The sequence below is a fragment of the Amblyraja radiata genome, chromosome 13, assembly GCF_010909765.2.
Source record: "Amblyraja radiata isolate CabotCenter1 chromosome 13, sAmbRad1.1.pri, whole genome shotgun sequence".
NCBI classification, from domain to species: Eukaryota; Metazoa; Chordata; class Chondrichthyes; order Rajiformes; family Rajidae; genus Amblyraja; species Amblyraja radiata.
Genome location: NC_045968.1, coordinates 40793312 through 40937490, shown reverse-complemented (window position 1 = coordinate 40937490; position 144179 = coordinate 40793312).

The window sequence follows — 144179 nt, the reverse complement described above, 5'->3', positions numbered from 1 at the left end:
GCCGTCGGAGTTGTAGGACGGCGCGTTCACGGACCGATGTCGAGGAGGCATCAGGGTGGTCGAGTCGGTGGAGTGGGCCGCTGGAAGCCCTGAAACAGCCTGGGGCTCCATTAGATTGGGCGCCAAGTGGCCTAGCACTCAGAGCGAATGTGGCCTGTAGTGGCAGGTAGTGATGGAGCAGTGGTGGAGGACATTGACACGTCGCCTGGCTGCCACCAGGACACCGGGCCTTTATGGCCAAGTTAAGACCCTAACATTTTTTTTAAATTCAGCTTGAAGCGTACAGGATGGTCCCAAAACATGGTGACTCTTGTGTACTGACTCAGCGTCGTCTACTATGTTACACTCTTATACGAATGGGTCTGATGTAGAGCAGGATTGCCACTGATCTCTATACAAAAAAATAATTTCACTGTACTGTACATGTGACACTAAAGCACCATTGAACCAATGAACCATTAGTCCAGATTGGTTTTAACTGATTTCTCTCATTTTGAAGAAGTGCCCTGATCGGAAACATTGTCTATCCATGTCCTCCGGAGTTGTTGCCTGACTTGTAGATTTACTTCAGTACTTCTTGTTTTCCCTCATTTTAATTCCAGCTCACAGAAACTGTTCCCAAATCGTCATTCTTACACATTTTGTTCTTTGGTGGATTTCTCTAGGGATAGCCTGTAAATGGCTTTCAGGAAAGGGAAATTGCAACAACTAAAAGAGAAAATGGCTGGGACCATAAGATTATTGATATACAGGGAGACATTGGGATGCAAGTCCATAGCAGTGGAATTTGTGATGCAGGTGGCTAGGGGGGCAAAAAAAGCACTTGGTATGCTTGCCTTCACTGTCCAAGATGTAGAAGATAAGATTTGGGAAGTCATGTGGCAGTTGTACAAACATTGTTTAGATCACAGTTAAGAGTGTTGTGCACTGTTCTGGTCACCACTCTGCAGGAAGAGTGTGGACGCAATTGAGAAAATGCAGCAGATATCTACCTGGAAGTTGCCTGTTTAGATTAGTTTACAATGGCACAGTGAAAAGCTTTCGTTGTGTGCTAACCAGTCAGCAGAAACACCATACATAATTACAATCAAGTTATCCGCAGTGTACAGATACTCAATAGGGGGAATAACGTTTAGTGCAAGATAATGTCCTGTAATGTCCATTAAAGATAATCCGAGGGTCTCCAATGAGATAGATAGTAGCTCAGGACCGCTCTCTAATTGTTGATGGAATAGAATGGATGGGCTGTAGTTATGTGAGGATAGGATGGATTTATTCTCGCTGCAATGTAAAAGATTGCGAGGTGACCTTACAGAGGTTTACAAAATTATGAGAGGCATAGATAAGATAGACGGTCGGAATATTTTTCTATCAGAAGTAGAGACGAGAACTAGAGTGCACAGGTTTAACGTGACAGGGGAGAAATTTAAAGCAGAACTGAAGTTGGTGAATATTTGGTGGTGAATAAGTTGCATTGCAATGTTTAAAAGGCATTTGAACAGGTACTTGGATGGGAAATGGGTAGACGGATATGGGATATGGGCCTAATGCAGGCAAATAGGATTAGCATAGGTCAGCATCACAGTCGACATGGACAATGTGAGCTGTAAGGGCCCATTTCTGTGCTCCATGTTTCTCTCACTATGATTCTATGATTTATCAATCTTAGCAAGAATATATTAGCAAGAAAATTTCCAACAATATTTCATCAAAACACTCAGTTATAACTGGGTTAATACAAATCATGAAGTAGGGAATATCCCTTCCATTGAGTAAAGAGATTCCAAAACAAAGGTGCATAAATTACTTTAGCTAATTGTGAAGGTGCAAAAATAATTTCACATAAATAAACTGCTCTAGGGGTTATTAGCACATAATTGATTAATTAAAATTAATATAGATACTTATTTGTGAAGTGAGGGACAAATTTTAATTTTTCAGATGCTATTGATCTGAATAGGCAGATTTGTAATGCAAGTACCATCTGACAAAGTTTGTTACCAGGGTTCTAGATCCTGTCATTCAGTGGAGGAATTTGAATTTGAATTAAAGGATAGAGGTATCGGGAGAGATTGGTCAGGCTAGGACTTTATTCGTTGAAGCGCAGAAGGATGAGGGATGATCCTATAGAGATGTATGATCACGAGGGGAATAGATAGGGTAGATGCACATTATTTTACCCAGAGTAGAGAAACAAGAACTAGAGGAGATTAAGGTGGGGGAAATATTTAATAGGATCCTGAGGGGCAACCTTTTCACACAGAGGGTGGTGGGTGTATGGAACAAGCTGCCAGAGGAGATTTTTGAGGCGGATGCTATAACAACATTTTGAAGACATTTTATATGTGGACATGGACTGGAAAGGTTTAGAGTGATATGAGCCAAATGCAAGAAGGTAGGACTAACGTAGATGGGGCAGCTTGGTCGTCATGGGCAAGTTTGGCCAAAGGGCTTAATTCCATGCTGTATGACTCTATGATCCCTGCCGTATCTTATCTGCTGGCCTCAATGGTCCAAATAGCAACATTTCAGTTCATACTTATATAGAAACATAGAAACATAGAAAATAGGTGCAGGAGGAGGCCAGTCGGCCCTTCGAGCCAGCACCGCCATTCATGTGATCATAGCTGATCATCCACAATCAGTAACCCATGCCTGCCTTCTCTCCGTACCCCTTGATTCCGCTAGGCCCAAGAGCTCTATCTATCTAAGTTATAGATATGCCAATTTTCTTTGATCAGTGATACTTTCAGAGCAGGAGAGGCTTCAGTTCAGATGATTTTTTTCTAAGTTCATGAACTTTTTTCTAAAAAACATGCAGGCACATTGTAAAAGTTAACATTGCAGCTGTTACAACATGAACTTATTACAAGGCCAAATGTGACAGAGCTTACATTGCAGAATATTCCAGAACATTTGCTCTGACCTGGAAAGATGAGAACGGGATTGCATTTGCTGTTTAAAGTTTTAAAAACACTAAAAGAAAAAAAAAATCCAGGCAATGATTCCAATAAGGCTTATTTCAAAACAAAGAAAAAGCAAAGTCATATGTGATAAGGGAGGCACGGTGGTGCAGCGGTAGAGTTGCTGCTTTACAGCGCCAGGGACCCGGGTTTGATCCTGACTGCGGGTGCTGTCAGTATGGAGTTTGTACATTCTCCCCGTGACTTGCATTCGATTTTCTCCATCAGCCCAGGTTTCCTATCACACTCCAGACATACAGGTTTGTAGGTTAATTCGATTGTAAACTGTCTCTCGTGTGTGTAGCACAGCGTTAATGTGCAGGGATCGCTCGGCTGTGTGGACTTGGTGGGCGGAAGGGCCTGTTTCCGCGCTGTGTCTCTAAACTAAACTAAAACTAAGCATAATGAAATTAAGGAGATGAATGAGGTCATTGGCATCACATCTATGCTCACAAACTGGCAGTGTATGGGAACGCTAGAATTGTCATCAATGCTGGAGTCTTATAGTCAGAGAGCACTGAAATAGGCCTTACGGCCCTCCATGTCCATGATGATCACTGAGTACTCATCAATACCAACCTCATTTCTGAGCACTTAGCCCATTGCCTTTCATGTCTTGTCAGTTCAAGGTACTAGTCAAGAGACCTCAAATACTGTGAGGTCCCACCACCCTTCTGTCTAAATATTAACTGAAAGTGCCACATTTCAGATGGAACGACACAGAAGGTGGAATGTCTAAAATATGTTATTTTCAGAGCTGCTGCCTCACAGTGCCAGAGATCCAGGTTCAATTCTGACTATGGGTGTCGCCTGTAAGGCGTTTGTATGTTCTCCCTGTTACCGTGTGGGTTTTCTCCAGGTATTCTGGTTTCCTCCCACTTTCCAAAGACATGCAGGTTTATAGATTACATGTCTTTGGTAAAAATTGTAAATTGTCCCCAGTGTGTAGGATAGTGTTAAGGGCCTGTCCCACTGTACGAGGTAATTCAAGAGTTCTCTCGAGTTTCCCCTGATTCGAACTCAGAGAATTACGGTAATAGCCGCTCGTAGGTACTCGGGGCTCTCGTGGACATTTTTCCACATGTTGAAAAAACTTCACGAGGTTACCGCATTTCCCGAGTACCTGCCATTAGCGTTACGAGCTGCTAAGAGACGTCTCGAGCTCCGACGTACCCGCTACGTACATTCTACGTACTTACCACGAGTTTGATTTTTTTTTTAACTTGGGTAAACTCGTATAGTGGGACAGGCCCTTAAGTGTACGGGGTGATCGCTGGTCGGCACGGACACGGTGTGTCGAAGGGCCTGTTTCCATGAAGTACCTCTAAAGTCTAAAGACATGGAACTAGTGTATGGGTGATCGCTGTTCAGCATGGACTCAGTGGGCCTACATTCACGCTGTATCTCTACACCAGAATGCTGACTGGATTAGAGGATGTCAGTAAAGAAAGCTAGTTCAGAGCTTTACCACGTCCCAGGAAGCTTTGAGTTTTTCAAAAACAAGCAATTTGTCTTAGATATGTAGTTAGCGTGATTCACTGGACAATTCTCAGCCAATTTGCGGAAATACAGACATCCCGGGCCAAATGGGATTTGAGGTTTTAAGTTCTGCCCAGACCCACAAACAACAATGGAGTTAGCTGACTAACTTTGGTCGGAGAGTGGCAAAGGAGGAATGTCGGCCAGGATTTATTACTCTTCTTCACATGGTGCCGTGGAATCTTTTATGTTCACACGAACTGAATAACTTCATTCCTATACAGTCACCAGGGAAGAGCTAAAAGCCACAACCACTATTCAGCCTAGTATGTCAGGATGTCCGCAAAGCTATGAGCAGACCAAAGGTTACAGTATTTTTAAATTGTGGGTTATGTTTGTATCGAAGAGTTTACTAAAAAAGTAGAAGAAAAACCTTTTATGATCTTCCAACATTTTGCGGTCACAGACGTTCCGTTGTCATAATTTCAGAGGAAAGGAAATGGTTGATTTGACACAGGGAGCTGGAGTGACAGGGGCATGTCTAGCAGGTTTTTAAATGAGTGTCTGTCAATATGCAATATTATATCAACTCTAAACAACTTTGTCAAACAGTTAGATTCAATCAATCCGAGGACTTTATGTTACCAGCAAAACAAAATATTTGGATTATTTCTATTATAACATGGCGCAGATGTAGATTTGCTGCCTCACAGTGCCAGAGACCAGGTTCGATCCTGACTACGGGTGCTGTCTTTTGGAGTTTGCACGTTCTCCCCGTGACTGCGTGGGTTTTTTCTGGTTACTCTGGTTTCCACACATATTCCAAAAACGTGGAATCTATCTATCTATCTATCTATCTATCTATCTATCTATCTATCTATCTATCTATCTATCTATCTATCTATCTATCTATCTATCTATCTATCTATCTATCTATCTATCTATTTGTATTATATGGATGTATTATTTATGTATTATATATTTTTTTATGTTTTATATGATTATATATATTTTAAAACATTCATACCTTTCATTCCTATAAACTCGGGGAATACAGACTTAATGTGCTGTGACTCTCTTTGTAGGACAAATCCACTGACGCAGACATTAATCCTTCACCACCTCATCCATTGCAGGAAATTGGAAGACCAGGGATGCACAAAGCATTCTAGATGTTGCCTCACCAAGGCTTTGATCGGTTGGAGCCGATGTCATTACTGTACCTAAACTTTTAAGCAGTGAAGAACAACATATGAATTAGCTTCTCGATTAGTTTAGTTCAGTATAGTCTATCATCACGTATACCGAGGTACAGTGAAAAGCTTTTTGGTGCATGCTATCCAATCAGCGGAAAGATTATACATGATTACAATTGGGCCACCCACAGTGTACAGATAAAGGATGAAGGGAATAATGTTTAGTGCAAGATGAAGCCCAGGAAAGTCCAATTAAAGATATTCCTAAGGTCTTCATTGAGGTAGGTAGTAGCTCAGGATCTCTAGTTTTGATGGTTCAGTTGCTTCATGACAGCTGCGAAGAAACTCCCCCTGAATCAGGAGGTGTGTGTTTTCACACTTCTGTACCTCTTGCCTGACGGGAGAGGGGAGAAGAAAGAGTAACCGGGGTGAAACTTGTCCTTGATTATGCTGGTGGCAGCGTGAAGTGTAAATGGAGTCAAACTTGGCAATTAGCTGCCAAATCAGTATTGAAATTACATAGAACATTGAATATAGAATAGTACAGCACAGGAACAGGCATAAAAAAACACCTATACTTACCTCACTGAGTATGAATAAGCCCAAACCTCGTCTGTCCTTTTCCCTCCACAGATGCTGCCTGGTCTGCTGAGTTTGTGTAAGAAAGAACTGGTTTAAATCGAAGGTAGACACAAAATGCTGGAGTAATTCAATGGGTGAGGCAGCATCTCTGGAGAGAAGGAATGGATGACATTTCAGGTCGAGACCCTTCTTCAGACTGATGTTTGGGGAGGGGGGAGGTGGAGCAAAGTTAGAAAGTAGGCAGAGACAGTAGGACTAGTGGAAGAACTGAGAAGGGGAAGGGGATGGAGAGAGAAAGCAAGGGCTATCTGAAATTAGTGAAGTTAACGTTCATACCGCTTGGGTGTAAACTACCCAAACAAAATATCAGGAGCTGTTCCTCTAATTTGCGCTAGGCCTCACTCTGACAATGGAGGAGGCCCAGGACAGAAAGGTCAGATTAGTAATGGGAGGAAGGAGTTGAAGTGCTGAGCTACCGGGTCGGTAAGACGGACTTTACGGACGTGTTCAGTGAAATGATTGCCGAGCCTGGCCTTGGTCTCGCCAATGTAGAGAAGTTGGAACCTGAAACAGTGGATACGGTAGATGAGGTTGGAGGAGGTGCAAGTTAACCTCTGCCTCACGTGGAAAGACTGGTTGGGTCGTGGATGGAGTCGAGGGGGGAGGTAAAGGGACAGGTGTTGCAACTCCTGCGGTTGCAGGGGAAAGTACCTGGGGAGTGGGTGGTTTGGGTGCGTAGGGTCGAGTTGACCAGGGAGTTCGGAGGGAATGGTCTCTGTGGAAAGCAGAAAGGGGTGGAGATGGGAGTGTAGTCAAGATAGCTATGGGTGTCAGTAGCTTTGTTAGTAGATGTCGGTCAATAGACTTTTTTCTATGATGGAGACAGTGAGATCTAGAAACAGTACGGCGATGTCGGAGATGGTCCAAATTAATTTGGAGTGAGTCCTGCATGGTGCAAGAGATAGCACCAATGCAGTCATTAATGTAGCAGAGGTAGAGTTCGGGGATAGGGCCAGTGTACGCCTGGAATAGGGATTGTTCGAAGTACCCTACAAAGAAGCAGGCATAGTTAGGGTCCATGCGAGTGCCCGTAGCTACGCCTTGGATTTGGAGGAAGTGGGAGGAGTTGAAGGAGAAGTTGTTGAGGGTAAGGACCAGCTCTGCTAAGTGGAGGAGAGTGTTGGTAGATGGAAATTGGTTGGTTCTGTGGTCAAGGAAGAAACTGAGAGCTTTACTGGATATCCATAGTAAAGATGAGGGAATAGGGTCCTGGAAAACTGAAGTCATTGAGGAGACGAAGAGCGTGTGAGGTGTCTTGGACATAGGTAGGGAGGGATTGGACCAAGGGGATAGAATGGAGTCGAGGTATGTGGAAATTAATTCGGTGGGACATGAACAAGCAGAAACAATGGGTCTGCCAGGCCAGTTCTGTTCTGTCTGCTGAGTTCCTTGACACCTTTTTTTTGCTCAAGATTCCAGCACCTGCAGTCCATTGTGTAAATACAGTAACAAAATGAAATAATGCTGAGAAGGTGTAGCAGTATTAGAGGTGGTACCTTTAAATGACATATAAGCCGTAACCCCCTCTTGTTCACCCAGGGGGATACAAAAGATACTACGGAACCTCCGTAAAGAAGTGGAGGCAACTTTTTTTATCCCAGTGTCCTGGTGTCAAAGTGAATTTCTCAATCACTGAGACAGATTTTTTTGAGTTTGAAATTGAGTTTAGTTTATTGCCACGTGTACCGAGGCACAGTGAAAAGCTTTTGTTGCGTGTTAACCAGTCAGCGGAAAGACAACACAAAGGACAAAGATAGGTATGTTACAAAACTTACCTTCAGCGGAACTGCAGTTCTGCCACTGGCCGTGTGTGCGACTTTGGCGCCTTTGAGAGGATGGCGGGATTAAAATGCTGTTTTCTCCTGCCTGTTGAAGTCGATTTTCTCAGGCTGTTTAGCTGCTGCAGAGAAATCGCTCCGACATCCGTTCTATCAAGTTTTTTTAAAACATCGCTGGATAATTTAAGTAAAATTATCCAACAAGTAAAATTATCCTGGAGTAAAATAAAAATCGACTTCCAACGCCGTCAACGTCGACAATGGGACGCATCTCCCGTACGGGACAGATAAAGGCAAGCCATTTATTTTACATATAAACGTGCTTCTTGGGATTAATTTAATCCAAATTTTACGTTGTGAAAAAGGTGATTTAGGCCCCATACGAACCGGCAGTGTTTTTCCTGCCGATATGGGGTTTAAATTCACCGCAAACTGCAACGTTCCAATAGATCCCGTTCCACAAAATCCCACTCGCAAGATGATTAAAATGGCCATTAATTTAGGGGAATTAAACAATAAATTCCTTCCATTTGGCCTATAAATTCATGACAATGAGACTTAAAAATCATGTTATATTGTGAATTCCTGTGTGAATGTTATTTGGACACTTAAGCTATTTAAAAATCTTAACCTTTTATTTAAAATGTTTTAACCTTTTCTTAAGAAATGTATAGATGTTTAGATCTAGTAATTGAATTTTGCAATTAGCTACAATTAGGTAACTAACTAATTATATGCTTTAATTTCAGGTCATCCAAGTAAGATTGTTTCATATTTGTTTCAGAATGCTTCAATCTATAATAACTGAAAATTTCATTCAGTTCTCTTAATTTTTAAGAAAGTTATGGGCTTTTGACTGTCCTTGATCACAGCTTTTGAGTTAAGTAGAACACTCTTCAGCGGTCAGGAGTGTCTGGAACGGCCGCTTGCTGCCAGAGACCGTGGCTCCCGAAGTCCACAAGCCGCGCTAGTCGGAGCTCCAACACTGGCGATCTCGGCGAAAGATCCCAGGCTCCGCGGTGTTCAAAGTCAGCGCCACCACAGCTGGACACTCCGCAGACTCCACAGCTCCGCGATGTTGGAGTCGGCGGTCTCAGAACTCCGGATCTTACCACACGGCGGCCCTCGGCAAGGCATCGCCCGCTCCGCGATGACGCTTGAGCCCTGCGCCGCCGCCGAAGCTGAAGATTCTGGCTGGTCGCGGCAGGAAACGCCGCTCCAGTCCAGCTGGTAGGCCGCGAGGAGAGGGCGAAGATGCGGCTTGGAGGAAAGATGCATCTCCGACTGAGAAAAAACAGTTTCCCCCATCTCCCCCCCCCCCCCCCACATAAAAAGACTAGACCTCCAAAACAAAACTTTTTAACATACTAAAACATTTTAAAAGGGTGAAAGGACGAACAACTGCAGGCTGGGCAGCAATACCCGACGGTGCCCCCACTCGATACATGGTTACAATCAAGCCATCCACAGTGCACAGATTAATGATAAAGGGAATAACGTGAATAATGTTTAGTCCAAAATGAAACCAGCAAAGGCCGATCAAAGATAGTATTTGTGGGAACCCGCTGTCAGCAAAATCGCTGCAATGCTTCCTACATTACTAGAGAACTGTTTTAAATATATATAATTGGTTGTTTAGTGCTTTGGAATATCCTAAAGTTGTGAATGGGGATATATCAATGTAAGCCTTTTGTTTTTATTTTTGTAAGATCAAATGTTATTGGTGTACCTACCCATCTGTGGAATTACTTGACGACCTTCTGTGTTGAAATCAACTCAATATGTTTTTCTTGTAAATTATGCATCAAATTAAAAATAACCTGGAGTGAGTTACTGCAAATATCAACAGATGACACTTCTCCAACATTGAAATGTGGTGTGAAGTATAAAATGTAGATGATCATCATTTTAAGTCTGATTGGAATAGAGGATCAGACGTCAATTAGCCTCTAGTTATATTACAACAGGTAACTGAAATGTTTGTTATCACCTCCTCCCCAGCTAACAATGGGCCATTTTGGGCTTCACCATTCCTTGGTCATCTACTGCCGACCCTGCTTTGTTCTGGCCTTTTCCTACCTCCAGTTCCCACACCTATATTTTCAGTCTGAAAAATGGTCCTGACCCAAAACGTCACGCATCCTTTTTCTCCAGAAATGCTGCCTGACCCGTTGAGTTACTCCAGCACTTTGTGTCTATCTTCAGTATATACCAGCATCTGCAGTTCCTTTCTACACAGGTAATCAAAATGATTACCCGTATTTCCCGGCAATGAAGACGCACCTGAGTCGAAGACGCACCTCCATTTTGAGTTGCTAAATTTTGAAAAAAAGGATGATGGGACATAGAATTACTCACACTCAAATAAAAATAAAAATAAAAATAAAAATAAAGAAAGTAACAATTCAATTTGCCCAAAGCTTCCAGATCTCCTCCATTCTGAATGACTGAATGGGTGAGGGGTGGAGGGTGGAGAGATGGTGGGAAAAACGGGAGCAGACCGGGACAAGTTAAATCAGTTGTGATCTTATTGAATGACAATACTGGTTCAAGGGACCAATTGGGGGGAGAGTTCCTTTCACAGTCCCTTGATCGCGCTAACACAGGAGTAAGCGCCACCACCAGCTGTCCTGTTATCCATTGCCTGCTGACCCGCTCTTGAGCTGGTCCCCTCACTATCCGGTCTACATTGAAAGACATGGACCGGGCAGTGAATGCCATGCAGTGTCACCCAGCGCAGCAAGTGAGGCCATGTCCTGCTCCCGGCAGCAGTCGGAATTTAAGGAACAGCGGCCGCTCGCAACCACCCGAGCTACTTCTCTCCCCGGCCACAATGCGATGGCTCCACGCCCGGAGAGCCGTGGCAGCGGTGAGTGAGTTGTTGGCATGATCCCCAACCCCCTCCTTCTCAACGCTCCTGCCCGTGCTGACCTGGGCCAGACTCCCCACATGCTGTGAAAGGGACTTTCACCCCCAAGGAGCTGTTCTTTTACAGCCGCTTCCCATCAGCTGTCAGCAATGAGGGATAGACTAGGCTATCCCTCAGTACAGCAACATCATTCTCGATGTTGCTGTACTGAGGGATAGCCATGTCGTCTATCTTTCTTGGCTAACAACCTAACCTACAGCCTCCAAGAAGCAGGTAAATTTTAGTGCCTTATTTTTGGATAAAAAATAGTGTCTTCGTTGCTGGGAAATACGGTAAGTATATCAAGAGGTGAACTAAACTGTGAAGACTTTTCTTTCCTTTCTTGGTGTGACTTATAGAAACAGAGAACGTGGAAGAGCACAGAGCATGAACAGATTCTTCGGCCCATGATATCTGCACCGATCATGAAGCCAATCTAAGATAATCCTATCTACCTGCACATGAACTATATTTCTAAAATCTGCTCTTCATGCATCTTTCTAAATACCTCCAAGAGCATCATTTGTACCTGCTATCATCACTTCACCTAGCAGCAGGTTCCAAGCACCTATCACTCTCTGTGTAAAAAACTTGCCTTGCATATCTTCTTTAAAACTTTCCCCCTCTCACGTTAAACCAATGCCCTCAAGTATTTGAAATCAGGGGCAGCACAGTGGTGCAGCGGTAGAGCTGCTATCCCAAAGCTCCAGAGAACTAGGTGCAATCCTGACTGTGCTGTCTGTGTGGAGTTTGTACGTTCTCCAAGTGACCACATGGGTTTTTCTCTGGACGCTCTAGTTTCCTCCCACATTCCAAGGTGTGCAGTTTTGTAGATTAATTGGCTTCTGTAAAATTGCCCCTAGTGTGTAGGAGTGAGAGAGTGCATGGTTGGCAGAGATGTGATGGGCCGAAGGGCCTGTTTGCATGCTGCTTATCTAATATTAACTAAACTAAAAAGACTTTGATATTGTTTGAGGGTGGCACAGTGGCGCAGCGGTAGAGTTGCTGACTTTTAGCGCCAGAGACCCAGGTTCTATCCTGACTACAGTTGTTGTCTTTATGGTGTTTGTACGTTCTCATTGTGATTGCATGGGTTTCCTCCAGGTGCTCCGGTTTCCTCCCACTCTTCAAAGACATACAGTTTTGAGAACTAATTGGCTTTGGCAAAATTGTAAATTGTCTCTAGCGTGCAGGATTATGCTAGCGTACTGGGTGATCGCTGGTTGGCACGGGCTTGGTGCGGCAAAGGGCCTGTTTCTGTGCTCTGTCTCTAAAATATAATGTCTAAAGGGTGAAGTGGAAGCCAAGATTAGATTAGCCATGAATTTTTGGAATGGCAGGGCAGGCTAAAGGGACTATGTGGTACAACCATGCTCCTATTTATTGTGCTGTTATTTACAACTTCTCACAGGAATTGTTTTTTCATTAATCTCAAAGCTGGCTTCCTCATATTTTTAACACAGAATGTAAAGCATCAACTATTTGGCTGCTCAGATCCTTGTTAGTGTTTTGGCTCCATCCGAGCTTTATGGAGTTGCATGCTTCTTCATCTCAATTTATCACAAAATTGTTTTCAAGAGAGAGTTAGATTTAACTCTTAAGGCAAACGGAATCAAGGGATTTGGGACAAAAGCAGGAACTGGGTACTAATTTTGGATGTAGCCATGATCATATTTAATGGCAGTGCTGGCTTAAAGGGCCGAATGGCCAACTCCTGCACCTATTTTCTATGTTTTTATCCCTCTATTTCATTCTCTCTCCGGCACTTATCCAGCTTTCTCTTCAGTGCAAAAATCACTGCTGTAGGAACTCAGTGGGTCAGGCAGCATCTGTGGAGAGATGAGAATAGATGGCATTTCAGGTCGGGCCAGTTGGAGTAGACGAGAGAATCTGGTCGAGAGAGGTGAGGGGAAGGGGTGCAGCAACAACTGGTGACAGATGGATCCAGGCAAACAGGAGTTGATTTGCAGAAGTCAGTTTGGGTTGTAATGTTTCAAATCGGGATCTTTATTCTGAAATGTTTCAGGTCAGGACCCTTCTTTTACAAATCAATCTGCAGGTTTGAGTTGTTTCTCTATTTGCGCAAAAACGATACATGATAGAGCTACGATTTTTGGCCCACCTTACTCACCATTATCCTGTGTTGTAAATGAAACAAGTTTAGTTCAGATCAATGGTGTATTTTAAAAGTTATTAAGGTTAAAAATTAAAACTTAAAACAGTGCCCGTGCATGCGCAATTGGGGGAGATTTCCCGTGCGCATCTTTACTGGCATAGCAAAGGGCACCCGACAGGTTCTCAGCCTATGCAGTTGGGGCCTATCCAGAATTCAGATCGCGATCTTTTTGCACAACAGCGACACGGGTGAGATTACTTCCATTTTAATTTCTGCCGCCACGGGCCCACGGGGATCCGATGCCTTGGCACTGAGGCTGAGGCTGGGGTTGCGTCTGCGGGCGGCAGCCGGCTCCAGGGATGCGGAGAGGCTGGGTGGGCAGAGGCCCTGCCGACAATCCGGGGCCTGGGCGCTGAGGGTGGCTCTGAGGCCGACGACTGCTGCTGCTGCCGCGCAGCAGGCTCCGGGGGCGGGGAGAATTCGCGCCGATCCGAGGCCTGGGTGCTGAGCCTGGCTCTGAGACCGATGGCTGTTGTTCCTCCAGGCACGCAAGGAGAGGAGCGGCACCCTCGAGATCCTGAGAAGGTGCCGAGGGAGAGTGGGGGGATTGAGGGAGAGGAGGGGGTAGGGAGGGAGAGGGAGGGAGGAGGGGGAATAGAGGGAGAGGAGGGGGGGTGGGGGAGGTAGGGAGTGAGGAATAGAGGGAAAGGATGGCAGTGGGGGAAGATGAGGAGGGATAGTGGGGGGAGAGGTGTTATGGCGGGAGGGAGTGACTGTGGATAGGGGAAAGGTGAGGGAGGGTTTGGGGGTGGACGACATTTTGAGTTACTCCAGCATTTTGTGTCTGTCTTCAGTTCAAACCAGCATCTGCAGCTCCTTCCTACACAACCAAATTCTAACTTGCAATACATACAGATAACATATATGTTTTTAATTAAATAAATTAATAACCATAATACCAATGCAAAAAAATCACAAAGTCCTTTGTTTAATGTGGAGTTTAATGCTGATAAGTGTGAGGTGCTACATCTTGGCAGGACAAATCAAAATAGGACGTATATGGTAAATGGTAGGGAATTGAAGAATGCAGGTGAACAGAGGGATCTGGGAATAACTGTGCACAGTTCCCTGAAAGTGGAATCTCATGTAGATAGGGTGGTAAAGAAAGCTTTTGGTGTGCTGGCCTTTATAAATCAGAGCATTGAGTATAGAAGTTGGGATGTAATGTTAAAATTGTACAAGGCATTGGTGAGGCCAATTCTGGAGTATGGTGTACAATTTTGGTCGCCTAATTGTAGGAAGGATGCCAACAAAATAGAGAGAGTACAGAGGAGGTTTACTAGAATGTTGCCTGGGTTTCAGCAACTAAGTTACAGAGAAAGGTTGAACAAGTTAGGGCTTTATTCTTTGGAGCGCAGAGGGTTAAGGGGGGACTTGATAGAGGTCTTTAAAATGATGAGAGGGATAGACAGAGTTGACGTGGATAAGCTTTTCCCACTGAGAGTCGGGAAGATTCAAACAAGGGGACATGACTTGAGAATTAAGGGACAAAGGTTTAGGGGTGACATGAGGGGGAACTTCTTTACTCAGAGAGTGGTGGCTGTGTGGAATGAGCTTCCAGTGAAGGTGGTGGAGGCAGGTTCGTTTTTATCATTTAAAAATAAATTGGATAGTTATATGGTCAGGAAAGGAATGGAGGGTTATGGTCTGAGCGCAGGTATATGGGACTAGGGGAGAATACGTGTTCGGCACGGACTAGAAGAGTCGAGATGGCCTGTTTCCGTGCTGTAATTGTTATATGGTTATATGGTTTATGCAGTCAAAAACAGTCTAATCCTATGATAGATTTTTGCATGCATGTAGCCTGCAGAGTAACAATGTCAGTCCAGTTCAGGAGTTAGAGGCATCTATTATTCCACTTCAGCAACAGAATCATTTCGCCTCATGAAACAAAGATGGAATTATATTGTAAGAAATGGAGTTATACAGCTGGCGGTTTCTTCACTACAATTTTTTTATCCTACTTGCTCCATCAGTTTTCTTTTCGACTGGGTACCATGGTGCTGCGGTTCAATAACTAAAGTTTCAGTTACAAGCTTTTGATACTGCCTGAAATTCTCCACTTTTCAATTGTGATCCCAGCCTCAATTTGTGACTGGAGCGACATTGTTTTATTTTGTTTATTTCGTTACTTCCGGGAACTCCTGCACGCTGAAGAAAATCATTTGTAGAGCCATAGAGCCACAGTGAGATTATATATATATATATATATATATAATATCAGAATAAAGAAATGCAGAAATGTACAACTTCATATAGTGATAAAGCAAGTTTCTCCAAACTTAAATCATTATTAGAGGATAAAGTGAATGCTCGCAGTCCTTTCCCGGGGTAGAGGATTCTAAATCTAGAGGGCATAGAATTAAAGGGGAAGGGAAGAGATTTAAGGGGAACCTCAGGGGCAACCTATTCAATCAGAAGGGAATGAATCTGGAATGAAGAAGCTATAGCAGAGGATACAATTACAACCTTTAAAATACATTTGAACAGCTATATAGATAGGTTTAGTTTAGTTATAGAACTTTTCTGGTATATATTTATGGTGTTTACAGAGTACTATATCTGTGGTGCTGCTGCATAAACTAGCTAAACTAAACGGAACTAAACCTATCTATATAGCTGTCCAAATGTATTCTAAATGTTGTAATTGTATCCCCTGCTATAGCTTCTTCATTCCAGATTCATTCCCTTCTGAATGAATAGGTTGCCCCTGAGGTTCCCCTTAAATCTCTTCCTTTCCCCTTTAATTCTATGCCCTCTAGTTTTAAAATTCTCTACCCTGCGAAAGGACTGTGAGTATTTACTTTATCCTGTAATAATGATTTCAGTTTGGAGAAACTTGTTTTATCATTATATTAAGTTGTACATTTCTGCATTTCTTTATTCTGAGACAAGACAATTGACAATGAACAAATACATGTCTACTTCAGATATTTAAAGTACTTTGACAGTTTAATATTAGCTGACATGTATCAAATTATTTTGTGTATTCATCAGGCAAAGAGGTTGTCATCTCAAATATGTGCCATGTGTCTGCTGTGTATCCATCTCTGTAATCCATATAATCTAAAGGCTAAAATCACCTGATAATTATGGAGTCCATATGATCTATGTACAGTAAAGCACTATGGCATTCTTATGTTGTACTTATCTAGCTTTCTCTCAAGTGCATTCTACCTCAAACCAATTCTCCTGATAGCAAAGTCCCCAATTACAATATCTGGATTGAAATCTTAATCAGGAAATCCCTTCTCAAGGATGTTTTACTAGCCCTTATGCAAGCCTTTCCTTGACTGTCATTACGTTTGTCTGTTTAGACACATGCATGCCTGTTTGCCTGGTTGGCTGCACAATAAAGTGTTACAATACAACTCTAGCAGATCCCAACAGAATTAAATCTGTTAGGGCAGCACAGTGGTGCAGCAGTAGAGTTGCAGCTTTACAGCGCCAGAGACCCGGGATCAATCCAGACTGCGAGTGCTGTCTGTACAGTGTTTGTACATTCTCCTTGTGATCTCGTGGGTTTTCACTGGGTGCTCTGGTTTCTTCCCACATTCCAATGACGTGCAGGTTTGTAGGTTGATCGGTTTCTGTAAATTGTCCCAAGGGTGTAGGATGCGAAAGGTGATGGGATAGAAATAGTTTATGGATGATCGTTGGTCGGCATGTGTCCAGTGGGTCGATGGGCCTGTTTCCATGTTGTACTGTATCTCTAAACTGAACTAAAGCTAAATCCTTCTTAATCTTTCCAATAAAAGATGGATGTTTAAAGAACACCAGTACAAGGAACCATGATATAAGATATATCTAGGGGAGCAGACAGCACTAGCCAATGGAGTAACTCAGCAAAATTCTAGCTGAAAAATTAAACAAAAAGAGATCCTAAGTGCAAGAGCTGACGATTTAGGTTTCCACCCCAAAAGGCACTCATATTTAACATCTTTATAATTGGCAGCCAGTATGTTACTTTTTTTATTACATTGCAACAAATGTTTTAAAGTAGCACGGGGAAAATGGTTTATTATTGCTATTTTATCGTGTCCTGAAGACACAAGTGCATATTGTGAGATGAGAAATACATTTTTCACACAGCGAGTGGTGAATCTCTGGAACTCTCTGCCACAGATGGTAGTTGAGGCCAGTTCATTGGCCATATTTAAGAGGGAGTTAGATGTGGCCCTTGTGGCTAAAGGGATCGGGGGTATGGAGAGAAGGCAGGTACAGGATACTGAGTTGGATGATCAGCCATGATCATATTGAATGGCGGTGCAGGCTCAAAAGGGCCGAATGGCCTACTCCTGCACCTATTTTCTATGTTTCTATGTTTCTATATCCTGGCATTATTCCACGATAAATCAGCTTTGCTTTGACCCATCTTCAATAATAAAGCGTACACCTCAAAATCCTATACTTTCAGTGGCGGAAGTCCGCTGGAACTGGAGGATAGAGATATGTGGTGCGTCCGTCACTGTTCCCGTCGGAAACCAGCACCACTGCGTCGCTAATGTTTTCAATGACGATGAAATCTTCAAAATTGGCTTGAAGGTAAAGACAAAGAGTGGTGGGTGAGGGTTGTAATTGAGAGTGCAAGCCTGTGACAAATGGTGTGCCACTAAACTCGATGCTGGGCACACTGTTCTTCGTTATTTATGTTAACGATTTGGATGTGAATGCAGTGGTACATCTGGTAAAGCTGCTGCCTCACAATGCCAGGGCCCCGGGTTCGATCCTGACCGCGAGTTCTGCCTGTGTGGAGTTTGCACGTTCTTCCTGTGACAACATCCTCCGTGAGCTCCAGTTTCCTCCCACATCCCAAAGACATGCGGGCTCGTAGGATAATTCATGTCATAAGAGCAGTAGGCCCATCGAGACTACTCTGCCATTCAATCATGCCTGATCTATCTTTCTTCTCAAGTGGCTTCTGTAAAATTGACTCTAATGTACAGGGAGTGGATGAAAAAGTGGGGTAACATAGAATTACTGTGAATGAATGAAATAGGTATGGACTCAGTGGGCCAAAGGGCTAATTACCAAATGTATATCTAAAAGTTAAAACCTAAGTGGTATTGTTAGTAAAGTGGCTGTCCCACTGCGGTGACCTAATTGGTGAGTTTAGAAGAGTTTAGAGGAGTTTGAAAAAATGTCATGTTGAAGACCTCCTTCGACTATGTTGAAGACTAGCTTCGACTAGCTTCGGGAGTGAAGACAACCTCCTTTGATCTCCTTCGACCTCCCTTCGACTATGTTGAAGGCTATCTACGATTACCCTCGATTACCTATGAATAACATGCTGACCTACTACGACCTACTTCTACTAAACCTACGAGTAAAAAAAGTATCGATTTTTTCCATGGCGACCTTTTTTTTACTCGCGGGCACTTTTCAACATGCTGAAAAATACGCCACGACCTAGCTGAGGCCTCGAGTACGCGGGGACTACTCTCGAGCATGAAGGAGAGTTACAAAGACCTCCTAGGACCTTGTGTCGACCATGCTGCGAGTATGAGTCGAGGGCAAACTCCTCTGAACTCGTGGATTAGGTCGCCACAGTGGGACAGCCCCTTTAGTTTGCAGATGACATTAATATCAGTGTAGTGGACAGAAAATATGTTTATTTTGTTAATAACACTTTCCTTCCTTTCACACAACCTCACTGATTTTGAACATTCAACATTATTGTGCCAAATATCTTGAGTAAGAAGATCACAATTACCAATTATGGAAATATGGGTATATAGTCTTGGTTCACATTCTAGTGTAGACTGAGATATTCACGAAGGACAGTTTGTGAAAGTAATCCATGAGAATGAAAGGAAAGTGCGCAGAGAAGCTGGAACAACTGAAGACAAAGACAATGTGTTTCTAGACTTCTCACATCCAACTTTTATGATTTCTCTGGAATGATGAAGGTGGAGGGAAACCTGATAGAAGCATCTAAAATGATGAGAGGCATAGATCGGGTAGACAGTCAGAATATTTTTCCCAGGCTGAAAATGTCAAAGACTAGCGGGCATAGCTTTAAGGTGAGAAGAGCAAATTTAAAGGAGATGTGTGGGGTTAGTATTTTACACAGTAGTAGTGGGTACCTGGAACAGGCTGCCAGTGAGTGAGTTGAGTTGAATGGAGTTTATTGTCACATGTACTGAGGTACAGTGAAAAGCATTTGTTGTGTGTTAACCAGTCAGTGGAAAAACAATACATGATTACAATCAAGCCATCCACAGTGTCCAGATACATGACAAGGTGCCACAGGTACAATGGAGACTTTTCGATAGGCATGTGGATATGTTGGGAATGGAGAGGTATATATAGGCAGATGAGATTAGTTTAGTTTATTATCACATGTACCAAAGTTTAGGATCACGGGAAAGTAAGTTCCGTAAGTTGAGTAAGTCGAGATAGACGTCGGAACCGGCTCGATGGGACTGCTCCATCACTTGTTTGGCACTTCTCACCGCACGTTCGGCCAAACCATTGGACTGCGGGTATTCGGGTCTGCTGGTGATGTGGCGAAAATTCCAACGTTTAGCGAAGTTCTTGAAATGCTGACTGGTAAATTGGCTGCCATTGTCGGGAGAAGATGAACGGGAGCACAGTGGACAGAAAAGTGGCATGCCAGCTTTTCAAGAACCAGGGCTGAGGTTGCACTGCGGAGTAGGTCGATCTCGAGCCTTCCGGATTATGAATCGACCAGGAACTGATTGCCATGTCACTCAAAAATGTCAGTTGCAACTGTGGATCATGGCAAGTCAGGTGTGGGGTGCGAGAGAAGGGGTCGTTTGGGTTTGGTGCAGCACTAGGCTGTTGCACACCGTACAGGACTCGACTTTCTCACGTACAAAGTCGGACATTCCAGGTCAGAAGAACATACTCTTTGCCCACAGAACGGTTGCCTCCACACTGGCATGACCCCTGTGGATGGCATCATAATACTTGTTTTGCAGAGATGCAGGAACAACTGCCTTGTGTCCTTTCACCACAATGCCGTCCTGAAGTACCAGTTCATCACGAACAGGATAAAATGGGCGAATCGGGGGCCGTAGCCTGTATTGCTTGTCTGACCATCCACGTCGGATGACAGAGGAGAGTGACTGTAGAGTGTCATCTGCAGCTGTTTGTGCTGCCAGATCGTCCAGACACGAGGATGGGTGGTAGGAGACCATCATAACAACAAAACCATCATCTTCCGACAGGTGTTACTCGCAGGTACACAAAAATGCTGGAGAAACTCAGCGGGTGCAGCAGCATCTATGGAGCGAAGGAAATAGGCAACGTTTCGGTTCTGAAGAAGGGTTTCGGCCCGAAAGGTTGCCTATTTCCTTCGCTCCATAGATGCTGCTGCACCCACTGAGTTTCTCCAGCATTTTTGTGTACCTTCGATTTTCCAGCATCTGCAGTTCCTTCTTAAACACAGGTGTTTCTCGCAGGTGTCGCGTGGAGCTCGTGACAGAGTGTCAGCTAGGTGCATATCCATTCCGCGTTTGTAAACCAGTCTAATGTCGTACTTTCGTAATACCATCATCATACGTTGAAGGCACGCAGGGACGGCGTGTATCGGCTTATTCAGAATGCTGACCAACGCTGGTGGCCGGTTTCAACAGTGACAGGGTCGCCGAAAATAAAGTAATTGAATTTCCTGCAGGCAAAGACCACAGCTCGCAGTTCCTTCTCAATCTGTGCATAGCGCTGTTCTGTGTCAGTCATGGTGCAGTGGATCTGATGTCGCTACCACGGTTCTGGGACAGGCTGCTCCCAGTCCGTATTGGGAGGTGTCGCAAGTTAAAGTGACAGGTAGCTTGGCATCGATGTAAGCGAATGTTGGAGCGCAGGACATCTGTTGCTTAAGAGTGTCAAACGCTCTCTGCTGGTGGTCGTGCCAGGACCAGTCTGTGTCTTTGTGAGTCAGTTGTCTTAGTGGGGCTGAGAGTTCGCTGAAGTTCGGGATGAGCTTTCCCAAGTAGTTTACCATGCCAAGAAACCGTTGTAATGCAGTCACATCCGTGGGCACCGGCAGCTCATTGATAGCGATGGTTTTTGTGGGGTCTGGTTTGAGACCGTCACTGGTGAATACATGACCCACATAGTTCACTTCGTTGACCCGGAACCTGCATTTTGGGGGGTTGAACTTGAAGTTGAATTCTCTGGTATGGTCCAGAACCAGCTTTAGGTTTGTGTCGTGCTCCAAGACGTTATGTCTGGCCACCAGAATGTCATCTACAATGATAGCACATGGGTATCCGCCAAATAACTGCTCCATGATGCGTTGGAAGACCTCACTAGCCGAGTTTATTCCAAATGGCATGCATAACAATCTGTAACATCCGAAAGGTGTACCGAACGTGGTCAGCATGTAGGATTCATGGTCTAGTGGAATCTGCCAGAATGAGTTATTTGCGTCCAGGACTGAGAACACTGTTGCTTTTCCCTGGTTGGCCGCGACTTCTTCCACCGTTCACATCGGGTGGTGTGGGCGTTTAATGGCAGCATTTAAATCCTTGGGATTGATGCAAATTCGTATTTCATCTTTGTTTTTCTTGGGTGCTGCAACCATGGTCGAGACCCAGGCAGATGGATCATTGACAGGGACACTCACACCCAGAGTTTCCATCCTGTTAAGTTCGTTCTGAATGCGGTCTCGCATAGCATGCGCAGCCCGGTGAGGGCCGCGGACAATTGGCGTGACCTCTGGGTCAGTTACAATGGTGTACTTGTGGGGAAGTTTGCCAAGTTTGTTATCAAAGAGGTCTTTGTACTGTGAGAGGAAATGTTGAGCAGGACCCTGGCTGGTGATGAGCTGGTGTACAGTTTTGCCGAAGGTGACCAAACCTAAGTCATAGAAACATAGAAACATAGAAAATAGGTGCAGGAGTAGGCCATTCGGCCCTTCGAGCCTGCACCGCCATTCAATATGATCATGGCTGATCATCCAACTCAGTATCCTGTACCTGCCTTCTCTCCATACCCCCTGATCCCTTTAGCCACAAGGGCCACATCTAACTCCCTCTTAAATATAGCCAATGAACTGGCCTCAACTACCTTCTGCGGGAGAGAATTCCACAGATTCACCACTCTCTGTGTGAAAAAGGTTTTCCTCATCTCGGTCCTAAAAGATTTCCCCTTTATCTTTAAACTGTGACCCCTTGTTCTGGACTTCCCCAACATCGGGAACAATCTTCCTGCATCTAGCCTGTCCAACCCCTTAAGAATTTTGTAAGTTTCTATAAGATCCCCCCTCAATCTTCTAAATTCTAGCGAGTACAAACCGAGTCTATCCAGTCTTTCTTCATATGAAAGTCCTGACATCCCAGGAATCAGTCTGGTGAACCTTCTCTGTACTCCCTCTATGGCAAGAATGTCTTTCCTCAGATTAGGAGACCAAAACTGTACGCAATACTCCAGGTGTGGTCTCACCAAGACCCTGTACAACTGCAGTAGAACCTCCCTGCTCCTATACTCAAGTCATGGCATGCATCGATACCCAGCAGATGAGCTTCATTCCCACGGACAATGAAAAAGTCCAGGTTGTAAACACGTGAAGCCAGATGGCATTGCAGTTCCACTCTTCCGACCGGGTGGACCTCTCCTCCTCCAAAAGGGGGTAATTTGGCACTTGTTTTTCCAACTACTTCGGATTTTCGACCTCTCTTGAAATCCGATAAGGACAAAACATTACAGCGAGCCCCGGTGTCAATTTATGCAATAACTTTGGCATTGTAGATCTGATGCATTGTTATGGGATCCTTGTGCTTGCACGGTGGATCTGACAAGGAATGTATGCTGAGGCTGAAAGCTTGGTGCTCAATTAATTCTGCTTCTGCAAGTGCAGGACCATCCTCTAGGGCCTCGTGGGAGAGTGTGGGTTGAAAGACATGGAGAGATTGTTTTGTCTCGACTTTATTCCCACGAGAACAGCAGCAACAAATAAAGTTTATTTTCTTTTACAATAATGGCAAATTTCCCCGAAAGCAGGGCACATTTCACGGGCCCCTGTATGTGAGCTACCACAATTGGTGCAGTTATTAATCATTTTGGTGGTAGCTTTACTTGGCGCAGCCGGTGGCTGGTGCCAAAATCTGTAGAATGCACTGATACTGTATGCGGGGTGGGGTCCGGGTCCTAGAGACTTGGTATGGGTGTCGGTTAGCTCAGCAACCCGACAAGCATGCACAGCTTTAAATAGAGTGAGCTCCTCATCCCGGAGTAATTCATCTCTCACCTTGTCATTCAGGATGCCGTACACAAGCCTGCCACGGATGAGGTTGTCGCGTAGATCACCGAATTGGCATCTGCCAGCAATGTTCTTCAGGGCACTGATGTAGGATTCGACTGGTTCGCCTTCCTTCTGGTTACGTGAAAAGAATCTGTGGTGCTCCATGACCTAGTTTGTTCGCAGCTGGCATAGCTGTCGGAACTTTCTAAGGAGGCACACTGGGTCCCGGATAGATTCCGCAGGGGTCACAATGTCACCCGCATCATTAAGCTCAGCTGGTGCGTAGTTGAAATCCTGTGCCCATAGTGTGGCTTCGGTGCCCGCCACGTTAAGGAGAATGGAAGCTTGTAAATCAGCGGATGCATCACGGTGTGCCGCGTGGATTAACACTCCATATTCTACTTCAAAGAGGCCCCAACAATCAGCGAGGTCACCATCAAACACTAGCGGATCAGGTTTAGGAAAGGCTCCAGCAATGGCAAGAAGACGGTACAAAAAAAACTAACTAAAATAAATTCAGGCAAATGAAATGGAGAAATCGTTCAAAACCTCTGACACCATGTTTTGTAATCACTCCATTACAAAGTGTTAGGTGAACCACAAGGCTTTTATTAAAACGTATGCAGAGAGAATAATACATAGTACTGCATTGGTATCAACTTGCAGACTGACGAGCTAAGGACAAGTAGGGCTGATATCAGTAACTACATTCCTTACTCAAGTCCTGGACCAGATTAAATGGCATGGTGGAATGTGTATCATGCATAGTATATGTGATGAAGATTATATTGGTAGAGATTAATATGGTTAAACTACAGCACCCCAGTAAAGATGTTTCTACAGTGCATTTTTAGAAGTTGGTGACAGTTGTTGGGGACATGCTGAACTTCCTAAGCCTTCCAAGGAAGTGGAGGCATTGGTGTGCTTTCTTGGGCATTCCTTCGATATGGTTAGTCTAGTTCAGGACAAGTTGCTGGTGATATTTACTCCTAGGAAGTTGAAGCTTTCAACCATCTCTACTTGGGCACCATCAATGTCTGGTGAGCTATGTGCACTGCTTCACTTCCTGATGTCGATCACTTTCTCCTTTGTCTTGCTGACATGGAGAGAAAGGTTGTTTTATCTTGGCATTATGTTGGGCACAGGCATTGTGGCCAAAGGTCCTGTTCCTGGGCCATGTTCTATATTTAACTTTCTGCACCTCCCTCATTAACTGCCTGGTGTCTTTGACAAAAGAAGCTGAGCCAGAGATGCTGCCAATGGAACAGTCATCACCATGTGAGTGGCGTTCTGCTGCCATTGTGCATGACCTCCATTTGGAGTGTAGATTTCAAACTCCGAGCATATATGTTATGATACTCCCGCAGATTCTGTTAACACAACCAGCTGGGTCCTTGCTAAATTTGGACTTCAGGGAGGATAAAACCAGGTCGCTCCATCTTTCACTGACAGAACTTGTCATCAAATTGGTGACTCAGGTAACAGAAACAAATTTCTAGCATTTTCAATGGTAATCCTGAATGATAAAAGAACGCAAGATCTCTCCATGTGCAGAAACACGGCAATGTATCCATTCTCACCCGAATTCACATACAACTTGCCAGTTCTTTCCCCACCCTTCCCTTCATCTTGTTCTACCAATTATCACCCCCTCTACTCCATAAGTCTGAAGAAGGGTCCCATCCCAAAACCTTGCTGTCCATTTCCCTCCACAGGTGCTGTATCTCTAGATTCTAAAGTACAACAAACAGCACCAGGGGTCAGCTTTAGACCCAAGTTACTTGCGGTTTAAGGCAGCAGCTCACCAAGAGTGCCTCTGTACTGTTAGGGTCAGACCTACTAAATTGATTTAAGATTGTATTTTGACTGATGTTGGTAAAGCAGAGAGAGACAGAGAGACACACAGAGACAGAGACAGACAAACAGAGACAGACACACATAGACTGAGAGAGATGGACATAGAGACAGACAGTGAGACACACAGAGAGACAGACAGAAAGAGACACAAAGATAAATAGACACAGAGAGTGAGAGACAGACAGAGAGAGATGCACAAAGACAGACAGAGAAAGAGACACACACATGCGACACAGAGACAGACAGCAACATTCGGAATCAAACCAGGCTGGTCGCACAGCAGTCATTAGGCACAGCGCCGGAGTGACAACATGCAAAACCCTCCAAACCTACGATGGCAGACTGCTCGCAGCAATGCTATTTTCTCAAAGGCCCTCAGATTCAGCTGCAGAGTACGACTCCAGCTGTCGATATGCATGTCTATTACTGGTCCCCACCTGAGCATTGAGCTAGTACGAGCAGCTCCACAGTCTCGGTCCTCAGGCGCTGCATCACGACAGCAGCAGGGAGAAGGCTCTCACCTCTCCAGGGAATGAAGGCCCGGATACAGGAGCAAGGAAACCAATGGATTATCCGAGAAGCGAAAACATCACTTTATCCAGATTAGTGTCTTTCCTTGCCCTCACTCTTCATCATCTCTCCCTATTCCCCCTCTTTATGTCACCAGGGAAAAAGAGTTTGCTGGTAATTCTCCACTTTCAATGATGGCTCCATTTTGGCCTTAAAGTGTTCCTTCAGCTGCATATCAGCCTGTGCCTCCAGCTATTTACACCATGATAAGTCTAGTAATTAGCAGACTGTTTAATATAATGTAGAACCAATTAGGAGGTGATAACATGCAATTAAGATGTGTTCTCAGATTAGAGTTTGTGATGAACAAGCTTTCCTGGCCGCACTCTTTAAAAGATGAAGTACCCATCTCAGGAATGTCAAACTAGTGATTTAATCTAAATTATTTTCAATTAATATGCATGCCTACCCCTCCATTTTTACCATTCTATTGACATTGATAAATTAAACCGAGCCTGTCAGAATTTGTCCTCCCATCACTCTGTTTGTAAATGTCATTTCTCCAGGATAATTTTTTCCCTTTCCCTTTCATGTGCTTCGGAGCTCCACCTGATTTTACTGCTGGTCCCTTGACTCATCTCTGGAATCGTTGTGATGTGTCAGTTTGAGTGGAGCAATATTCTGAAAAAAGGGGATTGTTATAAATAGAGCGTTAAAATATAATTGTTTGCCATGTCATTTTTTCTCTCCCTTTCAATCCCTGTGAGTCGTGTTGGGGTAAATTAGATAGCCTGCATGACAAGAGCCTTGGGAGTGCAGTTATAGAGCTGTCCAAAAAAATACGAGCATAGAAACATAGAAACATAGAAATTAGGTGCAGGAGTAGGCTATTCGGCCCTTCGAGCCTGCACCGCCATTCAATATGATCATGGCTGATCATCCAACTCAGTATCCCGTACCTGTCTTCTCTCCATACCCCCTGATCACCTTAGCCACAAGGGCCACATCTAACTCCCTCTTAAATATAGCCAATGAACTAGCCTCAACTACCTTCTGTGGCAGAGAATTCCAGAGATTCACCACTCTCTGTGTGAAAAATGTTTTTCTCATCTCGGTCCTAAAAGACTTCCCCCTTATCCTTAAACTGTGACCCTTTGTTCTAGACTTCCCCAACATCGGGAACAATCTTCCTGCATCTAGCCTGTCCAACCCCGTGAGAATTTTGTAAGTTTCTATAAGATCCCCCCTCAATCTTCTAAATTCTAGCGAGTACAAGCCGAGTCTATCCAGTCTTTCTTCATATGAAAGTCCTGATATCCCAGGAATCAGTCTGGTGAACCTTCTCTGTACTCCCTCTATGGCAAGAATGTCTTTCCTCAGATTAGGAGACCAAAACTGTATGCAATACTCCAGGTGTGGTCTCACCAAGACCCTATACAACTGCAATAGAACCTCCATGCTCCTATACTCAAATCCTTTTGCTATGAATGCTAACATACCATTCGCTTTCTTCACTGCCTGTTGCACCTGCATGCCTACTTTCAATGACTGGTGTACCATGACACCCAGGTCTCGTTGCATCTCCCCTTTTCCTAATTGGCCACCATTCGGATAATAGTCTACTTTCCTGTTTGTTCCACCAAAATAGATAACCTGACATTTATCCACATTGTACTGCATCTGCCATGCATTTGCCCACTCACCCAACCTATCCAAGTCACCTTGCAGCCTCCTAGCATCCTCCTCACAGCTAACACTGCCCCGCAGCTTTGTGTCATCCGCAAACTTGGAGATGTTGCATTCAATTCCCTCGTCCAAATCATTCATATATATTGTAAATAGCTGGGGTCCCAGCACCGAGCCATGCGGTACCCCACTAGTCACTGCCTGCTGAAAAGGACCCGTTTACTCCTACTCTTTGCTTCCTGTCTGCCAGCCAGTTCTCTATCCACATCAATACTGAACCCCCAATACCGTGTGCTTTAAGTTTGTATACTAATCTCTTATGTGGGACCTTGTCGAAAGCCTTCTGAAAGTCCAGATATAACACATCCACTGGTTCTCCCTTATTCACTCTACTAGTTACATCCTCGAAAAATTCTATAATATTCGTCAGACATGATTTACCTTTCATAAATCCATGCTGACTTTGTCCAATGATTTCACCACTTTCCAAATGTGCTGCTATTCCATTTTTAATAACTCTAGCATTTTCCCCACTACCGATGTTAGACTAACTGGTCTGTAATTTCCAGTTTTCTCTCTCCCTCCCTTTTTAAAAAGTGGGGTTACATTAGCTACCCTCCAATCCTCAGGAACTACTCCAGAATCTAAAGAGTTATGAAAAATTATCACTAATGCTTGCACTAATTCTGGAGCTACTTCCTTAAGTACTCTGGGATGCAGCCTATCTGGCCCTGGGGATTTGTCGGCCTTTAATCCATTCAATTTACCTAACGCCACTTCCCGGCTAACCTGGATTTCACTCAGTTCCATCTCATTTGACCCCCGGTCCCCTGCTATTTCCGGCAGATTATTTATGTATTCCTTAGTCTGATCATAGTGCTATTATATTTGATATATCTCTGCCTTTCTCTCCCTCAAAATCCCATCTCCCTGCTCGCTACTCCCGCTACGTTAACTCCACGATGCCAGTAAGTTCTCTGAGGCTCTCATAGCCGCCCCCGACATCTGCACTATTGAGGCATCCACCCCTCATCTCAGTACCGACGACCTCATTTCTTTATTCAATAATACCTGCTCTTCCGTCCTGGATTCTGTTGCTCCTCTTAAAATGAAAAATCCTAAGCCTAAAGGCAAGCCGTGGCTTAATGATACTACCAGAGCCCGAAGAAGAGAATGCAGAAAATCTGAACGGAAGTAAAAATCTGATAAGCTTCAAGTTTCCTTTGAACTCCTGAAAAATAATCTTGACAAATACCAGGAAGCAGTAAAATCTGCAAGCACTAAATATTTTTCCACCCTTATCTCCAAAAACGCGCAAAACTCCAAGGTCCTTTTTAGCACCATCACCTCCATCATCTGTCCTGCCCCCAGCACCAGCCTAACTGGGTCCCCTGCTAAGTGCGAGGAATTTACCACATTTTTCACCAGCAAGTTAAAGAATATAAGAACGAATATTTCCCCTCCCACCCGTGACCTGGCTGTCTCATTGGTCTGCTCTTCAAAATTACACAGTTTACAACCCGTTACTTTACCCTCCCTTGTAAAACTGACCACCACCATGAAACCTACTACCTGCCCCCTCGACACTGTCCCCTCTGCCCTCCTAAAGGACGTCATTACAACAGCTGGTCCCAGCATCCTTGCCATCTTCAACAGCTCTCTGGCCACTGGCACTGTACCTACCTGCTTCAAGCATGCGGTGGTCCAGTCACTCCTGAAAAAACCTAACCTCGTCCCCACCTTTCCAAGCAGCTACAGACCCATTTCTAAACTGCCTTTCCTCTCAAAAGCCCTTGAAAAGGTAATTTTAAGTCAACTTATACCTTACCTTCACCAAAACACTATCCTGGAAACTTTCCAATCAGGTTTCAGGGCTCACCATAGCACAGAGTCTGCCTTGTTGAAGGTACACAATGACCTACTCCTCACCGTTGACTCCGGTGACTGTGCAATCCTGCTCCTTCTTGACCCCAGTACAGCATTTGATACTGTCGACCACACAATCCTAATTGACCGCCTCCAGTATGGGGTTGGTATTGATGGCACTTCCCTGAACTGGTTCATCTCCTACCTCAAAGGTAGGAGTTTCTCGACTAACATAGGCAACTCATTCTCCTCCCCAGCTAATCTCTGCTGTGGGGTTCCACAAGGTTCCATCCTTGGCCCCATTCTCTTTTCCCTGAATATGCTCCTCTTAGGCCAAGTCATTGAAAGGCACGGCATTTCCTTCCATTGCTACGCAGACGATACCCAACTCTATCTCCCCTGGAAGCCCAAAAACCAATCAAATCTGTTTAACCTTACCCACTGACTCGAGGATATAAAGTGTTGGATGGCCCAGAACTTCCTCCAACTAAACGAGAGTAAGTCTGAGGTCATCCTTCTCGGCCCCTCGGACTCAATCAAAATGATAGCAGGCAGCCTTGGAAGCCTTACCCCACTACTCAAACCTCACGTCAAAAACCTTGGCGTGATATTTGACTCAGCACTGAAATTTGACAAACAAGTCAATGCCGTGGTAAAAGCTAGCTTCTTTCAGCTTCGGACGATAGCTAAAATAAAAAAATTCCTCCAGTTTGATGACCTGGAAAAGATCATCCACACACTCATCTCCTCCCGCCTAGATTACTGCAACTCCCTTTACACTGGCATCAGCCAATCTTCCCTGTCCCGCCTGCAACTGGTCCAAAACGCCGCAGCGAGACTCCTGACGGGCACCCGAAAAAGGGACCACATCACCCCGATCCTGGCCTCTCTCCACTGGCTCCCTGTGCGGTTCCGTATAAACTTCAAGATCCTCCTCCATGTCTACAAAGCCTTCAATGGGCTTGCCCCCACCTACATAAAAAGTCTTCTCACCCACCACTCCACCTCCAGGCCCCTCAGATCGGCCGACTTGGGGTTGCTGAATATCCCACGGTCTAGGCATAAGCTCAGGGGCGACCGCGCCTTTGCGGTTGCAGCCCCTAGACTGTAGAACAGCATCCCCTTTCCCATCAGAACTGCCCCCTCCATCGACTGGTTTAAGTCAAGACTAAAGACTTATCTATACTCCCAAGCCTTTCCTGACGTCCTCTGAGTGAGGGCTACATGTATATATGTATGTAGTTTGTTTTGTTGTGCTATTCTTATAACAAATGTAAAGCACTTTGGCCAACGAGAGTTGTTTTTTAAATGTGCTATATAAATAAATGTGACTTGACTTGACTTGACTTAGTGAAGACAGAACCAAAGTAGTTATTCAATTGGTCTGCCATGTCCTTGTTCCCCATGATCAATTCATCTGTTTCTGACTGCAAGGGACCTTCATTTGTTTTAACTAATCTTTTTCTCTTCACATATCTATTAAAACTTTTGCAGTCAGTTTTTATGTTCCCTGCCAGTTTTCTTTCATAATCTATTTTCCGGTTCCTAATTAATCCCTTTGTCCTCCTCTGCTGGACTCTGAATTTCTCCCAGTCCTCTGGTAGGCTGCTTTTTCTGACAAATTTATATGCTTCATCTTTTGTTTTGATACTATCCCTGATTTCCCTTGTTACCCATGGATGCACTACCTTCCCTGATTTATTCTTTTGCCAAACTGGGATGAACAATTTTTGTAGTTCATCCATGCAGTCTTTAAATGCCTTCCATTGCCTATCCACCGTCAACCCTTTAAGGATCAATTGCCAGTCTATCTTGGCCAATTCACGTCTCATACCCTCAAAGTTACCTTTCTTTAAGTTCAGAACCCTTGTTTCTGAATTAATTATGTCACTCTCCATCCTAATGAAGAACTCAACCTTATTATGGTCACTCTTGCCCAAGGGGCCACGCACAACAAGACTGCTAACTAACCCTTCCTCATTACTCAATACCCAGTCTAGAATAGCCTGCTCTCTCGTTGGTTCCTCGACATGTTGGTTTAGAAAACTATCCCGCATACATTCCAAGAAATCCTCTTCCTCAGCACCCCTGCCAATTTGATTCACCCAATCTATATGTAGATTGAAGTCGCCCATTATAACTGGTTTACCTTTGTTGCACGCACTTCTAATTTCCTGTTTGATGCCATCCCCAACTCTACTACTACTGTTAGATGGCCTGTACACAACTCCCACTAGCGTTTTCTGCCCCTTAGTGTTTGGCAGCTCTACCCATATCGATTCCACATCCTCCAAGCTAATGTCCTTCCTTTCTATTGCGTTAATCTCCTCTCTAACCAGCAATGCTATCCCACCTGCTTTTCCTTTCTGTCTATCCCTCCTGAATATTGAATATCCCTGGATGTTCAGCTCCCAGCCTTGGTCACCCTGGAGCCATGTCTCCGTGATCCTAACTATATCATATTCATTAATAACTATCTGCACATCCAACTCATCCATCTGTTCTGTCGTTGGATGATCATTGCACCAGAAAAATTCAAAGCATTGCCATCCAAACTGAGGTAACCGTAGTTTCTGAGAGTTGGAAGATGATTGAAGTCAGTTATCTTTCCCACCTCCCCACCCCGGTGCGCATCCATTTCTCCCACCATCTCACTCCTCTCTTTACTCTACCCATCCACTTCCACCTACCTTCCTCCTTTTACACATTTAAAATCCAAACCGGTGGCGCTGGTGCTAGCTGCCTTCGCCTTCAGTCCGGTATCTTTTTGTTTTTTTTGTTATGTTGAAGAGTGTTTTCTGTGGGGCTTTTTTAATGTCTTTATGTGGGGGGAAGAGGGTACGGTAAGGGGGATACCATCCTTCAGTCGCTTCCTGGAGAGGATGCGACTATTATTCGAGTCGCATCCCCGCCCCCCCCCCCTCCCCAGCGGCCTACCTACTGGATTGGTGCGGCCTTTCCTGCCGGGACCGACCAGAGCTGCAGCAGCAGCGGTGCAGCGTTGGATACATCGTGGGGTGCGCGATGCCTTACTGGGGATCACCGTTTGGAGCCCCGGGCGCTGGGCCTGCTGCACCAACATCGCGGAGCTGCGGTTCGCGGAGCTCCCAACGCGGGGGGCGCTGACCAACATCGCGGAGTCCTGCGACCCCGGAGACCCCGCCCGGCTCAGCCTGTGGACTTCGGGAGCCGCGGACTCCGGTGGGAGGTACCTGACCTGGAGGTCCGGGCCGCTGAGGATGTTCTCCGTCGGGGTTCAGCGTCGGTGTTCCATCATCCCGGCGTGAGGGCCTGAGCATCGGGCCGCCCGTGGCGGCGACAGCAGGTGCTCGGGAGGCCACGACCTCGACCACGGGTGAACATCTGGAAAGCTGGCTGGTCTATGGTACCTTCCTCAACTTTGGTGCGGCTGTGGGGTTATGTTGTGTCGTGGACTTCTGTGTTTGTGCTTTTTTTTAAATATGTTTTATTTATTTAATATTTATTATTATGTTACTTGGCTGTAAGGAAAATCCATTTCGTTGTCTCTTATGAGGTCCAGGATACTGAGTTGAATGATCAGCCATGATCATATTGAATGGCGGTGCAGGCTCGAAGGGCCGAATGGCCTTCTCCTGCACCTATTTTCTATGTTTCTATAAGATAATGACAATAAATTGAATACAATGCAATACAATACAATTCTGCCTTTACATTTCTCTGAAGATAGTCACAAAAAGCTGGGGTCAGAAAGCATCTCTGGAGAAAAGGAAAAGGTGACGTTTCGGGTTGAGACCCTTCTTCAGACGTCACTTATTCCTTTTCTCCAAAGATGCAGCCTGATCCGCTGAGTTACTCCAGCATTTTGTATCTAACTTCGGCGCAAAGGGGCATCTGCAGTCCCTTCCTACTCTCCTGTTTCGTTTCACCTCTCCTTATCTCACAATCTTTTCCTTCTTCTTGCCTCGTTTTGTCCCCTTTGGTCATATTTTCTTCTACAACCTTTGCCCACCTATCTGTCAACCATTCCCTCCCCCGCAAGCTATATCCACCTATCACTTGCCTGGCTTTGTCCACTTCCAAACACTTTTCAACAGCCGGAAATCTCCAGGACCGGACAATGGTTCCCCCTCTGCTCTCAAGCTCTGTGCCGAACAACTGGCACCGGTCTACACAGACATTTTCAACCAGTCCCTGCAAATCCTGTCGTACTGTAGTCATGAAGACCCTTGAAAGGCTTGTGCTGGCCAAGCTGAAAAATATCATGAACACTGGACCATCTGCAGTTTGCATATCGGGCCAATAGATCTGTGGATGACGCAGTCAACCTAGGCCTGCACCTCATCCTCCAGCACCTAGACCGTCAGATGTGAGGATCCTGTTTGTTGATTTTAGCTCTGCATTCAACGCCATTGTGCCAGAGCTACTAAACTCCAAACTTTACAAGTTGTCTGTTCCTGAACCCCTCTGTCAGTGGATCACTAACTTCCTGACAGACAGGAAGCAGCATGTGAGACTGGGAAAGTACATTTTGGACCCGCAGACCTTCAGCATAAGAGCACCGCAAGGCTGCGTACTCTCCCCTCTCCTCTACTCTTGCTACACCAATGACTGCCCCTCCACTGACTCCTCTGTCAAGCTTCTCAAGTTTGCGGATGACAGAACCCTGATTGGACTTATCCAGGATGGGGAGGAATCTGCCTACATACAGGAAGTGACACGGCTGGCATCCTGGTGCCTTCGTAACAACCTGGAGCTCAATGTTCTTAAGACAGTGGAATTGATTGTAGACTTTAGGAGAGCTCCCCCTCCAGTCACCCCACTCACCATCAACAACACCATAGTCACATCTGTGGAGTATTTTAAGTATTTGGAGTATTCCTGGGAACCATCATCTCCAAGGACCTTAAATGGGGGGGGGGGGGGGGGGGCACCATTGACTCCACAGTCAAAAAGGCACAACAGAGGATGTACTTCCTACGGCAGCTGAGGAAGCACAATCTGCCACAGGCAATGATGGTCCAATTCTATACGGCCATCGTAGAGTCTGTTCTCACCTTCTCCATCATGGTCTGGTTTGGCTCAGCCACCAAGCACGACATCCGGAGGCTGCAGCGAATCGTCCGATCAGCTGAGAAGGTTATTGGCTGCGACTTTCCCTCCATTGACGAACTGTACACTGCAAGAGCCAGGAAGCGAGCGGGTAAGATCATCTCTGACCCCTCTCACCCTGGCCACAAACTCTTTGACTCACTTCCCTCTGGAACGCGACTCCAGACTGTCAGAGCTACCACAGCCAGACATAAAAACAGCTTTTTTCCACGAGTAGTAGCTCAACTCAATAACCAAAATCTGTAGCCTCCTTTTGCTTTGGAATTTCATTTAACTCACATGTTTAATTGATAATGTTTTATTATTAATATTTAATGTTTTATGTGTCATTCCTCACTGTATGTCATGTTGTCACTTGCGGGCAGAGCACCAAGGCAAATATCTTGTATGTGAATACTTGACCAATAAACGTATTCATTCATTCATCCATTCATTCATTCATTCATTCATCCATACATTCATTCATTCATTCATCCATTCATTCATTCATTCATTCATCCATTCATTCATTCATTCATTCATTCATTCATTCATTCATTCATGCATTCATTCATTCATTCATTCATTCATTCATTTTCCAAGTGGTAGAAACAAGGAACTGCAGGATGCTGGTTTACAACAAAAAAAGAGTGTTGAAGTAACTCAGCGGCTCAGGCAGCTTCTCTGGAGATCCATGCTCTCAAGAGATGCTGCCTGACCTGCCGAGTTATTCCAGCATGTGGTGTCTTTTCAAGCTTTCTCCCCCACAACTACAATCAGCCTGATAAAGGGTCACAACCTGAAAAGTCGCCTATCCATGTCCGCCAGAGATACTGCCTGACCTGCAGAGTTACTCCAGCACTTTGTGTTCGACACAAGATTACAACATCTGCAGTTCCTCGCATCTCTAAATCAGTCCCACATAGATTTTATTTAGGAACAATTTGGGTCCTCAGCACCCAACCGCCTCCTTTTCCCCCACATTCATCACAGACACAAATATAAACATGTGGATTTGGGTGCAACTTATTCATACTTAACTCACCTATGCTCACAACCACTTTCTCGCAGATCAACAGTATAAGCAGGAAGAAAGACAGTGACAACAATCTTGTCGTGATATTGCATCAGAGAGAACATAACCGTCTCAACCCACACCCCAAGATAGACACAAAATGCTGAAGTAACTCAGCGGGTCAGCGGAGCATCTCTGATGAAAAGGAATAGGAGACGTTTCGTGTCGAGATGCTTCTTCAGATCCATCCATCCGCACCTCATGCAGCCTTGGGAAAGCAGTCAACATTATCAAAAACCCTTTTTCATCCCAGTCATTCCCTCTTCTCCCCACTCCTGTCAGGCTGGAAATACATAAACTTGAAGCATGTACCACCAGAGTCAGGAACAGCGTCTTCCTCACTGTATTCAGACTACTGAAATGCTTTCCCATTAGGTTAGGGTGTGGTCCCAATCTTCCAACCTGCTTTCATTCGTTGCACTTTTTCTCTTCACCTGTAATGCTATAATGCTGTAACCATATTCTGCACTCTGGTATTTTTCCCTTTCCACGACTTGATTGTACTCATGTGTAGTCTGATTTCATGTAATTGAATAGCAGACACAAGAGATTTTCACTACTTCTCAGTACATGTGACAACAATAAATCAACACTAACACCAAGGAAATAACAGCAGGAGTGTATGTCCCTGCCCAGTGCTCCACCCCCACTATCACCTAGGTAGACAAAAGTGCTGGAGAAACTCAGCGGGTGCGGCAGCATCTATGGAGCAAAGGAAATAGGCAACGTTTCGGGCCAAAATCCTTCTTCAGACTGATTCCACTATCACCTATTTCTCCCCTCAACTCATCCCCATACTCCATTCCTGACACTTTCCGACCTCTCACTTTACAATCCGCAACTCTTCAAACCTGTCTGAAACCTTACTAGCTTTTTTATCTTTGTCTCTTGTTCCAACCATCTGTCTACCAAACCTTTCTTCTCCCCTACTACAATCATTCTGAAGAAGGATCTCAACCTGAAACATTACCAATTCATGTTCTCCAGGGATGCTGCCTGACCTGCTGAGTTACTCAACACTTTGTGTCCTTTTGTGTATTGACCTGCATCTGACTTATCAACAGTAGGAGTAGATCATGTGGCCTCTCAGGTTTGGCCCGCTATTCAATATGATCAAGGTTAATCTGCCGCATGCCTCAACACCTCCTGTTCAACACCATTCCTGTTCCCTGTGGCTGTGATTTCCCATCCTTCAACAATGTATCTACCTCCTCTGTAAATAGCTCCAATGATCTAGCCTCCACAGGTGAAGAGTTCCAAGGATCAGAACCTTCTGCAAAAAATAAATTGGAGATTTTGTTCAAAAAACAAGGTGCTGGAATAACTTAGCGGGTTAGGCAACGTCTGTGTAGAGAAAGAACAGGTGCCGTTTCAGGTCAGGACTCTTCTTCAGGATCATTGTAGTAGTGGGGGAGAATGTTGGAAAATAGGTGAGGTTGGGATGAAGCCTGGTAAGTGAAAGGTGGACACAAGGAGCTTCAGATAGACACAAAGTGCTGAAGTAACTTGGCCAGTCAGGCGGCATCTCTGGAGAAAAAAGATGGTGGCGTTTCGGGTCAGGACCTTTCTTCAGACTCTGAAGACCCAGGTTCGATCCTGACTATGGGTGTTGTCGGTACAGAGTTTGTACGTTCTCCCTGTAACTGCGTGGGTTTTCTCCCGGTGCTCCAGTTTCCTCGCACACTCCAAAGACGTGCAGGTTTGTAGGCTAATTGGCTTCAGTAAAATTGCAAATTGTCCCTTGTGTGTAGAATAGTGCTAATGTATGGGGGCTCGATGTGCCAACGGGCCTGTTTCTGCTCTGTATCTCTAAAATCTAACATCTAAAGTCTATAGCTAATAATACATTTTGTTTACAAACATAAAATGCTGGGAATTTAGTTCTGCAAGCAGGAAATGGTACACAAAGTGCTGGAGTGACTCAGCAGGTCAGGCTACATCTCTGGAGAGCAAGGATAGTTGACGTTTCGCATTGAGACCCTTCTTCAGATACTCAGCAGGTCAGGTAACATCTGAGGAGAGAGGAACAAAGTTCATGTTTCACATCACCAACCATTCATTAGGTCTGAAGTGAGATTAAAGGTGCAATTGTTCAAAGACTTCCCAAGTGCCACTCCCAAGACAATAGCTGAGGTTATAACACAGCGACAGTTATCCAGAATGAGCTCAGATTTTAACTCAACACAGATCCTTTTCTAGATTTTATATTAAAAAAATACCAGTCAAGGGACCATAATTCAAATATAACATCTGGTTTGGTTTATTTTCTGGAATGATATGTTTCTGATGACCACATTGGGGGATTTGGTTTACTAGAATTACATAGCACAGCAGAAAGAAGGAACTGAATTAACTTCAGTAGCAATGTAACCATTAACTCCAGGATGGTTGACTGATCATCGTCCCATTTTAACTGTTTGTGGCTCCACCACAGCTGCCTCAGGCAGACAGACTCCTCCAGGCTCGCTGGGTCCAATGTACCCATCAGTACATCCTCGTCTGATGAAATGTCATTGACCAGAAGTGTAAACTCTGTTTCTCCCACCATATATGCTACCTGGCTTGCTGAATTTTTACTGAATTTTCTGCCTTTATTTTTGCTTATGACTCGTTCCAGTTTTCCTTATGACTAGTTTGTTTTTCAAATCAAATCAAATCAACCTTTATTGTCATCTTGCAAAGCAACAGTTGTACAGTGCAAAATGAGAAGACGTTTCCCAGGGAATACCGGAGCATCGCACATGAAACTTAAAACATTTCACACATAATAACAATAAAAACATACCAGTCTTTTGAGTTATGATTCAGAACATTGAAAGAATAGATCTGCAAGTTGTTTTTTTTTGTTTATCATGTGCGTGCTATGGGCTTGCTAAGGAAATGGCAGAGTACTTCAAATATTTTGTACTGTTGTTTGCTAAAAGTTAAAACTGACAGTAAGGACTTTTGACTCGAACGCAACCAACACCGTGGTTGGTGGATCTACGGAATGAGCTGCCAGAGGTGGTAGTTGAGGCTGGTACTATAACCTACATCACCACAAGGAGTAGGAGCAAAGAGTGATGATGCATCTAAGAGGAAGGGAGACATTTGCAGCATTCACCATTTCTCCCCGCTTCTATTATTTTATATACTATCATCATGCCCTGTTCGAGCCATAGAGTGGCATAAATAAGGTAGACAATTGCTATATTTTTCCAGGATGGAAATCGCAAATACATTTAAAGTGAGAGGGACAAAGTTTAAAGGAGATGTGCGGTGGAGGTTTGTTACACAGGTTGGGGGGGGCCTGGAATACACTGCCAGGGTGGTGCTGTAGGCAGATACAACAGTGGCGTCTAATTTCAGAATCCCCTATCTTAGAAAAATATCTGTGACCATTCACTTTATCTCTGCCCCTCATGGTTTTATGTATCTCTATAAGGTCACCCGCAGTCTCCTAGGCTCCAAGATATACAGTTTCAGCCTTTCCAGTCTCTCCTTGTGACCAGAATCTTTCCTGCATCCTAATAACATCCTTTGTATGTTATGGTGGTCAGAACTGTGCACAGTACTCCAACCTCTAGTCTAGCTGCAACATGATGTTGCAACTCTTGTACTCAATATCCCGACTTATGACGCAAGTGTGCCATATTCCTTCACCACCCTGTCTACCTGTGTAGATTCCTTCAGGAAACTACATACTTGTATTCCTAGGTCTCTCTGTTCTACAACCCTTCCCAGATCCCTGCCAAGTCTTCAGGGAACTGTGTATGTCTGACCCTGGTTTAATTTCCTAAATGCATCACTTCACACCCGTCTGAGTTAAATTTCATCTGCCATTTATTTGTCCACTTTCCCAGTTAATTTAGTTCCTCCCTCAGACTCACTGTCATTACCCTTTTCCAGACAGCATCGTCATCTATGCCATTCAGATTCGGGAACAGTTTATTCCCAGCAGTGGTCCAGCAACTGAACCATCCTATCACCAACTAGATAGTGGTCCTGACCTAGCATCTACCTCATTGGAGACCCTCGGACTATCTTTAATCGGATTTTACTGGACTTTATCTTGCACTAAATGGTATTCCCTTTATCCAGCATCTGTATACTGTGGGTACACAAAAAAGCTGGAGAAACTCAGTGGGTGCAGCATCATCTATGGAGCGAAGGAAATAGGCAACGTTTCGGGCCGAAACCCATCTTCAGACTGATGGGGTGGGGGGGCGGGGAGAAGAAAGGAAAAAGGAGGAGGAGCCCGAAGGCTGGGGGATGGGAGGAGACAGCAGGAGGGCTGAGGAAGGGGAGGAGACAGCAAGGGCTAACAAAATTGGGAGAATTCAATTCTGTATACTGTGCACAGCTGGATTGTGATAATGTATAGTCTTTCCACTGACTGGATAGCACACAACCAATAGTTTTTCACTGTACCCTCGGTACACGTGACAATAAACTGAATTTTCCTGTTCTCCATCAAATCACACATCTTTCCATATATTCTCTTCATTCCTCCCCTCTTTCACTCTAATTTAGAACTTATTTCATTTCTATCCTCTCCCAGTTCTGATGCAAGGTCTGCTATCTGAAACATTCACCCCGTTTCTCTCTCCGCTATTGCTGCTGGACCTGCAGAGTATTTACAGCCTTTTGTGATTGATACAAGATGGGGCTGTGTCAAAAGTCCTTCTCCAAACTGGAGAAATATCAAGAGATAACAAAGGGAAACTGTTTGGTAATATAATTACATCCAAATGTAAGTTGTCCTATCAAAATACTCTCAGTTGGATTTCAGGGACCCTCCTGAAAACAAACATCTTCTATCATTGCGTGCTGTGTGTGAGCAACACTATTACACAAAAATAGCAGCAGTAGGAACTTGAAGCCATTGCAGAAATATATACTTGATCGTAGGAAAAGCAGGCCTTACGTAAGACCTTTGGATTATTGCAGCTGTTTCTAATATGTTCTTGGCAAAAAGAAATAACATGGAAGGGTCATTCTATAAACCTTTAAATATCCAAGCATGTTTTTAAAAACAAAAGCCTTGGGCAGGGTAAGGTTGCCCATATTACTTGACACAGCATTACAAGAATGTGAGATTCTTCTTAACTGCTGATTTCTGTGGTTTTGAGGACTGCAATTTGAATTTGCTTTAACTATTTAGAGGTTGATTATCAGGAGATTCGACCTTGCTGTTTACGACCAGTGTTTATAAAATCTTCTGCAACTTTCCCTCGTGTTCATTTCTGACTTAAATGTCATCTCTGCTTTCATCTGTTGCATATCTACGACCCCATGTGGAAATATCATCAAGTGATGATTTTACAGACACCCTTCTGCCAATGCTGCTTCCACTCTAATGTTTCCTCCCAGCAGTTCCCAGTCTTCCTGAATGAAAGTGAGGAAATGGATGGCTCGCTGGCGAACCGAATGAGGTGATGGCTGCAATGGGCCTTTATGGCCGGTGGACTGTGTCAAATACCTTCAAAAGCTGACGTCTATTGCATATGAGCTCAGCGGGCTGTTTCTATGCATGGGGTACTTAATCGGATGTTGGCTTTATGTTTGCCAATAATCTCACTGATCTACAGTATTGGTAAAATTGTATTTCCCTGGAGCTTGGTGCATGTGACAATAAAAGAACCATTGAATCATTGAAAGGCACACTTGCTCACACGGTAAACAATACACCCCAGCCTCCATAACCACTGATGATATCCTGTAGCCCATTCCTCTGGGCTGTCCTGAGGATTCCTGGGGACACCTAACAACCTAAAGAGCCTGTCCTACTTGGGCGACCAAATCGGCGAGTTAAAAAGAGTGTCTTCGACCTTCCAGCTTGAGGGCACTCGCCTGGAAAGCCTCGAGCTGGATCGACCGTCCGCGTTGAAACCGCTAGCTGCATCGACCGATCCCCCCCACACATACACACACACACACACACACACACACACACACACACACACACACACACACACACACACACACACACACACACACACACACACACACACACACACACACACACACACACACACACTCACATACACACACACACACACACACACACACAAACACACACATCGCAACGGTGGGGGCCAGGGAAAGCGGAGGAGCCGCGATGAAGATGAAGATGAAGATGAAGATAAAACGGCTGCACAGTTACGGTAAGTCCTTTAGAGAGCGCGGAGGGGGGGGGGAGAAGGGGAGAGAAGAGGAGAGAAGGGGAGAGAAGGGGAGAGAAGGAGAGAGAAGGGGAGAGAAGGAGAGAGAAGGGGGGGGAGAAGGGGGGGGGGGGAGAAGGGGGGAGAAGAAGTGGAGACACTTTTAAGAAGTATAATAAAGTTTAGCGGGCATTTTACCTACCGGCAGGTCTTCCTTGGTCCTGAAACTCCAATGAGCCAATCAAAATGCCAGGTCAGCGAAGGAGTGCCTACGGCTGCCCTCGACTGCCTTTAAGTAAATAGCGACCCCACTCCACTGCACTACGAGTTAAAAAGAACCATGCCAACCAAATTTTACTCGCGGAAATTTTTTCAATATCCTGAAAATGTTTCTGCGACCTAGCTGAGGCCGCGAGTATTCGGAAACTTCCCTCGAGCATGAAGGAGAGTTCCAACGACCTCATAGGACCTCCTAGGACCTCGTGTCGACCATGCTGCGAGTTTGAGTCAAGGGCAAACTCTTCTAAACTCGCAGATTGGGTCGCCCAAGTGGGACAGGCCCTTAACAAGTTAGGGCCACATGGTGGCACAGCAGTAGAGATGTTGCCTTACAGCACCAGAGACCCGGGTTCGATCCAGACTACGGGTGCTGTCTGCACGGAGTTTGTACGTTCTATCCCGTACCTGCATTGGTTTTCTCCGGGAGAGCCGGTTTTCTCCCACACTCCAAAGACGTACAGATTTGCAGGTTAATTGGCTTGGCTAAAATTATAAATTGTCCCTAGTGACTGAAAGATAGTGTTAATGCGTTGGAATAGCTGGTCAGCACAGACTCGGTGGGCCGAAGGGCCTTTTTTTTCCACACTGTATCTCTAAACGAAACTAAACTAAACAAAACTAGAAGCTTAGTGTATTTTAATGTTTTTTTTAATGAACTTTCCCCTTATTTACTTTGATATTATCAGGGCCTCACAAGCCCTGTGTAATCTTTGTCACACCGTCCACCCAATTCAAGGAGGATGTGCCACACAATAGAAACTCTTGTTTCCCCCTGTTTGACCTACAGTAGTTGTGAATGCCTCTGCCAAGGAAAATACGTTCCTTTACTCTCAATTTACTCTCAAAGTCTGATCTCTGCATCTCCAGCCTCGTAATCTCTCTCACTAACCATAACTATCCCCTTAAGTCAGTACAGTTCTTTCGACGAGCAATCTCATCAGGCCCATATTGCCTTTAACATTTACACAGTCGTATAGTATTCAAATATACATCTGACCAAGTAGTCTGATTTTGAAGGTGAGGGAGGAAATGTCCAAATGGGGCCATTAAGACAGGGACAATTCTAGAGAGACATGGAATTATAGAAGCATATAGCACAGAAACTGGATTGTATTGGGTGGCACAGTGGCACAGCTGCTTCACAGCGCCAGAGACCCGGGTTGGATCCTGACTACGGGTGCTGCCTGTACAGAGTTTGCACATTCTCCTTGTGTTCGCGTGGATTTTCCCTGGTTGCTCCACTTTCCCCCCATACTTCAAAGATGTACAGGTTTGTTGGTTAATTGGCTTCAGTAAGTTGTAAATTCTCCCTGGTTTGTAGGATAGTTCTAGTGTACAGGGTGATCACTGGTCGGCATGGACTCGGTGGGCCAAAGGACCTGTTTCCATGCTGTGTCTTTAAAGTCTAACTGAACAGGCACATGTGGCCTCAATAAGAGATCATCTCCAAGAACTCTGGTCTCAGTTATTACATGGTGCGTTGTAACATTAAGCTTCTGCTTTATTATGGACATTATGCACATTATGGACACACTTATCATTTGTGATCAATGCTCAACATTTGTTCCGTGTGATTCTCTGTAAACGTGCAACAGCGTACAGCCTTCCATTATTCATCCATTATTCAATATTTTCAGAGGATTTGTAAGCTCAAAACAACTCTGAATGCCTTCTGCACAGAATGCCAGTGGGCATCAGTGTGATACAATATTTATAAAAACAGACAAAAGAGTATAATGTGGAAGGTTTCAAGTGCCCAAGAGCTCACAAGCTGCAGATTGTTGAATTCCACCAACACCTTAGGGCTGTAATATTGGCTTCATGAAATATTCCTGAAACTTCACTTCTTACCCAAAATGCTCTAATGTAGATTTGATTTCAGATCAATCCTTACATCAATAGTTTCAGAATGTTTCCTTTGCACACGCACAGCTACGATTCTTCACAGGCATGGCACTGAATTGAGTTCATAAGGTTGTCTTTAAAGGGGCTGTCAGGGGTTATGTGGAGAAGGCAGAAGAATGGGGTTGAGGGAAAGAAAGATCAGCCATGATTGAATGAAGGAGTAGACTTGATGGTGCCGAATAGCCTAATTCTGCTTCTCTATCTTATGAACTTATGAACATTGTCAAATATAGACATTTGCTCAGGTTTTACACACAAAGAATCATTCATCGTGCACCATCATCATGCAGCAAAAAAACAATCATGCACCATCCTGCCCACATCTGTTCTAAGAGGAGAAGGTGCAAAGTTTAAAGGGAATGTGAAGGGGCAAGTTCTTTACACAGAGGGTGGTGGGTGGAGGCAGACACAATAGCAGCATTTAAGTGATTTTTAGATAGGCAGATGGATATGCAGGGAATGGAGGGATATGGATCATGTGCAGGTACAGACTCAGCATCATGTTTGGCATGGACATTGGAGGCCAAAGGGCCTGTTCCTGATCTGAACTATTCTATAGATAGACACACAGTGCTGGAGTAACTCAGTGCATCAGCCAGCATCTCAGGAGAAAACGGATAGGTGACGTTTTGGATCGGGACCCTTCTGCAGTTTTTAGATTTCCACCTATTTTGACCTTACTCCCGTTGATGAAGAAGTACGCAGCGGTAGATTTGCTGCCTTACAGCGCTTGCAGTGCCGGAGATGCAGGTTCAATCCCAAATATGGGTGCTGTCTTTATGGAGTTTGTACGTTCCCCCCATGACCGCGTGTGTTTTTTTCTCCGAGATCTTTGGTTTCCTCCCACACTCCAAGGGCGTACAGGTCTATAGGTTAATTAGCTTGGGTTTTTTATACTTGGTATAAATGCAAATGTGTTGTTGGAAAGCTAGTATGTGTTGGAAAGTTAGTGTGTGAGGATCGCTGGTGGGCGCGGTCTCAGTGGGCCGAAGGGCCTGTTTCTGCACTGTATCTCTAATGTAAACTAAACTAAACTATGTTATGAACTGTGTTGCACTACACTACAAACCATCAGTTGTCTCATATAGGCAAAAGCTATGCTTATCTTCGACATGAAAAGAAGGGTTGAAATATTCATGTGTTTTATTGTTTTGTCACACGATATCAAATATTAGGAGTAGGAATAGACTCCTATGCCCCAAATATGCTCCACCATTAAATAAAATTATGGCTTAGCCTGGAAAAAAAGGATCCAATTGAATAATTAGTTGAAGACCTTAATCATCAGGCCTACAATGGACTAAATGATCTCCTTCTGGGTTTTAAATTCTAAGATGAACTTGTCTGATCCTCCAAAAGCATTTTGTACATGTTTGAGATTAAATGGATATCATTCCCACATAGTAGAGGGCTGATTAATGGTTGTGAAATGTAAGATCCACTCAGTGTTAAGACATGAATCGGTGGAGGTGGAGGTTATGCTATTTTAACCTTGATCATATTTATAGATGTAACTGAATTACCCTGGTTTAGTTAATGTTCACAGCTAGGGTGACATATTAATTCTATCAGACAGTAGGCATTCCCAGTGTGGTTAATTTCAGCACATTTAATGCTTGCCAGGTGTAACAGTAAACAGCTCAACTCTATCTCTCCTCTGTGTATGTTGCAGTTCCTGCAACTGCAAATTTTACCTGATTGGAACCCGTGGGTCATCAGTTTCTGATGTGTTGCCGCTTCCACCGGGGAGGCTGGTAAAATATGAGGAAGGATTCTATGGTCTATGTTTTTCTCCAGTTCATTTTTCCACCTGTAATTGATATATTTCATTCTATTTTATTAAAAGTTATTTGGGAATTCCATCACTTTGCACAATCTCTAAAGGCCTTTATTGCTGCAAAGCTTCGCTGTTTAATGATTATGGCTCTGCCAGTTAAACTGCACATTATGGTGAAGGTTTCAGTTGACGAATGACATGGTCTGCAAATATCATTTGTCACCCGGAAAAACAATGATGGCTTTGATGCCAAAACTGACCAATGTTCAACATCGTCCTGTGCCTCCAATTTAACGTGAGATATTGTAGAAACAAGGAACTGAAGATGCTGGTTAATACACAAAAGGACACAAGGTGTTGGAGTAACTCAACAGGTCAGGCAGCATTTCTGTCGAACATGGTGTACCAGAGTTGCTGTCTGACCTGCTGAGTTACTCCAGCACTTTGCGCCCTTTAATGTGAGATATTCACTGCTCTAAGGATCCTATTTTACCCGACTTCTAAACCCCTTAACAACCATGGTGGTGATCGTGGAATGTGTCAAGAGAAGCGAGAGATGAGAGATACATTTTCGTGCAAAGCTCTATTAGCCCCTGGATCACTTTACAATTGAAGCCGAGTCTGTCATAACACAAGACAAATAAAGAAAGAGGATCAGGGGAAGATATGAACACGATATGTGAGCGTAGAAGACAGCAGGTGTAGGAAAATATGCAGAGGGTTGGTGGTACAAACACTGTGTTTTCCTATCACTATTTTTGTTAAAGCACATTTCTCACTAGTTAATAATATAATTTAAATTCAACTCAGTTAAGTAGAGGAGGACATTCAGGCCCATGGACTTGGTCTACCGTTTATCTAGTTCAGGGGTGCCCAGATCTGTAAGCTTGGAAGATCATAAATTCATAAGTTAATAAGTTCTAGTAGCGGAATTAGGCCATTTGACAAATCAAGTCTACTCTGTCATCCTAATCACGATCTATCTTTCCCTCTCATCCCATTCTCCTGCCTTCTCCCCCTACTCCTGACACCATTACTAATTAAGAATCTCCGCCTTATAAATATCCATTGACTTGGCCTCTACAGCCATCTGTGACAATGAATTCTACAGATTCACCATCTTCTAATGAAATAAATTCCTCCTTTTCTAAGGATCATATTTATATTGGAACTGGACATCATTCACCAACATTGGTGATGGCATTTCACCAGGAAGGGCTGACGCACCCTATGATGTCGCATTAACTGTTATACAATGATCACCTTTGGTCCTGCTTGTGCGTGAGACCAAGGAAAACAATGAAACAGGGCTTGATTGAAGGGGTGAGGTTGTTTTTGGTCTGATCTTATTTGCATCACTGATGGACAATATGAGCTATCCACCTTCCACCTCTCAGCCCTCCACACTTTTCAAGAAGTTGCCAATGATGCCCTTGGTAACCTCCACCAAAGCACCTTGGTGGCATCCCTCAATGTCCCCATCCTAACTCTTTTCCCAGAGGCATCCCCTGCAATGCAATCTAGGACTAGGTTTCTGGATTCATAGAATTATACGACATGAAAACAGTCTGAAGAATGTCTGAAGGGTCTGACGAAGGGTGCCAAACTGAAACATCACCTATCCATGTCCTCCAGAGATGCTGCCTGACCAGCTGAGTTATTCCAGCACTTTGTGTCCTTTGTCCCAACTTGTCCTGCCGACCAAGATGCCCATCGACGCTAAACCCATTTTTTGCATATGTTCCTTATCCTCCTTTGGTCTATACTATCCGTGTACTTATCCAAACCCTTTTTTGTTTAATATACCTGCCTCTTTCATCTCCTTTGGCAGCTCGTTCTGTATACCCACTACCCTCTGAATGTGAAAATCTTGCTCCTTAGATAATCTTAAAATCTTTCCCATCTCACCTGTGCCCTCTACTTTACGACCTCCTTACCCTGGACAAAAGACTGTCACTTTCTACCCTATCTATGCCCCTCATAACTTTATAAAGCTCTGTAGCTTTATCACTTCCCTTCTCAAGTGCACAAGATGCGCCTGTTCTACTGACACCGTGGTCTGTAGGTGAATTGGTTTATGTAAATTGCCCTTAAGGTGTAAGGAGTGGATGCGAAAGTGGGATAACATAGAACTAGTGTGAATGGGTGATCGATGGTCGGCATGGATTTGGTGGGCCAAAGGGCCAGTTTCCATGCTGTATCCTAAAAACTATAAACAAGCAATAAAACCCTACAAATACTAGAAATTTTATATTAGTTGATTAAAATATACAGCGTGGAATCAGGCCCTTTGGCCCACTGAGTCTACGCTGACCATTGATCACCCGTTCATACTCGTCCACTTTTACATCCACTCCCTATACACTCGGGACAATTTACCGAGGCCTTTACACCTGCACGTCTTTGGGATGTGGGAGGAATCCAGAGCACCTGGGGAAAACCCACACAGCCATAGAGAGAACGTGCAAACTCCACCAAAACAGCACACTAGGTCAGAATCAAACCTGGGTGTCTGGCGACGTGAGGCAGCAGCTCTACCAGCTGCGCCATTGTACCATTTCCATCTGCAGAAGAATTGCTGAAGGCATTTAGTTAGCCAGGAAAGGTGTCAATGAGTACTGCACACTGATCTACCACTACATGAAGCAAATAGAACATGATATAAACATATTAGACTTCTTATTACTGAATTGTGACAGTCAGTAGCCATCTCTGGCAGTGCTGGGATGACCAGGTAAGAGTTAACATGGAAATGTATTCATAATGGGGCCAAAATACTGACTCCACTATGATCACTGCTGCATTTAATTTTCTAAAACAATACAGTATGCTGATGGAGGAAACCAGTACTCAGTTTTGAGAACCTTTTTTCATGCTCTCACTAAAAGCTGAGACATCAGACACATGAAGGATGCTCTAAGTGCAGCTGTTGTCATGGTAACTTGGCCCGCGTAACACTTGACTCCGTTTGGTGTACCGTGGAAGGTGCTGGGCTGCAATGACGTCATGGCCTTGGCATTTAAACACACGAGTCTATTAGCATTCACGGCCCTGTCCTGAAATCCAGTCACAAGCCTGCAGGACAGGTCAAAATCTTGCTGGCCTGACCTCCTCACTGGTTAGTGCGGCAGTGCCAGGGAAATGCAACAGCTTTGGGGGACGTTTACTCTGCATTGTTCCAGGCAACAACAATGTCCAAAGGTCTCTCTGATCTGGAGACAGATTTTTATCTTATTTACTGAACTTTTATTATTACATTATCTATTGTGTATTGCGTTTACATGCCTGTTATGCCGCTGCAAGTATGAATTTTATTGTTCCGTTTCAGTACATATGACAATTAAACACTCTTGACTCTTGAAGTTCTATCTTTTTATCTCAAACCATTTTTGGAGATGCTTAGAGAATAAACACCCCGACTTCACTGTCAGTTTGGTGATAAATATGTTATCTATTAGTGTATTCTGTAAGAACTTTTGTAACTGTGACGGTGCCCAAGAAACATGGCAACTCGTTGTGTACTGCCTAGGTGAGGTCTGCTGTATGATTTTACTGGATTGTATGCAAAAGTCAATGGATATTTTTAACACAGGGGTAGATAAATTCTTGATTCGTACGAGTGTCAGGGGTCATGGGGAATAGGCAGGAGAATAGGGGGAGGGGGGAGAGATAGATCAGCCATGATTGAATGGTGGAGAAGACTTGATGGGCCGAATGGCCTAATTCTGCTCCTATCACTTATGGACTTATGAACTTATGAAAACGAAGAATTTCATTGTACATTGGTACATGTGACAATAAAGTACCATTGAATCGTTGAATCTTTAAATCATAGTCTTCAAAGGGTAATAGGGTAAACGATAATTTGCGGGGCAGTGGAGAAAGAATGAGGAATGGCAGTGTTGTTCTACTAGGAGCCAGTATAGACTCAATGGGCCCAATGGCCTACTTCGATGCTGTAATAATTTTTTATGATTCAATAACAAATTAGGCCTACACTGTGTGGCCAAGCCGACTGCCTTCCTTAACGCCCCTGGCCAAATTCTCATGCTGAGAGGATTATGACACAAGCAGGCTCAACATTGGATAAGAAAAGAAATATTTGCATTTGTAAATCGCTTTTCAGGGTGACTGAAGGGTTTAGAGCTAATGAAGAGTTATTGAATGGTAGTTACTGCTGTGATGCAGAAAATGAGGCAGCCAATTTACACACAGCAAGCTCCAACAAGCAGCAATGACCAGAAATGATCATTTATTAGTGATGGCAGTTGAAGGATAGACAGCTACCAGAGACGGGTGGAAGTTTAAAACTCTTTTCTGCGGACAGAAGGAAGGGTCAGGTTAACTGTTGATTCTAAATCTGGGATTAATATTCTTTTTGTTAACAGCAGAAATTAAAGTTGAAGACAAAATATAATCTGTCTCACAGCTCCAGTGATACGGTTTCAGAGAGGGTTGAACCGAGCTGCAATAAACTGCGGTGAATGCCGCATTTCTTCTCAACTCAAGAATTCCGAGAGAATCTGGGACCTGTGAACTGCCGGTGAAATTTGGTAAGACGCCTTTTTCATTAGCAGAGGGCAGCCGACAGCAAACATTAATAACGACACTTGGATTTATGAAGCACTTTTAAGATAAATGTCCCAAGGTACTTCCTGGAGGATAAATGGATGTATCGCATTTTCGGAACAGTTAGGAGAGAAGATTGAGAGCACAGTTGAAAAGGGACTTTGGGAGGCAGCCTTTTAAAGGTGCCCAGTAAATTAGAGAAAGCTTGACAGGAAGTTCAGAGTTCCAGAGGGTAAGAGGAAAATTGAACAGAATGGTGGGAGGAGGGGTTGTGGGGTGGTGCGTGGGGACCAGGCGGAGTTGAAACTCTAAAATCTTAAACATTGAGCCAGCAGAGATAGAATTAGACAAGATCAAGGAGGAAAGGTATGAGCCTTCGGGCGGCACAGTGAAGCAGCGGTGGAGTTTCTGCCTTGGAGCGCTGGAGGCCTGGGTTCGATTCTGATTGCGGGTGATGTCTGTACAGAGTTTTCTATGTTCTATGGGGAGAAGGCAGGCACGGGTTATTGATTGGGGACGATCAGCCATGTTCGCAATGAATGGCGGTGCTGGCTCGAAGGGCCGAATGGCCTCCTCCTGCACCTATTTTCTATGTTTCTATGTTTCTCCCCATGACCACATGGGTTTACTCCGGCTTCCTCCCACAATCAAGAGGCGTATCGGTTTGTAGGTTAATTGGCTTCTGTAAATTGAAAATTGTCCCTAGTGTTTGTAGGATAGTGTTAATGTGCGGGGATCGCTGGCCAGTGTGAACTCGGTGGGCCGAAAGGCCTGTTTCGGCGCTGTATATCTAAACTAAACTAAAAGCCCAGACATTCTTCTACTCTGGGAAGAATGTGATGCACAATATGCCAAGTGTGCCAAGGGCAGCATGGTGGTGCTGCTGGTAGAGTTGCTGCCTTAATGACATCAGGTGCTGTCAGTGTGGAGCTTGCACATTCTCCCTGTGATGGCGTGGATTTCCTCCAGGTGTTCCGGTTTCCTCCCACATCTCAAAGATCATCGGGTTTTAGGCTAATTGGCCTTTGTAAATTGCAGCTAATATGTAGGGGGTGGGTGATCAAGTGGGATAACATAGAACTAGCATGAACTTGTGATCAATGGTCAGCGTGGACCCGGGCCAAAGAGACTGTTTCCATGCTATATCTCTAAAGTAAATGTGTTTTGCCTAGCAATTCAAAATTCTATTCTGCACAAACTCCTTGCTCAAAGAAAAGCTTGAGGGTCAGCAACAGCAAGGGAAAGGTTTTAAATTACAGGGAGCCTACCTCCAACTGGTTCCTTGCACTGAATACGATGGGACTCCAGCAGACAGCTCCCCTTTAAATGTGAACATTGAACTTAGAACATAGAACATGGAACAGCATATGAACCCACTCCCTTCAGCCCTCAATGTCTTCGCCAAACATGATGTCAAGTTAAACTACTCTTCTCTGTCTGCCAGTGATTCACAACTCTCCATTCTATGCACCTCCATGTGCCTATCTAAAGCATCTTGAACACCACTATCACATCTGCTTCCCCACCACCCCTGGCAGAGCATTTCACAAGAAACCTGTTTACACAAGAAACTGCAGATGCTGGAATCTTGAGTAATAAACAAACTGCTGGAGGAACTTCTCTTGATCGTAGTAAGTGCCATGATTCCTCTCATAGAGTCATGGAGTGACACAGTGTGGAAACAAGCCCTTCGGCCCAACTTGCCCACACCGACCAACATGTCCCAGCAATACCAGTCCCACCTGCCTGTGTTTGGTCCATATCCCTCCAAACCCACCACCATTTGTATGAAAAGGTTACACCTCAGATTCTTATTAAATCTTTTTCCCTTGGAGGGAAATTAACATGATGTTGCGGGACTGCACCCTTCTTCAGCCCTAATAGATTGAAACAAGGAACTTCAGATGCTGGTTTAGAAAATAAGACACGAGTGCTGGAGTACTTCAGCGGTTCCTCGTCATCTCCTTTCTAAAGGTACGTCCATTTATTCTGAGGCTATGGCCTTTGATCCTACTGCTATTATACAGGGTCCTGGTGAAACTACACCTGTAGTATTGCGTGCAGTTTTGGTCTCCTACTTTGAGGAAGGACATTCTTGCTATTGAGGGAGTGCAGCGTAGGTTTCACCAGGTTAATTCCCGGGATGGCGGGACTGACATGCGATGAAAGAATGGATTGACTGGGCTTATATACACTGGAATTATGTTGAGAGGGGATCTATGGGAGAACTGGGGATGGGGACTGGACATTGTGCCTTCCTCCACAGTGGTAACCATTGTGGGGGGATGTTTTTTTGTGTGTAATGATTATTTTATTCTGTGTCCAAGATGGCTGCCGGAAGGGAGCGTGTACGCTGGCGCGCTTTTGCTGACTCTGCTCTCTCTTCATACTGTGTTTTTGATTTTTGTCTTTGGATTGAATTCTGTCTTTAATTTGTGTACTGGTGATGTCTTTACTATTTATTTCATTCCGCTTACATGTTTTTACTCTATTTGCTGAATTTTGTAAGGTGTCCTTGAGACTCTTGAAAGGCGCCCATAAATAAAATGTATTATTATTATTATTATTATTATTATTATTATTATTATTATTATTATTATTATTATTATTATTATTATTATTATTATTATTATATTGAAACATATAAAATTCTTAAGGGATTAGACAGACTAGATGCAGGAAAAAATTTCCTGAATTTGGGGGAGTCCAGAACAAGGGGTCACAGTTTAAGAATAAGGGGTAGGCCATTTAGGACTGAGATAAGGAATAGCCTTTTCACCCAGAGAGTTGTACATCTGTGGAATTCTTGCCACTGAAGGCAGTGGAGGCCAATTTACTGAATCTTTTCAAGAGAAAGTTAGATGTAGCTCTTAGGGCTAACGGAATTAAGGGATATGGGGAGAATGCAAGAACGGGGTACTGATTTAGGATGATCACCCATGATCATATTGAATGGCGGTGTTGGCTCGAAGGGCCAAATGGCCTAGTCCTGCACCTTTTTTCTACTGTATGTTTCTATCTAGTTTAGAGATACAGCATAGAAACAGGTTCTTTGGCCCACTGAGTCCACATCAGCCATCAATCATCCATTCATTCATCAATCATCCATCCATATAGCCAAGGTACACAAAATTGCTGGGGAAACTCAGCGGGTGCAGCAGCATCTATGGAGCAAAGGAAATAGGCGACGTTTCGGGCCCGGCTCTGGAACTCTTTATTCAGAACTGCCGCCGCGACGTCAACCGCCTCAACTTCTCCACTCCCCTGTCTCACTCTAATCTTTCCCCCTCTGAACGCACTGAAAAAATAACTGCACATCCATATAGCCAGTTCATTGGCTATATTTAAGAGGGAGTTAGATGTGGCCCTTGTGGCTAAAGGGATCAGGGGGTATGGAGAGAAGGCAGGTACAGGATACTGAGTTGGATGATCAGCCATGATCATATTGAATGGCGGTGCAGGCTCGAAGGGCCGAGTGGCCTACTCCTGCACTTAATTTCTATGTTTCTATGTTTCTATGTTTCACACTTGTTCTATGTTTTCTCACTGTTGCATCCATTCCCTACACATTAGGGGAAATTTGCAAAAGCCTACAAACCTCCATGTCTTTTGGATGTGTAGTTAACCGGAGTACCCATAGGAAGCCCATGCGGTCACAGGGAGAATGAGCAAACTCCTCACAGGCCGAATCGGAGGTCTGTATCGAACCCGAGGCTCTGATGCTGTAAGGCAGCAGCTCTATCAGCTGTGCCACTGTGCTGTCCTGTGTCTGTATCTTGCATAATATAGATGTAATTTATGTTTTTGTGTGTTGCCTGAGTCTATGTGCCTGTGATGCTGCTCCATGTAAGATTTTCATTATACCTGTTCCACACTGTTTTTGTGCATATGGCAATGAACCTGGCCTGACTGATCCGATGGAGGAAGAGTGTAGTAAGAAACTGCAGATGCTGGTTTACACCAGAGATAGACACAAAATGCTGGAGTAACTCAGCAGGTCAGGCAGCATCTCTGGAGAAAAGGAATAGGTGACGTCTCATGTCGAGACCCTTCTTCAGAATCTAGAAAGGAACTGCAGATGGTGGTTTACACTGAAGAGAGACACAAAATGCTGGAGTAACTCAGCGGGTCAGGCAGCATCTCTGGAGAAAAGGAGGGGGTGACGTCTAAAGAAGGTCCTCGACCTGAAACGTCAACCCAGTGTAAACCAAACATCATCAGAGAAATGTAAAGGGGGAACATAGGTGGAAGTGGATGGGGAGAGTAAAAAGGGGAGTGGGATGGTGGGAGAAATGGGTGCATACTGGGGTGCAGAGGAGGTGGAGGATGACTGATTTAAACCATCTGTCATCTCTCAGAAACTAATGGTTACCTCAGTTTACATGGTAATGCTTTGAATTTTTCTGATGCAGTGATCATCCAATGACAGAACTAAGAAATCCTCTCGAACTCTATGACCGTAAGTCATATTCTAATTGCTATTTTAGAAGGTCTTCTTCTTATCGAGGCCACACACAAGATTAGAAGTTGTTCAGCCAGAACTGAACACACCTCTCGGCATCTGCATACAATGGTCTCTGTCTTGTCGCATCTTGTGCTTCTTGTGCGTGGTGGTGGAAAGATTGGTGGATACAGGGCCGCGACGTGAACGCTCTTTCCTTGACTCCTTTTGGACGGTGATGGTGAGTCGCTTTATTGAACAACCACGGTCTTTAAAGGGAACAGTGAACCAGTGAACCAGTGTCCACTCCCACAATGGCGGGGGTAAGTATTTCCAGGATTTCAAACGGCGATGGAAGAACGGTAATATGTTTTCAGGTCAGGATGACGTGCAAGTTGGAGAGAAACCACTAGTTGTGGTGTTCCCATGCACCTCCCGTCCCTGTCCATCTTGTCGATGAAGATTGCAAACTTTGGAGGTGCTGTCATAATGCTGTCGCATTTGGGGAAAAAAGTGTGGTTTACAAATCTGGACCTATGTATTGATCTTTATTGATAAATATTTTTTTATTGTCATCATATGTAGAATGCTCTATAAATGGCACTGGATCAGTCAGTACAATGCATTCTATACATGATGTAGACGGGTCAGGCAGCATCTCTGGAGAAAAGGAATAGGTGACGGTTCGAGTTGACACCCTTCTTCAGACTGAGAGTCAGGGGAGAGGGAAACTAGAAGGTATGAAAGGGTACATGGTTCTGCAGCTTTTCATAACTCCAGTTTCCCTCTCCCCTCTCCCCTAACTCTCAGTCTGAAGAAGGATTTCGACCCGAAATGTCACCTGTTCCTTCTCTCCAGAGATGCTGCCTGACCCGCTAAGTTACTCCAGCATTTTGTGTCTATCTTGGGTGTAAGCCAGCATCTGCAGTTCCATCCTACACTACACATGGTGCACACTGCATGCCTATACGTGGGGAGCTAGGACCCAAAGAGTATTTGGACAATTTTTAAAAAAAACAATAAAAATCAATGCGTAGGAGCAGATTTAAAGCACACATTTTGCTTTTTTTCCCAAAAGACAAAGAACCTTCTGAACTTCCAGCATAGCAGATGGAAGTTGCGATCTCGTTCCGATCCAGAAACACGCCACCATTTCTGCAGAGGCCACAAATTCAATTTGCAATGAACTGGGCATCAGGCCTTAGCTTGTACAAATAAAGGGCTTAATTATACATGCCAAGGGGTTTAATGCCTGTTCAATTTGTGCCCCCTGCATCCCCACGTGAGACGCCCACACAAAATTCCAAAGCACCCAATCGTCATAAACCTGGGAACGATTAAATGTCACTTCATTCAAGGTAAAGCCAGATAAGCAACAATCAATCTCACACCTCTTTGCCAGGAGTGTGAATGTTATGCCTGCTTAACAGTTTTGTTTGCATCAGATTGAAATCTGTTGTATATAAATGGAATAAATTACTCTGGTAAATGAGGGAAAATTGGAACACAGAAAAAATTGTTTTATCCAGAATTTGCTTATGCGAAACTAGCGCTGACTGTAATTACCTCCTGTAATTGCACTCGTTCATGCATGAATAGACCAAACCAGCGAACAGGGGAAAAAAGCCCATCAGTGTTAAACAGTGTGTCAACTGCAGTGGCTACAGGAAAAGGGAAATGTCATTCCCCCAAATACCAGCTTTCATCGAGGAAGCAACTGTTCATTTCTCTTTGCAACAGCCCAAGGAATTAGCATTCGATGTTTCGATGCAGTGGCCTGTGCATTTTGAACAACTGTTTAATTTCCTGTTCGTTGGGCAAATGTGAGCTGAGCGTTTAGCTGTGTTAAGAGGAACAGCTCACTATTAATCATATCTGGGAAAATTACACAGCCTTGGAGACGTTAATTGAAATGCCGGTTACTTAAGGTATGCTGCTTGTGAATGCCCGTGGCCAAAGGGAGAGCCAGATTGGAAACTGATGCGAGGAGAGAAAACCTGATCTGATTCCAAGCAGTGAAAGAATATGTATCAAAAACTGAAATGCTAGAAATAGACTGCCAGAGATCTGAAAAACCACTACAATGATGTTAATATTAACTATTATCATGTTGATGGCAATCTGTTTCATCTGGTCAGAGACTACTGTGTAGGAAGAAACTGCACATACTGGTTTAAACCGAAGATAGACACAAAATGCTGGAGTAACTCAGCGGGACAGGCAGCATGTCTGGAGAGAAGGAATGGGTGTCGTTTCGGGTCGAGACCCTTCTCCAGACCCGTTTGTGTTCCTCTAACACATCCTAATTGACCTAACCATCATTGTCAGTCTTTAATCCTTTTACAGTCAATCCTGTTAAGGGCTGCACAGTGGTGCAGTGGTAGAGTTGCTGCCTTGCAACGCCAGAGACCCGGGTTCGATCCTGACTATGGGTGCTGTCTGTACGGAGTTTGTACATTCTGCCTGTGACTGCATGGGTTTTCTCCCGGTGCTCTGATTTCCTCCCACAATGATGTACAGGTTTGTTGGTTAATTTGGCTTCAGTGAAAATTTGAAAATTGTCCCTAGTGCGTAGCTCTGCCCTTGCTCCCGCTCCCCCTCCCCCTAGTCGCAACAGGGTCAGAGTCCCTCTAGTCCTTACCTTTCACCCCATCAGCCATCGCATACAACAAAGAATCCTCCAACATTTTCGCCACCCCAAACGGGATCCCACCACAAGTCACTTCTTCCCCTTTTCTGCCTTCCACAGAGACCGTTGATTCTGCAACTCTCCGGTTAACTCATCCCTTCCCACCCAAACCACCCCCTCAATAGGTAGCTTCTCCTGCAACTGCAGGTGATGCAACACCTGTCCCTATACCTCCTCCCTCAACTCTGTTCAGGGACCTCGATAGTCCTTTCAGGTTAGGCAGAGGTTCACTTGCACCTCCTCCAATCGCATCTACTGTATCCATTGTTCAAGATGTGGACTCTTGTACATTGGCGAGACCAAATGTAGACTGGGCGATCGTTTCGCTGAACACCTTCGCTCAGTCATACATACCTGGACATACCTGATCTCCCTCTTGCCAAACATTTTAATTCCCCTTCCCATTCCCACACTGACTTTTCTGTCCTCGGTCTCCTCCATTGTCAGAATGTGGCTAATCGCAAATTGGAGGAACAGCTTCTCATATTTTGCATTGGCAGTTTACAACCCAGTAGTATGAATATTAATTTCACTAACTTCAAGTTACCCCTGCACCGTCTCGCTCCACTCCTCCCCCACCCAAGTCGCACCAGGTTCCTGTCCTCACCCAACAAACAGCTAACAATGGCCTGTTTCCTTTATCATCATTACGTTTTTGCATATCTTTCATTCATTTGTCCTTTATCTCTCTACATCACAGTATATATCTCTTGTTTCCTTTTCCTCTAGTCTGACGAAGGGTTGACCCAAAACATCATCCATTCCTTCTCTCCAGAGAGGCTGCCTGTCTCGCTGAGTTACTCCAGCATTTGGTGTCTGTCTTCGGTTTAAACCAGCATCTGTAGTTCCTTTATACACAAGTAATAGATGGATACGGGTGAGGGGGGTTTGTGATAAGCAGATGGGTGGATAAAGGTCAGAGATGGAAATAAAATAAAAGTGAGATTAAAAAAAAGAGAGAAGAGGCAAAAAATCTAAAGTCAGAGGAAGGGGGCAGAGAAAGAGAAAAAAGGGGCAGGATGATGGGAGAAATGGATGCGCATTCAGGTGGGGCATAGGGAAGAGAGAGTGAAAAGGGGGGAGGGATGTTGTTGATATTCTACCTAAAATTGGATAATTTAATGTTCATACCTTTGATACACACCATAAGCTATCCAAGCGAAGGTGAACTGTTTGTGTGTGGCCTCACTGTGGCAATGAAGGAGGCCCAGGACAGAAAGGTCACTTTGGGAATGGGGAGGCGAGTTAAAATGGTCAGCAACTGGGAGATCCAGCAGACCTTGGTGGACTGAACGTAAGTGTTCCGTGAAACAGTTGCCTCGTCTGTACTTGGTCTCGCCGATGTAAAGGAGGCCATATTGTCATGGAGGGGGTGAGCTGTAATGTCCAAGATGCTCCACAGGACCCCCTCCATGACACAATAGTCAACCTGAGCAGTACCTTCAGCAACAGACTGGTTGCACCAAGATGCGGTACAGAATGCCACAAAAGATCCATCTTCCCTGTGGCTATCAAAATCTACAACTCCTCCCCCTTCTGTCATGGGGTAGACTGACTCCCCTCCACCCCCCCCCCCCCCACCCTGACCCCAAATGCCCCCCCCCCCCCACCCTAAGCCCAAATGTTTGCACATCCCAATTCCTTCCCAGTCATCAATTTAATTTCACGTTGTGTGTATCTTGTGTTTTATGACTGTTGGCAGATCAATTTCCCTCCTGCGATAAATAAAGTTCTATCGTATTGTATCGTTTCGTATCGGATCATATTGTATCGGATCATATCGTATTGGGAAATCTGGATCCAGCGTTTAGCTAATCAAACCACCATGTCTTTAAAAATTGACCATTTATTACAGAAATGCGTGCCGGGGTGGGTGTGGTGGTCAGGAAGAAAGAAATTAGTGGTAGCATTCATGATTAATAGAGTAGATTAGACAGATGGTAGCCAATGGGAAACTAAAGGTAAAGCAACTTGAAAAATTGTGTGTGAAGAAATTAAAAGGCAGAAGGTTCAACCGGCAAAGGTTATAATATTAATTATTAGGAAATTGTTTCTCATCAGTGGTTCAGCTAAAGGATTCCGATAATATTACAGGCATGAATGAAATATTAAAGACTAGAGGGCGTAGCTTTAAGGTGAGTGGGGCAATGTTTGAAGATGATTTCCGGAGCAAGTTTTTTTACACAGGGTGGTGGATGCCTGGAATACACTGTTAGAAGTGGTGTTGGAGGCAGATACTATAGTGGTATTTAAGAGTTGTTTATACAGAGACTTGAATACAAAAAGAGAGATTATGGATCATGTGCAGATAAATGAGATTAGTTTATCTTGTAATCATGTTCGCCACAGACATGGGGGCCAAAGGGCCAGTTCCTGTGCTGTATTTTTCTATGTTCCATGTTCTATGGTCATCTTGTACGTGCAGGAGCATTTTCCAGGTCTTTCATAACTGTTCAGTGCTGATCATTTAGTAGATGTTTTGTTATGTTAAAGGCCCGTTCTTGTTGAATTCAGTCACAAAGTACCCATCGTAAAGAGAATTTGTTGATTTTGGAGTCCAAACTTCTAAAAGACTGGAAAACAAAAGCAATAGATGCTGTAAATCTGAAGTAAAAGAAGATGCTGAAAACACTCAGTAGGTCAGGCAGCATCCGCGGATAGAAATGAAGCTAACATTCCAGGTTTAATGCTCTGTGTCAGAATTGGGAAATGGTCTTTGGTGGAACTCACAAGGCCTCTCTTTCCCTTGTTTCCCTTTCCACAGATACTGCCTGACCCTTTAGTTTAGTTCAGAGATAGAGCGTGAAAACAGGACCATCAGTCTACTGAGCCCATACCAACCAGCGATCCCCGCACATTAACACTATCCTACAGACACACCGGACAATTTACACATATACCAAGCCAACTAATCCACAAACCTGTACGTCTTAGACAATAGACAATAGACAATAGACAATAGGTGCAGGAGTAGGCCATTCGGCCCTTCGAGTCAGGACTGCCATTCAATGTGATCATGGCTGATCATCCCCAATCAGTACCCCGTTCCTGCCTTCTCCCCATATCCCCTGACTCCACTATCTTTAAGAGCCCTATCTGGCTCTCTCTTGAAAGTATCCAGAGAACCAGCCTCCACCGCCCTCTGAGGCAGAGAATTCCACAGACTCTCAACTCTCCGTGTAAAAAAGTGTTTCCTCATCTCCGTTCTAAATGGCTTACCCCTTAGTCTTAAACAGTGACCCCTGGACTCCCCCAACATCGGGAACATGTTTCCTGCCTGTAGCGTATCCAAACCCTTAATAATCTTATATGTTTCAATAAGATGCCCTCTCATCCTTCTAAACGCCAGAGTATACAAGCCCAGTCTTTGGAGTGTGGGAGGAAATTGAAGATCTCGTAGAAAACCCATACGGTCACGGGAGAACGTACAAACTCCACACAGACAGCACCCATAGTCAGGATCGAATCCATGTCTCTGACGCTGTCAGGCAGCAACCCTACCGCTGCACCACTGTGCCGCCCTTAACTGAGTGTTTCCAACATTTTTCAAGTTTATTTCTACAAGTCTACTTAAACTAGTTCATATATTAATACTTTGTCATAAATAAACTATGGTTCAAATTCAGAATAACCAAACAGCTAATGCACTATGCAAACTTCACATGTGTTGGATTTTAAATAATGTTCCGTGTATAAACGACTGCTACATGATTCTCTTTAGAACAAAATTCTGAAACCAATTCAATAAGCTGGTTAAAACCTATTAGTATTTTATGGTCCCTTTAAAGAGACAGAATATAAATTATTGTCACTTTAAGTAGCTAATTTATTTTATTCACAGCACAGCCAGTTTCAAGATCTTGCAGTCCTAAGAATCAGAGATTCAAAGGAACAACATATATACTTTACCTCCAAAACAAGCATGGATCTGAAAGTCTCAATGTCTTAAATCCTCCTCACATTTTCTTTTATCAAATTTGTTGAACTTGTTTCTAAATGGTGAATAGAATTCCCATGCGCATTGTTTTTACTAAATCTCTTAATAAAGTTTCGACTTTGAGCCTCTCAGTGATATTTTTTAGCCAATAGTGGAAGCTAAGTCAAAGGAGAAGTTGATAGAACAGGAGCTCAAAAGCTTGGTTAAGGAATGAAAATGAAACATTAACAGTTAAGCAGAAAGATTTGTGAAGTGGACTGCCAAGCTAATGTTACCCATCCCTCCATAGTGAAGTAAGTTAAGAAGTCAGAGATTAACGAATGCAGACATTTTTTTTAGAGATACAGCGCAGAAACTCCATACAGATAGCATGGATCAAACCTGGGTCTCTGGTAAAGCCCCTGTCCCACTTAGGAGACCTAAACAGCAACCTCTGGTGACCTTGCCCGCCTCCCAAAAAAAAATCAACGACAAGGTGACCTGCAACCTCCTACCACCTCCCGCGCATATGTTGAAAATCTTCCTCGACTATGAAGAAAACCGGCTTCGACTAGACCTGCGACTAAAAAATGATCGATTTTTAAAACGGCAACCTATTTTTAGCCGAGTCCGGTTTTAATCATGATGAAAAAATAGCAGCAACCTAGATGAAGCCTCGACCACGCGGAAACCACTTTCGACCATTAGGGAGATTGACCAAAACCTCTGGTGACCTCATGGAAACCTTGGGTGGCGGGCAAGGTCACCAGAGGTTGCTGTTTAGGTCTCCTAAATGCCACTGTGCCACCCTTTAGTTCCGGAACTTAGGGGGTCTCTGATCACAAGCTAAAGATGGGGAAATTGACTATAGAACCTGCAGCTCTTCATTATGAGGTCCTTGCCACCTCCCCCAACACTCCTTGTAATAGCTATCTATGTAACTGCATCAAGTGAGGATGAGGGGTGATCTTACAGAGATGTATAAAATCATGAGAGGAATAGATTAGGTAAATGCACATAGTCTCTTGCCCAGAGTAGGGGAATCGAGAATGAGAAGAGATAGGTTTAAGGTGAAGAGGGAAAGATTAAATAGGAATCGCAGTGGTAACTTTTTCACACAAAGAATGGTGGGTTTAGGAAATATTGCAATGTTTAAGAAACAATTAAGACAGATACTCCAACTATTTGTGTCTATCTTGAGGTACATAGGACAGGTTTAGAGCGATATTGGCCGAATGCAAGCAGGTGGGACTAGTGTTGATGGGGCATGTTGGTCGGTGTGGGCAAGTGGGGCTGAAGGACCTGTTTCCATGTATAAATCTATGACTCTTTATGACTCTTAGTCGATGCGTTTAATAATTTAATGTATTACAAAATGGCAAGGCATATGACAAGAGAAATCATGAATAAATCTTTGATACTGATCCACATGTGGAGACTTTTAGAAAGAGGCATGTTTTGAGGAAGAGATTGCAGTGGAGAGGCAGAGAGATTTAGGGAGGAAATGCTAGTACCTAGGAGTCGAGGACAGGGTTTTTAAGATGAAAGGGACAAAGTTTTCAGGTGAATATGCCAGACAAGTACTTTACACAGTGAGTGGTGGGTGCCTTGAATAAGGTGCCCGGAATGGTGGTGTATGCACGTACGATAGTGGTGTTTAAAAGGCTTTTAGATATACACATGGATATGCTGGGAATGGAGAGGTATAGGTCATGTGCAGTCAGGTGAGATTAGATTATCTTTACATCATGTTCAGCACAGACATTGTGGGCTGAAGTTCCTGTGCTGTATTTTTCTGTGTTCTACGTTCCACGGCTTTTCTAATTTATAGCAAATAAAAATGATCAGGTGCAGGTTGGTACCCTACTTCTGAATTTTCAAAGTGCGCTGAGTTCCTCCAGCACTTTGCTTTTTGCTCAAGATTCCAGCATATGCAGTCTCTTGTGTCTCCCAAAGAGATGAGATCACAAAGGGGCTGGAAACCTGGAGAAGGGCACAAGCAATAAGGGAGATTATGGAGAGATTTGAAAACAAGGATGAGAAACATAGAAACATAGAAAATAGGTGCAGGAGTAGGCCATTCGGCCCTTCGAGCCTGCACCGCCATTCAATATGATCATGGCTGATCATCCAACTCAGTAACCTGTACCTGCCTTCTCTCCATACCCCCTGATCCCTTTAGCCACAAGGGCCACATCTAACTCCCTCTTAAATATAGCCAATGAACTGGCCTCAACTACCTTCTGTGGCAGAGAATTCCAGAGATTCACCACTCTCTGTGTAAAAAATGTTTTTCGCATCTCGGTCCTAAAAGATTTCCCCTTATCCTTAAACTGTGACCCCTTGTTCTGGACTTCCCCAACATCGGGAACAATCTTCCTGCATCTAGCCTGTCCAACCCCTTAAGAATTTTGTAAGTTTCTATAAGATCCCCCCTCAATCCTTTAAATTCTAGAGAGTACAAGCCGAGTCTATCCAGTCTTTCTTCATATGAAAGTCCGGCCATCCCAGGAATCAGTCTGGTGAACCTTCTCTGTACTCCCTCTATGGCAAGAATGTCTTTCCTCAGATTAGGCTCCCTCTATGGCAAGAATGTCTTTCCTCTGATTAGGTTAGTTGAGAAGCTAGTGCAGATAATTGTGCCAAATATCTGCACACAACCACAATCAAAACACACATGCTAACGTTAGGGAGTAGGACCTCAGTGATCAAAATACTGAGGGACCAAACATCCAAAAAGCCCAGACCCATAGATAAAAAGTTATGTTAAAATCCCAGCACAGCAGTGAAGAATTCATATTAGGATACTATTCATATTAGTAATGGAAACATAATACCACCATGCTAAATACTCTAATACTGAGCACAATTAATCCAAACAAGAACGAATGAAAATGTGGACATAAAAAGCAAGAGTAACTCTGCGGGACAGGCAGCATCTCTGGAGAGAAGGAATGGGCGACGCTGTCCTGCTGAGTTATTCCAGCATGTTGTGTCTATCTTCAATGTAAACCAACATCAGCATTTCTTTCCTACAATAAAGTATTTTCCCTTACAACTTATTGCAGTGGCAGAGGAATTCTGCTTTATAGTTCAAACTGCCCCAAATAATGCTGATGTTATCAAGTTTTTCCAGCCCATTTTGTAACAGTTGCTTCTTTCGCCTATTCTGGCCTTTGGTCACCGGTGACTTGGTATTGCACATCACTGATCCTTTTATAGTAGAAACAAGGAACTGCAGACAAAATGTGCAGGAAGGAACTGCAGAAGCTGGTTTATACCGAAGATAGATACAAAATGCTGGAGTAAATCAGCGGGTCAGGCAGCATCTCTGGAGAGAAGGGAATAGGTGATGTTTTGGGTCGAAACCCATCTTCAGACTGAGAGTCAGGGGAGAGGGAAATTAGAGGTATGAAATGGTATAGAACAATTCGATGCCAGCACCGATAACTATGGAAAGGTGGAGCCTAGATTAGGAAGGGGGTCAGGGTTATGGGGAGATGGCAGGAGAATGGGGTGGAGAGGGAAAGATAGATCAGTCATTATTGAATGGTGGAATACACTTGATGGGCCAAATGGCCCAACACTGCTCCTAGAACTTTTGGACTTAAGAACTTATGAGCCCACAATGGTCCATTGTTGTCTGTGGTAGAGGCGATAACTGCAGATGCTGGTTAATACACATAAGGATACAAAATGCTGGAGTAACTCAGCAGGTAACTCAAATCTCACTGTACCAATTGGCGCATGTGACAATAAATGTAACTTGAACTTGAACTTGAACAGGTCAGGCAGCATCTCTGGAGAACATGGATAGGTGATGTTTCAGGTTGTCTGGAGAAGGGTCTCCACCAGAAACATCACTTATCTGAGTTCTCTAAGGATGATGCTGCCTGAGCCACTGATTTACTGCAGCACTTTGTGTCCTTTTACTGATCTTTTTCTTATTTAGTGTCAAGTCGCCTTTCTGGATCAGCCTCACTAAATTAGACTACGGATTGAGAAAGAAGATCTACATTTGTTTGGCATTGGGCCCCCCAATTTTACTTTGCAGCTAATAAATTACTTTTGAAACACGGTCACTGGTGGAGGTTTAGTTTAGTTTAGTTTATTTTAGTTTAGTTCAGAGATACAGCGTAGAATTAAGCCCTTCGGCCCACCGAGTCTGCACCAACCAGCAATCCCCAAACACTAGCACTATCCTACACACTAGGGACAATTTACAATATTTATTGAAGCCAATTAACCTACAAACCTGTAAATCTTGGGAGAGTGGGAGGAAACTGGAGCACGCGGGGATAACCCACGTGGTCACAGGGAGAATGTACAAACTTCGTGCAAACAGTGCCTGTAATCAGGATCGAACCCGGGTTGCTGGCGCTGTAAAGCGGCAACTCTACTGCTGTGCCACCATGCTGCCCACTAGGGTGCGAGGTAGAGAAGCTAATGGAGGTGGAAAAGGCTGTGGTCAATTAGTGCTCAGCAAGCTTCCAGGAACAACAAACATTAATTGTATGATGAAGACACAGGAACTGCAGATTCTGGAAACTTGAGCAGTTCTCAAAGTTTGCATGAGAAATTAGTGGGGCAAAGGGATAGCCCTGTGAGCTGTCACAGACTTGATGGGCCAAAATGGCCTCCATCTGTGCCCCGAGGAATTATGAAATATGGTACGAAGGTTCTGTCATAAATGGCCGATCCTTCATCCTGAATCTGCTCTCCGGTTTTGATCTCACAACTAAGGGGAGGCAACCTGCTGGCAATCTCCATCAACCGTTCCTCTTCAAGATGGCGATGAGTCGGCTGGGAGCTCACCTCCCACGCACTCGGAGGCACGGGCTGCTGGAGGCTCCCTGTGGCACGGAGGCCGAGCGATGGCTGTCGGAGGTGTAGGACGGAGCGTTCACGGGCCGATGTCGAGGAGGCATCAGAGTGGTCGAGTCGGTGGAGTGGGCCGCTGGAGGCCCTGATGTAGCCTGAGGCTCCATTAGATCAGACACCGCGTGGAATGAGCGCAGCCTGCAACTACAGGGAGCGGCAGAGCAGCGGTAAAGGGCATCGACACATCGCGTCGCGAGACCGACCACTGCAGCTTTGACCCAGTGCCGCCTCCAGGACAACGAGCCTTTATGGCCAAGTTGAAACTCCAACTATTTTTAAAATTCTCAGACTTGAAGGGTACAAGATGCTGCCTAAACATGGCAACTCCTATGTACTGACTCAGTTGTCTATTATCTTACACTCTTTTACTTATAGTATGATTTTGCCTAATATATAGCAGGATTGTCACTGAACTGTCTGCAGAATGCTTTTCACTGTACACATGACAACAACATGAACTAAACTAATGTCATGGTACACACGATAATAAAGTACATTGAACCGTTGAACCCTTTAGAACTCATCTTGATGAGGATATCTCTCATTCTTTTAAACTCCAGCGAATAAAGACGTGTTCCTCAATCAATCTTGATAGGACATCCAGACCTTTCAGGAATCAATTATGGCGATCTGTATTGCACTGACCACAAAAATGTATTATTGAAATTCTATGTGATGCCAGTACAGGTGTGAAGACCAATTTAGCCCTGGGATAAGTCATGGAACAAGCTTATGATGTGAGTTGTCAAAATTAACAATAGAACATAGAACAGTACAACCCTTTGACTCATCGTGTCAGTGTGGCTCCACCACCACTGTCAGTGTGATCCAGGCACTGGAACCTACTCTCCAGTCATAATCATAGAGTTATAACGTCATACAACATTGGAACAGGCCATTCAGCCCAACATGCCCATGCCAACCAACATATCCCGTCTACTATAGGTTCCTATCCATGTACCTGTCCAAATGCCTTTCAAGTCAACCTATAGTCAACCTATTCTCCCCCATCGACCCTGTTTATATTCACAGTGAAGAATGAACAATGAAGCTCAGCCTTTGTGTCGTATTTACCATTGACTCTGCCACCTCTGTATGAACCCAATGCACACACTAATTCTGGATACGCATCCCAGTTCAGTTCCTAACTTCTGAATTGGATAATGGATAACCACTCGGAGCAGCAAGATTCTAAGTATCTTTTTAATAATAGCTTTCCTGCTTAGGATAATAATCATCTGTTTGAACTGAAAGGCTTCCGTGTCCTCGTGAGCAATGGAGGGTTTTACGGAAACACCAACATGGAAGCCGGTGTTACAGCAATATCTGCTTCCTGTCTCTGTGTGAATCGACTCGAGACGTACTGACATGGATATAAATGCAAGCCTTATCGAGCAAGCCTGTAAACAAATTGAATTTACAGTAGCATGTCACCCTTTCTCTTCAACCGTCTTTCAATTTGGCTCAATCTAAAAATAATCAGTCAAATAAAGCTCTTTTCATTCCCTCTTTTCAATTTAAAAAACGCTTCCTTGGACTGAAATACTGACGGCTCCGGTCAGTATGGATAACTGGTTGTTGGGATGGAGTTTGCAGTGAGTCGGATTTGGCTGAATGGGATCTGGGAAAGATGCCAAATTCATAGAAAACGCCCATTCTTCCCCTCTTCCAACAGCTCAAATGCTCATCATTAAGAAAAGCACAGGATTTGATCTTAATAATAACAGCATCTTCACTAATCTGGCACTCCCTATTCGCCCTGGCTGTGTGTTTTTTTTCGTGCAGTTGCCTCGCAGTAAACGTGGCAACTATTAGATTTGAATGTTTATGACAAATGCTTGCTTTTATTTTTTTTCTTCACCTGGCTAACCGCACAGTCACGTGTGCCTGCAACGCCTGTCAAGACTTTTGTCACAATTGTTTCTTTCCCCCCCCCTTTTTTTTCTTGGTTTACAGAGGGCCATTCAGGTCACAGCCCCATGATTCGCTGACAAGCGGAATAAAAATAGAGAGAGCTGTTTTGAAAAAAAAACACATAATTATTCCTGCTTCCAACTTGTGAAGACAAAATGTTAAACAGCCTCTTAACATCACCTGCAACTGAGCTGATATTTCCTGAATGTTCTCCCATCGTACAGTGCCAATCCTGTTGATAGTCAACATCTTTTATGTGCTTGCACGGAGCAAATAACAGCCTTTGTCCCACACAAGCTCCTAAACAAACTTAAATCCCCTTAGCAGTGTGACAGATGACATTTAGATGTCCCTGCTACGGTTAAAACGAGTTTTATTGACATTTTTGGAACAAAAAAAAACCCGGGAACCTTAGCTACAGGTCAGTGTTTAGTGGGCCTGCTCTGGGATTTGGTACTTTGTACGTTGAAGTCACCCCATTTTCCTCAGTTCACTGCATCACCATGACAACAAATATAGAAATCACTTGGTGAGTCCCTGGAAGAAAGCATGGTGACACACCGTCCATTGTATGGCAAATGAAGACAGAGCCTTCTTTCAGCCGGGTTGTTCATTCAGAGGCCTGTGTGGGTTTAACATAGGTGATGACAACAGGGAAGCTTGCCTGTCTTTCATGCACACCGTACAGTTTGTTTTTTCCTTAATCAGTGGGCTACGAATAATTTTTTATTCCCATATTGTTTTTCAGAGCTTTGTTCTATGCATTCTGGATGGTGGCGGGGGAGGGGGGGAGGATAACTACATTTTGAAGATTTCAAAAGTAAATTCAATACAAATGTTTCACTTACAGCACTTTCTCTCGGGCCTACGAAAGCTGGACTGTTTATTTCTAACTGTAGGCTTTCGGCAGAACCCCAACTCTTTGAACGCTTTGCTTTCACAATTTGTTAAGGACTTTCCCGAATGTTTTCACAAAGCTAGAGAGGCCCCTAGTGCTCACTTAGGTTTACAACATTATTCACTGCAGGCCAGCAAATAAAATCAAAAGTAGATACACAATTTATTCGCATGGTTAGAAAATAGAAAACATTGGTTTAAATTTATCTTGAAAATTCCTTGGCTCATTGAAGATTATATATGAGAAGCCAATGATGTTTTGATTTTGCTTCTGTGTTTCTCGATGGCATAACACATCCAGTAAAGATCAGAAGTAGCTTTGAGGTAATGCTTCCAAAAGTCCTGTGAGACTTTCTAGATAGAGCTATAAATAGAATTAATGTAGAGACTGAATTGAGATTCAAGTTGCCCACAGTAAAAAGGTGCATTTTAAAAAGCCTCTCTAAGAAACGTGACATGATCAACCGCAGCAGAAAACAGTGCCTTTCTCCTTGAAAAAACTCTGATGTTTTAACATAAACTGCAATAAATAATTTACTGGGAAATAAAAGTCACATCAGACATGCGGATGGGTTTAAAATTTTCCACTGTAAGTCTTTTATAATCCAGAATCTAATGTTTGCTTCTGTTCCAAATGTTTTAAAACCACAAACATTGCTATAACCAAGTGTATTGCTTATGTTATTATTGTCTAATCCCTAACATGCACAAATCATTAAAAAAGTATTTTGAAACTAACTAACTAACTAACTAACTAACTAACTAACTAACTAACTAACTAACTAACTAACTAACTAACTAACTAACTAACTAAATAACTAACTAACTAACTAACCAACCAACCAACTAACTAACCAACTAACTAACTAATTAACTAACTAACTAACTAACTAACTAACTTAACTAACCGGCTAACTATCTCCCTCTCTCCCCCTCCCTCTCTATTTCTCTATATCCCTTTCTCTCTCTCTCACCCTTTCTCTCCCTCCCTCGCCCCTTCTCTATCTCTCTGTCTCTCTTTCTCTCACTCTCTCTCTCTTTCTCTCCCCATCTCTCCAGCACTTTGTGTTTATCTTCAAAGAGTGTTAGACACAAAATGCTGGAGTAACTCAGCGGGACAGGCAGCACCTCTGGAGAGAAGGAATGGGCGACGTTTCGGGTCGAGACCCTTCTTGAGAGTAAAAAAGTGTTAGCCACTTTCAAGTTGCTATATAAATAAAAGGAGATACTGCTTTGAAACAGAAGCAAATATTATGGATGCTTTGTTACAAGAGGACCTGTTAGCTGAATTCTTTGAGGGAAAGAACCTTTTGTGATAAGGTTAATCTTTTCAAGAGCCTGAGAGAGCCATACGAGTACATTCCACAACTTACACTTCCTACAGCCCCACAAACTAAACCACACTATCCTCAGCAACATCTGAACAGGGCACTTAACAGCTCAGCTTCCCACAAGAATCAGCTTGCAAAATATCAGTGTTGAATTGATTTACTGAAGAATTTCCCCAGCTCAAAGGCAATGAAAGTTTAGTTTAGTTTAGTTTAGTTTAGCTTAGTGTAGTTTAGCTTAGCTCACTTTTGTTTAAAAAATCTTCACAGAAACAGATCCCTTCGGCCCACCAAGTCCGTGCCCACCAGCAATCCCCTTACAATAATGGTATCCTACACTCTAGGGACAACTTACAATGTTTACTGAAGTCAAGTAACCTACAAACTGGTACATCTTTGGAATGTGGGAGGAAACCGGAGCTCCCGGAGAAAACCCATGTGGTCACGGAGAGAAAGCACAAACTCCGTACAGACAGCACCCGTAGTCAGAATTGACCCCAGGTGTCTGGATGCAAAGCAACAAGTCTACCACTGCACCACAGTGCTTTGCACGGTTTGGTTTAGTTTAGTTTAGTTTAGTTTAGTTTAGTTTAGTTTAGTTGAGTTTAGTTTAGTTTAGTTTAGTTTAGTTTAGTTTAGTTTAGTTTAGTTTAGTTTAGTTTAGTTTAGTTTAGTTTAGTTTAGTTTAGTTCAGTTAGACAGAAAATTGCAAACAAACCCCTCGGCCCACTGAGTCCACTCCGCCCATTGATCTCCCATTCACACTAGTTCCATGTTATCCTAGATTCCCACTCCCCAAAGAATAGGGACGATTTACACAGGCCAATTAGCCTACAAACCCCACACATCTTTTGGATGTGAGAGGAAACCTCAGCACCCAGAGGAAACCCACAGCGTCACAGGGAGAACGTGCAAACTCCACACAGACAGCACCCAAGGTCAGGATCTAACCCGGGTCTGCTAGGCAGCTGCACCTCTGTGCCACCCAAAGGTGTGGAAATATGGGATTCAATGCTGGAAGATCTACAGGAAAACCATTGAATGTGCAACAGCATGGCATAGAAAAGATGTATTTGTGAAACTTTCCTCACCAGACTGAGCTCTTGAGCTCATCAAAGCAACCTTGTGGGAAGGCACCAGTAATGAAGGAACTAACTGCTTCAGTTGGAGGAAGTTTTGGCCCAGATTTTCCAGAATATAATGGCAATAAATCTGTCAGCATTCCCAATCACCAGCTGAGAGCAACCTTTGGCATTTTCCAGCCTGCGTAAATTAATGCAGCTGCCCCAAAGTTGTTTTCAGTCTGTTCTCCATCACTTGTACAATTTGGCTCTTTCCTCCAGCTGAATCAAGAGAAGTTAGTTGAAATTAACCTCATGTATTTATGTAAAATACAAAGTGCTGGAGTAACTCAACAGGTTAGGCAGCATCTGTGAATGGGATGACTAGGCAACATTTCAGGTCGGGTCTAGATGCCAAGATCCTTAACAGCATTGCGGTACAGAAGTATAGATGCGTAGAGCGTGGAAACAGGCTCTTCTGTCCAACTTGCCCACAACGACCAGCATGTCTCATCTACACTAGTCCCACCTGCATGTTTGGCCTACACCTGTCCTATCCATGTACCTGTCCAAATGTTTCTTAAACTTTGTAATACTATCTGCCTCAACTATCTCCTCTGGCAGTTCATTCCATACACCCACCATCCTCTGTGTGAAAAAGTCACCCCTCAGTTTCCTATTTAATCTTTCCCCCCTCACCTATAAACTTATGTCCTCTAGTTCTATATTCCCTTACTCTGGAAAAGAGCCTTTGTGCATCTATCCAATCTATTCCTTTCATGACTTTGCCTCGGATGTAAAAAATCAATAAATAAAACAAACACTAAAGACCCCGTGGGTATTTACTAACAAGTGTCAAATGTCAATGTTCGAAATGTAGGAACAGGGAACTGCAGATTACACAAAAGTACACAAAGTGCATGAGTAACTCAGCAGGTAACTCAGTGGGTCAGGGAGCACCTCTGGAGAACATGGATAGGTGAAGTTTTGGGTCACGATCCTTCACCTGAAACGCCACCTATCTATGTTTTTCAACACTTTTCAAATTAATGAATGTGATTGCACAAGAGTAACTTGGCCGCTCAGGCAACATCCCTGGAGAGCATGAATAGGTGATGTTTCAGATGAAGGGCCCTGCCCCAAATCATCACCCCTATCCATGTTATCCAGAGATGCTGCCTGACCCCTTGAGTTACTCCAGCACGGTGTGGAAGGAGTAAAGTTTCAGTCCGCTGTTTACTGAGTTTTACAAAAGAAATGAAACAAAGTGCTGAAGAAGGGTTTCGGCCCGAAACATTGCCTATTTCCTTCGCTCCATAGATGCTGCTGCACCTGCTGAGTTTCTCCAGCATTTTTGTGTACCTGTTGGAATAGCTCGGCGGGTAAGGCAGCATCTCTGAAGAACATGGATAGGTGACAATTCAGTCAGGAAACATATTCATCTTGAGTGTGGATTGGATATGTTCTATCTCCTCCCATTCCTTGCCCCTCCAGCGATATAATTTAAGCTGTGGTTACCTTTCTGTTGCCACCACAGAAGGAGCCATCTAATCTCTGTAGATTCCCTTGGGTCCAGTTCTACAGTGGCTTGCAAAAGTATTCATACCCCTTGAACTTTTCCACATTTTGTCACGTTACAACCACAAACGTAAATGTATTTTATTGGGATTTTATGTGATAGGCCAACACAAAGTGGCGCATAACTGTGAAGTGGAAGGAAAATGATACATGGTTTTCAAATTTTTTTACAAATAAAAAACTGAAAAGTGTGGCGTGCAAAAGTATTCAGCCCCCTTTACTCTGATACCCCTAAATAAAATCCAGTGCAACCAATTGCCTTCAGAAGTCACCTAATTAGTAAATAGAGTCCACTTGTGTGTAATCTAATCTCAGTATAAATACAGCTGTTCTGTGAAGGCCTCAGAGGTTTGTTAGAGAACATTAGTGAACAAACAGCATCATGAAGCCTAAGGAACACACCAGACAGGTCAGGGATAAAGTTGTGGAGAAGTTTAAAGCAGGGTTAGGTTATAAAAAAATACCCCAAGCTTTGAACATCTCACCGAGCACTGTTCAATCCAACATCCGAAAATGGAAAGAGTATGGCACAACTGCAAACCTACCAAGACATGGCCGTCCACCTAAACTGACAGGCCGGGCAAGGAGAGCATTGATCAAAGAAGCAGCCAAGAGGCCCATGGTAACTCTGGAGGAGCTGCAGAGATCCACAGCTCAGGTGGGAGAATCTGTCCACAGGACAACTATTAGTCGTGCACTTCACAAATCGGGCCTTTATGAAAGAGTGGCACGAAGAAAGCCATTGTTGAAAAAAAGCCATAAGAAGTCCCGTTTGAAGTTTGCCACAAGCCATGTGGGGGACACAGCAAACATGTGGAGGAAGGTGCTCTGGTCAGATGAGACCAAAATTTGGCCTAAATGCAAAACGCTATGTGTGGCGGAAAACTAACACTGCACATCACCCTGAACACACCATCCCCACTGTGAAACATGGTGGTGGCAGCATCATGCTGTGGGGATGCTTTTCTTCAGCAGGGACAGGGAAGCTGGTCAGAGTCGATGGGAAGATGGATGGAGCCAAATACAGGGCAATCTTGGAAGAAAACCTGTTAGAGTCTGCAAAAGACTTGAGACTGGGGCGGAGGTTCACCTTCCAGCAGGACAACGACCCTAAACATACAGCCAGAGCTACAATGGAATGGTTTAGATCAAAGCATATTCATGTGTTAGAATGGCCCAGTCAAAGTCCAGACCTAAATCCAATTGAGAATCTCTGGCAAGACTTGAAAATTGCTGTTCACAGACGCTCTCCATCCAATCTGACTGAGCTTGAGCTATTTTGCAAAGAAGAATGGGCAAAAATTTCAGTCTCTAGATGTGCAAAGCTGGTAGAGACATACCCCAAAAGACTTGCAGCTGTAATTGCAGCGAAAGGTGGTTCTACAAAGTATTGACTCAGGGGGGTTGAATACTTTTGCACGCCACACTTTTCAGTTTTTTATTTGTAAAATAATTTGAAAACCATGTATCATTTTCCTTCCACTTCACAATTATGCACCACTTTGTGTTGGTCTATCACATAAAATCCCAATAAAATACATTTACGTTTGTGGTTGTAACGTGACAAAATGTGGAAAAGTTCAAGGGGTGAATACTTTTGCAAGCCACTGTAAAGTGCCAACTCTTGCCCCACCTGTTTGCCTCTTTATACTGCCTATCTGCACACCACTCCTTCAGTCCAGAGGAAAGGTCTCGATCTGAAAAGTCGTCTGTCAAGTTCCACCCATGTCCCTTGAGGCAGCACAGTGGCGTCTAATCTGGGCAATTGTGAGGTGATGAATTTTGGAAAGGCAAATGCAAGCGAAAAACATGCAGAATGCAGGATCCTTAGGACTGATGTGCTTCAGATGCAAGTCCTTAGCTCCCTGAAAGTGACAACACAAATGGATATGGTGGTAAAAAAAGGTGTACAGAATACTTGCCTTGATCAATTTTCCTGGCATGGAAATATCAAACACTAGCAGGCATAGGTTTAAGATGAGAGGGGGGAAAGTTTAAAAGATATTTGAAAATATCGTTTTTTACACAAAGAGTAGTAGATGCCTAGAACAAACCATCAGGAGGGTAGGTGGAGCAGTTGTGATACCAACATATAAGAGGCATTTAGACAGACATTTGAAAAGTCAAGGGACTGTTTGCAGGCAGATGGGATCAGTTTAGATTGGCATCATGGCCAGCATAGACATGGTGACTGAAGAGTCTGTTCCTGTGCTGTTCTGTTGTCTAAGGATGGGCATGGAAGAGATTTTTGAAGATGGTTGGATTGAAGTCACTGCCCTAGAACTCCTGAAGTGATGTCTTGGATCTGGAATGACTGAATCACAACCTTTATCCATTGTGCGAGGTATGGATGTCTTGCAAATTCTGTCATTCTTAAACATCCACAAATCCAGGTAATTTTGCAATCTGACTGCTTGGAATAAATTTAAATTGGTTCATTGGACCCATACATAGAAATGGTTTAAAAGTAAATTGTTCAATTGTTCATCTGGTGTCAAAATACTCAACTTAATGTTATATTAAATATTCATGATCTGTCAATAATATTTTAAAAAAAAACAAAGTTGTAATAAATGAGATAGAAATCAGATTTAGTTTTTAGTTTTAGAGATATAGCATGGAAACAGTCCCTTCAGCCAACCGTGTCCATGTCAACAGATCACCCATTCACACTAGTTCCATGTTATTGCACTTTCTCACCCACTCCCTACACACCAGGGGCATTTTACAGATTCCAATTAAACCTACACACCTTTGGGATGTGGGAGGAAACTGGAGCACCCAGAGGAATTCCACTCAGTCACAGGGAAAAAGTGCAAACTTCACACAGACAGCACCCAAGGTCAGGATTGAACCAGATCTCTGGCACTGTGAGGCAGCGGCACTGTATTTTATGTCTCGAAATAAGCCATGTACTATACATGCACAAAAAAAATAGCTGGTCTTATTGCTAGCGGATTTAAGTGTAAGAGTAAAGATTCTTTCCTATAACTGCACAGATAGACCATAACCAGAGTATTTTGTACCTAAGAAACTATTTGAATGATTGAATGAATGAATGAATGAATGAATGAATGAATGAATGAATACGTTTATTGGCCAAGTATATTCACATACAAGGTATTTGCCTTGGTGCTCCGCCCGCAAGTGACAACATGACATACAGTGACAGTTAGAAATGGCACATAAAACATTAAACATTAGTAATAAAACATTATCGATTAAGCATGTGAATCAAATAAAATACCAGAGCAAAAGGAGGCTACAGATTTTTGGTTGGTGAGTAGAGCTACTACTCGTGGAAAAAAGCTGCTTTTATGTCTGGCTGTGGCAGCTTTGACAGTCCTGAATTGCAATAGAAAGAGTGCAAGGAATCTGTCCCATGTTGCTTCCAGAAATAATGGATTTGCCTTATCATGACCAACTGTGTACGGGGCCTGTACAGCTTATAAAGACAAAAGGTGATTTCGTTGAAACTCATAAACATTTTACTGGGCTCAACAGCCTGGATGCAGGGTTGGTGTTTCCCCAAGCGCCCCAAAATAGTACAATGATAGAAGATCAATCATGATGTAAACATAGAAAATAGGTGCGGGAGGAGGCCATTTGGCCCTTCCAGCCAGATGTGTAGCAGTGCAAGTGGTATTCATTTGAATTTTTGTATTTGATTCCTTTATTGTCATTCAGACCTTTCGGTCTGAACGAAATTACGTTGCCTGCAGTCATACACAGTAACAATAAATAACAAAACATACAATAAACACAAATTAACATCCACAACAGTGAGTTCACCAAGCACATCCTCACTGTGATGGAGGCAAAAGTCTTAGTCTCTGTCTCTTCCCTCCTTGTTCTCCCTCTGCACTGAGGCGATCTATCCAGGCCGAAGATGCCGCCCTCCAGTCCAGCGGACCTCCGTGGTGATGTCGCCGCTGCCGAAAGCCGTAACGCCGTCCCCGCTCTGAGTCAGGGGCTGGATGATCTACTCCTATTCTTAAGGCATATGTTATAGATTCATAGGGTCATACAATATGGAAACAGGCCCTTCAGCCTAACTTGCCCGTGCCAACCAGCAAGAGATTGTGCCTTCCTCCACAGTGCTATCCACTGTGGGGGGATGATTTTTTTTGTCTAATTTTAATCCTGTAAGTCTGTGTCCTAGATGGCTGCTGTGAAGAGAGAGTGGACGCTAGCGCGCTTTGGCTGCCGCTGCTCTCTCTTCACATTGTGTTTTTGATTTTCTGTTTTTTGGATTGAATTCTGTTTTTAATTTGTGTCTCTGTGATGTCTTTATTACTTATTTTATTCCGATTATATGTCTCTATTCCGATTAATCTATGTAAGGTGTCCTTGAGATGTCTGAAAGGTGCCCATTAAATAAAATTTATTATTATTATTATTATTACCTATTTGCCTCTCACCTAAAACCTATGTCCTCTGGTTCTTGATTCCCTTACTCTGGGTAAAAGATTGTCCATTTACCTGACCTTGTATGCATTCCGCTCACATTATTGACAGGAGTTGCATGAAGAGCTTGCTACCACCATGCCTTTGCTACACAGAGAATGTCATCAAACCCTAAAGGAACTCTCTCCCTCTGAGTCACACTCAACTGGATAAGAAGTTGACTGGAAGGTAAAGGAAAGCATAGGCAAGGGTGGAAATGTGGAGGAAGGAGCTGCAGATGCTGGTTTAAACCAAAGATAGACACAAAAAGCTGGAGTAACTTAGCGGGTCAGGCATCATCTCTGGAGAAAAGGAATAGGTGACGTTTCCAGTGGAAACCCTTCTTCACACCTTGGTCGGAAAAAGGGTTTGGACCAGAAACGTCACCTATTCCTTTTCTCCAAAGAAGCTACCTGACCTGCTGAGTTACTCCAGCATGTTATGTCTATCTTTGGAGTAAACCAGTGATTGCAGTTCCCTCCTAGAGCTTTGGCTGCTTCACTGGGAATTCCCCTCAAGTTATGCCTGCTTTGAAGAAGTTCTCCTCCTCTTACCCAGCTCTGAAGAAGGTTTTCAACCCAAATCGTCACCAGCATTTTGTGTCTACCTTTGGTACAATCCAGCATCTGCAGTTCTTTCCTCCACATCATACTTCTGCGATACTGGTCCGCTGGATATGAACAGCAGTGAGATAAGAAGAAGATGGACACAAAAAGCTGGAGTAACTCAACGGGACAGGCAGTATCTCTGAAGAGAAGGAAGGGGTGACTTTTGGGTTGAGACCCTTTTTCAGACTGGTTAGGGATAAGGGAAACGAGAGATATAGACGGTGATGTGATGAGATAAAGAACAATTAATTAAAGATACAATACAATCAATACAATCAGTTTTATTCGTCACATTGCACATAAAGTGCAAGTTAAATGAATTTGTCAGCAGGATAAAGAACACACAATACACAATAAAAATTGAACACAAACATCCACCACACCATTCATCACTGTGGTGGAAGGCACAAAATTTGGCCAGACCTCCTCCAATTCCCCCCGTGGTCGGGACCAGAGTCCAGTCAGTCCAGGATCGGCTCTTCCCCACCGGAGACCGCGGCTTTATGTTGGTGTAGGCCGCAGGCCGGCCGTCGAAGATTTAAAGTAACAATGATAAAGGAAACAGGCCATTGTAAATTGTTTCTTGGGTGAAAATGAGAAGCTAGTGCGACTAGGGTGGGGAAGGGATTGAGAGAGAGGGAATGCCGGGGCTACCTGAAGGAGGTTGGTGTGGATTGTACTGCAGATAGTGGAGTCTGAATTTCTGTTCAGTATTCTATTTAAATGAACAGATGGAAAACAACCGAGGTCTTTGTTTGCCCATCTAACCCAATGTCATTCTCTGATGTGCACAGCCAATCGCATAAGTTCAAGTACAATAAGAGAATTAAGGATAATGTATTTTGAGCAATGAAATGGAACTAAAATAGATGGAGGTTCAGCAATCGTTGCAAACTCCGCCCACGGTATTAATCACTACATTAAAAGAGCTTGCATCTTTCCATTTGAAAACCCTCCCAATGTATCTTATATTGCTCCGGGCACTGCAACATCACCAATACCTTCACAATGGTAACACGGCAGCTTGGTGAATAATTTTAAAAGAATACTTTTTTGCTGAACGACAGCCCCTTGTAAACCCCTCAGCTCTCCCCAAATCTTATATCAGCAAGAGAAAGGGGGTTTGGGAATGAGAATAGCTGGCTTACTTTCTCCTTTTGAAATCTATTTTTAAAATAAATTTTGCAACTGTTCCAATTGCGGACACTATGCAACTTACTGTCTCAAATGTACTGAGTTGTGCTGGAAGGAAGCCGCTGTCTATGTATAGATGTGGAAACCTGGCAGAGATCAACACAAAAATTATTTCTCATCATCTCTCTAAAGTGTCCGCAGATTTATTGATTGGGCGGCCGTCAGGAATTTTGGTTCAGTTTGTGCGGTGGGCGGTTTTATTGTGGTGTCAAATCCTAGATCTTGACTTTAACTGTAGAACAGCGTTGGCTTTAGGGTGGCCATGGTAAGTTAGGATGCTTAATTATTTGTGTGCACAAGAGCCCGTAATGTTTTGGTGTCTCTCGCCAAACTCAAAACTTTGTGCAAATGTGCAAAGATTCTTACTGAACCGGGACAAGGAACCACGATACTGAGGAGGGAATACATTTTAAGTGGGACTGCATTAAACAACTGCATTATGACCACAGCACAAGTATTTGCAGTTACATGCCAAAGCCATGCGCTATCTTGCATAATAAAATGCATCACCTCAGACATACCTACAGTATCTATTATGAGCAAGGGTGAGTTCCTTTCTAAGGTCCATCTTTGTGACTTGGCACACACACACACACACACACACACACACACACACACACACACACACACACACACACACACACACACACACACACACACACACACACACACACACACACACACACACACACACAGCCTTGCGGTGGCCAGTGGAGTGATAGAGTCATACAGCATGGAAATAGGCCCTTCGGCCCAACTTGCCCACACTGACCAACATGTCCCATCTACACTATTCCCACCTGTCTGTGTTTAGCCCATATCCCTCTCAATCTGTCTTATCCATATACATATCTAATTGTTTCTTAAACGTTGCGATAGTCCTTTGCGAGGATACCTTCTCTGGCAGCTCATTCCATACACCCTCCACCCTTTGTGTGAGAAAGTTACCCCTCAGATTCCTATTAAATCTTTCCCCCCTCAACTTAAACCTATGTCTTCTGGCTCTCGATTCCCCTACTCTGGGCAAGAGGCTCTGTGCGTCGACCCGATCTATTCCTCTCATGATTTTACTGTATACATCTCTATAAGACCACCCCTCATCCTCCTGCGCTCCAAGGAATAGAGTCCCAGCCTACTCAACCTCTCCCCATAGCTCAGACACACAAGACCTAGCACCATCCTCGTAATCCTAGTGCTGTTGATATGTTTGAGTTGCCAACTCGTGGAAGAATCACGCTGATGAAAACCGTCCGTTCTACAAGTTAGCTGTTTCTCTTTCCACAGATACTGCTATTTCCAGGAATTTTCATTTCAGTTTCAGATTTCCACCATGTTTTCAGATCAAACGGGTTGCTTATTTGATGTAATTATCATGGTGGGGAGTGCTTTGTAACATATAGTTTCTGCTTGTGGCTTGAGTAAAGTGCCTTTTATGTGGCATTGGACTTGGCATTCTATCCTGTCCAGTGAATCTAATTTTAGGCATGTAGCTTATATATAAAAATGTTTACATAAGGGAGTAATAATGAGATAAAGTTGAATACCGTGGTAACGTGTATTAACATAAAACTTCTTTCAGACTTGTAACATACTGGTTGATGTATTAAAATGAAACGCGTTGTAGACTTGCATGCAATTTATTTTAAATGAAAACTGTAACGTCCAGGTTCAGGAGCAGCTTCTTCCATACAGCTGCCAGGCTATTAAACACTACAATCTCCAAATAAGCTCTGAACTAATGGACTTGGGGCATTGGTTTTGTCTTTATGCACTATTGTTTTGTTTTGCATGCAACCTAGCGCTGACAAAGTTACAAAAGTACCGAACAGTGCTGTCTACTTCCTGCCGCCACACGTAGCAGCAGACTCCCCCCTCCCCCCATAATATGGTCAGTTTTAATCTACAATTGGAGAGGGAGAAGGGTAAATCGGAGGTGTCAGTGATACAGTTGAATAAAGGGGACTATGGAGCCATGTGGGAGGAGCTGGCCAAAGTTGACTGGAAAGATACCCTTGCAGGGATGACAGTGGAACAACAATGGCAGCATTTCTGGGAATAATACAGAAGGTGCAGGATCAGTTCATTCCAAAGAGGAAGAAAGATTCCAAGGGGAGTAATTAAAAAGGCAATATGGGGAGAAGGTGCATGGCAGATGCAGTTTAATGTGGATAAATGTGAGGCTATCCACTTTGGTAGCAAAAACAGGAAGGCAGATTATTATCTAAATGGTGTCAAGTTGGGAAAAGGGGAAGTACAATGGGATCTGGGGGTCCTTGTTCATCAGTCAATGAAAGGAAGCATGCAGGTACACCAGGCAGTGAAGAAAGCGAATGGCATGTTGGCCTTCATAACAAGAGGAGTTGAGTATAGGAGCAAAGAGGTCCTTCTGCAGGTGTATAGGGCCCTAGTGAGACCACACCTGGAGTATTGTGTGCAGTTTTGGTCCCCAAATTTGAGGAAGGACATTCTTGCTATTGAGGGAGTGCAGCTTGGGTTTACCAGGTTAATTCCCGGGATGGCGGGACTCTCACATGCTGAGAGAATGGAGCGGCTGGGCTTGTATACTCTGGAGTTTAGAAGGATGAGATGATATCTTATTGAAACTATTAAGAGTATTAAGGGTTTGGACACGCTAGAGGCAGGAAATGTGTTCCCGATGTTGGGGGAGTCCAAAACCAAGGGCCACTGTTTAAGAATAAGGGGTAAACCATTTAGAACATAGACGAGGGAACAGTTTTTCACACAGAGAGTTTTGATTCTTTGGAATTCTCTGCCTCAGAGGGCGGTGGAGGCCAATTCTCTGGTTACTTTCAAGAGAGAGCTAGATAGGGCTCTTAAAGATAGCGCAATCAGGGGATATGGGGAGAAGGCAGGAACAGGGTACTGATTGGGGATGATCAGCCATGATCACATTGAATGGCGTTGCTGGCTCGAAGGGCCGAATGGCCTCCTCCTGCACCTATTGTCAACTGTCAATTTGTACTTGACGGCTCACCACCATGGTCCCCCATTGCTCTTGCCGGTCTACTTCACTCTCAGTCCCTCCTCGTTCTCAGTAGCGTGGTTTGGAGTCCGCGGTGAGCGAAGCCGGGCTATTCGGCATGCGGTTCAGGACCAGCTTGCCGGTCTTCCTTTTAAATATTGAGTCTATGTACATGCTGGTCTACACTGAAGATAGACACAAGATGCTGAAGTAACACAGCGAGTCAGGCAGCATCTCTGGAGAAAAGGAATAGGTGAGATTTCGGGTCATGATCCTTCATCAGACAGAGAGCTTTGGATCAAGACCCTGCTTTAGTCTGAGGAAAGGTCTCAACCCAAAACGTCACATTCCTTTTCTGCAGAGATGCTGCCTGACTTCAGCATTTTGTGTCTAACTTAGGTGTAGACCAGCATCCGCAGTTCCTTTCTACACAATGAACATGGGTTGGATTGTAATACATGGGTTCCCCAATGCCCTTCCCTGTAAGAATGTTTGCAGTGAAACTTAACGCATGTCACATTCTATTGAGAATGACATTTTTCCCTCCCAAAAAAATTTATTCAGAATAATAAAAAAATAAATACACTCCTATAAGGTGATGAGGTGTGATCATATAGAGGTGCACAAAATGATGAGAGTAGAAGATCTGGTAAACACACAGAGTCTTGTGCCCAGAGTAGGGGAATCGAGAACCAGAGCACTACGTTTAAGGTGAGGGGGGAAAGATTTAATAGGAACTTGAGGGGTAACTTTTTACACAAAGGTTGGTGGGTGTATATGTAAATAGCTCGTTCTAAGCTTCCCCCCAGTCTAGTTTCAGTCAAAAATCACTGAGTCAAACACTTGCGCATCAAAACTTTATTTTCACAAAACACAATTACAGTTCCCACTACTATACCTAACCACCGCGGGTTCGATCCTCGTCTCTGCCTGATCAAGCCCTCTTGGCCTTGCTCAAACAGAGACACTCCAGAAGGTCACGCAGTCCCAATCGTTCTCCCAGAAGATCGACGCAGGACCTATTCTGCAACATGCCCAAAAGAGAGCATTTTTAAATTGACCAAATGGCCTAGCAGCCCTGAAGCCTTTACTCAATTTTAGGGTCCTAGCCTCTGCAATTTGGCCAGGATTAACATATGGAACGAGTTACCAGAGGAGGTAGCTGAGGCACGGTTTAAGGAACATTTAGACATTCTGGTGCACTCACCAAGGATTGCCCAACGTGGACCAACGACAGACCAACTGGTAGTCCCGGCATGCCCACCGGGGACTCCGAATTGGTCCCGAGCAGCCGGCATTGACTGGAACTGTGCCGCCGAAACGAGGCGGACCAGCGAGGGCAAGGTGAACCAGCGAGGGCTAGGTGGACCGACAAAAACAATGGGGGACCCGGCAAGGTGGTGATCGAGAACCCACAAAACTAATGGGGACCCAGCGGGGAGGAAACGGCAAGATGGAAGGAGGAACCATCGGGGTGGAGGCAGGGGTAGGGATGGAGGAGGAGGCTACTGCCACCTGCGGCAGTAAGCATTAAATAGGACTGTTTGGGTTTTTTTGTAGCTTTGTCGGCACCAAATGTGGCGACACTTGTGTACTGCCTAGGTTGTGCTCAAAAGAAAGCATGTGACTGTACCAGGGTGCACGGGACAATTCATAGATTAGCAGGGTGTAAATTGTCTCTTGGCCATAGGGGTAGTGCTTAGGTTAGTCAACTCTGTTCCAGTGACTTCAACGGCTTGGCATAGTGGGTGGGGGCTAGCGAGGGGGCAGCTAATGACCTAGTGTGTGTTGTGTTCCACGCCAAACATGTAGGCAACCCTGGAGCTCCCCACAGCGCCCAGGTACTGTAAAAGCAAAAGCCAAAAGTGAACCGGATTCATGCCAAATGTGAACTGTGCCACTTTGGAATTCGTGCAATGAGTTTGCATGGCCTCAGGTTGAGAGAGGCCTCCAACTCGTTTATTTTATTTGTATTAAAATAAAAGGAGAAAAGAAAAAAAAAATTGAGCATTGCAATTGAGGGTGAGCAGACGTCAAGGTCTGCATTCCTGTCTGGTTGCAACAAGAACATATTTTGCAATTTCTCTGAGTTTGGATATTAGTCAATAGACGCAGCCTTATTTTAGTACAGTACAAATAGATGGAAGGTTAGTTTGGTCTTCGCCATTGAATCACTCTCCTGAAATGTCATTCAGCATGGAGTGAGATGTAGGGGGGGGAGAGAGAAAGAGAGCCCGGAGTGGATCCAGTATTAGTGTGGGTAACGCAGTACTGTAGAAACTACGGGGGCAGAGGATTATTCCCCGGTTGGTAAAGGTCTTCATGGTTCACTTCAAGTTCACAGCAGATCTCACTTCACAGTGAGCTCGTGTAAGTTTCGGATTACTTGGCCTTACAGTGCAGTGGTGTGCTGGGGTTATAAACTGGAGTTCAAATCCCAGCATGGCAAATTATGAATTGGAAATTGATATATGTACTACCTGATAGGTGGGCACCTGACCAAACAGGAATAGGCATCCAGCCCCTTGAGCCTGTCTCTCAATACATCAACTGTGTCTCAGCTAGATTTACCTGCCTTAACACCATTGGCCTTCACATCCTAGTCCAAGTTAAAACAGTCACTTTAGAGCATGTTATCTATCTCACATCAATACTTCGAGAAAGAGCTCATACTTGCACAGCTGTTTATTTGGAGAATTCCCCTCTGCTCCTTTGAGGCAGTGAACAGTCTAGTCTGACAGAATAATGTAGGGATTGTGTTGGCACAGTAGCGCAGCTGGTAGAACTGCTGCTTCACGGAGCCAGGGACCCGGGTTCGATCCTGATCTCAGGTGCTGTCTGGTGTGGGGTTTGTACCTTCTCCCCGTGACTGTGTGGGCATCCTCCCAGGTGCTCCGGTTTCCGGTTTCCTCCCACAACTGAAAGATGCATGGGGTTTGTAGGAAAATTGGCCTCCGTAAATTGCCACTAGTGTATATGGAGTGGATGCGATTGTGGAATAACATAGAACTAGTGTGAATGGGTGATTGATGGTCAGCTTAGACTCGGTGGACCAAAGAGGGCCTGTTTCCATGCTATATCTTTCAATCAATTAATCATTTGCCTTTTGGATGAAAGTTAAACTGCCCCGACCGCGGGAGAATTAAAGAGGAAGAAGTTGGGACTTTATTGCCTTCCATCACAGTGAGGAACATGGGGAATTTACTGTGGTGAATGTTTATGTCAACTTTTATGTGGTTCTGTGTCTTGATGCTTTTTTTTTAGTATGGCTGTATGGTAATTTGAGTTTCACTGTACCTTAATGGGTACATGTGACAATAAATGGACCTTGAAACCTTGAAACCTTCTTAAGCATTGCGATAGTACCTGCCTCAACTATCTCCACCTGCAGCTCGGTCCACACACCCACCACCCTTTGTGTAAAAAAAGTTACCCCTCAGGATCCTATTAAATCTTTCCCTCCTTACCTTAAACCCATATCCTCTGGTTCTCGATTACCCTACTCTGAGCAAAAGACTGTGCCTTTACCCGATCTATTCCCAACATGACTATGTACACATCTATAAGATTACCCCTCATCCTTCTGAGCTCCAAGGAATAAAGTCATATCCTGATCAATCTCTCCCTATAGCTGAGGCCCTCGAGTACTGGCAACATCTTTGTAAATCTTCTCTGCACCCTTACCAGCTTGACATCTTTCCTATAACATCGTGCTCAAAATTCAAATACATTATTCTAAATGTGGCCCCACCAACATCTTATTCAATTCAATTCAACTTTAATGTCATTGCACAAATACTGAGTATGGGTACAACGAAATGCAGTTTTGCGTCAGTCCGTAGTAGTGCAATATAGAAATTTTTTTTAAAAGAGGATACAGAACAATAGAAAATGCAAAATAATTAAACAATGGGGACGGAGGGACCGGAGGAATCTATCGGCGGGACTCCGAGTTCAGCAATGCGATGGTATGATTGTAGAAGCTGTTCCTCATCCTACTGGTACGAGACCTGAGGCTCCTGTACCGCCTCCCTGATGGGAGGAGGGCAAACAGTCCATGATTGGGGTGGGAGGGGTCTTTAATGATCTTCCCAGCTCGTTTCAGACACCGTTTTCGGTGGAGGGCATCCATGGCAGGGAGCGGGGCGCCGATGATGTGCTGCGCGGTTTTCACCACCCGTTGTAGTGCCTTCCTGTCCGCAACAGTGCAGCTGCTGTACCATACCGTGAAGCAGGCGGTCAGGATGCTCTCGATGGTACACCTGTAGAAGTTGGTCAGGATCTGGGGGGACAGGTGGGCTTTCTTGAGCCTCCTCAGGAAGTAAAGGCGTTGCTGTGCCTTTTTGACCAGCTTGGAGGTGTTGAGGGACCAGGACAAATCCTCCGAGATGTGTACCCCGAGGAATTTGTAGCTGGAGACGCGCTCCACCTCAGTCCCGTTTATGTGGATGGGGGTATGTCTGCCCCCTCTGACCTTCCTGAAGTCGACAATAAGTTCCTTCGTCTTCTTGGAGTTGAGGACGAGGTTATTATTGGCACACCAGGTTGTCAGGTGCTGGACCTCCTCTCGGTAGGCTGACTCATCGTTGTCACTGATCAGTCCTACCACCGTGGTGTCGTCAGCGAACTTAATGATGGCGTTGGATCCGTACTTAGGGATGCAGTCGTGGGTGAAGAGGGAGTAGAGGAGAGGGCTGAGCACACAGCCCTGTGGCACGCCGGTGTTCAGTGTTATAGTGGTGGAGTTGAGGTTGTTGACCCTAACAGACTGTGGTCTGTTGGTGAGGAAATCCAGTGTCCAGTTGCAGAGGGAGGTGGAGATGCCAAGCCCGCTGAGTTTGGTGATCAAGCTGGCGGGGATGACAGTGTTGAAAGCGGAGCTGAAATCAATGAACAGCAACCTGATGTAGGAGTTGTTGTTGTCCAGGTGGGTCAGGGCAGAGTGTAGGGCCGCCGCTATGGCATCCTCTGTAGACCTGTTGGCCCGGTAGGCAAACTGATGGGGGTCCAGTGTGGGGGGGAGGCTGGCTTTGAGGTGAGCCAAGATCAGCCGCTCAAAGCACTTAGCAATGACAGGGGTGAGTGCCACTGGGCGGAAATCGTTGAGGCTCCCTGTGGCTGACTGTTTGGGCACTGGCACGATGGTTGATGTCTTGAGGCAAGTGGGGACAACACCCTGGGCCAGTGACAGATTGAAAATGTCGGTGAAGACTTGGGATAGTTGTCCAGCACATGCCTTAAGCACCCGGCCAGGGATGCCATCGGGGCCGGCAGCTTTGCGCTCATTCACCTTGCTCAGTGCATCTTGTACAGCAGAGGTGGAGAGACTGAGGGGTTGTTCATTTGGGGGTGGAGCAATTTTGATGGCTGGGGTTTTGTTATCACGGTCAAAGCGAGCATAGAAATTGTTTAGCTCGTCAGGAAGGGTGGCGTTGTCTGGGGGAGGGGTGTTAACTTTCTGGTAATCGGCAAGGGATTTGATTCCTTGCCACATGCGCCTGGGGTCAGAATTGTTTTGGAAGTGCTCCTCAATCCGCCGTTTGTGATTGAGTTTGGCATTCCTAATTCCCATTTTCAGCTTGGCCCTAGATGAGCTGTATCCCTCAGCGTCGCCAGATCTGAAAGCGGCATCGCGAGCCTTCAGTAGGAGTCTGACCTCCCTGCTCATCCACGGCTTCTGGTTAGGGAAGGTCTTTATTTCTTTGTGTGTAGTGACATTATCGGTGCAGAATTTTATATAGTCCATAACTGTTGAGGTGTATGAGTTGATGTCCACTTGTGAATTGAAGGTGGACTGGGTAGCAAACAGACTCCAGTCTGTCTGCTGAAACTGCTGCTGTAAAACAGAGACAGCCCCCTCAGGCCAGACCTTGACTGTCCTCGTGGTAGGTTTCACACGTCTGATCAGAGGTGTGTATTTGGGGAGCAGGAACAGAGAGAGGTGGTCAGACTGACCAAGGTGGGGGAGGGGGAGGGCTTTGTAGGCTTCGGTAATATTCGTGTAAACTAAGTCCAGAATATTGTTTCCTCTGGTTGGGCAGGAAACATGCTGATGGAACCTGGGGAGTACAGTTTTGAGGTCGGAGTGGTTGAAATCACCAGCAACAATAAATGCCCCCTCTGGGTGAGCAGATAGATTTTTGCTGATAGCAGCTTGCAGCTCTTCCATTGCTAGCCTGGCATTAGCGTCCGGGGGTACATAGACTGCGGTGATAACAGTCGATGAGAATTCTCTTGGCAAATAGAAGGGCCTGCACTTTAGCATCAGGTATTCCAGGTCAGCAGAGCAGTGGCCACCAATCCTAACGACGTCCGTACACCATGAGTTGTTCACATAGATGCACAGTCCGCCGCCCTTGGTCTTACCGGAGTCCTCCGCTGTTCTGTCGGCCCTGAAGACAGTGCGCCCCTCCAGCTCGATGGCGTTGTCCGGGATGTTGCCGTTGAGCCATGTTTCAGTGAAGACCATGGCGTTGCAGTCAGTGATCCGTTTATGTGAGGTGATCCGCAGCCTTAGTTCATCGATTTTACTCACCAAGGATCGGACATTCGCGAGGATCGGACATTCGCGAGGATATAACTGTGGCTGACGTCCCAACTTCTATACTCAACAATTTGACTGACCAATATGTTGATGCTTTCTCATCTGGGCATAGATTATATCCACCGTATTGACTGACAGAAGAAGAAAAGTTCTCTCAGGGTCCTTGGCCAATATTTACTCCCCAGTCACAGCCAGTAACAGATAATAGAACATCGAACAGTCCAGCACAGGATCGGACCCTTGAGCCCACAATGTCTATGTTGAACATGATGCCAAGACCAAATCTTATCTGCCTGCACAAAACCCATAACACTCCATTCCCTGTCTGTCCATGTGCCGATCCGAAAGCCTCTTAAATACCACCATTGTATCTGCTTCAATCACCGCCCCAGGCAGCACGTTCCAGGCACTCTCCACCTCTGTGTAAAAATACCTCTCCTTTAAACTTTACCTCTCTCACCTTAAAACTATGTCCTTTAGCAATTGATTTTTGAATTCTTGCTTTGTGTTTCATTATTTTCCCTGGCAGATTGCTACGTGCCACAGATTGGCAAGGGTCATACTGCGCACAAAAAAGACTGAAGAAGGGTCAGACCTGAACGTCAGTTCCGACCCAAAACATCACCCATACTTTTCTCCGGAGATGCTGCCTGACCAGCTGAGTTACTCCAGCAATTTGTGGTCCCTTTTTCCTTCCACCCACAATATTTAATATGTAAAAGTATATGTGATTCTGTTCCATTCTGTTTGTCGTTAGTTTGGTTGTTTGTTTGTTTGTATTTTTGCACAAAGTCCACGAGCATTGCCACTTTTAAGTTCACTGCACATCTCTTATGTGTATGTGACGAATAAACTTGACTTGACTTGACTTGACTTATTAGAAAAAGGCCCTTCAGCCCACCAGACCCATGCCTACTTTCATGCTCATCTATACTAATACCGCTTGCCTGCATTAGGTCTTTATTTTTGCCTTTCACGTTTTGTGGAATAGCTGGACATCAGAAGCACTTAATTGACTGCAGAACACAGAGACTTTCTGGGGTAATGAAAAGGAGTTTATAAAAACTAAATCTTTTTTTCAAGCTTCATCTTCACACTCAGGAGTTACATAAAAGACGCAGTTGGCTGAGTCAGCAAGTGTGCGTTAACAGAAGAAGAGTTCAGGATGTGAAAAACTGGGAACTCATGCATTATCCAGGTAGATGAAAACAAAAGCCTGAGTTAGTTGTATAACAAATCTGTCAGAATAATTTTCATTCAGATTGCATTCCAAGAAGGCAAAAGGCATTATATCTGTGGTATTCGATGTAAAGATGGGGAACGCACAGGAACATTATTAAGTATCAATACTGATTTGTTGTCAATGAGAACCTACCTAAATGCCCCCTCGAGGAAAAGGTCGTTCAAGCAAATACCAGCATCAACAATAATACTTCAACTGTAGAAAAATAAAAAAATATACCGTTGGATATGTGTAAACTTTACATTACGTTCTCCTTTAGAAAATATTATTTAAAAAAAATTCTATTAAGAAACATAGAAACATAGAAAGATAGAAAAATAGGTGCAGGAGTAGGCCATTCAATATGATCATGGCTGATCATCCAACTCAGTATCCTGTACCTGCCTTCTCTCCATACCCCCTGATCCCTTTAGCCACAAGGGCCACATCTAACTCCCTCTTAAATATAGCCAATGAACTGGCCTCAACTACCTTCTGTGGCAGAGAATTCCAGAGATTCACCACTCTCTGTGTAAAAAATGTTTTTCTCATCTCAGTCCTAAAAGATTTCCCCTTTATCCTTAAACTGTGACCCCTTGTTCTGGACTTCCCCAACATCGGGAACAATCTTCCTGCATCTAGCCTGTCCAACCCTTAAGAATTTTGGAAGTTTCTATAAGTTCCCCCCTCAATCTTCTAAATTCTAGCGAGTACAAGCCAAGTCTATCCAGTCTTTCTTCATATGAAAGTCCTGACATCCCAGGAATCAGTCTGGTGAACCTTCACTGTACTCCCTCTATGGCAAGAATGTCCTTCCTCAGATTAGGAGACCAAAACTGTACGCAATACTCCAGGTGTGGTCTCACCAAGTACAACTGCAGTAGAACCTCCCTGCTCCTATACTCAAATCCTTTTGCTATGAATGCTAACATACCATTCGCTTTCTTCACTGCCTGCTGCACCTGCATGCCTACTTTCAATGACTGGTGTACCATGACACCAAGGTCTCGTTGCATCTCCCCTTTTCCTAATCGGCCACCATTCAAGAAAGGCCGGGGAAGAAATTGTTATGTAATTCTTCCACTATTCAGTACTGATTAAAAGTCATCCACCTGAAACATTAGGTAAATTATTCTCTTCACGGATGCTGCCAGACCTGCTGAGTATACCCAGTAAACCAGCACTTTGTGTTCTTTTGGGTATTAACCTGCTTCTGCAGTTCTTTGTTTTCTACATTTTGTCTGCTCCACAGTGAAATCTCCTCAAGGTATGCCTATTTGATGATGGTTCGCTGGATGATCTGGACTGAAGTGACAGCTGGAGGACTTGCAAGAGCCTGGGGTTTGAACGGTTCGGGCGCCGCTCCAGAAGACTGAGTGCACCGACTTGACGGGACTTTGAAAATTGCACCAAAACTTGGTGACTTTTACATGCGGTCTGAGTGGACTATTTCTATACACTTTGTATTAATCGTTGATTGTGCTTAGGTATTTCAATACTTTACTGAACTGTGTGCAAAAAAATGTTCACTGCGTGTAAGTTCATGTGATAATAAAGAACCATTTATCATTGATGAATCTTTAGACTTTAGATACGGTGTACCACACGGAGACACACCATTCGACCCGCAGAGTCCGCGCCAATCACTAGCACTACCCTACACACTAGGGACAATTTACAATTTTACCAAAGCCAATTAACCTACAATCCTGTACGTCTTTGGAGTGTGGGAGGAAACCGGAGCAAACCCACACAATCACAGAGAAGACATGCTAACTCCATACAGACAGCACCTGTAATCAGGATTGAACCTGGGTCTCTGGCGCTGTAAGGCAGCAACTCTACCACTGCACCACTGGGCCGCCCAATCCTGTCAACGTTTACTTCCTCCAGTTTTTTTAGTTGAAGCTCAAGTGTGTATCGGTATAGTTTTCTGCCTTACAGCGCCAGAGACTTGGGTTCAATCCTCACTACAAGTGCTGTCTGTATGGAGTTTGGTTTTTTTCCCTGTGACCACGTGGGTTTTCTCCTGTTGCTCCTGTATCCTCCCGCACTCCAAAGACGTGCAGGTTTGTAAGTTAATTGGCCTCTGTAAATTGCCCCTGGTGTGTAAGATAGAACTCAGGTATGGGTGATTGTTGGTTGGTGTGGACTCGATAGGCCAAAGGGTCTGATTCCACGCTGTGGAAACTAAACTAAACTATTTTCCTTGTAAACTAAACTAAACCAGCTTTATAGGATGTTGGGAAGGCTGCATATGAAGTATTGTGTGCAGTTCTGGTCAATACAGGAACGGCCTGGAGGCTTTGGAGAGGATCAATAAGAGGTGTATCAGAAAGATAGATACAAAATGACGTAGTAACACAGTAGGTCAGGCAACATCTCTGGAGACGTTTCGAGTCGGAACCCCTCTTTACTTGAATGATGCCCAGATTAGAGGGTATCTTCAAGGAAGGTTGGAAAAACTTGAGTCTGTGGCTGAGGATAGTCCTGCTAGAAGTATTTAAAATGATGAGAGGCATAGATAGGGCAGACAGTCAGAACCTTTTTCCCATGGTGGAAAATGTGAAAGACTCAAGGGCATAGCTTTATGGTGAGAGGGGAAAAATTTAAAGGAGATGTGCTGGACAAGTTTTAACACAGAGAGTCTGGGCACGTGGAATGTAGTGCCAGAGGTTGTGGTTGAGGCAGAAGTGATTACGGCATTCAAGGTGTTTTTAGATAAATGCACAGAAATGCAGGCGATGGAGGGATAGATATCACGTGTAGACGGAGGAGATTAATCTAACTTGGCATCATGTTCAACATGGACATTGTGTACCGAAGGGTCTGTACCTTTCTGTGTTCTATGTACCTTCTGTAATTCATGTAAGCTCCTGGTTTCTGCTTATTTTCTCTTGTGTGAGATTTGTTCCCATCTTGCAAGTAAAGCAAATTTATTGAGAAAATAATAATTTTGCATAATGAGCAAAAGATACAAATACTATACGAATATAGTATTTGGACTTGCAGGTCTTCTTGCGAACTGATGTCCCTCTTCTCGTCCATTCACCTTTGTGCCCCAGAGGTGCCTCCAATCACCAAGTCTGGCTATAACATTGTCACTATTTGCAGTCTGTACATTTTCATTTTATTCTTTATTGATTTCCAAAAGGTTATACAGATTAGAATTGTGCTTTACCCATGGCTTTTAATATGGCAGGATAATTGTTAAAGTTCTACATAAAAGAAATTGGCCAACTCATTAAATTCCTGTGGTATACACAAAATGCTGGAGTAACACAGAGCTTACATGGTGTCAAGACAATGACCTCCCCTTCAATGTCAGCAAGATGATGGAGCTAGTCAATAACTCCAGGAAAGAGGGTTGTGTACAGTCAGCAGTCAACATCAATGGTGTTGAAGTGGGGATAATCGAGAGCACCTTGTTCTTACGCGGAAATATTACCAATAATCTGAAGATAGACACAAAATGCTGGAGTACGGAACAAGAAGCATCTCTGGATAGAAGGAATGGGTGACGTTTTGGGTCAAGACCCTTCTTCAGACTTAGAGTCAGAGGAAAGGGAGTTACAGAGATATAGGGCCTTCAGGGTAACCATTCCTATACATTTTGCCTGCTCTACTGCGAAATCTCCTCAAGGTATGCCTTTGAAGAGGTTGTCCTCCTCTCAACGACACACCTTAATCTTCCAAAATCTCTGTTTTTCCCACTGTGCCTGATGGGAGAGGGAAGGAGTGACTGACATGCAACCCGTCCTTGCTTATTCTGCCTCCATATAGTTAACTTGCTTCCTTCATGTTATTGTTTAGCCTAGTGCAGGAAAAATGGCTTCCTGAACAAATCACTCCAGGATAGCTGGAGAGAATCATAAGATCATAAGACATAGGAGCAGAATTACCTAATTCAGCCTATCGCATCTGATGTGCCATTCAATCCTGGCTGATCAATTTTTCCCGCTCAACACCATTCCCCTGCCTTCTTCCCGTAACCTTTGACGCTCTAACTAATCAAGAATCTATTAATCTCCCCTTTTAAAATACTCAAAGACTTGGCCTCCATGGCCGTCTGTGGCGATGAACTCAACAGATTTACTATCCTCTGGCTAAAGAAATTCCCCCTCATCTTCATTCTCGAACCAAGAGAGAGGAACTTGAGGGAGAAATAAACTAAAACCCAGGAAATAGTTGTAAGCCAGAAATCGTGAGTCTGAAGAAGGGCCCCCGACCCAAAACATCACCTGTCCATGTCCTCCAGAGATGCTGCCTGAGTCGCTGAGTTACTCCAGCACCTTGTGTTTTCCTGTTGCAAACCATAGCTAGGTTGCTGCCATTGTCATGTCCCGTCCTCTACCCCGTACATGAAGAATAAGAGCTAGTAATTAAAAAAAATAGCTTATCTTTGTTGCTCAGAGAACTGGCGACAAATTTACCTGCAGTTGGAGACAAAGAGTGGAGATGGGATCGGCCCTGTAGTTTACCGAGTCTCTATTAGTAGCGTTCAACATATTGTAAGGTGATTAGAACACCGACTGTGAAGATCCATGACAGAGGGGGGGAGCTGGATTGGGCCGACCTATAAAAGTCCCTGTGTTAACCAGAGCTTTTTTTTCCCCAACAGGTTGAATCCAGACGGTTTTCCAGCTGAGATCTGGGGCCTTGCTGAACCTTGAGAGCTCCCCATTTTCAGCACTATCAAAGCGAAGGAAATGCATGGGTCACTAACAGCTCACATGGTAGCACTTGCCCTGACAACCAAGGTTCAGGAATTCTCTGGAGCAGATTGAGGTCATTTCTGCTCCCCCCCCCCCCCCCAGCCTCCCGCCCCCTCCACTCCACCCCCTTCACTCTATCAATCAGAGTTTTCTACTTAAGCCCGGTTGGTCTTCAACCTCCTCCCAGCCCCGGCTAAGCCCGTTATTTCTCCCTATTATTTACTTAAATGGACTTTGCCTGATCCCCTGATGAAGCTTTGGATCGGAAAATAATAAGTCTGAGGAGGAACAGGCAGGGCCGTGGGCACAGGTCTGCCTGCAGATTAGCTGTGGCAGATGGGCTTTATTGCAGCATCCTGTGTGTGTAGTGTTGATTGAGGGGGCCATAATGAGAGAGGTGGTGACTGCACAAAGGCTGTAGTCACCTCCTTCCACCTCGCCTCTAAACAGCCCCATTTTTCTAATTCTTTGGGTTGAGAAATTTTAGGAAGTGAAAGCACAAAAGCAACTGTAAATAACCGTGAATGTTAATCCCGCGCTAATTGGTTCCTGCTTCTGTTATGTGGGGGCACATTTTCAGACCAACATAATCTATCCAGCAGAATAAAAGTATGGGCTAACTGAACCATGTAATACATTCTCACTGAATCAATCTGATGCTGCAGGATTTTTACACCTTTGAAATATTCACCCTTCAGAAATATTCTAAAACTTTCATCCGCGCATTTAACGGCTGTACAAAATATCAACCTTCTGAAGCACTAAGATGGATTTAAAAGGGAACGGTTAGCTCAGAATACTCAGATAATTTATTTATATGGATATGCCCCTCCCTTTTTAACCAGTTAATTCGAGAATGGTACTTAATATGTTTCTTTCTGAATGGATTAAATCAAAAGTATTGATTCCATTCTTTCTTGAGGCCTCAGTCATCTTATTTAGCGCTTTCATCCGCTGCAGCCATTTGACATCAATATACTGCACTGCAAAGGAACTGCTTCCTAAAGAAGTGTACGGGTCAAGTTTGTATACAGGAGTTTTGAATTTTCTGTGACAGTCTTCACTTTGTCGCTTGAAAAGTTTCCACACACAGCCGTGCAGGCCAGTACCGCTAATTATCCCCCTCCTTTGAACACTATTATCAGCTTTTTTTCTCCCCTCCAAACTTCTTTCATTTTGCTGTTGTCAGCTGATGAATGGAAATCTAACCACCATATCAAGGCGAATTGAATGCTTAGCAACTGAAGGCCATATTTTAATTCCGACCTTGCCTCTTGTGTTAACTAATGGAAAGTGACTATGTTAAGTCAGCCAGGAGAGCGGTTTGTCACCTCTGAAATGCAAACAAAACTATATTGTTTCCTATTGTTTTTGCGGTGATTGATGTTAAGATTCGCAATAACATCATTCATTTTCCCTTGTGTTTTAGCAGTATTGATGTCATAGCTTTTCATGCCTTGTTGAGCATCTCAGAAGATGATGAAACATGTAGCCTTTTTTTTACTCCTCGCAGTCTGGGGATTCTATGGTGCACTATCTTAGCAACATGCAAAAATTAATGATTCATTTCTGCTACCGTCTGGTTTGTCGGGGTACAATTTAATGAGGATCTACGGAGCATAAAGGCGAGAATGTAAAGCAAAGACTTACTTCCAGAATTCCTCAAAGGATTGAACTTGAGAAGTATGCGGAGACTAGGACACGGGATCTTTTTAAAGACATTCACTTTAATTGTGCAGATGCTTTGATTCTTTCGTAAGGTCACCGTTTTCGCACAGATGTTGTTCCTGAGGTTGGAAACAAAGCTATGCTTATGTTCAAAGGTAAGGTTTGAGATGACAGGCCTTGTGTCAAACACTGGTTGCTCTACAAATGAAGTATTGTGTCCAATTTTGGGTGACACACTTTAGAAAAGATGTGAAGACTTTGGAGAGTCATAGTATCATCCAGCATAGAAACAGGCCATTTGGCCCATCACATCCATGCTGATCTTGTTGCCCATCTACTCTGACAATGTTGATGAGGGTGTGGAAGAGATTTACTGAAGTGATTCCAGAGATGAGGGACATCAGTTATATGATCATAAGACATAGGAGCAGAATTAGGCCATTCGGCCCATTGAGTTTTCTTTGCCATTCGATTCATGGCCGATCTATTTTCCCCTCTCAATCCCATTCTCCTGTCTTCTCTCCGTAACCTTTATGCCCTTATTAATCAAACACCTACCTGCTTTAAAAATACCCAATGGCTTGGCCTCCATCGCTGTCTGTGGCAATGAATTCCACAGATTCACCATCCTCCGGCGAAATAAATTCCTCCTCATCTCCATTCTAAAGGTATGTCCTTTTATTCTGAGGCTGTGCCCTCTAGTCCTAGACTCGCCCACCACTGGAAACACCCTCTCTATGCACACTCTATCTGGATCTTTCAAATGGATAGTCTGGAGATGTTGAAGTTGTTCACCTTGGAAGAGAGGAGATTGCGAGATCTGACAGATGAATTGAAAATCATGAAGGGTATAGAAGGAGTAGATAATGAAAACCTGTTGACTTTGGAGCAAGGATCAGAAGACACAGAGTAAAGATGATCTGCAAAATAACTAAATGTGGAAATTCTCTTCAGGTGAGTGGTTAGGATCTACTCAGAGGTGGCCATGGGAATCAGATGCAATTGCTGGCAATTGGACATGTACTTGAACATGTATCTGAAAGGAAAGGATTTGTCAGAGTTATGGAGAGCAGACTGGGACTTCTTCTTGCACATTGCCATTGAAGACTTGATGGGCTGAATGGCTTATTTCTATACTTCGACTCTTTAATAATTTTTGGTTTCCAGGCTCCGTTCCCACATCTTCACTATGGGCGTTCAGTCCCTCTACCCATCCATCCCCTTCCATGAAGGCCTTAAGGGCCTCCGTTCCTTTGTTGACCACACGCCCAGCCAATTTCCCTCTACTAACACTCCACCGCTTAGCGAAACTAGTCCTCATCCCTGCCATCTCCTCATTCAACTCCAAATCAGTCTGAAGAAGGGTTCCGACCTGAAAAGTCACCTACTCTTTTTCTCCAGAGATGCTTCCTGACTCGCAGTTACTCCAGCACTTTGTGCCTGTCCCTTTCAATGCTAAACTGTTCTCAGAGCCTGAACCTAAGGACACGTATGAAGACAATTTGTAAAAGTCTGCAGATAAATTACATTGTATTTAACGCAGACTTGAGTCGTGATCCTCCCAGCACCAATCACTTATCTTATTTACATTTAAACAGCATCTCTCATAATTTCAGGATGTTACAAAGCAGTGCTGAGCCAACAAAATACTTAGAACAGTAGTCACTGTGGTAGACTATAGAATAGTAAGATTAAACGAGAACTTACCAGTTTGAAGTTTGATCTTGATTTTATGAGGAGTTACGATGAGCGATTACGTGAAGAAGGGCCGTCCGTCTGCGTGCGCGTCAATCTTCAAAGCAGCGGTGTTAAATCACAGATAAAAAGAAGACCTGAAAATAGTAAGATTGAAGAAACTAGAACTTCCATGTGATCTTGATAGTATGAGGGTGGGAGCGGTGGGCACGTAATCGCTCATCGTAACTCCTCGTAAAATCAAGATCAAACTTCAAACTGGTAAGTTCTCGTTTAATCTTACTATTTTACTTCGGAGTCACGTGAGTGACTACGTGAAGATTTCAAAGCTCTGTGATTTTACGCCGGTTACGAATCCAGGCGTCACACACTGAATGGATTGACCATGGATGCATGTAATCATTAAAGCATTCAGACATTACGTAGTTAAGTAAGGACACTGATGCTTTAAATGAAAGAAAAGTTTTTAAAAACTAGTTTCCCCTCCCAACCTTGGGGGTAAACTATGGGACAGAACTTAAAATGGTACGTGCAAACACCCCCAGTCGGTAATAGGTTTGTTATAAAACCGGTGGACCATTATTTCATTCGTCCATCCTGCAGCCACTAGGATGTTGTCAAGAGGCACGTCCATTGCTCTTGCTGCCGACGTAGATGCAGCCCTGGTGGAGTGAGATTTAACCATATGAACGTTCACTCTGTTACCGCCATTACCCCCTTTGACCATCTGGAGATGGTTTGTGTTGATACCTTCTGGTCTGTTCTGAGCCTCTGTGGTTCCCCGTAACTCTCAGATAGTGGTGTTAGTATGTTACCACACACACAACCGTAGGTCCTCTGGATATGCCAAGAACTGGATCTCCATCCCTGGCATTCCTGGCCTGCTATGTTTATATCAGGTTCCTGATTACGAATGTTATGTTGTTCATATTGGTGGTCATGTGGTCAAACCGTAGCTTTGGCAGTGTCTGGACTCTTTGTCAGCATACCACCTTCAGGGTTAGTTATAGGCGGTCCCCACTGTCAAAGTAGGGTTTGTACCACGCTCACATCCCATGTCCGTGTACCTTGGTCTTAGAGGTATTAGATTGTAAATTCTCTTCATGAATTTTGTTGTAAAGGTGTGCGTTCCTATCGACCTGTGCCCTGCTTGCAGCATCAGATAGGAGGAAAGTGCGCCTCTGGCACTATTGATTGCACTATAACTTTGTTTATAGTTATAGTACAGAGTTGATAGGAAACTCCAAGACATCTGTTATCCGAACTGTGTTGTATTTCTTCGGACAGTTCTATGCCTTGCCTTGAAATGGCCTCCTCAGAATCTGCAGACCAACAAGTTAATACGTTCGTGTAGTGGATGATTACTCCCTGTAACTGGGTTCACTAGGAGGTCCCTGCTCTTGGGTACAGCCATAACTGGCTGGACTATAGTTCCCAAAATTTTTGGGGACCAGGCTTGAGTAGGCCAATCTGGCACTCCCAATATGCCTGTGGCTTAGTCTTGCTTGATTTTGGTCAAGCATCGGTTTGTGAGACAATTTTGCGGAAAGCATGCATAAACAATCCTCCCCAATTGAGGGACAAAGCATCCACTGCCTTTGTTCCTGGATCCTGCTTGCAGGACACATATCTGGGTAACTGATGGTTTAGTCTAGATGCAAATAGATCAAATCTGGTATGCCAAATCGTGTAGTTATTTTGTTAAATACTGCCTGATTCAACATCCATTCTGTGTTGTTATTAAACATCCGTGATCCAGCATCTGTCAACGTGTTATATCTACCTCGTAGATTTCCCAAATATTCCTCTTGATACACCAGTGCCAAATGAGGTTCGACAATCTATCGTAAGATACAGATTTTACACCACCCTTGTTAGTGGATATGTGCCACCGCAGTGGTGTTATCAATCTGAATTTGAACAAGCACCGGTTGCATATTGCTACAGAACCCCTTGAGTCCAAATTGTGCCCCCAACAATTCTGGGTAATTGATTCCATGTGTTGGGGAATTACAGACTCCTGCTCATTCCATCTGCCCCCACAGCTCTAGACTGTGTTAGTGGCTCCCCATCCTTAGCCGCTAGCATAGGTCTGAAGAACCCTTGATGGCTTTCAAGCAAATTTACTTTGAGCTTTCTCACGTTCGTTATCCATCGTAGTTATTCAACAAAGGCCTCTGCTGGCAATCCATAGTTTTGCCAATTTTGCCTGCATGGAATCTGAGTGTTCGTTCCTTTACTCGCTGTAATTCTGGTAATGCAAAGGCCCGTACGTACTGCTGGAAAGGCGGCTACTATTTGCCAATTACACTCGCTATTTACCTGATAGATGGCTAGTATTTGACTATCAGGTCATAGCAGGCTTGATTAATATAGTCGTTTGCCCCTAGGCAAAGTCACCAACATATTTACTGTTTTTGATAGTAAATTCTAGGTAATCAATTACCCTTGTAGGTGTCAATTTTGATTTAACTGGATGGATGAGGTAACCAATTCTATCAAACAGGGTTTTGGTTTGCTTTGACTGATGCTTCTGCCAATTCTTGGTGCCTCCAAAATGAAATTGTCCAAATATGCCATTACTATGTGGTTCTGAGACCTTTGTAGACCCAGAATTGGTTTCCGTAGTTTTGTCAATAGTCTAGGAGCTGATGTCAACCCATTTGGCAGATCCATACCATCCAGTTAAACTTCAAATATCTCCTGTTCTTAGTGAATAGACACCGAATAGTATGCATCTTTGAGGTCGATGCATGCCATGTGACCATTTTATAGGAAGCTCCTATAAAACAGTAGTTAGACCGTAACAAAATTACTGTTTCTAAAAGTCTATACTGCACAAATGAGTTAAACCTGGATGAAGTGACATCCTCCATCTGTCACATGTCCTGAATGGCAATCCTGCCCAAGATTACTGGGCCTGCCTCGAAGACAATTCCAGTCCGAGTTCCAAGTCTGCTTGGAACCTGTGTATGTTGTGCAGTAAAATTATCACGTTATTATCTGGTTTTTTTTGGGGGGTTTTTTTTAAACCAGTTCTGAAATTTCATGTTATTGTCATTTTGAACAAGAACACAAGAGTAAATTACCAACATGTAACTGCTCCACAATCCCTTGTTTCAGTAAACCCAGACCCACCTACCTCCATGGCTACCGGTGGTCTTGTGGTAAGCCCAAAGGCCCCTGATGCGGATTTCTTTTCTCTCCTTGATTGGGAGTAAAACTGGTAAGGAGTGTGGATTCCATGTTTCTCCCGACCTCTGCTTGGGTCTGGTCTGAAAACCTCATCATACTGAGCCTGCCTTGTAGGACAATTCTGGCCATTATTTTGAGTCTGCCTTGAAAGACGACTGATCGTATTTCCATGCCCAGCTTTTAAGCTACCACCGGATTCAGTGAACCGCTTACCCCCTATGGAGGTGTGGGGTGTGTTGTCGCCTATGCGGATATTCTGCCAACTGCTGGCTCTTGAGGCCATATGCATGCTTCAGTATGTTCATACTTTAAATTCGAGATCAGTTACCTACTGATCATTCACACTCCCCTCCACTGAGAGTGAGGTTCGTAGGCAGCCCTGAAAACAGGTGCTGCCGCAGGCCCCTGAGGAAACCTGTGCTGACATGGCCCTTCCAGTGGACCTAAATGAGATTCTAGCTTTGGTCAGACTGAAATGGACCATGAATGCTCCTCTCCTCAGAGCAGGAGACATTTGTGCAGCCCTGAAAACAGGTGCTGCTGCCTGCGGGTTCTCCATAATACCCGGGCTGTCAAGAGCTAGATTCCATCCAGGGAAGCACCCAGTGGAACCTGGATGATTGCAGAAGCACTTATTTTCTGTTTGTTTGTATGGAAGCTTATTATTCCTTTTATGTAAAGCATTTTGGTGTTGACTTAAACAGTGCAATATAAGTAAAACTTACTTACTTACTTCCTTTCTTCTGCTTGTCCCTGGGAAGGTTCCCCCCCCCCTCTTCTTTGTACTCTGATTCAGAGTGGTTTCTTCCACATGTAGTTCCCCCTCCAATGGGGAAGACATTGGGCTGCCCCATGTGTGAGGCTCCCGGCACCGGCACTGCTGTAGGCCGTGCTGATACTGCTCCCTCCCTTGGAGCAGATCATTGTTGGAGCAACTTCTCCATAAGTTGCTCCATATGGGAGAAGTCGTCCTCAGACGCTCTCCGTTTGAGGGAGGGTATCCCTCTTCCCCGGACTCATCTGAGTCAACGGGTTCGTTTAGACTTGCGGGTGGCATTACGCCCCGCAGGACAACCATGGAGCTCCTGCTCCCGCGCAAAGTCTCCTGCCGATTCTGCTGTCAGCGTTAATGTCGGGAACAAGACCGTCGCCCGCTATTTGGAAAGCTGCGGTCTTCGGCAGCCGACATCCCCGCGGGCCGTCTCCTCGACATCTGGGCTCTGAAAAAAACTTCAAGCCCGAAAGAACGCAGGTAAGTGATTCAACTTTCCTTACCTGCTCATCCCGACGGCCTGGGAGGACTCAGTGCCTGCCAGTCCGTCATGCGTGTTGCGTTCAGACGTAATGACGCGCACGCAGACGGACGGCCCTTCTTCACGTAGTCACTCACGTGACTCCGAAGTAAAATCAGACAGAATGTAGAAACAAAGAACTGCAGATGCTGGTTTATACCAAAGATAGACACAAAGTGCTGAAGTACAGTAACTCAGCGGGTCAGGCAGCATCTCTGGAGAAAAAAGATGGGTGACGTTTCGGGTCGGGACCCTTCTTCAGACTGAAAGTAGAGGGTGCGGGGGGGGGGTGGGGGTGGGGGAAGGTGAGGTGAAGAGCTGAAGGTGAGAAAAGACCAAGACAAATCAGGTCCAGCCACAAATTACCTCAGGCAGCCCTGGTAGGCCCATTGTTGGCTAGTGAAGGTATGGTCTCAAGAGAAACAATGTGGAGAACTATGGAACTGATAAAGCAGGGAATGGGTGGTGGAAGGGGGCAATAAGGGAGGGGGGAGGGGATGGGATTGTAAAATGAAGTTACTTTAGAGTAATCAATGTTCATACCACTGGGTTGTAAGCTACCCAAACAATATATGAGGTGCTGTTCCTCCTATTTGCGTGTGGCCTCACTCTGGCAATGGAGGAGACCCAGGACAGAAAAGTCAATGTGGGAATGGGACAGAAGCTCGTTTATCAGTAAACTAAAGCACATTCAGCCTAGGAAGTGATTTACCCAGAACCAATTTAATAGGCATTATGCAGCCTACCATAACAGTGGACAGGAACAGCGGGGCGGCATGGTGGCGCAGCTTTAGATTTGCAGTTTTACTACGCCAGAGACCCGGGTTCGATCCTGACTGTGGGTGCTGTCTGTATGGAGTTTGTACGTTCTCCCTGTGACCTCCCCATTTTCTCCCAGTGCTCCAGTTTCCTCACACCCTCCAAAGACGTACAGGTTTGTAGGCTAATTGGCTTGGTAAAATTGTAAAAATTGCCCCTATTCTGTGTAAGATAGTGTTCGTGTGCGGAGATCACCGGTTGGCACGGATTCAGTGGGCCGAAGGGCCTGGTTCCACGCTGTATCTCTAAACTAAATGAAACTAAAGGAAGTATTCATAGACTCCTGGCCCAGAAGTGCACACCGGTCATACAGAATCAAAACAAGTGGCCATGTTTTACCCAGTCCTGCAACAAAGAGCATAAGAAATATACCTGGAGGCTAAGATTAATTACCATCTTCGTGGAAATAAAAGTGGGGAGAATTTAGTGTCGCTTTCAGGCATAGCATAGAAACAGGCCCTTCAGCCCACTGAGTCCACACCGATAGCCAATCACTCTTTTCCACTAGTTCTATGTTATCCCACTCTCTCTGCATATTAAAGACAACTTTACAGAGGCCAATTAACCTAAAAACCTGCACGCCTTTGGAATGTGGGAGGAAACCGGAGCACCCGGAAGAAACCAATGTGATCACAGGGAGAACGTGCAAACTCCACACAGACAGCACCCGAGGTCAGGATCGAACCTGGGTCTCTGGCTACTGCCACCCCCTCTGTATGATAGGGTGGGATTCCATGCATTTATACAGCTGGAGTGAAATATTTTCTGAGAAAATATTATGATGCACTTATCACAGTATTTAGATGTTGCATGAAAGGAATTATAACTCGTAGCTGAATTCAGGGGCTTACTGGAACATTTTAAAGGCAGTTAAAAGATAATTATGGTAGTGGGTCTGGAGTTACTTATAAGCCCAAACCAAATGATGACAACAGATATCCTTCTCTGAAAGAGATTGGTGAACCAGATGCATTTTTAACAACAATCCGGTAGTTTAATGGTTCTTAGGTATATACATAAACTTAAATTTCCCAGCTGCTCCGATGGGATTTGAACTTGCGATTTTGGTTCAATAGTCCAGCCCTCCGGATACCAGTCCTGTAACTTAACCGTTATACTACTGTTGTCCTGAATATGAAGAATGTGACAGGGTAAGATTTTAATGATACAGACAGGATAAAAATACAAAAACATACTGAATGGTTGCTTCACTTTAAGTAGATGACCTTTATGGCAGGAGATAATACAAACCTAAAGGACTCACATATCACAGTCTCAAAACCGATCAATTCACTCTCATGGGCAGCTTGTCCCCAGTGAGATTGAGGTACAAAGTGCTCACCATTATTATAAGGGAATCAATGGATACTGAAGGGCATCTCATTGGATTCAATGTAAAATCCTCAGCACTACCTCTAAAGGTACCAGAGAAAGGGCACAATGCCAGGAACATGGGCACTCATCTTTCACCCATTCATTGTCTACATTTTAATGCTCTTCAATTCTTTGTGACTTTCTATTGTTTGCATCCAAAGATAAATAACTTTCACATGATATTAGTTAAAGATGTCTTATTTTAATCTAGAAGAAGTCTGCCACCAGGCTTTGGCCACATTTAAGGTGTGTTTGGCCTCAGGTGTAAAGGCATTATTGAGAAAGATAATTATTGTCACTTTCTACTCAAAGAATGGTTATGGTGCTTTGGGACAGTGTAGAAAGGGGTCAAGTGTGTGGGAAGGAACTGCAGCTGTTGGTTTACACCGAAGACAGAGAGAGAAGGAAACCAGAGGAAATTGAGTAATTGGTGCCGGCTCTGTTTGTTCTGTACCATTTCATACCTCTAGTTTCCCTCTCCCCTGACTCTCAGTCTGAAGATGGGTTTCGACCCGAAACATCACCTATTCATTTTCTCCAGAGATGCTGCCTGACCGGCAGAATTATTCCAGCTTTTGTTTTCTATCTTAGATGGGGTTGATGTCGGAATTAAAAACATGGACAATATTTGGTACTGTACCTTCATCAGTATAACAAAATAACTATATCCACAATGTAAATAATTTGTCTCCTTGACATCGAATGGAGAAATGTTGCTACCCAGCTATGGTCTCCAGAGGACAAAATGGTTGAAGTCTTCTTCAATGTCTTGTCATAATAGAACTCTATTATTATATTTTAAATGGTTAATAAAAATTGGGTCGTGGCCTAAATGGCTGCTTTTAATTTGAATAAGTAATGTTTAGTTAAATCTCAGAACTGTACCTGTGTCTCTGTAAATAATTATTAATTGTACAATTCAGCATGTTTGTAAATAGTTAATTGTTGATATATATTAATGTGTGCATATAGTTGGTAGTTTGCATTACTTTGTTACTTTATTTAAAGGGAAACAGTTCAATAATATGTACATTAAATTTCTGTGGACATTTTAAGAACTTTGTCGGGTGGCATAGTGGTGCAGCGGTGACCCAGGTTCAACGTGACTATGGGTGCTGTCTGTACAGAGTTTGTAGGTTCTCCCTGTGATCTCATGGATTTTCTCTGGGTGCTCTGGTTTTCTCCCACACACTAAAGTCGTACAGGTTTATAGGTTAATTGGCTTCAATAAAAATTGTAAATTGTTCCTAGTGTGTAGGATAGCACTAGTGGTCGGCGCAGACTCGGTGGGCAGAAGGGTCTGTTGTTGCACTATACCTCTTCAACCCAAGTCTAAAGTCTAACTGTATGTACTATATAGTATACCTTTTGACACAATGCCGTTTGATGACTTAATGAATTATCATCGCTACTTGGCTTAGTAAACTAAAGAGATCATGGACATTGCCACAAGCTACTAAACCAAACAATTCGTAAGAGACTATTTGTTTATTTTAAACTGGAATCTATTCCTCTCACCAACATCTTAGAAAAGCAGACAAGCTCAATGCAAAAGTTATACCAGTGTTATCATCATGTGATGGCGATGATAGGTTGTATGGTCAGAATATTACACTAATAAAGTCGCCCTGAAACGTCGCCTATTCCTTCTCTCCTTAGATGCTGCCTCACCTGCTGAGTTTCTCCAGCATTTTTGTCTACCTTCGAGTTTTCCAGCACCTGCAGTTCTTTCTTACACACTAATAAAGTGATCAGAACTGTTGTGAGCAAACTCATCAGTTGTTCAAAGCATCACAAGGTACATTCTACTGTTTGTTTCATTTGCAGAGAGAATCATCAAGTTATATCACATGGAAATAGGCCCTGACTAGCAGCACTTTCTGTATGGAGTTTGTTTGTTCTCCTACTGACCAGTGCTACGGTTTCCTCCAACACCCCAAAGGCATACTGGTGTGCAGGCATTGGCTTTGGTAAAATTGTAAATTGTCCCTAGTGTGTAGGATAGTGCTAGTGCTAGTGTGTAGGATAGTGCTAGTGCTAGTGTGTAGGATAGTGCTAGTGTGTGGGGATCGCTGGTCGAAGCGGACTCAATGGCCTGTTTTTGTGCTGTATCTCTAAAGTGTCTAAAATAGAAAGGTGAGAATTGGAAAGTATTTAAGGAGATGTTCAGGACATGTTTACTGCACATGAGTTGTGGGTGCGTAGAACACACTGCAAAGAAGGATGGTGGAAGCAATACAATGATGATGTTAAAGAGGCACTTGGACAGGGATATAAACACGGAGGAGATGGAGAGTTATGGATGCCGTACAGACAGATGGGGTTAGTTTAAAGTGGTATCATGGTTGGCACAGAAATCGTAGGCTAAAAGACCTGTTCCCGTGCAATGATGTTCTATGCTCCATATCACCGTCAACCTTTAAACATTCTAAGAAATCTGCCTCATCTAGTTCTCACCTCTTAAGCAGAAGTTTAAGGACCCATATCTGGGGAAGGATTTGCTGGTGTTGGAGAGGGTCCAGTGGAGGTTTACGGGAATTATCCCAGGAATGACTGGGTTAATATAAGATGAGCACTTGAAGGCACTGGGCTCCATTGACACTTACTGAATACTGAAAGGCCTGGATAAAATAAATGTCGAGAGGATGTTTGCACTAGTGGGAGAGTCTAGGATCAGAGGCCACAGCTAAAGAATAAAAGAATGTCCATTTAGAAAGGAGATGAGGAGGAATTTTTATTTAGACAGAGGGTGGTGAATTTGTGGAATTCATTGCCGCAGATGTCAATGGAGGCCGTCGATGGATGTTCCTAAGGTGGAAATTGATAGATTCTTGATTAGTACGGGTGTCAGGGGTTAAGTGGAGAGGGCAGGAGAATTGGGTGAGAGGGAAAGACAGATCAGCCATGATTGAATGGCGGAGAAAACTTGATGGGCGGAATGGCCTGATTCTGCTCCTAGAATGTATGAACATGAATTTATGCTATACAACCATTTCTCCTCTCAAGGCAGGCTAGCTTGGTATTTTGTCATGTATTTTCAGCCGCCCATCATGTCTTCCTCCCTGAAGATGTTTTTTTTAGCTTAGTTTAGAGATGCAGCTTGGAAACAGGCCCTTCAGCCCATCGAGTCCACGCCGAACATCAATCTCCCATTCACACTTGTTCTATATTATCCCACTTACACATCCTATACAATGGGGGCAATTTACAGAAGCCATTTACCCTACAAACCTGCACGCCTTTGGGATGTGGGAGGAAAGCGGAGCACCCGGAGAAAATCTTCACAGGCAGAACGTACAAACTCCGTACAGACAGCACACATAGTCAGGATCAAACCCGGGTCTCTGGCACTGTGAGGCAGCAGAAGATGTGAAGGAAGGAATTGCAGAGGTTGTGTAGGAAGGAATTGCAAATTGGTTTAAACTGGAAATAGACACAAAATGCTGGAGTAACTCCGTGGGACAGGCAGTATCTCTGGAGCGAATGAATGGGTCACGTTTCAGGTCGAGACCCTTCTTCAGACCCTGAATCTGAATCTTCAGAATCTGAAGAAGGGTTTCGACCCGAAACATCACTCATTCCTTCTCTCCAAAGAGATACTGCCTGTCCCGCTGAGTTATTCCAGCATTTTGTGTCTATCTACTGTGAGGCAGCAACTCTACTGCTGTACTACTGTGTCGCCAGTGGCAGATTTTATTTGATAGCTTCCCAAGTTGGATGCAGGGGATCTTTTCACGTTAGAGTTTAGAGTTTAGCTTAGCGACATATAACGAGGAAACCGGCCCTTTGGCCCACCGAGACCCGTGCCGACCAACAAGTCCCATACACTAGCGCTATCCTACACACAAGGGACAATTTACAATCTCTACCAAAGCCAATTAACATACAAACCTGTACGTCTTTGGAGTGTGAGAGGAAACCAGAGCACCCGGGGAAAACCCACGCGGTCACGGGGAGAACAAACAAACTTGATACAGACAGCACCCGTGGTCAGGATTGAACCCTGGTCCCTGGCATTGCAAGACTGCAACTCTACTGCTGCGCCACCGTTGTGGTAATTGAATATGTAGCCACCATTGCTGGAGAGGTGGAAATCAGGAACGAACGAGTATGTCGCAAAGAACCATAACAAGATCGAAGCTCTGGGAGAAAATTATCACTGTGACAACTGAGTGCTTTGCTGTAAGGTGGTTCCTTGTCCAGTGATAAATAACTCTCCGACATCTACCGATTACAGTGCCAACTTGGCAATGCCACCGATTGTTTGTTTTCCAACAGATGCTGCATCAACATTAGCTGAATCGGCTGTTTTATTCCAGAGAAATATACTGATCTGGGGAACAAGTTTGGTTAACGCCCCCCATGGGATTGGCAGCATCTGGACTACGAATGAATCTCCAGGAAAGGAAACGTTGGTGTTAAAGTCCCCGACTCTCTGGAATAGATATAAAAGCAGATTGCTTTCTTTTTACAGTGGCGCCCAGGTACTTTGCACTCTGTTCCTCCACGCTCATTTTGGTCTGTGCCAGCTCTCCCTGCAATGTTCCATGTTGGATTAAAATATATTTTTCTCATTTCCTCTGGTTTGAAATATCAGTGGGGGCCTTTTGTGAATTAATGTTGATGTGCGAATCACTTCCCGTCCAATCCAGGCCTGGGCACTTGATTTGATTATTGATGTATCTCTGCTGATGTCTATCAGATGTAAGAAGTCTCAGATGAAAGATGTCATGCTGATCAATGCGAAACATTCCTCCCAGTAAATTCCTTTTACAAGGCTTCTTGTGTTGTCGAGCTCTCTGCTTCAAACACACTTAGTTCAAAAGTGCTTGTAAATTGTTGTTGTGGTGTAAAGCAATATATTTTATACATTAATGGCAGTCGCCATATTAATTAAATAATTTAACATTCTCGTAACAACTACAAAGTTAGTACACCTTCTTCCAAAATGCGTGTCTTTCAGAAGACATGCCTGCTGGGCTAATAGCAAGAGAATAGCTGTCCTTGTAAACTTAAAGGAAAGAGATACTTTTATAACCTGGTGTTCAAACACGGCCCTCAAAACAATAACAGTTGTATGAGCTCTTCTGAAAAAATGTTATCCTACTTTCTCATCCAGTCCCAACACACTAGGGGCAATTTTTCAGAGGACAATTATTCTACAAACCTGCACGTCTTTGAGATGCGGGAGATAACCGGAGCATGCAGAGTCAACCCATGCGGTCACAGGGAAAACATGCAAACTCCGCACAGACAGCACCTGAGGACAGGAACAAGCCAGGGTCTCTGGCACCGTGAGGCAGCAGCTCTGCCAGCTGCGCCACTGCGTGGACTAGTTGCTTATTTGTACTAATCCTGAATTGGCAACATGTATTTCAAATCCAAAAGATAAAGTTTCAAAAATGGAGTTGCATTCACCCAGATTTTGTCGGCACAGGCCCATTCTCCCCAGTCCCTCAGATTCAGAGCACCTATTTGGTGCCAGGGCAAAGAGAAGCCCAACCCTTGAAATACTTGCCATCAGCTTTGCCAGCTAAACTACGGATGTTCATGAAAGATTTTCAAAGGATTAAAACTGAAAGAAAGATGTTTAAAAGGGGTATTTTTAAAAGGAGTTATGAACATATTTAATAATAACTAACATTGACTAAACCATTTTCATATAATGAAACAAGGTGATAGAGCATTAAAAAATATATAGAACGCCTAAATATTGCAGATGCCGGACATCCTAATAAAACAGAAAATCCTCGAATCATTCAGCAAGTCAGTCAGCATCTGTGGTGAGAGTTAATATTTCAGGTTAACTCTCTGGGGATCTACAGGAAAGCACCCAGAGATTTGTTATGCCCATAACCTGTATACAACCAGCCTCTGTTCACTGCTTTTTTCTTCCTGTAGAAATTAACCTGCTTTTATTGAGAGAAATTGTTCAATTGCCTTATTTGTCACATGTGCAAAGTGCAAATGCACAATTAATTTATTTTCTTACAAACAGTCCAGTAGAGTATTACCATACCTAAGCACATCCCCGATTAGAAAATTGTACAGAAATCTATATAACTAAAAGTCTCAATTTGACCACTTCCTGTCTGCGCTGTATATTGATTTTAGAAAAAATTGCTACCGTATATCACTATGATTTTTGGCCATCTTACTCACAGTTCTCCTCTGCTGAGGCAGTCCTGAGGATTTTTCTGATCGATGAAAACTAAAAAAGTTATGAGTGTTTATAAAATCTTGAGATCAGCTGATTGGTCCTCTCGCCTGTCAATCACCACGATGAAGGTAATGCCGCTTCTGGGGCGGGGAGTGGGGGGGGGGGCAGAACTATAAAACCACGGATGCCTGGACCTGAGTCAGTCACTCTGGAAGATTGCGAGGGAGAGTCCACAACTGTGATTCTAAGCTGTGAATCAACTGAACTGTGAGTCTGCAATGTACTTGCAATAAATGCTTTGTTAGCCCTTAATGACAATGTAATGAGTTGTTTGGCCATTTGGTGGCCTGCACTCTGCCTGAAATGCTATGAAACTGAATGTGGTGGCCTGCACTCTGCCTTAAATGCTATGAAATTGAATTTGGTGGCCTGCACTCTGCCTGAAATGCTATGAAACTGAACTTGGTGGCCTGCACTCTGCCTGAAATGCTATGAAACAGAATTTGATGGCCTGCACTCTGCCTGAAATGCTATGAAACTGAATTTGGTAGCCTTCACTCTGCCTGAAATGGTATGAAACTGAATTTGGTAGCCTTCACTCTGCCTGAAATGGTATGAAACTGAATTTGGTGACCTGCACTCTGCCTGAAATGCTATGAAACTGAATTTGGTGGCCTGCACTTTCAAGGAATAGCCGTGAGTGAACTGCCAGCCCACCAGCCCTGAGTGAAGTGCCAGCCCACCAGTTCTGAATGACTGAGCTGCCAGCCCACCAGTCCTGAGTGACTGAGCTGCCAGCCCAAGAATCCATTTGGCCCACAATGTCCATACTAGACTTCTGGAAACCACTGTTCGGCCCACAACACCCATACTAGCGCCCCAGAAAGCCCCCCCCCCCCCCCCCCTACTGGCCACCAATATTGGAATTGATGGAGAGGTGGAATATTGTGTTGGGGGACCAGCCCTCCCGTGTGAGCATGGGACCCAACGGGTCCCACTTAGTCTAGTAGTCTACTGATCCCACGTGCCATGTTTTGGTGCCATTTTCAAAATCCAGTCCACGCTCTGGGTATAATGAGCGGCACGTGTTCCAGGCAAGCCCCAGGCTGCTGCGGGCCTCCAGCCATCGCCTTCCTTGGACATGCGGGTCAACCTGCAAACCAACATCTCCTGAAGTCTTAAAAAGGGTCCCGACCCAAAACATCACCTATCTATGTTCTCCAGAGATGCTGCCTGATTCACTGAGCTACTCCTGTACTTTGTGTCCTTTTTTTTGCAAACCAGCATCTGCACTTCCTTGTTTCCACACCTCTCTTCTTTGTCATTCAGGCTCTTCGTATATTGCATTGGAGATCTCATCCTGGTGCTGGATCCATGGGGCTCAGTGAAAAAGTCTCCCTCTGCCCAACAGCTAATATCCTCACCAGGATGGACACAAAATGCTGCAGTAACTCAGCGGGTCAGGCAGCATCTCTGGCAAAGACGGGTTCCAACCCAAAACATGACCTATTCCTTTCCTCCAGAGATGCTACCTGACCCGCTGAGTTCCTCCAACACCTTGCGTTTTGCTACAGATTAACGTAAATTGCACAATGTTAATTGTGGACGTAGCCCAAACCATCACCCAAACAAACCTCCCTTCCCTTGACTCCATCTACACTTCACGCTGCCTTGGCAAGGCCACCAGCATAATCAAGGACCAGTCTCACCCCAGTCCCTCCCTCTTCTCCCCTCTCCGTAAAGGTACAGAAAGTTTGAAAACGTACACCTCCAGATTCTGGGACAATTTCTTCCCAGCTGTTATCAGGCAACTGAACAGTCCTCTCATCAGCTAGAGTGCGGTCCTGACTTCCCATCTACTTAATTGGAAACCTTTGAACTCTCTTTAATCAGACTTTATTGGCTTTATCTTGTACTAAATGTTGTACCCCATACACTGTGGATGGTTTGATTGTAATCATGTATCATTTTTTCTCTTAACTGGACAGCACGCATACAAAAGCTTTTCACAGTACCTCAGTACACGTGACAATAATGAACTCAACACCCCTGGACTCCCTAATCACTCCCTAGTTTGGCAGCAGTGTCCATAGGAACTCAATTCCTAGTCCTTACTAAACGTTGTGTTCCATTGAGGGGCACAACATCTCGGTCGGTCCTTTCACATGCAAAATGCTTTTCCCCCACTGTGTGTTGGTTAATGACTTGGCAACACATCATGTGGGATTTATGTATTTTTTAATTCATTAACTTTTCACGATGTAGGCATCAGAGGCAAGGCCACAGAGGCAAGTCCACAGTGACCCCCCCCCCCTCGACCCTCTCCCTGTGGCCCCATCCCCTGCCCAGTGACATGGAACTCAATCCATGTCACTCTCTGTGACCCCTGAACTGACTGTAACTGTGACCCTCACACTTTGACCCAACTCTATGTCCCTCATGCTTTGATTCCTGCTCTGTGATTCCCACTGTCTGGCCATCATAACCTGACCCAAACACTTTCACACCCTCACACATTACACACTGTCACTACTGACCTCCCACAGTGCACACTCTCTCACGACTGTCCCTTCCACAGTACACACTGCACTCACTACTGCCCCTTCCCACTGTGCTGCACTTCCTCACCACTGCCCCTTGCACAGTGCACACTCTTCACTACTGCCCCTTGCACAGTGCCACACTCCCTCACCACTGCCCCTCCCACAGTGCACACTCTTCACCACTGCCCCTCCCACAGTGCACACTCTTCACCACTGCCCCTTGCACAATGCACATTCCCTCACTACTGACACAGTTATCATTCCATGTCCATCGCTGTGACCCCTGCCCTGTGACTGTCACTGCCTGACCCCAGCTCCCTCAGCCTCTGTCTAACACTACGTGTATGACCCTAACACTGTGTCACTGAGACCACCTCACCCCCTCCCACCAGCTGCTATCTGTCACCTCTCCCTCTCTGCCTCCATGTGTTGTCTCACTGCGCCCCCATGTGGCCACTCCTGGGAGGGATTCACATCAGCTCCTCAAAACGTTCAGAAAATGATAGATTTCATATGTATCATATCAGTAGCATTTGCAATCAGTGTTGAGCAATACATTATTTTAAACCACATCTTTGAAGCACAAATCTGTGCTTCGGCATCATTTCAAGTAATCCCTTGACCAAACTGAGCTCATGAACCAAAGAGGATAATACTGAGGGAGTGTGGACTATGGGAGTGGCAGTAGTGAGTAGTGTGCACTGTGGGAGGGGTGGAAGGAGTGAGCGCGTGTACTGTGGGGAGGGCAGTAGTGATGGAGTGCATACAGTTGGAGGGGCAGTAGTGACAGTGTGTGTGCTGTGGGAGGGACATTAGTGAATGGGTGTGTACTGCAAGGGGGCAGTAGTGAGGGCATGCAGCACTGTGGGAGGGGCAGTAGTGAAAGACTGTGGTGCAGTGAGAGGGGCATTAGTGACAGAGTGCGTAATGTTTGAGGGTGTGAAAGTGTTTGGGTCAGGTTATGATGGTCAGACAGTGCCATTTACAGAGCAGGAGTCAAAGAATGAGGGACATAGCGTTGGATCAAAGTGTGAGGTCACAGTGCAGAGGTCACAGAGAGTGACATGGAGTGTGTTCAAAGTGCGAGGGTCACATGGTGATAGTCACAGAGCCAGGGTTTAAGAGTGAGGAGCAGGGGATGGAGCCACAGGGAGGGGATCAAGGGTGTGGGTCTCTCAAGTGCTTCAGGAAGGGAGCTCAGCCTTCCTCTCTGAGGGGAGTGAATCTCTGGAATCCATTGCTCACAAGGAGGGTGCAGATAGATCTTTAGATGTATTTAAAGTGGAGATAGATAAATATTTGAAATATTGAGAAATGTAGGGTGATGGGGAACTGGCACAGAAGAGGGGTTAAGGCGAACATAGAATGGCCATGGGGTGGCACAGTGGCAGAGGTAGAGATGCTGCCTTACAATGCCAGTGACCTGGGTTCGATCCTGACTATGGGTGCTGCCTGTACGTAGTTTGTACATTCTGATTGTGGCCACGTGTGTTTTCCTCTGAAATTCCAGTTTCTTTCCACACTCCAAAGACTTGCAGGCTTGGCTTCAGTAATTATAGTAAATTGTCCCCTGTGTGTTGGATAGTGGTGGTGTGGAGGGATTGCTGGTCGGCGCGGAGTCGCTGAGCTGAAGACCCTGTATCCGTGCTGTATCTCTAAAGTAAACTAAACTAAACTATAGGCCTTCTTCCACATTCTAATAAGGGAATAAAGACTAAAAATATTATTAAAACTATCACAATATAATGGACTTTAAATTTCAGAAGTGTGAAAAATTGACAAAGAACGTATTCTATGTATGTACATGCTTGAATTAAGAGTTAAGTAACTGAATTTAATGTAATTAATTCAACATATACAAATTAGCATAGATTTATCCCATTTCCTCTCAGCAATTCCTCTGCCATGAAATGAATGGAACATAGAACAATATGACACAGGAACAGGCCTTTTGGTCCACTCTGTCTGTGTTGAGCATGATGCCAAGACCAGCTCTTATCTGCCTGCACATAATCCATATCCCTCAGTTCCCTGCATAATGAAGTCATGGAAAGTTCACTGGTTCATTGTTATTTATTCATTGATGTGGTATAAATGCAATGGGGAACTCTAGCACTTGTCAATTCATAATCACCCTGAATTGTGGAGGTAACTGCCTGTCAAATACATTGCTCATTGGTTCATAAGTTATAGGAGGAGCAGGTTAATGCCATTCGGCCCATCAAGTCTACTCTGCTATTCAATCATTTCTGTTCTATCTTTCCCTCCCAACCTATTCTTCTGCCTTCTCCCCTTTGGTAGGTCTGGAGTTACTTATGGGTCATACAACGTATATGGACAACGGAAATACACAGTGCTGGAGTAACTCAGCAGGTCAGGCAGCAACTGTGGCGTAAGATCAAGGGACTCCCTTCCCTGAGGTTTCATCAGTGATACAGGTGCCTCTTTACAACAGCCTAGTAGTTTCATGGTTACCATTCGTGATACAATTTTTCAAAAAAAAACATTTCACCTGTATTAAATTACATATATTTAAGGTCTCTGGCAGGCAAGGTGGAATTTGACCCTTGGACTGTGCGTAAATGGAAACTGAGACTTCAGCCAACTTCAGTTTGATGCTTAGATCTGTAAACACTGCAGCGGAGCTGGCTGGCAGGTCGTGCTGGAATGGATGTTCTCCAGGCACATGTCAAACCAAGACACGCAGCGCTGAAATAACTCAGCTGGTCAGGCAGCATCTCCGTAGAACATGGACAGGTGACTTTAGCGGCAGCACAGTGGCACAACAGAGTGTTGCTGCCACACAGCGCCAGAGACCTGGGTTCGACCCTAACTATGGATGCTGTCTGTATGGAGTTTGTACGTTCTCCCCATAACCAAGTGGAATTTGTCTGGCTGCTCTGGTTTCCTCCCACATTCCAAAGCCGTAAAGGTTTGTAATTTAATTGACTTTGGTAAAATTTGTAAATTGTCTCTAGTGTGTAGGATAGTGTTAATGTACCTTTGTGTAATAAAGTTACCTCTCAGGTTCCTATTAAATCTTTCCCCCCTCACTTTAGACCTATGTCCGCTAGTTCTCGTTTCCCCTATTCCGGGCAAAAGACTCTGTGCATTTACCCAATCTATTCATTTCATAATTTTGTACACTTCTATAAAATAACCCTTCATCCTCCTGTGCTCCAAGGAATAAAGCCCTAGTCTGTGTAACCCTATAGCTCGGGCCCTCGAATCCTCGCAACATCCTTGTAAATTTTCTCTGCACCCTTTCCCATTTAAACCTTGGTTTAAGCTGGAAGGATTACCTTTATGCAATTGGTACCAGAACTCAGGAAACCATGCTCCTTGGCAATGCACTGAAGACTTGCGCCATGCTGAAAGATCATTGAGACGTTGGTACTCAGCTCCAGCTTGTGTTTAGTGTATATTCTCAAACAGGAGTGAATTATTCACACCACATAATCCCAACATCCATTCTCTAGCATTATCTAATTAATTCCCCCAAATCATTCTGCATCTAACCTCGGTGTAATCTAAATGAACTCACATGCCCACAACAGCCTTTGAATGTGAGCCCAATCATTACTTATTCTCTATCTGATCAATTGGATTTATATTTAGACGAAAAAAAAGCTCCAGGATAGGTTTTAATGATCTTCCCTTTGAATTTTGTTTTAAATGACTTGGAAGAAAGAAACTGTAAAAACAAAATGACTAATTATTTAGAAATTGTTTATACATTTATAAACTGTAAACGTTAACAGAAGTGTACATGTGTGCTCATGGAAAGATTTTTTTAACTAAAGAAGGAGTGGTTAAATAATTTTGAAAACAGAGTTGTTGAAGTGTTTCCCTTATGCAGTGTTGAATGGCGTGCTCCTTATTTGAACTGTGTGTTCAATTCCCCCTTCAGGGCAGTGTGTCGAAATGCACTGAGTGGGGCTGGAGGGGGGCTAGAGGGGGGCTGCATAGTCAGGGCTTGATCGTAAATTGCTACCTATTAAGACAGGGGCTTGTAATCTGTTCAGGTAGGCTTGAAAGATCTCTTGGCATTATTCAAAGAACAGCAGGGAATCCTCCTGCCCTGCCATCGATCCCACAGTTAGCACTGAAAAGTGAGGCAGTATAAATTGGGCAGCTCAGTGGCGCAGTGGTAGAGTTGCTGCCTCACAACGCCAGAGACCCGGGTTTGATCTTGACTACAGGTGCTGTCTGTACGGTATTTGTACGTTCTCCTTGTGACCGAGTGGATTTTCCCCGGGTGCACAGGTTTCCTCCCACACTCCAAAGATGTACAGGTTTGTAAGCTACTTGCTTTCTGTTAATTGTAAATTCCCCTTGTGTGTAGGATAGTGCTAGTGTATGGGGTTATCGCTGGTTGACACGAACTCGGTGGGCCAAAGGGGCAGGTTCCACGCTGTATCTCTAAAGGTGAAAGGCTCAGTCATCTCTGTAGGGGACATAATGGTTCTTTACCACTGGTACAATCGTAATACACCTTTTAGAGCTGCTACCTTCTCATCTCTAGGGAACGAGGTTCAACTCCTAGTGTGGCTAGTGCAACCTATACAAAGTCCATTGTAGTATGTTGCTGTGGTAGGGTTGTGGTCAGGATAGTGCAGTTGTCTTCCTGCTATAAGAAAGATGTCATTTAACTGGAAAGTGTGCAAAAAGATTTACGAAGATGTTGCTCTGTCTGGAATGTTTGCATTTTCAGGAGAGGCTGGATAGGCCAGGCCTTTCTTTTCCTGGAGCTTAGGAGACTGAGGGGATAAACTTACTAACGTATGATCACTCTCCGATGTACACAATAGCAACTTACTTAAACTCTAACTTACATAAACAAATCTGTACTCAGCCCCCAGTGCAAGCAAGGCAGTTTGTAATTTCTGCAACACTGTACGATCACTCAAGTGTACATCGGAAACAAGTCGGCAATGACGATGGTGCTTACCCAGAAGGTGCCCTGGATGCAGTCGGATGCCACTCAGACAATTAATACTCTCAGTGAGTTATTTCGGGTGGGGGGGGGATGGTGATTCCGACATGTAAAATCTGACTTAATAAGGGTCCACAGAACGTAACAAATACCTATGCCGGGGAGTGCTTGCATATACTGTAAAACTGTAACGAGCGTAGATAAGGTAAACAGACACCATTTTTTCCCCCAGGCTATGGGAGTGCAAAGCTGGAGGAAATAGATTTAAGGCAAAAGGGGAAAGATTTAAAAGGAAACAGAGAGGCAGGTTTTTCCCACAGAATTGCATGAAACAATCGGCTAGAGGAGGCATTACTATTACAACATTTAAAAGGCACTTGTACAAATTCATAGATAGGAAAGATACAAAGTGCTGGAATAACTCAGTGTCAGGCAGAACATGGATAGATGACGTTTCAGGCAGTGACCCTTCTTCAGACCTCAGACCTACCAATCTATACACCATAGTACTCTAGTCTTTGGAGTAATATCTGAAATTGGATCCAGCATATATATTTATCATGGCAGCCATGATATCCATCCATTAAGCTTGTCAGTCAACCACAAGGTCTCCTGGTGTCACATAGACATATGCTTTGTGATTGAATCTGGTCTACAGTTGTTGTGGTAATGGCAGCTCAACCACACTCATCTTGGAAACAAAGCCAGTGTCCAACACATCCTTAAAGCCAAACTGAAGCTGGGTCTATTGTTGGGGTAAGATTAATGGTGTGACACTTGCCAAGTAAAAAATCACTTGCTGCTTGCTCTCTCAAAAAAAATAATTCAATGTCAAATTGAATGTTGCAAGAAAACTGAGCAGCTGGAAGGTGTGGAATAAGAGAACACACATTGTGCATTAAAAGGGCCTCTTTTATTAGCTTCAGGAAAACACTTTTTAGAAAAATAGAAATTGAAAAATATTAATGAGTCAGCTTTGAAATCCAGCTGTGCAGTGTTCCAGTTAACAGCCCTGTCATCAAAATGCATTTACTGAAGGCAACTTGCAAAGAAATATGTGGCCACAGTGAGTTATTATGTGAGTTATTTTGATAAGGGACAAATTTGTATGAATCTGAGTGAGAGGGCATGGTCTGTCAAATGGAGAAACATAGAGTCATAGAGTCATACAGCATAGAAACGGGCCCTTCAGTCCAACTTGCCCATGCTGACCAACAAGAGCCATCTACACTAGTCCCACCTGCCTGCATTTGATCCATATCCCTCTGAACCTGTCCTATTCCCAATGGAATTCATTGCCACAGAAGGCTGAGGCAATGGATATTTTTAAGGCGGAGATTGACAGATTCTTCATTAGTGAGCGTGACAGGGGTTATGGGTAGAAGGCAGGAGAATGGGGTTGAGAGGGAAAGATAAGGCAGCAACTCTTATTCATGTACCTGTTTAAATGTCTCTTAATTGATGTGATAGTACCTGCCTCAACCACCTCCTTCAGCAGCTCGTTACATTCACCTACCTCTATTTGTGTAACAAAGTTGCCCCTCAGGTTCCTATTAAATCTTTCCCCCCTCACCTTAAAGGGCCGGGACCATGGTGGTCGATTTCAATGTGGTCCATGACCAAGCAGAGGCATCTCAGCGCAAATGAATTAATGTGGAAATAATTTTGGGATGTGACTGGATAAATGTTAGAATTTCACTCTAGGCTTTGAACATATAAGATTCAGGTGCAAAGTCACTTGTTTATTAGCTATTGAAAGCAAAGAGAATCTTTGTTTCTATACAAATATGTTTCTAAACACTGTAAATGGATGGATTGTAATCATGTATTATCTTTCTGCCGACTGGTTAGCACATGGCGTAAAGCCTTTCACTGTACCTCAGCACACGTGAGAATAAACTAAACTGAACTGAAATTGAATTGAACTGAGAATTAACAATGCTCATCTGAGGCCAGGTCGGGGGGAGATCTCCCCGCCACGGGTACCATGTAATCCCGTGCTACCTGCTCTATGGTCGGATAGTCGGCGACTAAACTGTCTCCCACACCTGGTTTGCCAGGTGAGGAGGGGGCTGTGGACCACCAGCAGGACGAAGAACAATACCTATCAAAGGGCGGATGAGCTCCTAGTGAGCCTACGGCCATGCACACTTCAGTAGAAGTTGCGATCACTGTTGTACTTTGCATTGTAAGGCACCGTGCCCGCTGATGTTTTTAACGATGATGATAATCTGAAGCATTAACTGTGTTTTATTTCCACAGATGCCACTTGGCAGACTATGTTCTTCCAGCAGTTTCTGTTATTGTTTCAGGTTCCAGCAACCCCAGTACAGTGGTGCAGCAGTAAAGTTGCTGCCTTACCGCGCCAGAAACCCAGGTTCAACCCAGACCACGGGTGCTGTCTGTACGGAGTTTGTGTATTCTCCCTGAGATCGCGTGGGTTTTCTTTGGGAGCTCCAGTTTCCTCCAACACTCCAAAGACATACAGGTTTGTAGGTTAATTGGCTTTGGTAAAAAATTCATGTTCATAATTGCATTAGTTATAGGAGCAGAATTAGACCATTCAGCCCATCAAGTCTACTCCACCATTCAATCATGGCTGATCTATCTTTCCCTCTCAACCCCATTATCCAACCTTCTCCCCATAACCCCTGACACCCTTAAGGGGCTGTCCCACTTGGGTGACCTAATTGGCGAGTTTAGAAGAACATGAAAAAATGACATGTTGAAGACCTCCTTCGACTATGTAGAAGACCTCCTTCGACCTCCTTCGACTATGTTGAAGACCAACCTTGACTAGCTACGACTAGCTACGACTAACTTCAGGAAAATTGGACACCGAATAGTGGAGAGTGAAGACGACCTCCTTCGATCTCCTTCGACCTCCCTTCGACTATGATGAAGACTATCTACGACTATCTATGATGAAGACTACCTTAGACTACCCTCAATTACCTATCACTAACATGACGACCTACTAAGACCTACTACGACTAAACATACGAGTAAAAAAAGTATCGATTTTTTCCATGGCGACCTTTTATTACTCGCGAGCATTTTTTAGCATATTGAAAAAATCGGCGTGACCTAGCTGAGGCCTCGAGTACACGGTGACCATTCTCAAGCATGAAGGAGAGTTACGAAGACCTCCCCACGACCTCGTGTCGACCATGCGGCGAGTATGAGTCGAGGGCAAACTCGCCACAACTCGCGGATTAGGTCACCCAATTGGGACAGGCCCTTTACTAATCAAGAATCTGTCAATCTGTGCCTCAGAAATACCCAATTGTAAATTGGCCCTCGTGTGTAGGATAGTGTAAGGAGATCACTGGTTGGCACAGACTCGGTGAAAAGTTTGTAGTGCCCTTGTGCATGAAATCCTGTTTTTATTTTAACATGTGTAGGAAGGAACTGCAGATGCTGGTTTAAACCGAAGATAGACACAAAAAGCTGGAGTAACTCAGCGAGTCAGACAGCATCTCTGGAGAAAAGGAATAGGTGACGTTTCGGGTCGAGACCCTTCCTCAGACATACCCTGCATGCAAGGGATGGTTTCAACTTTCCTCCTCTTTCAATTGGCAGTAAATTGATGGACAAATGCAGGATTCTTAAACAGCTCTTCCATTTTTAAATCTAAAAAAACACTATTGATTTTATTTCACTTGAATGTTTATAAGTAAGTAATAGGAGCAGAATGAGGCCATTCAGCCCATCAAGTCTACTCTGCCATTCAATCATGGCTGATCTATCTCTCACTCCTAACCCCATTCTCCAGCCTCCTCCCTATAGCCCCTGACACCTGTACTAAGCAAGAATCTATCTATCTCTGCCTTAAAAATACCCATTGACTGCCTCTACAGCCGTCTGCGACAAAGAATTCCACAGATTCACCACCTCCTGGTTAAAAACATTCATCCTGACTAAAGAAGGAATGCCCTTTTATTCTGAGGATATGATCCCTGGTCCTAGACTCTCCCACTAGTGGAAACATCCTCTCCAAATTCACTCTATCCAGGCCTTTCACTGTAAATTGCTCTTGTTGAAAAGAAGGAATATTTAGAAAGTAAGGTGATTAAAATGCTAGATCCTTTCTAATGAACTTCTTTGGTCACAGACCAAATGTGTAATCTGATTAGGCACTCAGACTATCCTTTTCACCTTCACGATATGAACGGGATACAAAACAGTGGCTTGCGGATTAGAGTTTAAATGTGGATTCAGCATTAAAACCAGAACCACTTGTGGGTTACTGGGGCACAAGGAGTTGAGAGCCAGAAGTTAATTTATCTTTCACCTTATTTTGTTAATTCCCTGCTCGTGAGTCTGTGACCTTGTCATCTTCTCTTCTGAATTATAACTGCTATTTCAAAAAATCAGCAACGATATGAAGAATGACAGAAAGAGGGTTGTTATCAGAACAGGGTTGAAATCCAATCAGCCAACGGCAAGAAAGGTTGCTCTGAATCTTTTGGGGAAGCTTCTGAATTATCACAGGTTGGTCTATTTTCAGATTTTTTTAGTTTTTAGAGAAACAGGTCCTTTGGTCCACCAAGTTCACGCAGACCAGTGATCACCTCGTAACCAGCACTATCCAACACACTAGGAACAATTTACAATTTTAGTGCTAGGGCCACAGTTCTTCAAGTACATAGCCAGGAGAGATATGTATCCAGGAGATATATAAATATGATGAAAGTTTCTGCTTCTACCAACTTATCCGGCAGAGTTTGAGGCCTTGATTTTAGACTTGAGGCTTTAGAGATACAGCGCTGAAACAGGCCCTTCAGCCCACCCAGCACACTGACCAGTGATCACCCCGTATACTAACACTATCCTACACGCTAGGGACAATTTGCAATTTTTACCAAAGTTAATTGACATACAGACCTGCACGCCTTTGGAAAGTGGGAGGAAACTGGAGCAGCCGAAGATAAGGGAGAACGTACAAACTCCGTACAGACAGAACCTGTAGTCAGGATTGAATCTAGATCTCTGGTGCTGTGAGGCAGCAACTCGACCACTGCACCACTCTTCCATCCACTCGTTGGCTGAGAAAACCTCTTCTCACCTCCCCTTTAATGCTTCTAACAATTACTTTTAATGTATGCCCCCTGGATTTCGACCCCTCTGACTTACACTTACCTCCCACAATTTTACTTTGAAGAGAATTTCCGCACCCACAACGACAAAGGAGATTCCTACTTGCTCACTTCTAATCGCGGACCCAAAGGGTTGGACATGTTAGCAGGTATGTCGTAGGTTAAGGTTCACTCATTGAGTTACCTAATTTAGCATTGCACCATCCCCATTGTAATACACATTAGGGTAATGAAATACTGCATGTTAATTTACTGCTGTTGAGTTTAGTGCCACAGTATTAAGACCATTATAATGAAATCATACTGTTATAGTGTCTCCCTCATAGACACTGAATTCTAATTATTCCCATTCCTATGTCCCAAAATTGATTCACTGTAAGCATGGATTTCAATTGGACTTGTGTGTGCAGTTATATTTCTGACCTTTCTAATGTGCAGGCAATGTAAACAGACAATAATCTGGCTCTTATTGCCTGCAACAGTAGACAGTGTTTCCCTCAAAGAGAAAATTGTGACTTCAATAAAATGTAATGGTAATATCAATATACGCAGAACATGGTCAAGTGCATCAGCATCTTCTGTACTTTCAGCCTTCCGCAGATGTAAGGGAGTAAAGACTGCATGCAACAGTACTTTTTGTCCAAAACCAACCATCAAATGTCAGATTTGAGACACTGCATGTTCACAACATAGCATGATCCCTGTCCAGAGGGGAGGAGAAACCTCAAGGAACAAGGGGTGACATGGTGGCACAGCGGTAGAGTTGCTGTCTTACAGCTCCAGAGACAAGGGTTCGATCCTGACGACATGTGCTGTCTGTACAGAGTTTGTACGTTCTCCCCATGACTGCAGGGGTTTTCTTTGGGTGCTACAGTCTCCTCCCACATACCAAAGACATACAGGTTTGTAGGTTACGTAGGTTAATTGGCTTTGGTAAAAAATGTAAATTGTCACTAGTGTGTGTAGGCTAGTGTTAGTGTACGGCGTGGCCTCAGCGGGCTGAAGCTCCTGTGTCCACGCTGTATCTCTAAACTAAACTAAATTAAACTTAAAACACAGTGAAATAGTCATATCGCATGGAAATAGACTTTTTTTGTTGACAAAACGGTGCGAGGTTGCATTTTATACCTTACCGTTGGCGTCTATTGCAGACTGCAGTCCTATAAGCTGTTTAAAGGCATGACCATCTAATTTTAATAATTCATTTTATTTTTTAAACTTTAGCAATCTTTTTGTGGTAAAACCGATCATTTAGAATTCTAATTTTTTTCTAATCACACTTTTAACTTTTAACTCCTCAATGGCCAGAGTGAGGACCATCATAAATTGGAGGAGCAGCACTTTATATTTCGTTTGGGCAGTTTGCACCCCAGCGGTATGAACGTTGACTTCTCTCATTTCAGGCAATCCCTGCTTTCTCCTCCCCTTCTTAGCTCTCCCTCAGCCCACTGTCTCCGCCTCTTCCTTTTTCTTCCCGCCTCCCCCCACCCCCCCCCCCCCCCCCCCCCCCTCCACCCTCACATCAGTCTGAAGAAGGGTCTTGACCCGAAACGTTGCCTATTTCCTTCGCTCCTCACCCGCTGAGTTATCTTAAAGGGATCGATGGGAATAGGGCATAAAACCTATCCATTTGATTTAGTCAAAAAATTCTAAATGGATTTGAGTATACTTGTGTAGGAAGGAACTGCAGATGCTGGTTTACACCATAGATAGATACAGAATGCTGGAGTAACTCAGCGGGACAGGCAGCATCTCCGGAGAGAAGGAATGGGTGATGATTCTGGTCGAGACCCTTCTTCAAACATGTCTGAAGAAGGGTCTCGACCCGAAATGTCACCCATTTCTCCTCTCCAAAGATGCAGCCTGTCCTGCTGAGTTACTCCAGTATTTTGTGTCTTTCTCCAGAGATGCTGCCTGTCCTGATGAGTTACTCCAGCATTTTGTGTCTATCTTCTGAGTAAATACTTGAATATACGTTGGACTGTTGATGAAAAAAAGAGCAGGAGAATGGGACTAAATCTTCTGAAATATTGGCATGAAAATCAGGATGGGAAGACTCCATTCCATGCTGCATCATTCTATGATTGGAAAGATGTGGAGGCTTTGGAGAGGATGCAGAGGAGGTTTTGGATTAGTTGCCTGGATTAGTTACTGGGGATGGTTGGATAGACTTGAATTGTTTTCTCTGCTACGTCGGAGGTTTTGGGGAAACCTGATAGAAGTATATACAATTATGAGAAGCATAGATAGGATGGACAGTCAGAACCGTTTTCCAGGGTGGGAATGTCCAACAATAGAGGGTATAGAGGAGACAAGTTTATTGGGGATGTGCAGGGCAATTTTTTTACACAGAGACTGTGTGTGAGTAGGGGCATGGAACGCAATGCCAGGAGTGGTGGTGGAGGCAGATACATTAGTGGCGTTTAAGCGGTATGGATCATGTACAGGCAGATGAGACCAGTTTAAACCGCAGATAGACACAGTTTAACTTGGTATCATGTTCTGCACAAACATTGTGGGCTGAAGGGCCTGTTCCTGTGCTGTACTGCTCTATGTTCAATGTTCTATGATTGTAAATTCACAGTTTCCCTTTGGATTTCAGGAGATTCAAGTTCATTTAAAGTTAATGTTCGTATTTTATTAAAATTGTTGCTGTAATTGGAATTTAACGCAGATAATCACTTGGCCAAGGCAATCTGTACAATGGCCATTTTAATGTCAACCAAATAATGGGAAAAAATAAAATATCTAGACTTATTAAGTGTCTGCCATGTTGTAAATTGTCTGATTAGCATTTTAAGAATTAGTCAGATCTTGGAGCTTTTTACGAGTAAAATGGATATAAAGTGTAATTATGACTAATGACATAATTCAGGAACAGCACTCGACAGATTATAATGAAATTGGGCTGTTTTAAGAAAATCAGTTGGTGTTGCAATAAGATTTAATTACATTGCAATAAGGTTTAATTACATTACATGGTAGCACGGTGGCGCAGTGGTAGAATTGCTGCCTTACAGCGCTTGTAGTTCTAGAGACCCGGGTTCGATCCCGACTACGGGGTGCTATCTGTACGGAGTTTGTAGGTTCTCCCCGTGACCGCGTGGATTTTCTCCGTGATCTTTGGTTCCCTCACACATTCCAAAGACGTACAGGTTTGTAGGCTTGGTACAAGTGTAAAGTGTTCCTTGTGTATGTAGGATGGTGTTAATGTGTGGGGATCACTGGTCGGTGTGGACTCGGTGGGCCGAAGGGCCTGTTTGCGCGCTGTATCTCTAAATTAAACTAAACTTCTGAACAGATTTACACTCAGTCTGACTGCTCCACACTAGCATTTACATATACATGAGTCTACCTCTGCCTAGTCAAAGATTATAAGGATATTATTCTATCTTTTTCTTCAAATAACATTGAACATATAATAGCACAAAGCCAAGCTGGCGCTTCAGCCCCCGTCTGTGCCGAATACGATGCCTAAATAAACTAATCTCATCTGTCTGCACATGATCCATATCCCTCCATTCCCTGCATATCCATGTGTCTATCTAAAAGCTTGTTAAACACTACTATCGTATCTGCCTCCACCATCCTCGGTGTTACAGGGCTCCCACCAGCCTCTGTGTAAAAACTTCCCCTGCACATCCCCTTTAAACTTTGCCCTTCTCACCTTAAAATTACGCTCTCTAGTTTAGTATGAATTTAAGTTTATAATCAATTTATCATTCATCTCCATATTCTTACCACTTCTTGAACATTAAATGGCAACTGCCAACATTGAGAACATTACTGATGTAATGTAAATAGTCCATCAAGATCCTTTGGCAAGTTTTCTTGGTCTATTTAGATGGCTTTCATGCATTGCATCAGCTGGTGTCATTTTTTCATAAGCTAACAAACTAACAAAGACAACTACCATCCTTAATCTCACAGTTGCAGTGACCCTGGTTCAACACTGACCTTTGATGTTGTCTAACTGGGCTTTTCATGGTCTCTCAGAGGCTATTTGCATTTTCTTTGGGGGCTCTGTATTACTCCCACATCCCAATGTTTTGCAGGTCGGTGGGCAAATCAACCATTGCAAACGACCCTTCATGTGCAAGTGAGCGGTATAAACCGGGGTGGTGGGGTAGTTGATGAGAATGTGTGGAAGATTAGACTAGGAGACACAAGGAACCGTGGATGCTTGAGTAAATCTTGAGTGCTGGCATAACTCAATGGTTCAGGCAACACCTCTGGAGGACATGGATAAGCAACGTTTCAAGTCGGGACTCGGCTTCAGACTGAATAGGATTTGTAAAGGCCTAGCGTAAATGGGTTGTTGATGGTTTGAAGGGCCTGATTCTCTATTGTATGCCTCGATGACTCTAAGGCTCAATTTTTGCTGAGTTTAGAAGAAAAGGAATAGCACAGATTAGTTGAACTTGAATTAAGATCCCTGCAGGAAAACGCATACCTAGCCAGGCAATAGGCTAGGATAACACTAGAACACATGTATTCATCTAGAACAGTGGGCAGCACAGTGGCGCAGCGGTGGAGTTGCTGACTTACAGCGCCAGAAACCCGGGTTGTATTTTTCTGATTACAGGTGCTGGCTGTACGGAGTTTGTACATTCTCCCTGTGACCACGTGAGTTTTCTCTGGGTGCTCTGGTTTCCTCCCACCATTCCTAAAATGTACAGATTTGTAGGTTAATTGGCTTCTGTTCATTGTAAATTGTCCCCGAATGTGTAGGATAGTGCTAGTGTATGGGTGATCGCTGGTCAGTGCAGACTCAGTGGGCCGAAGGGCCTGTTTCTGCGCTGTATCTCTAAACTAAATTAAACTGACCAGAGAGACTTGTTGATGCAGTTCTAAAGTCCAGAAAAGGTTGACTGTGATACTTCTTCCCCACCTTGCAAGTGAGTAGCTCATTGGCATGTAAGTAGTAGCATAGGCCAAGTGTGTAACTCTTTTGCCCAAATGACCACCTCCAGAGTTTGTGTCTCATTCACACTAAGAGAACAGCATCCTGTTGGAGTTACCATCACTCCGATTACATATTATCCCAATATTTCAACCATTCCTACAGGTAGACATACAGGATTACAAGTGGTACTGTTTCAAAAAGAGATGTCGGGACGTGCTGCTGAGAACTAAGAGGGAGCCGGCGGAGGTGAGGTGCGGGGGGGGGGGGGGAGGGGGGGGTGGGGAGGGGGGGTGGGGATGGGGGGGGGGGGGGTTGGAGCTTGGTAGGACGTACAGACTTACAGACATCTAGCCAATATGTACAGCTTGGGAGGTTACTTGCACATACAGTGCGCCAAGAATGAAGAGGGACCAACGTAGCTCTCATGATACTTTTATATGGCACCAGAAACGTGTTGATTCATTTGTGTACTTTGTGTTTTGTGTGTAAAAAAATAAATTGAATCATTGATTGATTGATAAAACAAAGTGTAAACTTTCCCCATCTCATGCCAACCCACCTTTCCCCATCTCCCCCCGAGTGTGTTGTGTTCTTCTTCTTGGTTTCTTGTTCCTCCAAAATATTCCAAATGGAATTTAAACTGGAGGTGGTGGAGGGAGGAATTAAGCCAGAAAGGGTTATTGGGAAGAAAGAGCTGCCTTAAATTTAGTTGCATCTGGTTGGGTAGCTATAGTTGGGTGGAGATTATTCCATGCTTTAATTGTGCGGGGGAAGAACGAATTGCTGTATACATCTGTCTTGGTAGCTGGAATCACAAATTGGATCGAATGCCCTCGTCTGCTCCTAATTAGTTTGGGTTTGGTGTAGGTCTTGTAATCTATGTTGAGCTGACCATTTAATATTTTGTGGGCTTCAAGTCTGTCTTGGAGAGGGTTCCACCCCAGAGAATTCAGAAGTTTGATAACACTCGCTTCTCTCTCATAGGTGTTAGTAACAAATCGAGCTGCCTGTCTTTGGACACGTTCGATGGAAGAAATGTTTTTATTTGTGTATGGGTCCCATGCTGCAACTGCGTAGTCCAAATGAGGTCAAACGAGGGTGAAGTATATCTTCTCCTTGACAGAAGTTGAACAATGATGAAAGTTGCGCCTCAGAAAATTTAGGACACCTGTTGCTTTCACCTTTGCATGATTAGTCTGACCATTCCAACGCAGATCATTCTGCAATTTGATGCCAAGATACTTGGTCTGTTTGGATTCTTCAAGGGTGGCACCAAGCATATTGTAAGATGTTTCGCCTGGATACCTCTTTCTGGTGACACGCATGGTTTCACATTTGGAAGGGTTGAACTGCATGCCCCATTGTTGTGACCACTCAACCATTGTATCGAGATCCTTTTGGAGAGCATCTTAATCATCAGCTGACTTAATTGGACGGTACAGCAAACTATCATCAGCGAACAGTCTGGTCGTGCTTGCGACTTGGAGCCGATATTTACCTGTCAACCACCATCATTAACAGAGGTTGTTTGCTCTTCAGTTTGTTGCCATTCATAGCACCTACCTGTGCACAAATTTATGCCACATTTCCTTACAGCCACTTCAGTAAAGCTTCTTTGGTCTTTGGGGCATCCTGACATTAGAATTAGAATTAGAATTAGAATTAGAATTAGAATTACCTTTATTGTCATTCAGACCTTACGGTCTGAACGAAATTTCGTGCCTGCAGTCATACATACAATAATACAATAATAAACAACAATAAACACAAATTAACATCCACCACAGTGAGTCCTCCAAGCACCTCCTCACTGTGGTGGAGGCAAAAATCTTAGGGCTGCAGTCTCTTCCCTCCTCTTCTCCTTCTGCGCTGAGGCGATACCCCACCGGGCGAGGGTACAAACAGTCCCGCGGCTCACCGAACCCCGCAAACGGGCCGGCTCAAACACCGCGGTCGAAGCTGCCGCCCTCCAGTCCAGCGGATGCAGCCGCTGGCCCGCGGCTGAACCCCGGACTCAGGTCACCGCCGCCAGAACGTCGTCCCAGCCACCGGAGCAACGTTCCAACCCCGAGCCGGATCGCCCTCACGTGAGTGCCGTTCCTCCCTCAGGCTGGGCCGCCCCCACGGGAGCCCCGTACCTCCCTCGGGCTGGGCCGCTCCGATGGGAGCGCCGTTCCTCCCTCGAGCTGGGCCGCCCCGACGGGAGCGGGAGCGCCGTTCCTCCCTCGAGCTGGGCCGCCCCGACGGGAGCGCCACAGCCCCTCACGGGAGAGTCTCAGCCCCGCGCCAGGCCGCCCTCACGGGAGCGTCACAGCCCCTCACGGGAGCGCCGTTCCAACCCCAAGCCGGATCGCCCTCACGTGAGTGCCGTTCCTCCCTCAGGCTGGGCCGCCCCCACGGGAGCCCCGTACCTCCCTCGGGCTGGGCCGCTCCGACGGGAGCGTCATACCTCCCTCGGGCTGGGCCGCTCCGATGGGAGCGCCGTTCCTCCCTCGAGCTGGGCCGCCCCGATGGGAGCGGGAGCGCCGTTCCTCCCTCGAGCTGGGCCGCCCCAACGGGAGCGCCACAGCCCCTCACGGGAGAGTCTCAGCCCCGCGCCAGGCCGCCCTCACGGGAGCGTCACAGCCCCTCACGGGAGCGCCGTTCCAGCCCCGAGCCGGACCGCCCTCACGGGAGCGAGCCCAGGGCAAGTCCTGACTGGCTCTGCCTCCGGAGTCTCGAGGTCGCCAGCTCCGCCATTAGGCCTCAGCGCAGACGGAGGCAGAGAAGGGGGATACGACAAAAAAGTCGCATTCCCCCGAAGGGAGAGACAGCAAGCCCTGTTTCAACCCCCCACCCCCCCCCCCCCCCCCACATAAACACAACCTAAAAACCAAAAACTTAACTAGACAAAACGAAAAAAAACAACATAAAAAAGTAAAAACAAACGGACTGCAGGCGAGCCGCCGCTGCCAGGGCAGCACCGCCACATTGCATAAATGCATGTTCTTTCTTTCACTTATAGTTCACCCTGATGGATATAACATGACTGGTAAGGTGAGGAACCGCAGGGTAGAATAGTGAACCCTAGCATGATGATCAGTGTTGCATATCATGCTATTGAATGACGGAGCAGATGCAAGGGGACAAATGTCCTGCTCCTGCTTCGGTTTCTTATATTAGAAGGGGCTGCACAGTGGCAGAGCGATATAGTTGCTGCCTTACAGCGCAAGACACCCGGGTATAATCCTGACAGCGGGTACTGTATGTACGGAGTATGTACGTCCTCCCTGTGACCGCGTGGGTTTTCTTCGGGTGCTCCGGTTTCCTCTCACACTACAAAGATACAGGTTTGTAGGTTAATTGGCTACTGTAAAATTGTAAATTACCCCTAGTGTGTAGGATAATGCATAATGTGATCGGTGGGCCAAAGGGCCTGTTTCCACGCTCTAACTCTAAAGTCTAAAGTAAAGTTTAAGATGGGGCTAAAAACTTGGCATGAGTGGGGACCTATTGCCTATCATTGTTTCCATCGACTGGTTCCAATTTATTGAACAATTACCAGAGCATTTTCTTAAAAACAAATAAAACATCAAAGAGGACTTTTAATATTAAATAACCGAAGAAAAAGACCCAGCAGAAATCTTCCATTGGCACTGCAAAATGAAGTTCAACTGTCTTTGGGAAAGGAGCCCATTGAGATACAGTATACCCAGCTGGTTTCATGATCTATTTGTGCTAATGTTTACCGTGAATAGGTCCATAAGTAATTTATACTCAAGGTCCATCCTACACCTATATTACTTCACATATTTCACTTAGATGGAGGGTTTCAGAGCAAAGCACAAACACCACGCTTGTACAACCTGCTTTAACCAACAATTATAAATACATTTTTAATAAAGGTTATGCTCCACACCTGGGGACTCAGGAATTCTGCTAATTTTATAATCTTCAGCAATAAAATTGAAATTAATAATCCAACAGCTCACAGGCTGGGTTATGTTTGTCTAATCTATTCAACGGCAAAATATTTTATAATGTTTCATTTTAGCTCCTAAAATATTCATCAGTTTCCAATTATATGATTGCATAACATTCATATGGACTCCATTCAAACCCTGGCACTCACACAGAGCAACTGTTCAAGTTCTCCAAAGTTCCAGCATTGTCCAATTTATTCGGATATTTATTAAAAAAGGAGCGATAAAAGCATAAGAGCTTCAAAACCCGTTCAGAAAGTATTTTAATTTTTTCCTGCTTACCTGAGTGGTCATAACATTGACAATATATCACCATGGGAGGCACATAGATTTATTAATGGGTCTGAATGACTCTGTGGCACTAGGAAAACAGGCAAGAGCATCAATATCCACTGAACAAATGCAATTAAAATGCTTTAGACTTCTAGAGGAGTCTAGAGGCCGACTTGGCCAATTTCTTAAACAAAAATATGGGAAAGAGCATCATGTTTTAATTAAGCAAAAATGTTTACAGTTAAGTTGAATCGATCAAACATATTTCGGTTTTTATAGATTCCAAATTTCTTAATAGCAAACGCAAAGCTGTATCTTGATACACGTGACGCTATGGCGCAATGGTAGAGTTGAAGCCTCACAACCCCAAAGTCCCAGGTTCGATTGTGACTACGGGTGCTGTCTGTACAGAGTTTGTATGTTCTTCCTGGGACCCAAGTTTTCTCCGGGTTCTCCAGTTTCATCTCCGGTTTCATCTAAGGTTGGTCGGTTACCTGGCTTCGATAAAAATTGTAAATGGTCCCTATTATGTCGAATCGCTGGTCATCGCGGTCTTGATGCAATATTTGACCACTCACCCATAGCCCCCACGGGAGGTCTGGTCCCCCAAAGCAACCCGTTCCCCCACGCAATATTCCACCACTCGCCCATAGCCCCCAGGGGCGGCTCATTTCCCCTTATTCACCCTCCCTTATTTTAAACTTTTAAAAAATGCAATTGCACTTGCTAGGGCTGGCAGGACTCAGTGTCCTGGGATTGCAACATTGTAGCGGGCAGGGCTACAACCCCATTGTGACTTCATTGCTGTAACTGCCAGTGCAGATGGAAGAAATATTTCTCAAAGTGGGATTTTGTAAAGTAAAAAATGTGAATAACTTGTAAAATATCACATCAATCTGAACCAAACTTGATTTAAAAAAAACACACCACATGATAATTGTGAGTAAGATGGTTAAAAAATTGGAGCATTATTGTGCACCATTTGGCGTAGTTCAGGGCATCCCTGAATCTCAGACAGGCAGACAGGCAGGCTCACAAACAAACAAGAAGAGAGTTTTAGTAATTTACTAGTCCATGTGGGACCCGTTGGGCCCCTTTCCCCCAGGGGTGGCGTCGGAGAAAAGTTCTAGAATGTTTTTTTGTAAAACGTTGCGGGGCGGCGTCTGCGCTCCCCAGAGCCAATGAATGGACTCGACTTGGGTCCCCGAAGCCAATTAATCCTTCCCATGTGGGGGCGGGGAGGTGGGGGTTGGGGTGGGGGCGGCATCAGAGGAAAATTCTGGAACCTTTATTTGTAAAAAGCCAATCAATCCTTCCCACATGAAAACCCCCACCCCCTCACAAGAAAGGTTCTGGAAATGAAACCTCTCCTCACACTAACTAACCCTCCCCCACGCACTAACCCCCCCCCCCCCACAAACTAACCCCCCACACAAACACTAACCCCCCCCACACACACTAACCCCCCCCACACACTAACCCCCCACACACACACTAACCCCCGCACACACACTAACCCCCGCACACATACTAACCCCTGCACACATACACTAAGCCCCCACACACACACACACTTACCCTCCCCACACACACTATCCCCACCCCACAAAAACTAACCCTCCCACACACACTAACCCCCCACTAACTAACCGCCCCACACACACACTAACCCCCCTCTGCACATTACCCCCCCCCACACACACACACATATACACTAACCCCCCGCCCACACACACTAAGCCCACACAAACTAACCCCCCCCCACACACCCACATACACTACCCCCCCACACACACACCTAACCCCCCCCACACACACACACCCCCCCCCCACACACACACACCCCCCCCCCACACACACACCCCCCCCCCCCACACACACACACATATTAACCCCACCCCCACACACACTAACCCCCCCAATACACACTAACCCCATCCACACACACTAACCCCCTCCACACACTAACCCTCCCCATACACACACTACCTCCCTCCCCACACATACAAACCCCTCCCCTCCCCTCCCCCACCCTAACCCGCCCCCCCCCCCCCCCCCCCCCCCCACACACACTATTCACACGCTTATCCCAATCTGAAGGAAACTTGACACGAACGACCACGGGACAAAGACGAGTAAGTTGGGTGGCAGCTGAGATCTCATTGTGATGTCATTGTTGGGTGGCGGAATGTTCACGACAGCATATGTAAATGAGATCCCATTGTGATTGGAGGACTGAGATGCCATTGTGACGTCATAGCTGCAACTGCCAGAAACGTCTTACAGCACAGTCACAGTTATTCTTCTCAAAGTGGGCTTTTTTTAACGTTTAAATGTCAATAACTTGTAAAATATAAGTTCAATCTGAACAAAACTTTATACAAATGACCACAGGGCAACGGTCAGTAAGGTGGTGCAAAAATGTTTGCGCTATTGTGTACCGTTTTGGCGTAGTTCCTTGAGCTCACTCTTTTAAAACTGAGATGAGGAGGAACTTCTTCACCCAGAGGGTGGTTAATTTATGGAATTCACTGCCCCAGGGAGCAGTGGAAGCAGAAACGTTAAATATATTTAAGTCTAAAATAGATGGTTTTTTAGCTGCCAAGGGGATAAGGGGCTACGGGGAGAGGGCAGGGATATGGACCTAGGTATGGTTAGTATAGTAAGACCTGAGTGATCTCCTGGACAAGTGTCGATCGCCTGGATTGGGGTCGGAGAGGAATTTCCCGGATTTTTTTCCCGAATTGGACCTGGGTTTTTATCTGGTTTTTTGCCTCCCCCAGGAGATCACGCGGTTCTTGGGGTGGAGAGGGGTGATAGCGGTATAAAGGGGAGGGTAGTGTCTTGTGTTCTGTGTCTTGTGTCTACTGTTTGTGGGTAAGTGTGTCTGTTTAGTGTTCAGCCATGAGCGAATGGCGGTGCGGGCTCGACGGACCTGGTGGTCTACTCTCGCACCTACTTTCTATGTTTCTATGTTTCTACACGCAAGCAGAGAGACGTCCAAACAAGACGAGAGTTTTAGTAATTACAATTACAATTACAATTACAATTACAATAACAATTCCGTTTATTGCTATTTGAACCTCAAATGAAGTTCAAACGAAATTTGGTTCCTGCAGTCATCCAACAAGAAAAGAACTAAGACATACACCAACACAATTTACACAAACATCCATCACAGTGAACCTTCTCCTCACTGTGATGGAAGGCAAAGTCTTGTCTCTCCATTCTTCTCCCGATGTTAAAGCCCCCGGTGGGCGATGGCAAGTCGCACGGCCGTTAACGCCGCGCCGGTCGATGTAAGACCCTGCTCCGGGTCTTGATGTTGTAGCCCCCGGCAGGCACTGGCAAGTCTCGCGGACGTTAAAGCCGCGCCGGGCGATATTAGGGCCCGCTCCGGGTCGTTTTCAACCCCGCAATTCGGGCGGGAGAAGTTCCCATTGCGGGAGCTCCGAAAAGCGGTCTCCCACCAGGGCCCTGCGAGCTCCTGGTCACCGTCCACCGGGCCTGCGGCTGGAGCCTCCGAAGCTCCAGAGTCGGGTCGCAGCTGCGCGCCACCACAGCTCTCCACGCTCCAAAGCCGGCCAGCTCCACGATGGTAAGTCTGCAGGCTCCGCGACTGGAGCCCCCAGGTCGTTCCGGTTGGAGGCCGCTCCACGGTGCTAAGCCCAAACGACAACGGAGACCCGACAGAGAAAAGGTCGGGTCCCCACTACAGGGAAGAGATTTAAAAGTTTCCCCCACTGCCCCCCCACCCGCCCCCCACATATACACAGTTAAAAACAATATATAAACCACTACAAACTATACACTCTACGGGACAAAAATTAAAAACGGACTGCAGAGGCCGCTGCAAACGTCAGTCGCGCCGTCTCAACCAATATATAGATAGATAGATTGTGAACATCACACTCAGACTACTGCATATAATTTTGATCTCCATCCTTGTAAAAGGATAAGCTTGCCAAAGAGGGAATGCAACAAAGATTCACCAGACTGATTTTCGCCATCTGAGGAGGGAATGAGTAGGCAGGACCTGTACTTTTTCAAGTGTCAACGACTGAGTGATAATTCCAATGAAACTTAAAAACTTCTTACAGTCTGGGTGGAGGGAGAAGATTTTCCTGACTAATGTAGAACCAGATGTCATGGTCTCAAAAGAAGGCCACATAGGTCTGGAATGGGGAGAAACCTCTTCACTCAAAGGGTGGTAAACCTGTAGGATTCGCTACCCTGGACGGTTGTAAAGGCACAGTTATCGAGTTCATTTGAAGAGAGAGATTTCCGATTATCAAGAACATGGAGATGGCCCAGGAAAATGCAGCTGTGTTAGAAGATCAGCCAAGACCTTGATGGACGGTGCCGCAGATTTGAAGCACACGGTATTGGGGGTTCAGTATTGATGTGGATAGAGAACTGGCTGGCAAACAGGAAGCAAAGAGTAGGAGTAAACGGGTCCTTTTCACAATGGCAGGCAGTGACTAGTGGGGTACCGCAAGGCTCAGTGCTGGGACCCCAGCTATTTACAATTTATATTAATGATCTGGATGAGGGAATTGAAGGCAACATCTCCAAGTTTGCGGATGACACTAAGCTGGGGGGCAGTGTTAGCTGTGAGGAGGATGCTAAGAGACTGCAAGGTGACTTGGATAGGCTGGGTGAGTGGGCAAATGTTTGGCAGATGCAGTATAATGTGGATAAATGTGAGGTTATCCACTTTGGTGGCAAAAACAGGAAAGCAGACTATTATCTAAATGGTGGCCCATTAGGAAAAGGGGAGATGCAGCGAGACCTGGGTGTCATGGTACACCAGTCATTGAAAGTAGGCATGCAGGTGCAGCAGGCAGTGAAGAAAGCGAATGGTATGTTAGCTTTCATAGCAAAAGGATTTGAGTATAGGAGCAGGGAGGTTCTACTGCAGTTGTACAGGGTCTTGGTGAGACCACACCTGGAGTATTGCGTACAGTTTTGGTCTCCAAATCTGAGGAAGGACATTATAGCCATAGAGGGAGTGCAGAGAAGGTTCACCAGACTGATTCCTGGGATGTCAGGACTTTCATATGAAGAAAGACTGGATAGACTTGGCTTATACTCGCTAGAATTTAGGAGATTGAGAGGGGATCTTATAGAAACGTACAAAATTCTTATGGGGTTGGACAGGCTAGATGCAGGAAGATTGTTCCCGATGTTGGGGAAGTCCAGGACAAGGGGTCACAGCTTAAGGATAAGGGGGAAATCCTTTAGGACCGAGATGAGAAGAAACTTTTTCACACAGAGAGTGGTGAATCTCTGGAACTCTCTGTCACAGAGGGTAGTTGAGGCCAGTTCATTGGCTATATTTAAGAGGGAGTTAGATGTGGCCCTTGTGGCTAAAAGGATCAGGGGGTATGGAGAGAAGGCATGTACGGGATACTGAGTTGGATGATCAGCCATGATCATATTGAATGGCGGTGCAGGCTCGAAGGGCCGAATGGCCTACTCCTGCACCTATTTTCTATGTATCTATGTATCTATGACTCCTGCTCCTAATTGATTTGTCCTCATGTCCCTAAATAAAAGCGCCATTGAAGCATTGAACCATTGAACCTTTGAAGTTTGATGGGTTTCTTCAGCTGAATTTAATTAAATCCACAATGGCATTGCAAAGTCTTACTTGCGGACAGGTTAAATTGCAGGCGATAATCACTTTGAAAATATTGGTAGCCATGTGGACTTCTCAGCCTCTTCAACCATAAGATAAACTTGACATGTAAAATATGTTCCCTTTGCCAGCATTTTGTATAAAGCTAACCTGATCTGCTGGAAAAAAAATCCATATTGTAGTGTAGTGTACCTGGACTTTCAGAAAGCATTTGATAAAGTCCCACATAGGAGATTAGTGGGCTAAATTAGGGCATATGGTGTTGGGGGTAGAGTGCTGACATGGATAGAAAATCGCTTAGCAGACAGGAAACAAAAAATAAGGATTAACGGGTCCCTTTCAGAATGGCAGGCAGTGACTAGTGGGGTACCGAAGGCTCGGTGCTGGGACCGCAGCTATTTACAATATACATCAATGATTTAGATGAAGGGATTCAAAGTAACATTTGCAGATGACACAAAGCTGGGTGGCAGTGTGAACTGTGAGGAGGATGCTATGACAATTCAGGGTGACTTGGACAGGTTGGGTGAGTGGGCAGAAGCATGGCAGATGTAGTTTATTGTGGATAAATATGAGGCTATCCACTTTGGTAGCAAAAACAGGAAGGCAGATTACTATCTAAATGGTGTCAAGTTGGGAAAAGAGGAAGTAGAACGGTATCTGGGTGTCCTTGTTTACCAGTCAATGAAAGTAAGCATGCAGGTACAGCAGGCAGTGAAAAAAGCGAATGGCATGTTGGCATTCATAACAAGAGGGGTTGAGTATAGGAGCAAAGAGGTTCTTCTACAGTTGTACAGAGCCCTAGTGAGACCACACTTGGAGTATTGTGTGCAGTTTTGGTCCCCTAATTTGAGGGAGGATATTCTTGCCATCGAGCGAGTGCAGCGTAGGTTTACAAGGTTAATTCCCGGGATGTTGGGACTGTCATATGCTGAGAGAATGGAGCGGCTGGGCTTGTACACTCTGGAGTTTAGAAGGATGAGAGGGTATCTTGAAACATATAAGATTATTAAGGGTTTGGACACACTAGAGGCAGGAAACATGTTCCCGATGTTGGGGGAGTCCAAAACCTGGGGCCACAGTTTAAGAATAAGGTGTAAGCTATTTAGAACGGAGATGAGGAAACACTTTTTCTCACAGAGAGTGGTGAGTCTGTGGAATTCTCTGCCTCAGAGGGAGGTGGAGGCCAATTCTCTGGATACTTTCAAGAGAGAGCTAGATAGGGCTCTTAAAGATAGCGGAGTCAGGAGATATGGGGAGAAGGCAGGAACGGGGTACTGATTGGGGATGATCAGCCATGATCACATTGAATGGCGGTGCTGGCTCGAAGGGCCGAATGGCCTACTCCTGCACCTATTGTCTATTGTCTATTGTCTATATCTAAACTGAACCCTTTTATGGTCGACATTTCTAAAACTACAAAGGCCTACTTTATTAGTAAGTGACTAAATAGGAATCAAAAGATATTAATGAATTTTCTGGCCATTTAAGTTAATTAACATTGAATTATGAATATACATTAATGTTGTGTTGAATATTAAATGCCACAACCACAATAATCCTCTTGCCACATCTTTATTCTATAATTTTATATTAGTTTTCTTTATTCACCAAACCAGGGATGAAGTAATAAATAACTGTGCTGGTAAAAAGAACATCAAACAAAATCGTTAATCCTGTTTCTCCCTCCATAGATGCTGCCTGACCCATTCCGTATTTGCACATGTTCTTCCTTCAAGTCAGAGTTCAACCTTCACTGCAACTGCACATGACTAGCTAATAAGCTAATATTGTTTCCATGTTACAAGCATTTTTCAAACAACAAAATCTTGAATTTATGTGGTGCCTTACTCTGCAGAATGATTCCCAAGATGCTTTGCGGATCCGTTAACAAATGGCATGTCACACAACATCACAAATATATTAAAGTAGACAATCAACAAAAATTGGTAGACACAAAATGCTGGAGTAACTCAGCGGGCAGGCAGCATCTCTGGAGAGAAGGAATGGAGAAGGTTGAGACCCTTGGATCTCAACCTTCTCCATTACTTTTCTCCGGAGATGCTGCCTGTCCCGCTGAGTTACTCCAGCATTTTGTGTCTACCTTTGATTTAAACCAGCATCTGGAGTTCTTTCCTAAACCTAATCAAACATATTTGTTTCAACAACAGATTTTGTTAAACTGTTATGGCGATAGGTGAATGTTAGTGTTTAGTTTAGTTTAGTTTAGTTTAGAGATACAGCACAGAAACAGGCCCTTCGGACCATTGAGTCCACACCGACCAGCCATCCCTGCACATTAACACTATCTTACTAGGTACAATTTACATTTATATCAAGCCAACTAACCTACAAACCTGTACGTCTTTGGAGTGTGGGAGAACACCGATGATCTCGGAGAAAATCCACGCAGGTCACAGGGAGCACGTACGAACTCTGTACAGACAGCACACGTAGTCAGGATGTAAGTGCTGTAAGGCATCAACTCAACCACTGCACCACCTTGCGGGTGCAGATCCTTACTAAAGTAGGAGTTAATAAGCATCATAATCAACCTCTCAAATCACCCCATCACCACGAACATTAATGTCACCAACCTTAACACTGGGGCTGTTTGTATTCACAATCCTCAGACATTCAATTTAATTCAATTCAATTCAATTCAACTCAACTTTAATGTCATTGCACAAATACTGAGTAGAAGGCTGAGATGATAGTGTCTTTGAGGCTTTGGAGGTCAAGAAAGGTACATTGATGTTCTTCCTTTGTGATGACCAAACATTTAATTGGTATGTGGGAGCAATTATAACTTGAAGATCCAGGTTGGTCATTAGTTTTCAAAATCTAACCTGAAAATTGTTAAAGCCTAACCTGCTTTTAAAGAATGTCTGAAAGGAGGAGAGCGCCAGTGACAGAGAGACAGAGAGAGAGAGCTCAGGACTGAATTGCAGGGACTGGATCACTGAATGCATGACTAGCATGGCAGAAGTGATTAAAATCAGGGATGAAATGCTAAGCCTATAATAGGCTCCGGTCAGGCCACATTTGGAGTATTGTGAGCCCCATATCTGAGGAAGGATGTGCTGTTGTTGGAGAGGGACCTGAGGAGGTTTACGAGAATGATCCCAGTTTAGTTTAGTTTAGTTTATTAGTACGGAGGTACAGTGAAAACGTTTTGTTGTGTGCTAACCAGTCAGCGGAAAGACAATACATGATTACAATCGAGCCTTCCAAGATATTCAGATACATGATAAGGGAATAATGTTTACTGCAAGATAAAGTCCAGTAAAGTCCAATCAAAGATAGTCGGAGGGTCTCCAATGAAGTAGATTGTAGGTCAGGACTTCTATCCAATTGTGGTAGGATGGTTCAGTTGCCTGGGAAGAAACTGTCCCTGATCTGGAGGTGTGTGTTTTCACACTTCTCTACCTTTTGCCTGATTGGAGAAGGGAGATAGTGATGTGTCTCTTGATGCATTGGTGTCCTTTGGAGTCAGTACCTCTTATAGATCTCGTCAATGGTGGGGAAATCAGTATCTTTAATGGATCAGGCATTGTCTACCACACTCTGTAATCTCGTTCGTTGCATGGAGTCTGAGTTATGAACCAAACCGTGATGCAACCAATCAGTATATTTTCTACCGCACCCCTGTAGACATCCCATTGAATATTCATCGACATACTGAATCTCCTCAATCTTCTCAGAAAGTAGAAGTGATGAGATTTCTTTTTTTAGAATTTCAAGTAAGAATTTAATTGTTCCATTTCAGTACATATGACAATTAAATACTCTTGATTCGTGACTTGACTAATTGCCTCAATGCTCTGAGACACGGACAGATCTTCAGAGATAGATACACGCAGGAACTTGAAACTGTTGACTATCTTCACCAATCAACCTGCATGCTGCATTGCATGCAGGGTTGCACAGTGGCGCAGCAGTAGAGTTGCTGCCTCACAGCGCCAGAGACCCGGGTTCGATCCTGACTGCGAGTGCTGCCTGTACGGAGTTTGTACGTTCTCCCCTTGACTTGCTTTCTGTTTTCTCCAGGAGCCCAGGTTTCCTATCACACTCCAGACGTACAGGTTTGTAGGTTAATTGGATTCCACACGGCATCTCTAAACTAAACTAATCAGTTACACTGACGTCTGACCACCAGATTTTCTTAGTCTTCCACATTTGGCCATTGTGTGTGTGTGTGTGTGTGTGTGTGTGTGTGTGTGTGTGTGTGTGTGTGTGTGTGTGTGTGTGTGTGTGTGTGTGTGTGTGTGTGTGTGTGTGTGTGTGTGTGCGTGTGCATGTGGGTGTGGGTGTGTGAGTGTGCGTGTGTGTGTGTGTGTGTGTGCGTGTGTGTGTGTGTGTGTGTGCGTGTGTGTGCGTGTGTGTGTGTGCGTGTGTGCGTGTGTGTGTGTGTGTGTGTGTGTGTGTGTGTGTGTGCACGTGTTCACTGGCAACTCTTTCAGAAATGATTGGTTGAATGTGAGTGGAAAGCACAAACAAGTCCATTCAGTCAACCTTGTGGATAGAAAAGACCAACTTGGAGAGGTTGAGTCACTTCAAGTCATTCACATAAGCTTACAAACGGCAAAAGATCTGACCTTAAGTGGAAGCTGGTGGTTTCCTTCCATTTGTGAGGTTAACTGGCCATATCTAACTCACCCTATCCCACAGGCTGAAAATTTGGTCTACTTAAAACGACTGTCATTAAAAATAATTGCACGAACAGTAGATGTGAGAACACAGTCTGCCGAAAGGCATTATCTTTTCCTAAAATGTGTATCAATGTTTCCCACTACTTCATTGTTATTGCTTTGCTAATTGGGGTGGTTTATTCTGCTGCCCTACATCCTATATTATTATAGTCACTGGTAGCAATGCATTTTAAAACTTCTTCTCTTTATTCACGCAAATCTTTATTTGACAATAAAATGAAATGGAAACCAAAAAGTAGAGTATGTGATGTTACACACTGACAACATCAACCTCTGTGAGATCCCAAAATAACAACTCTTACATTGATCCACTTTTATTGCTCAAATGTTGGATGAATTTATGGCTATTATTTTTAGTTTTCTGTTCTGATGACAAGCTTTTAAACATTTAATCACATTTTAATATATCTATCGATGTTGTGCGTTAAAGATGAAAGGTACAAGACGTCAGTGTATTAGGCACTTCCCATTGCTGTGGATGATAGCACTGTTTCTACCGATGCCTATGTTATGGACCAATGTGCTGAAGTGTTGATTATCATTTACTTATGCATTAGAAGTTAAAACATCTGTTTGCCTTAAAGGAAATGCATTATAATTGTAGATTACGAGCGCGGCAATCTCGACACTGTTTTATCCTGTACCAAAATTCTTGATTTTCACTCCATTCTAGCTCATTGTGTGGTAACAAAGGGAACGCATTGTTTTCTGATCTGTGTCTGCTGGCTTCTTAATTAATCCTCCCCAATCAGCCAGAATTTAGAAGGTAAACCTTAAACCTTGCCTCAGGCAGTTACTGCGATGTTTAATAAGGAAGCCAGCCAGAAGATCAACAGGAAAGGCACAGTGGCGCAGCTGGTAGAACTGGCGCCTCACAGTTTCAGAGACCCCTTTTGATCTGGACCTCGGGTGCTGCCTGTGTGGAGTTCCCCCTTAAAACGTAGGTTTTATCAGGATGCTCCAGTTTCCCCTCACATCCCAAAGATGTGCAGGTTTGTAGGTTAATTGGCCTCTGTAAAATTGCCCCTAGTGTGTAGGGAGTGGATGGGGAATTGGGGTAACTAACAACTAGGATGATCAATAATTGACATGGACTCAGTGGGTCAAAGGGGCTACATTCATGCTGTATCTCTAAACTAAACTAAACTAAGGTGAACGTTATAAAAAAAAGAGCAGCATGGTGGAGCAGCAGTAGATTGTTGCCTTACAATGCCAGAAACCCAGGTTTGATCCTGACTACGAGTGCTGTCCGTACGGAATTTGTCCATTCTCCCCGTGACCGCGTGGGTTTTCTTTGGGAGCTCCAGTTTCCTCTCACACTCCAAATACATAGAGAAATGTAGGTTAATTGGTTTCAGTAAAAATTGTAAATTGTCTCTAGTGTGCTGGATATTGCTA